Source organism: Taudactylus pleione, unplaced genomic scaffold, assembly GCF_031769625.1.
Source record: "Taudactylus pleione unplaced genomic scaffold, aTauple2 ptg000141l, whole genome shotgun sequence".
Taxonomy (NCBI): Eukaryota; Metazoa; Chordata; class Amphibia; order Anura; family Myobatrachidae; genus Taudactylus; species Taudactylus pleione.
In genome coordinates, this window is record NW_028284543.1 from 3,254 (window position 1) to 147,432 (window position 144,179).

At 44.4% G+C, this 144,179-nt stretch overlaps 1 protein-coding gene and 1 long non-coding RNA gene across 4 annotated transcripts; one reads left to right on the forward strand and one right to left on the reverse strand.

Moving 5' to 3' along the window:
• The first annotated feature begins 517 nt into the window (after positions 1 to 517).
• Positions 518 to 91,870, forward strand: LOC148522725 (uncharacterized). Of its 3 annotated transcripts, XR_015878516.1 has the most exons (4): positions 518 to 634; positions 2,270 to 2,312; positions 85,894 to 85,928; positions 91,455 to 91,870. It is a non-coding gene; the product is annotated as an uncharacterized LOC148522725 (long non-coding RNA). The 3 variants fall into 3 exon arrangements; XR_015878514.1 differs by lacking the exon at positions 85,894 to 85,928; XR_015878515.1 differs by lacking the exons at positions 518 to 634; positions 85,894 to 85,928 and adding an exon at positions 661 to 775.
• Positions 91,871 to 133,113: 41,243 nt separating this feature from the next.
• LOC148522726 (C-X-C chemokine receptor type 6-like) lies at positions 133,114 to 134,191 on the reverse strand. The gene has a single exon (XM_088473822.1). It carries the CDS (start codon positions 134,128 to 134,130, stop codon positions 133,114 to 133,116), a length of 1,017 nt encoding a protein of 338 aa, XP_088329948.1. The 5' UTR covers positions 134,131 to 134,191.
• Positions 134,192 to 144,179: the final 9,988 nt, after the last annotated feature.

Consider the following 144,179-nt stretch of genomic DNA (forward strand, 5'->3'; position numbering starts at 1 on the left):
ACGATGGACGATGAACGATGCGCATTTCTGATGGTCAGATAACGATATCTGACATCGACTGTGTTTGCAGTCAGACTTTGACGATTCCATTCATTTTAATGCAGTCAAAAATCGTTCAAATCTTTGGTAAAATCGTTCAATCGTTCATCTGACAAATCTGACCGTGTGTATGCACCATATGTCACCTCTGCACTAAGGTTATCTGTCCAATCTGGTTGGTTGGAATTACAATCTGGTAATGTATGGGAGCAAATGACACTCCACCAAAAGCTTCCAAATGCTGGAAAAGCAACAATAATGGTTATTCACACAAATTGGTTAAATCAAATGGATTTAAGCAATTTGTCTGAATGATTCTATTTGTCTGTTTTCCAGTGTTTGCCTCATGCATGTCTCAGACAGGATCTAAACTAGCTGTGATAGGGACAGAGGTTCCTGTGATGTCACTGTTATGTGATCACTCTGAGGCAATAGATGCTGCTGACCAGTGAGCAGTACTGGCTCCTCCTGATGATGTCACAGGATGGACCTCAGGTGTGCACTGAGCATGCTCTTGCCAGCACATGGGCTGTTCCCTTTCTCATTAATGCACCTGAATGCTCCCAACTGCCCAGAGGCTGCTGTCATGTAGAAGGTGACTATGGAATGTATATATAGCTGTATCACGCTGTCAATGTACCTGATATCACAGGGGTAGGCAACCTGTGGCACTCCAGTTGCTGTGGAGCTAAACATCCCAGCATGCCCAAAAGCAAAACCATTTCAGGACTTGCTGGTATGTATAGTTACGGAGCAGGACTTACTGGGATGTGTAGTTACGGAGCAGGACTTACTGGGATGTGTAGTTACGGAGCAGGACTTGATGGGATGTATAGTTACGGAGCAGGACTTACTGGGATGTGTAGTTACGGAGCAGGACTTGCTGGGATGTGTGGTTACGGAGCAGGACTTGCTGGGATGTGTGGTTACGGAGCAGGACTTGCTGGGATGTGTGGTTACGGAGCAGGACTTGCTGGGATGTGGGGTTACGGAGCAGGACTTGCTGGCATGTGGGGTTACGGAGCAGGACTTGCTGGCATGTGGGGTTACGGAGCAGGACTTGCTGGCATGTGGGGTTACGGAGCAGGACTTGCTGGGATGCGGGGTTACGGAGCAGGACTTGCTGGGATGCGGGGTTACGGAGCAGGACTTGCTGGGATGCGGGGTTACGGAGCAGGACTTGCTGGGATGCGGGGTTACGGAGCAGGACTTGCTGGGATGCGGGGTTACGGAGCAGGACTTGCTGGGATGCGGGGTTACGGAGCAGGACTTGCTGGGATGCGGGGTTACGGAGCAGGACTTGCTGGGATGCGGGGTTACGGAGCAGGACTTGCTGGGATGCGGGGTTACGGAGCAGGACTTGCTGGGATGTGGGGTTACGGAGCAGGACTTGCTGGGATGTGGGGATACGGAGCAGGACTTGCTGGGATGTGGGGATACGGAGCAGGACTTGCTGGGATGTGTGGTTACGGAGCAGCTGGTAGATATGTTTAGGTGACAGGTCCGCTGTACAAACAGATCTCCGGGACAGCTGTGTAAGAGTTAGGCCGAGATGCACTAAATAGGAAAATGTAGTTTTCAGGGGTTTTACCGCATTCCCCATATGTACAAAGCTTCTGCCCGTTGGGTAATTTATAGACCATATAAGTCTATGGATACTCCCCATAGGGGGGCATCCGATCCCTCCCTTGAGACCCTGCAGCTCGCGTCCGTCTGCACATACGCAGAATGCTGCCAGAGAGACTAAAACACAGAAGTTCCTCTCCCCGGTAGCGTTGCAAAAGGACGGCTATTATCAGGAGATATGTCCTGTGCGATACTCTTGGTACATACTGTGGTAATGAACCGCGCTGTGTAATTGAAGACCGGTGGGATTTACCGTATTGCTAATACGATGCTTGGTACATCCCGCCCTTACAGAGAGAGAGAGGGACTAGGATTCATTATGTATCATCTGATCTATTGCTTGTGTCATTCCCTCCTCTCCCTGTCTATGAGTAATACCCCTGTAACCTACCCTTACTCTAAATGGTCTCTGGGTTACTATCTAGTAGGGAAGCAATAATATAGTTGTGCCTCCACCCAAGCTATTTGTGGTTGGCCTGGGACAACCTACTAACAAAGTATATTGTATAGTTATCTAAATACAGTTTTCAAGTGTATTATCTATAAACTTCAATTACTACATCACATATACTTTCATTTACCACCTGGTTCTTGTTCTTCACAGGATGTCGCTATTCTGGAACTCTGCCCCTGATATCTGCTTCCAGGTAGATATTACACCAATGTAGTTATTATAAGTATCTTTTTATAGAGTAGAATGGTAAATAACTTTAGTTATTTACTTATGTATTACAATATAGATACATTTAGAACACAAATGATACACATCTAATGTAAATACACTTCCTGGTATTGTTTCTGTTAAGTGTTCAATTGTCCAGTATAAGTGGAGCTAGAAATGGTCTCTGTGGTACTCCAAGTAATATAAATGTGTATTGTACAGAATTAGAGTCCAGTCCCTGCAATAAAGTTATGCTGCAATGTATAAAGGCCCCATACATCAGCAATCCATTGTGTATAATAATCTGTAATGTATAAAGCCCCCATACATCAGCAATCCATTGTGTATAATAATCTGTAATGTATAAAGGCCCCATACATCAGCAATCCATTGTGTATAATAATCTGTAATGTATAAAGGCCCCCATACATCAGCAATCCATTGTGTATAATAATCTGTAATGTATAAAGGGCCCCATACATCAGCAATCCATTGTGTATAATAATCTGTAATGTATAAAGGCCCCATACATCAGCAATCCATTGTGTATAATAATCTGTAATGTATAAAGGCCCCATACATCAGCAATCCATTGTGTATAATAATCTGTAATGTATAAAGGCCCCCATACATCAGCAATCCATTGTGTATAATAATCTGTAATGTATAAAGGCCCCATACATCAGCAATACATTGTGTATAATAATCTGTAATGTATAAAGGCCCCCATACATCAGCAATCCATTGTGTATAATAATCTGTAATGTATAAAGGCCCCATACATCAGCAATCCATTGTGTATAATAATCTGTAATGTATAAAGGCCCCCATACATCAGCAATCCATTGTGTATAATAATCTGTAATGTATAAAGGCCCCATACATCAGCAATACATTGTGTATAATAATCTGTAATGTATAAAGGCCCCCATACATCAGCAATCCATTCTGTATAATAATCTGTAATGTATAAAGCCCCCATACATCAGCAATCCATTGTGTATAATAATCTGTAATGTATAAAGGCCCCATACATCAGCAATCCATTCTGTATAATAATCTGTAATGTATAAAGGCCCCCATACATCAGCAATCCATTGTGTATAATAATCTGTAATGTATAAAGGCCCCCATACATCAGCAATCCATTGTGTATAATAATCTGTAATGTATAAAGGCCCCCATACATCAGCAATCCATTGTGTATAATAATCTGTAATGTATAAAGGCCCCATACATCAGCAATCCATTGTGTATAATAATCTGTAATGTATAAAGGCCCCATACATCAGCAATACATTGTGTATAATAATCTGTAATGTATAAAGCCCCCATACATCAGCAATCCATTGTGTATAATAATCTGTAATGTATAAAGGCCCCATACATCAGCAATCCATTCTGTATAATAATCTGTAATGTATAAAGGCCCCATACATCAGCAATCCATTCTGTATAATAATCTGTAATGTATAAAGGCCCCATACATCAGCAATCCATTGTGTATAATAATCTGTAATGTATAAAGGCCCCCATACATCATACGTCCTCCTAATGGCATTTTAGTACACAGCGCACAGTCCCACACACTTTCCCTCCACTCTCCTGTGTGATATTGGCGTCATCTTAATCGTGTTTTAGTACACAGACCACAGTCCCACACTCTCCCTCCGCTCTCCTGTGTGATATTGGCGTCCTCCTATTGGTGTTTTAGTACACAGCACACAGTACCACATCCTCTCTCTCCTGTGTGATATTTGCGTCCTCCTAATGGTGTTTTAGTACACATCGCACAGTCCCACACCCTCTCCCTCCGCTCTCCTGTGTGATATTTGCGTCCTCCTAATGGTGTTTTAGTACACATCGCACAGTCCCACACCCTCTCCCTCCACACTCCTGTGTGATATTTGCGTCCTCCTAATGGTGTTTTAGTACACATCGCACAGTCCCACACCCTCTCCCTCCGCTCTCCTGTGTGATATTTGCGTCCTCCTAATGGTGTTTTAGTACACAGCGCACAGTCCCACACCCTCTCTCTCCTCTCTCCTGTGTGATATTGGCGTCCTCCTAATGGTGTTTTAGTACACAGACCACAGTCCCACACTCTCTCCCTCCACACTCCTGTGTGATATTGGCGTCCTAATGGTGTTTTAGTACACAGCGCACAGTCCCACACCCTCTCCCTCTGCTCTCCTGTGTGATATTGGTGTCCTCCTAATGGTGTTTTAGTACACAGCGCACAGTCCCACACTCTCTCCGTCCACACTCCTGTGTGATATTGGTGTCCTCCTAATGGTGTTTTAGTACACAGACCACAGTCCCACACCCTCTCCCTCCGCTCTCCTGTGTGATATTGGCGTCCTCCTAATGGTGTTTTAGTACACAGCGCACAGTCCCACACCCTCTCCCTCCGCTCTCCTGTGTGATATTGGCGTCCTCCTAATGGTGTTTTAGTACACAGCGCACAGTCCCACACCCTCTCCCTCCTCTCTCCTGTGTGATATTGGCGTCCTCCTAATGGTGTTTTAGTACACAGCGCACAGTCCCACACCCTCTCCCTCCGCTCTCCTGTGTGATATTGGCGTCCTCCTAATGGTGTTTTAGTACACAGCGCACAGTCCCACACCCTCTCTCTCCTCTCTCCTGTGTGATATTGGCGTCCTCCTAATGGGGTATTAGTACACAGCGCACAGTCCCACACCCTCTCCCTCCACTCTCCTGTGTGATATTGGCGTCCTCCTAATGGTGTTTTAGTACACAGCGCACAGTCCCACACCCTCTCTCTCCTCTCTCCTGTGTGATATTGGCATCCTCCTAATGGTGTTTTAGTACACAGACCACAGTCCCACACTCTCTCCCTCCACACTCCTGTGTGATATTGGCATCCTCCTAATGGTGTTTTAGTACACAGACCACAGTCCCACACTCTCTCCCTCCACACTCCTGTGTGATATTGGCGTCCTCCTAATGGTGTTTTAGTACACAGCGCACAGTCCCACACTCTCTCCCTCCACTCTCCTGTGTGATATTGGCATCCTCCTAATGGTGTTTTAGTACACAGACCACAGTCCCACACCCTCTCCCTCCACACTCCTGTGTGATATTGGCGTCCTCCTAATGGTGTTTTAGTACACAGCGCACAGTCCCACATTCTCTCCCTCCACTCTCCTGTGTGATATTGGCGTCCTACTAATGGTGTTTTAGTTCACAGACCACAGTCCCACACTCTCTCCCTCCACTCTCCTGTGTGATATTGGCGTCCTCCTAATGGTGTTTTAGTACACAGCGCACAGTCCCACACCCTCTCTCTCCTCTCTCCTGTGTGATATTGGCGTCCTCCTAATGGTGTTTTAGTACACAGACCACAGTCCCACACTCTCTCCCTCCACACTCCTGTGTGATATTGGCATCCTCCTAATGGTGTTTTAGTACACAGACCACAGTCCCACACTCTCTCCCTCCACACTCCTGTGTGATATTGGCGTCCTCCTAATGGTGTTTTAGTACACAGCGCACAGTCCCACACTCTCTCCCTCCACTCTCCTGTGTGATATTGGCATCCTCCTAATGGTGTTTTAGTACACAGACCACAGTCCCACACTCTCTCTTCTCTCTCCTGTGTGATATTGGCATCCTCCTAATGGTGTTTTAGTACACAGACCACAGTCCCACACCCTCTCCCTCCACACTCCTGTGTGATATTGGCGTCCTCCTAATGGTGTTTTAGTACACAGCGCACAGTCCCACATTCTCTCCCTCCACTCTCCTGTGTGATATTGGCGTCATACTAATGGTGTTTTAGTTCACAGACCACAGTCCCACACTCTCTCCCTCCACTCTCCTGTGTGATATTGGCGTCCTCCTAATGGTGTTTTAGTACACAGACCCACACTCTCTCCCTCCACTCTCCTGTGTGATTGCTGGGTGACCTGGGATATGTGTCAGTGAGTAATGACTACACCTGTGCACCTGCTGGGTGACCTGGGAAATGTGTCAGTGAGTAATGACTACACCTGTGCACCTGCTGGGTGACCTGGGAAATGTGTCAGTAAGTAATGAATACACCTGTGCACCTGCTGGGTGACCTGGGAAATGTGTCAGTGAGTAATGACTACACCTGTGCACCTGCTGGGTGACCTGGGAAATGTGTCAGTGAGTAATGACTACACCTATGCACCTGCTGGGTGACCTGGGAAATGTGTCAGTGAGTAATGACTACACCTGTGCACCTGCTGGGTGACCTGGGAAATGTTTCAGTAAGTAATGAATACACCTGTGCTCCTGCTGGGTGACCTGGGAAATGTGTCAGTGAGTAATGATTACACCTGTGCTCCTGCTGTGTGACCTGGGAAATGTGTCAGTGAGTAATGAGTACACCTGTGCACCTGCTGGGTGACCTGGGAAATGTGTCAGTGAGTAATGATTACACCTGTGCACCTGCTGGGTGACCTGGGAAATGTGTCAGTGAGTAATGATTACACCTGTGCTCCTGCTGTGTGACCTGGGAAATGTGTCAGTGAGTAATGAGTACACCTGTGCACCTGCTGGGTGACCTGGGAAATGTGTCAGTGAGTAATGATTACACCTGTGCACCTGCTGGGTGACCTGGGAAATGTGTCAGTGAGTAATGATTACACCTGTGATCCTGCTGGGTGACCTGGGAAATGTGTCAGTGAGTAATGAGTACACCTGTGCTCCTGCTGGGTGACCTGGGAAATGTGTCAGTGAGTAATGCCTACACCTGTGCACCTGCTGGGTGACCTGGGATATGTCAGTGAGTAATGACTACACCTGTGCACCTGCTGGGTGACCTGGGATATGTGTCAGTGAGTAATGACTGCACCTGTGCACCTGCTGGGTGACCTGGGATATGTGTCAGTGAGTAATGACTGCACCTGTGCACCTGCTGGGTGACCTGGGATATGTGTCAGTGAGTAATGACTACACCTGTGCACCTGCTGGGTGACCTGGGATATGTGTCAGTGAGTAATGACTACACCTGTGCACCTGCTGGGTGACCTGGGATATGTGTCAGTGAGTAATGACTACACCTGTGCACCTGCTGGGTGACCTGGGATATGTGTCAGTGAGTAATGACTACACCTGTGCACCTGCTGGGTGACCTGGGATATGTGTCAGTGAGTAATGACTACACCAGTGCACCTGCTGGGTGACCTGGGATATGGTGACAGCACAGGACAGCAGGGCACAGACCTCCAGACAGGTCTGTCCTGTTGAAATCAGGCGAGTTGGGAGGTATGCAATCTTCCTCTTGTACTGCTTATAGAACCACAACACCTAAATGACAGGCTGTTCTATATAAAATAATTACTAACATCAATCACTAATACATATGTACAGGTTCCATGGAGCAACTATCGATGTTCCTGGCCAAAAGTGATCCGAACCGGGACTGGATTAGAGTGGGAACCCCAAAGTTTGCACATCTCTAGTTACGTGAGATGCAGCCGTACTCACTGTTATACGCTTGTTGGATGGAGCGGAGCAGGGTTATATACAGTCACTAGCCTGTAAGTGTATCTGATGACTGGGTAGTAGGACAGGGATGCTGGGGTTCTCTCTGGAGGTAAGTGGGAGGCTACTATCTCTCATTGTGTCACAACACAGTGACAACATGGCGCCGCACATGCACAGTAGCTAAGTCCATCTTGGAACAGGGAATAAAACATCCCTTTAGGGAGAAAATGGAGTGTGTGCAGTAGTGCTGACCACTGTCATCAGGATGAGCTATGCCCGGCTTACTATGCCTACCCAGCCTCCCTCCACCTGGCATGTGCAAGGCAGCCTCCGCTGGTAGATAGCAGCAGTAGGTGGCACCATCACTAACTGTAGCATCAGTGGAGCCTCAGTGGGGTAATGAATGCTGAAATGGGAATAATATAGTGGCATCCCTGTCACCATTGGCATCCACCTCTTGCATGTGCAGGTTGGGCAAATCAAAGTCATCCTAGTGCTGGTTAGCGGGCACAACAGCACATCCCTCCCTGCTACACCATGAGAGGAGCCACTCGCCTGCCATTGCAAATGAAGTAGAACTTGTACCTATATAAGGTGACAGAACTCTGAGGTAATACCTGATCATATACAGAAGGGGGCGACAAAGTGGCACCTGTTCAGTTCATTACAATTCTCCTGCTATTCCCTATAACACCACTGGGGTGCAGTATTGCAGACCTTTACAGTGTTACATACAGTACAAGCAGCTACACATAGACTGCACTTGTAAGACCCCCAAACCTGGGTATACGTAATGTAAGAATGGAGTTTCTGGGTTCGTTCTTATATACAGAGAGGTGAAGAGATGAGTAAACTGCCTTTAGATGATTATAGCTGGTATTTTATTACACCTAAGAAATCACATCGGGTCAATTTGCAATGGGAATCACAAGTTCAATTACAATTCACAAAAATAAACAACGGAACAAGTTTTATTATTCAGGAACACAGCTTCCATGCAATCGCCAAATATTCCTCTCCTCCTGCTGGTGTCAGAATATTAATCCATGCAATACTTTATAAGCAACAATTTATTACAATTACGTTAAACAATATTATCAGTATCGATGCATGCAACAATAACAGCCTACCCCACAAATGTGATAAGGAGAACCGTATATAACTAATTATCCTAAACTTTAACCTTTAACTAAGTTTCACTGGCCAGATAATTAAATGTCCCTAAATACCGGTAGCGCTAAGTCTCTGTAAGTGTACACTGCGTTGCCCGGGTCCTCACTGAGTTTTTGCTGTATGAGATGCAGGGCAGTTTCTAGGGTCTGAGGCTCCCAGTGCGAGCAGTCAAAATGCGCCCCCCCCCCTCGAAGCAGTAATATTGTGGAGTGGGCGTGGCGTCATCATGAGGGGGTGTGGTATCACAGTAAGGGAGCGTGATCTAGAAAGACCACAGAATGACAGCCACCGTGACTACTGAGTACAAGGGTGTCTAACCTGTCAGAGGCAAAGCGCTGAAAAATATATGTAGCTAAATAAAAGATAGACAGCATGCGCGCGCCGGAGGCGCGCGCTCAAAAAATGGGGTGTGGCCTAGCTGTCACAAGTCCACGCCGCATTTCTGTGTGCATGCCTGTGGTGTGACATTTGCAGAAGTATGACCTTGCATCACACCCGGTTTTAGTCGCGTTGGGAGCGAGCCCAGCCAGATCCACATAAAATACACTGCAACAAACCACTTCCACATAAAATATATTGGAAAAGCCAGAGGCACATAAACTACGTTTTAAAACCACATCCACCTCAAATACATTATTAAATCCAGAACCCCATAAAACACATTGAAAAAACATGATTCACATAATACACACTTCATTCCAGCCCCCTCCCTTACCATTCCAGCCCCCTCCCTTACCATTCTCTACCCTCCCTTACCATTCTCTCCCCTCCCTTACCATTCCAGCCCCCTCCCTTACCATTCCAGCCCCCTCCCTTACCATTCTCTACCCTCCCTTACCATTCTCTCCCCTCCCTTACCATTCCAGCCCCCTCCCTTACCATTCTCTCCCCTCCCTTACCATTCCAGCCCCCTCCCTTACCATTCCAGCCCCCTCCCTTACCATTCTCTCCCCTCCCTTACCATTCTCTCCCCTCCCTTACCATTCCAGCCCCCTCCCTTGCCATTCCATCCCGACAGGTCTTAGGCTTCCCCCCCACTGGCTCTCAGGCAAAAGTGCCCATTATGCAGTGCCCCCTGTAGTTGTCCCCATATGCAGTGTCCCCTGTATTTATGCCCCTTATGCAGTGCCCACAGTGGTAGTGTAACTTATGCAGAGCCCCCATTAGTAGTGCCCCCTGTAGTCATGTCCCCTGTAGTCATGCCCCCATCAGTAATGCCCCCAATAGTAATGGTTCCTGTTGTAGTGCCCCAGTAGTAGTGTCCCCAGTTGTATTGCCCCCAATAGTAATGCCCCCTGTACTAGTGTCCCCTTTATAAATTCCCCAGTATTAATGCCCCTGTATTAGTGCCCCCAGTAGAAGTGCCCCTGGCCCCTGAGTAATGCACCCAGTAGTGGTGCCTCCTAAGCAATAACCCCAGTAGAAGTGCCCCCCGAGTAATGTCCCCAGTAGTAGTGCCCGGGTGCCCCCAGTAGTGGTGTCTCCCCCAGTAGAAGTGCCCCCAGAGTAATGTCCCTAGTAGCTGTGCCCAGGTGCCCCCAGTAGTGGTGGCTCCCCCCAAGTATTGTCCAGGCTGCCTGCACACACACACAAAAAAAAAAAAACCACAGTAACACTTACCTTCAGCCCCGCTCTGGCCCCAGCTCTGGCGTCCGCTCCGCTCGGCTGCTCCTCTCTCTGCACTATGGGAAAGACGTCATGACGTCCTCCCATAGTGCACATTGTGGGAGCCGGAAGCCGGAGCCTCCGTCTCCGTCTCCGGCTGCTCTGCTCTGCCGGGCGGCCGCTGGTAACTGAATCTCAGCGGGCGCCCGGCAGTTAACATGCTGTTTCTTCAGCAGGGGTAGGAGGCAGCGCGCCCCGTGCGATTGCACGGGTCGCCTGCCCCTAGAAACGGCCCTGATGAGATGGGTTTTCTTCCTATAAGAAATGTTCTGCACTGTGAATCCTAGCTGTCAGTCTCAGTTACTATGTTACTATCTCAGCACAGATGTGACAGCAATCCATGTTACTTCCAATAGCTACTTATGTTGCCAGATTTGTACCTTCAGCTGGAGCTAACTGAACAACTTGTATGTAGTCGCTTTGGATACATTTGTAACAATGGCGGAAGCCTCCTGCAGGATGGGAGAAAGTAAATCAATGTTCCTCCTCTGAGATGGTTATTCCTGCAGCTACTCTACGCTGTATTTCCTCTCTCTGCACATCAGGCGGTTATGCTGTAACAGCCTCCTCTCTCCTAATATCTCTAGGGCAGAGTCTCTCCTTTGTGTATGTGCCTCAATGTTTCATTTCACAGGTACATTTAATAAGCAGGGGTGATGTCAATCTGCCTGTTGCTGTCACTTTTTAGTGGCACCGGAAGCTATGTGGGTGGAGGATACTCCGTGTTTTATTGCGTGTAGCAATGGTGACTTATGGGGCTTCCGTTGGTGCTGAGGAAGTTAAGTGACTGCAGATACTGCTACTGTGGGTGCAAGCCTGCGGGGCGGGTGTCAGGAAATTACTTACCACCCTCAGGAACAGCTTCCACTCCCCGGGTGCTCTCTCTCTCTCTCTGCAGTGCCCGTCATGGTCCCGGGATTGCCCAGGCTGGTCCAGCCTCCGCCTGTGATGCGTGTTCCCAGCCTCCGCCTGTGCCGCGCCTCTTCCCGACAGGGCTTCCGCTTCCTGCCGCTGTAGTCTCTGATCACCGCGAAGTTTCCAAGCAGCACCGGAGTCTCTCTTAGCTCTTCCAGACTGGCCACGGACACCGTCCCGTCACCTCAGGTATCTGTCGCACACATACTAAGGTCTCTCCTCTCCACCGTCACCACCGGGAACTATGCACGCGTCTCGCGTCCAGGCTTTTATTTATCTCCTCTCTCCCTCGTGATCACTCTCAACAGCCTTCCCCTGAGTTCACGCGCTGACTCTGCCTATTCCCCCATGTCCAACAGGGATATTTCTCCCCTAGTTAGGTCCCTTGGTATAGTCCTGGCCTCGTGGAACCCCAAGTCGCACAGGGTCACTTTGCCCGGATGGCACCATAACTTCATCATTATGGGGGGGGGGGGCAGTTCATACCAGACTATTCTGACAACATTGTGTTTAAAAAACACTCTCCCTTCAATAAAATACATTTTTATATATACATCTTAGAGACATTTATGAGTAAGTTACTGGCACAGCTTTACAGAAGTGGGGTCCCCTAATTTCAGGGTATCACACACTGACATATAATGAATAATATAATAATATGCAGCAGGACCAGAGTAACCATGGGGTGGATGGAGCTACTGCCCCATGTCTCCACATAAATATAGGCCCAATCTCTGTGACAGCATAATGATGAGCAGCTGTCTAGCTGGCCACACAGTCGCTCATAAATCATAAGTATTACAATGTTATATCTAGTTTTCTCACTGAGGGGGAAATGTATCAAACCTTGAAGAGAAATAAATTACCAACCAATCAATATCTAACTGTCATTTTATAGGTGGTTTTAGAAAAATGATAGTTAGAAGCTGATTGGTTGGTCCAACCCCTATCCATTGCCAATGCGAGAAAAAACAACCCCATTCAAGTCCTGCGCATTCATGTAATAACAGCTGGTGCAGCCCCTAGAAGCTAAATAGGACTATAATAAAAGCAGGAGACCCTCCCATTAATATAGCGCTATTTGCTATCGGCAGTCCCAGGGAGGGGGAACTTCTCCCCCCGGGACAGAGTGTCTGACCTGTGATTAGCAGACAGCGCTTCCAATGGGAAACCACTTCTGCTTTTATCATACCAGCCACAGGAGGAAGGTAAGAACCGGGGCCTGGGGGCTCACAGAGGAGGGGTGGGTATTACTGGGAGCACTGAAGGCCCTAAGTAACATCCACCACTGACCCTGTCTGACTTCATTTAGTGCCTTGAAATTTGCAGCTGGATGGTTGAAGATGTCAGTGTCACCAATCAGTCTAGTACAGCACCCAAAGTAATAAAGAGAATCAGTGAGAGGGAAGACCAAGGCTATCATTAATCTTAGTAGTTTGAGGGGTCCTTTCATCATCCCTTAATGACCCGTTACTCATGCAGAAATGCCATTCATCATCAGGGGATGGATAGGACCACATGAAGTTTTTGGAGTTTACCTGCGAGTAAAAGCGACATCTTCAATTGGTTTGAATCCGAGGGCCAGTGGTCTTTATATTACCTGTCATTTTCCCCCAGACTGCATGATAACATTAGTAATACCCCTTTCACATCACAAACCCAGCTCTGACCCGGGATTTTGAGGCTCGGTCAGACTTGGCTGTGACCCGAGTCAGAATTTTTTTACACTGCAGTTTCTACAAGGGTTATTCCCAGGTCGGCCCCGTTCATACTGAACCCTATGGATGTCATTATAAATTGACTTATTACAGCCTCACAGAGATAAGGTCACAAATGGGAACCAAAGGGAGAGGGGTGGGGACAGCTCACAGCATTGCAGCAATCATGGCAGACAGACTACCTGTGTGTGTTCCAGAGCTGGTGAGTGTTAGTGCTATCCTGCTGTTTCATTCAGCCAGTGAGAGCATGATGCAGCCTCTGACCATGTGCAGCATTCAGCCAGTGAGAGCATGATGCAGCCTCTGACCATGTGCAGCATTCAGCCAGTGAGAGCATGATGCAGCCTCTGACCATGTGCAGCATTCAGCCAGTGAGAGCATGATGCATCCTCTGACCATGTGCAGCATTAAGCCAGTGAACGCATGATGCAGCCGACCATGTGCAGCATTCAGCCAGTGAGAGCATGATGCAGCCTCTGACCATGTGCAGCATTCAGCCAGTGAGAGCATGATGCATCCTCTGACCATGTGTAGCATTCAGCCAGTGAGAGGATGATGCATCCTCTGACCATGTGCAGCATTCAGCCAGTGAGAGGATGATGCAGCCTCTGACCATGTGTAGCATTCAGCCAGTGAGAGGATGATGCAGCCTCTGACCATGTGCAGCATTCAGCCAGTGAGAGCATGATGCATCCTCTGACCATGTGCAGCATTCAGCCAGTGAGAGCATGATGCAGCCTCTGACCATGTCCAGCATTCAGCCAGTGAGAGGATGATGCAGCCTCTGACCATGTGCAGCATTCTGCCAGTGAGAGCATGATGCATCCTCTGACCATGTGCAGCATTCAGCCAGTGAGAGCATGATGCAGCCTCTGACCATGTGCAGCATTCAGTCAGTGAGAGCATGATGCAGCCTCTGACCATGTGCAGCATTCAGCCAGTGAGCATGATGCATCCTCTGACCATGTGCAGCATTCAGCCAGTGAGAGCATGATGCATCCTCTGACCATGTGCAGCATTCAGCCAGTGGGAGCATGATGCAGCCTCTGACCATGTGCAGCATTCAGCCAGTGAGAGCATGATGCAGCCTCTGACCATGTGCAGCATTCAGCCAGTGAGCGGATGATGCAGCCTCTGACCATGTGTAGCATTCAGCCAGTGAGAGGATGATGCAGCCTCTGACCATGTGCAGCATTCAGCCAGTGAGAGCATGATGCAGCCTCTGACCATGTGCAGCATTCAGCCAGTGAGAGCATGATGCATCCTCTGACCATGTGCAGCATTCAGCCAGTGAGAGGATGATGCAGCCTCTGACCATGTCCAGCATTCTGCCAGTGAGAGGATGATGCAGCCTCTGACCATGTCCAGCATTCTGCCAGTGAGAGGATGATGCAGCCTCTGACCATGTCCAGCATTCAGCCAGTGAGAGCATGATGCAGCCTCTGACCATGTCCAGCATTCAGCCAGTGAGAGGATGATGCAGCCTCTGACCATGTGCAGCATTCAACCAGTGAGAGCATGATGCATCCTCTGACCATGTGCAGCATTCAGCCAGTGAGAGCATGATGCAGCCTCTGACCATGTGCAGCATTCAGCCAGTGAGAGCATGATGCAGCCTCTGACCATGTGCAGCATTCAGCCAGTGAGAGCATGATGCATCCTCTGACCATGTGCAGCATTCAGCCAGTGAGAGCATGATGCAGCCTCTGACCATGTCCAGCATTCAGCCAGTGAGAGGATGATGCAGCCTCTGACCATGTGCAGCATTCTGCCAGTGAGAGCATGATGCATCCTCTGACCATGTGCAGCATTCAGCCAGTGAGAGCATGATGCAGCCTCTGACCATGTGCAGCATTCAGCCAGTGAGAGCATGATGCAGCCTCTGACCATGTGCAGCATTCAGCCAGTGAGAGCATGATGCATCCTCTGACCATGTGCAGCATTCAGCCAGTGAGAGCATGATGCATCCTCTGACCATGTGCAGCATTCAGCCAGTGGGAGCATGATGCAGCCTCTGACCATGTGCAGCATACAGTACACTTATTTCAGGTGGAGAGGCCTCATATGCTCCACCGTGACCACTATTCTCAAACTGAACATGTCGACTGACCAAAGATCTTAGGCTCAAGACCACAAACATGGAGAAGCTTTCATGGTGACTGTGGAAGCTTTTCAGGACGTGCACTGGATGGCTCACTTTCGGATATGGCATGCGATGTTCTATTAACTGCTGGATCTACTGGCCCCAGCACTTTCAAGGCAGTCCACCAACTTTAGGAGACCCATAGAGCCAAGCAGGAGGCGAGCCATTGCATTGTGGTGGTACATTACCTTAGGAGAGTACTGCATACTCTCCTGCCTGTGGTGGTATGTTACCCTAGGAGAAAACCGTACACATTCCTGCCTCTGCTGGTACGTTACCCTAGGAGAGTACCGTACACTCTCCTGCCTGTGGTGGTATGTTACCCAAGGAGAGTACCGTACACTCTCCTGCCTGTGGTGGTATGTTACCCTAGGAGAGTACCGTACACTCTCCTGCCTGTGGTGGTATGTTACCCTAGGAGAGTACCGTACACTCTCCTGCCTGTGGTGGTATGTTACCTTAGGAGAGTCCAGTACACTCTCCTGTCTGTGGTGGTATGTTACCCTAGGAGAGTACCGTACACTCTCCTGCCTGTGGTGGTATGTTACCCTAGGAGAGTACCGTACACTCTCCTGCCTGTGGTGGTATGTTACCCTAGGAGAGTACCGTACACTCTCCTGCCTGTGGTGGTATGTTACCCTAGGAGAGTCCCGTACACTCTCCTGCCTGTGGTGGTATGTTACCCTAGGAGAGTCCCGTACACTCTCCTGCCTGTGGTGGTATGTTACCCTAGGAGAGTCCCGTACACTCTCCTGCCTGTGGTGGTACGTTACCCTAGGAGAGTCCCGTACACTCTCCTGCCTGTGGTGGTACGTTACCCTAGGAGAGTCCCGTACACTCTCCTGCCTGTGGTGGTACGTTACCCTAGGAGAGTCCCGTACACTCTCCTGCCTGTGGTGGTACGTTACCCTAGGAGAGTCCCGTACACTCTCCTGCCTGTGGTGGTACGTTACCCTAGGAGAGTCCCGTACACTCTCCTGCCTGTGGTGGTACGTTACCCTAGGAGAGTACCGTACACTCTCCTGCCTGTGGTGGTACGTTACCCTAGGAGAGTACCGTACACTCTCCTGCCTGTGGTGGTACGTTACCCTAGGAGAGTACCGTACACTCTCCTGCCTGTGGTGGTACGTTACCCTAGAAGAGTACCGTACACTCTCCTGCCTGTGGTGGTACGTTACCCTAGGAGAGAACCGTACACTCTCCTGCCTGTGGTGGTACGTTACCTTAGGAGAGAACCGTACACTCTCCTGCCTGTGGTGGTACGTTACCCTAGGAGGGTACTGTACACTCTCCTGCCTGTGGTGGTATGTTACCCTAGGAGAGAACTGTACACTCTCCTGCCTGTGGTGGTATGTTACCCTAGGAGAGAACTGTACACTCTCCTGCCTGTGGTGGTATGTTACCCTAGGAGAGTCCAGTACACTCTCCTGCCTGTGGTGGTATGTTACCCTAGGAGAGTCCCGTACACTCTCCTGCCTGTGGTGGTATGTTACCCTAGGAGAGTCCCGTACACTCTCCTGCCTGTGGTGGTATGTTACCCTAGGAGAGTCCCGTACACTCTCCTGCCTGTGGTGGTATGTTACCCTAGGAGAGTCCTGTACACTCTCCTCCCTGTGGTGGTATGTTACCCTAGGAGAGTACCGTACACTCTCCTCCCTGTGGTGGTATGTTACCCTAGGAGAGTACCGTACACTCTCCTGCCTGTGGTGGTATGTTACCCTAGGAGAGTCCCATACACTCTCCTGCCTGTGGTGGTATGTTACCCTAGGAGAGTCCCGTACACTCTCCTGCCTGTGGTGGTACGTTACCCTAGGAGAGTCCCGTACACTCTCCTGCCTGTGGTGGTACGTTACCCTAGGAGAGTACCGTACACTCTCCTGCCTGTGGTGGTACGTTACCCTAGGAGAGTACCGTACACTCTCCTGCCTGTGGTGGTACGTTACCCTAGGAGAGTACCGTACACTCTCCTGCCTGTGGTGGTATGTTACCCTAGGAGAGTCCCGTACACTCTCCTGCCTGTGGTGGTATGTTACCCTAGGAGAGTCCCGTACACTCTCCTGCCTGTGGTGGTATGTTACCCTAGGAGAGTCCCGTACACTCTCCTGCCTGTGGTGGTATGTTACCCTAGGAGAGTCCCGTACACTCTCCTGCCTGTGGTGGTATGTTACCCTAGGAGAGTCCCGTACACTCTCCTGCCTCTGGTGGTATGTTACCCTAGGAGAGTCCCGTACACTCTCCTGCCTCTGGTGGTATGTTACCCTAGGAGAGTCCCGTACACTCTCCTGCCTCTGGTGGTATGTTACCCTAGGAGAGTCCCGTACACTCTCCTGCCTGTGGTGGTATGTTACCCTAGGAGAGTCCCGTACACTCTCCTGCCTGTGGTGGTACGTTCCCCTAGGAGAGTACCGTACACTCTCCTGCCTGTGGTGGTACGTTACCCTAGGAGAGTCCCGTACACTCTCCTGCCTGTGGTGGTACGTTACCCTAGGAGAGTCCCGTACACTCTCCTGCCTGTGGTGGTACGTTACCCTAGGAGAGTCCCGTACACTCTCCTGCCTGTGGTGGTATGTTACCCTAGGAGAGTCCCGTACACTCTCCTGCCTGTGGTGGTATGTTACCCTAGGAGAGTCCCGTACACTCTCCTGCCTGTGGTGGTATGTTACCCTAGGAGAGTCCCGTACACTCTCCTGCCTGTGGTGGTATGTTACCCTAGGAGAGTCCCGTACACTCTCCTGCCTGTGGTGGTATGTTACCCTAGGAGAGTCCCGTACACTCTCCTGCCTGTGGTGGTATGTTACCCTAGGAGAGTCCCGTACACTCTCCTGCCTGTGGTGGTATGTTACCCTAGGAGAGTCCCGTACACTCTCCTGCCTGTGGTGGTATGTTACCCTAGGAGAGTCCCGTACACTCTCCTGCCTGTGGTGGTATGTTACCCTAGGAGAGTCCCGTACACTCTCCTGCCTGTGGTGGTATGTTACCCTAGGTGAGTCCAGTACACTCTCCTGCCTGTGGTGGTATGTTACCCTAGGAGAGTACCGTACACTCTCCTGCCTGTGGTGGTATGTTACCCTAGGAGAGTCCCGTACACTCTCCTGCCTGTGGTGGTATGTTACCCTAGGAGAGTCCCGTACACTCTCCTGCCTGTGGTGGTATGTTACCTTAGGAGAGTCCCGTACACTCTCCTGCCTGTGGTGGTATGTTACCCTAGGAGAGTACCGTACACTCTCCTGCCTGTGGTGGTACGTTACCCTAGGAGAGTACCGTACACTCTCCTGCCTGTGGTGGTACGTTACCCTAGGAGAGTACCGTACACTCTCCTGCCTGTGGTGGTACGTTACCCTAGGAGAGTACCGTACACTCTCCTGCCTGTGGTGGTACGTTACCCTAGGAGAGTACCGTACACTCTCCTGCCTGTGGTGGTACGTTACCCTAGGAGAGTACCGTACACTCTCCTGCCTGTGGTGGTATGTTACCCTTGGAGAGTACCGTACACTCTCCTGCCTGTGGTGGTACGTTACCCTAGGAGAGTACCGTACACTCTCCTGCCTGTGGTGGTACGTTACCCTAGGAGAGTACCGTACACTCTCCTGCCTGTGGTGGTACGTTACCCTAGGAGAGTACCGTACACTCTCCTGCCTGTGGTGGTACGTTACCCTAGGAGAGTACCGTACACTCTCCTGCCTGTGGTGGTACGTTACCCTAGGAGAGTCCCGTACACTCTCCTGCCTGTGGTGGTACGTTACCCTAGGAGAGTCCCGTACACTCTCCTGCCTGTGGTGGTACGTTACCCTAGGAGAGTACCGTACACTCTCCTGCCTGTGGTGGTACGTTACCCTAGGAGAGTACCGTACACTCTCCTGCCTGTGGTGGTACGTTACCCTAGGAGAGTCCCGTACACTCTCCTGCCTGTGGTGGTACGTTACCCTAGGAGAGTCCCGTACACTCTCCTGCCTGTGGTGGTACGTTACCCTAGGAGAGTCCCGTACACTCTCCAGCCTGTGGTGGTACGTTACCCTAGGAGAGAACCGTACACTCTCCTGCCTGTGGTGGTATGTTACCCTAGGAGAGAACCGCACACTCTCCTGCCTGTGGTGGTATGTTACCCTAGGAGAGTACCGTACACTCTCCTGCCTGTGGTGGTATGTTACCCTAGGAGAGTACCGTACACTCTCCTGCTTCTGGTGGTAGATTGCATCCTATTCAACTCATCTGTCATAGATGACAATTTGTGGACAGTCACAGTTATACTTATTTATTATCTGTATTTGTTTGTTGTGTCAGCTCGGTGTGTGTGATGGTTACTTTTACATCCACTGCCCAGCTGACAGTAACCACCAATTTATTCATTGTACATACGGATTACAATTATCTCATGCGCTAACAATAGCCGGTATGTGTAGCTTCAGGACCTAATAGGCGCTACAAATATTATTGTCTGCTGCCATTATGTATAATTCATTTAAAGTGGTACAAATACTGTATGCTAGTAAGGCTGGTTAGCATTTGTCTGGTGTGCTCTATCTCATAAGTGCCAATTACATTTTAAATCGATTATTCGCGTTATATCGGCGTTATTAATTATATCAACGGCTGATATTGTTTATGAATTGACGCATTCTTCTGTCTTCTTTCACCTGCAAGTAACTGACTACTGCTCCCAGCATACTCTTACTACACTGTAATTGTATGTCCCTGCCTCAGCTGTATTAGGTGTATGACTACTGCTCCCAGCATACTCTTACTACACTGTAATTGTATGTCCCTTACTACAGTGTAAATGTATGTCCCTGCCTCAGCTGTATTAGGTATGACTACTGCTCCCAGCATACTCTTACTACACTGTAATTGTATGTCCCTGCCTCAGCTGTATTAGGTATATGACTACTGCTCCCAGCATACTCTTACTGCACTGTAATTGTATGTCCCTTACTACACTGTAATTGTATGTCCCTTACTACACTGTAATTGTATGTCCCTGCCTCAGCTGTATTAGGTATATGACTACCGCTCCCAGCATACTCTTACTGCACTGTAATTGTATGTCCCTGCCTCAGCTGTATTAGGTATGACTACTGCTCCGAGCATACTCTTACTGCACTGTAATCGTAAGTCCCTGCCTCAGCTGTATTAGGTATATGACTACTGCTCCCAGCATACTCTTACTACACTGTAATTGTATGTCCCTGCCTCAGCTGTATTAGGTATATGACTACTGCTCCCAGCATACTCTTACTACACTGTAATTGTATGTCCCTTACTACAGTGTAAATGTATGTCCCTGCTTCAGCTGTATTAGGTATATGACTACCACTCCCAGCATACTCTTACTACACTGTAATTGTATGTCCCTTACTACACTGTAATTGTATGTCCCTGCCTCAGCTGTATTAGGTATATGACTACTGCTCCCAGCATACTCTTACTGCACTGTAATTGTATGTACCTGCCTCAGCTGTATTAGGTATGACTACTGCTCCCAGCATACTCTTACTGCACTGTAATTGTATGTCCCTGTCTCAGCTGTATTATGTATATGACTACTGCTCCCAGCATACTCTTACTACACTGTAATTGTATGTCCCTGCCTCAGCTGTATTAGGTGTATGACTACTGCTCCCAGCATACTCTCACTACACTGTAATTGTATGTCCCTGCCTCAGCTGTATTAGGTATATGACTACTACTCCCAGCATACTCTTACTACACTGTAATTGTATGTCCCCGCCTCAGCTGTATTAGGTATATGACTACTGCTCCCAGCATACTCTTACTACACTGTAATTGTATGTCCCTGCCTCAGCTGTATTAGGTGTATGACTACTGCTCCCAGCATACTCTTACTACACTGTAATTGTATGTCACTGCCTCAGCTGTATTAGGTGTATGACTACTACTCCCAGCATACTCTTACTACACTGTAATTGTATGTCCCTTACTACACTGTAATTGTATGTCCCTGCCTCAGCTGTATTAGGTATATGACTACTACTCCCAGCATACTCTTACTACACTGTAATTGTATGTCCCTGCCTCAGCTGTATTAGGTGTATGACTACTGCTCCCAGCATACTCTCACTACACTGTAATTGTATGTCCCTGCCTCAGCTGTATTAGGTATGACTACTGCTCCCAGCATACTCTTACTGCACTGTAATTGTATGTCCCTGCCTCAGCTGTATTAGGTATGACTACTACTCCCAGCATACTCTTACTGCACTGTAATTGTATGTCCCTGCCTCAGCTGTATTAGGTATATGACTACTGCTCCCAGCATACTCTTACTGCACTGTAATTGTATGTCCCTTACTACAGTGTAAATGTATGTCCCTGCTTCAGCTGTATTAGGTATATGACTACCACTCCCAGCATACTCTTACTACACTGTAATTGTATGTCCCTTACTACACTGTAATTGTATGTCCCTGCCTCAGCTGTATTAGGTATATGACTACTGCTCCCAGCATACTCTTACTACACTGTAATTGTATGTCCCTGCCTCAGCTGTATTAGGTATATGACTACTACTCCCAGCATACTCTTACTACACTGTAATTGTATGTCCCTGCCTCAGCTGTATTAGGTGTATGACTACTGCTCCCAGCATACTCTCACTACACTGTAATTGTATGTCCCTGCCTCAGCTGTATTAGGTATGACTACTGCTCCCAGCATACTCTTACTGCACTGTAATTGTATGTCCCTGCCTCAGCTGTATTAGGTATATGACTTCTACTCCCAGCATACTCTTACTACACTGTAATTGTATGTCCCCGCCTCAGCTGTATTAGGTATATGACTACTGCTCCCAGCATACTCTTACTACACTGTAATTGTATGTCCCTGCCTCAGCTGTATTAGGTGTGTGACTACTACTCCCAGCATACTCTTACTACACTGTAATTGTATGTCCCTTACTTCACTGTAATTGTATGTCCCTGCCTCAGCTGTATTAGGTATATGACTACCGCTCCCAGCGTACTCTTACTGCACTGTAATTGTATGTCTCTTACTACACTGTAATTGTATGTCCCTGCCTCAGCTGTATTAGGTATGACTACTGCTCCCAGCATACTCTTACTACACTGTAATTGTATGTCCCTGCCTCAGCTGTATTAGGTGTATGACTTCTGCTCCCAGCATACTCTTACTACACTGTAATTGTATGTCCCTGCCTCAGCTGTATTAGGTGTATGACTACTGCTCCCAGCATACTCTTACTACACTGTAATTGTATGTCCCTGCCTCAGCTGTATTAGGTATATGACTACTACTCCCAGCATACTCTTACTACACTGTAATTGTATATCCCTGCCTCAGCTGTATTAGGTATATGACTACTGCTCCCAGCATACTCTTACTACACTGTAATTGTATGTCCCTGCCTCAGCTGTATTAGGTATATGACTACTGCTCCCAGCATACTCTTACTACACTGTAATTGTATGTCCCTGCCTCAGCTGTATTAGGTATGACTTCTGCTCCCAGCATTCTCTTACTACACTGTAATTGTATGTCCCCGCCTCAGCTGTATTAGGTGTATGACTACTGCTCCCAGCATACTCTTACTACACTGTAATTGTATGTCCCTGCCTCAGCTGTATTAGGTATGACTACTACTCCCAGCATACTCTTACTACAGTGTAATTGTATGTCCCTGCCTCAGCTGTATTAGGTATATGACTACCGCTCCCAGCATACTCTTACTGCACTGTAATTGTATGTCCCTTACTACAGTGTAAATGTATGTCCCTGCCTCAGCTGTATTAGGTATGACTTCTGCTCCCAGTGTACTCTTACTACACTGTAATTGTATGTCCCTGCCTCAGCTGTATTAGGTATATGACTACTGCTCCCAGCATACTCTTACTACACTGTAATTGTATGTCCCTGCCTCAGCTGTATTAGGTATATGACTACTGCTCCCAGCATACTCTTACTGCACTGTAATTGTATGTCCCTGCCTCAGCTGTATTAGGTATATGACTACTGCTCCCAGCATACTCTTACTACACTGTAATTGTATGTCCCTGCCTCAGCTATATTAGGTATATGACTACTGCTCCCAGCATACTCTTACTACACTGTAATTGTATGTCCCTGCCTCAGCTGTATTAGGTATGACTACTGCTCCCAGCATACTCTTACTACACTGTAATTGTATGTCCCTGCCTCAGCTGTATTAGGTATATGACTACTGTTCCCAGCATACTCTTACTACACTGTAATTGTATGTCGCTGCCTCAGCTGTATTAGGTGTATGACTACTGCTCCCAGCATACTCTTACTACACTGTAATTGTATGTCCCTGCCTCAGCTGTATTAGGTATATGACTACTGCTCCCAGCATACTCTTACTACACTGTAATTGTATGTCCCTTACTACACTGTAATTGTATGTCCCTTACTACACTGTAATTGTATGTCCCTGCCTCAGCTGTATTAGGTGTATGACTACTACTCCCAGCATACTCTTACTACACTGTAATTGTATGTCCCTGCCTCAGCTGTAATAGGTGTATGACTACTGCTCCCAGCATACTCTTACTACACTGTAATTGTATGTCCCTGCCTCAGCTGTATTAGGTATATGACTACTGCTCCCAGCATACTCTTACTACACTGTAATTGTATGTCCCTGCCTCAGCTGTATTAGGTATGACTACTACTCCCAGCATACTCTTACTGCACTGTAATTGTATGTCCCTGCCTCAGCTGTATTAGGTATGACTTCTGCTCCCAGCATACTCTTACTACACTGTAATTGTATGTCCCTGCCTCAGCTGTATTAGGTATATGACTACTGCTCCCAGCATACTCTTACTACACTGTAATTGTATGTCCCTTACTACACTGTAATTGTATGTCCCTTACTACACTGTAATTGTATGTCCCTGCCTCAGCTGTATTAGGTGTATGACTACTACTCCCAGCATACTCTTACTACACTGTAATTGTATGTCCCTGCCTCAGCTGTAATAGGTGTATGACTACTGCTCCCAGCATACTCTTACTACACTGTAATTGTATGTCCCTGCCTCAGCTGTATTAGGTATATGACTACTGCTCCCAGCATACTCTTACTACACTGTAACTGTATGTCCCTGCCTCAGCTGTATTAGGTATGACTACTACTCCCAGCATACTCTTACTGCACTGTAATTGTATGTCCCTGCCTCAGCTGTATTAGGTATATGACTACTACTCCCAGCATACTCTTACTACACTGTAATTGTATGTCCCTGCCTCAGCTGTATTAGGTATGACTACTACTCCCAGCATACTCTTACTGCACTGTAATTGTATGTCCCTGCCTCAGCTGTATTAGGTATGACTACTGCTCCCAGCATACTCTTACTGCACTGTAATTGTATGTCCCTGCCTCAGCTGTATTAGGTATATGACTACTACTCCCAGCATACTCTTACTACACTGTAATTGTATGTCCCCGCCTCAGCTGTATTAGGTATATGACTACTGCTCCCAGCATACTCTTACTACACTGTAATTGTATGTCCCTGCCTCAGCTGTATTAGGTGTATGACTACTGCTCCCAGCATACTCTTACTACACTGTAATTGTATGTCCCTGCCTCAGCTGTATTAGGTGTATGACTACTACTCCCAGCATACTCTTACTACACTGTAATTGTATGTCCCTTACTACACTGTAATTGTATGTCCCTGCCTCAGCTGTATTAGGTATATGACTACTACTCCCAGCATACTCTTACTACACTGTAATTGTATGTCCCTTACTTCACTGTAATTATATGTCCCTGCCTCAGCTGTATTAGGTATATGACTACCGCTCCCAGCGTACTCTTACTGCACTGTAATTGTATGTCCCTTACTAAACTGTAATTGTATGTCCCTTACTACAGTGTAATTGTATGTCCCTGCTTCAGCTGTATTAGGTATATGACTACCACTCCCAGCATACTCTTACTACACTGTAATTGTATGTCCCTGCCTCAGCTGTATTAGGTATGACTACTGCTCCCAGCATACTCTTACTACACTGTAATTGTATGTCCCTGCCTCAGCTGTATTAGGTATGACTACTGCTCCCAGCATACTCTTACTACACTGTAATTGTATGTCCCTGCCTCAGCTGTATTAGGTATATGACTACTGTTCCCAGCATACTCTTACTACACTGTAATTGTATGTCGCTGCCTCAGCTGTATTAGGTGTATGACTACTGCTCCCAGCATACTCTTACTACACTGTAATTGTATGTCCCTGCCTCAGCTGTATTAGGTATATGACTACTGCTCCCAGCATACTCTTACTACACTGTAATTGTATGTCCCTTACTACACTGTAATTGTATGTCCCTTACTACACTGTAATTGTATGTCCCTGCCTCAGCTGTATTAGGTGTATGACTACTACTCCCAGCATACTCTTACTACACTGTAATTGTATGTCCCTGCCTCAGCTGTAATAGGTGTATGACTACTGCTCCCAGCATACTCTTACTACACTGTAATTGTATGTCCCTGCCTCAGCTGTATTAGGTATATGACTACTGCTCCCAGCATACTCTTACTACACTGTAATTGTATGTCCCTGCCTCAGCTGTATTAGGTATGACTACTACTCCCAGCATACTCTTACTGCACTGTAATTGTATGTCCCTGCCTCAGCTGTATTAGGTATGACTTCTGCTCCCAGCATACTCTTACTACACTGTAATTGTATGTCCCTGCCTCAGCTGTATTAGGTATATGACTACTGCTCCCAGCATACTCTTACTACACTGTAATTGTATGTCCCTTACTACACTGTAATTGTATGTCCCTTACTACACTGTAATTGTATGTCCCTGCCTCAGCTGTATTAGGTGTATGACTACTACTCCCAGCATACTCTTACTACACTGTAATTGTATGTCCCTGCCTCAGCTGTAATAGGTGTATGACTACTGCTCCCAGCATACTCTTACTACACTGTAATTGTATGTCCCTGCCTCAGCTGTATTAGGTATATGACTACTGCTCCCAGCATACTCTTACTACACTGTAACTGTATGTCCCTGCCTCAGCTGTATTAGGTATGACTACTACTCCCAGCATACTCTTACTGCACTGTAATTGTATGTCCCTGCCTCAGCTGTATTAGGTATATGACTACTACTCCCAGCATACTCTTACTACACTGTAATTGTATGTCCCTGCCTCAGCTGTATTAGGTATGACTACTACTCCCAGCATACTCTTACTGCACTGTAATTGTATGTCCCTGCCTCAGCTGTATTAGGTATGACTACTGCTCCCAGCATACTCTTACTGCACTGTAATTGTATGTCCCTGCCTCAGCTGTATTAGGTATATGACTACTACTCCCAGCATACTCTTACTACACTGTAATTGTATGTCCCCGCCTCAGCTGTATTAGGTATATGACTACTGCTCCCAGCATACTCTTACTACACTGTAATTGTATGTCCCTGCCTCAGCTGTATTAGGTGTATGACTACTGCTCCCAGCATACTCTTACTACACTGTAATTGTATGTCCCTGCCTCAGCTGTATTAGGTGTATGACTACTACTCCCAGCATACTCTTACTACACTGTAATTGTATGTCCCTTACTACACTGTAATTGTATGTCCCTGCCTCAGCTGTATTAGGTATATGACTACTACTCCCAGCATACTCTTACTACACTGTAATTGTATGTCCCTTACTTCACTGTAATTATATGTCCCTGCCTCAGCTGTATTAGGTATATGACTACCGCTCCCAGCGTACTCTTACTGCACTGTAATTGTATGTCCCTTACTAAACTGTAATTGTATGTCCCTTACTACAGTGTAATTGTATGTCCCTGCTTCAGCTGTATTAGGTATATGACTACCACTCCCAGCATACTCTTACTACACTGTAATTGTATGTCCCTGCCTCAGCTGTATTAGGTATGACTACTACTCCCAGCATACTCTTACTGCACTGTAATTGTATGTCCCTGCCTCAGCTGTATTAGGTATATGACTACTGCTCCCAGCATACTCTTACTGCACTGTAATTGTATGTCCCTTACTACAGTGTAAATGTATGTCCCTGCTTCAGCTGTATTAGGTATATGACTACCACTCCCAGCATACTCTTACTACACTGTAATTGTATGTCCCTGCCTCAGCTGTATTAGGTATGACTACTACTCCCAGCATACTCTTACTACAATGTAATTGTATGTCCCTGCCTCAGCTGTATTAGGTATGACTTCTGCTCCCAGCATACTCTTACTACACTGTAATTGTATGTCCCTGCCTCAGCTGTATTAGGTATATGACTACTGCTCCCAGCATACTCTTACTACACTGTAATTGTATGTCCCTTACTACAGTGTAAATGTATGTCCCTGCTTCAGCTGTATTAGGTATATGACTACCACTCCCAGCATACTCTTACTACACTGTAATTGTATGTCCCTTACTACACTGTAATTGTATGTCCCTGCCTCAGCTGTATTAGGTATATGACTACTGCTCCCAGCATACTCTTACTGCACTGTAATTGTATGTCCCTGCCTCAGCTGTATTAGGTATGACTACTGCTCCCAGCATACTCTTACTGCACTGTAATTGTATGTCCCTGTCTCAGCTGTATTAGGTATATGACTACTGCTCCCAGCATACTCTTACTACACTGTAATTGTATGTCCCTTACTACACTGTAATTGTATGTCCCTGCCTCAGCTGTATTAGGTATGACTTCTGCTCCCAGTGTACTCTTACTACACTGTAATTGTATGTCCCTGCCTCAGCTGTATTAGGTATATGACTACTGCTCCCAGCATACTCTTACTGCACTGTAATTGTATGTCCCTGCCTCAGCTGTATTAGGTATATGACTACCGCTCCCAGCATACTCTTACTGCACTGTAATTGTATGTCACTGCCTCAGCTGTATTAGGTGTATGACTACTACTCCCAGCATACTCTTACTACACTGTAATTGTATGTCCCTTACTACACTGTAATTGTATGTCCCTGCCTCAGCTGTATTAGGTATATGACTACTACTCCCAGCATACTCTTACTACACTGTAATTGTATGTCCCTGCCTCAGCTGTATTAGGTGTATGACTACTGCTCCCAGCATACTCTCACTACACTGTAATTGTATGTCCCTGCCTCAGCTGTATTAGGTATGACTACTGCTCCCAGCATACTCTTACTGCACTGTAATTGTATGTCCCTGCCTCAGCTGTATTAGGTATGACTACTACTCCCAGCATACTCTTACTACACTGTAATTGTATGTCCCTTACTACACTGTAATTGTATGTCCCTGCCTCAGCTGTATTAGGTATATGACTACTACTCCCAGCATACTCTTACTACACTGTAATTGTATGTCCCTTACTTCACTGTAATTATATGTCCCTGCCTCAGCTGTATTAGGTATATGACTACCGCTCCCAGCGTACTCTTACTGCACTGTAATTGTATGTCCCTTACTACACTGTAATTGTATGTCCCTTACTACAGTGTAATTGTATGTCCCTGCTTCAGCTGTATTAGGTATATGACTACCACTCCCAGCATACTCTTACTACACTGTAATTGTATGTCCCTGCCTCAGCTGTATTAGGTATGACTACTACTCCCAGCATACTCTTACTGCACTGTAATTGTATGTCCCTGCCTCAGCTGTATTAGGTATATGACTACTGCTCCCAGCATACTCTTACTACACTGTAATTGTATGTCCCTTACTACAGTGTAAATGTATGTCCCTGCTTCAGCTGTATTAGGTATATGACTACCACTCCCAGCATACTCTTACTACACTGTAATTGTATGTCCCTTACTACACTGTAATTGTATGTCCCTGCCTCAGCTGTATTAGGTATATGACTACTGCTCCCAGCATACTCTTACTGCACTGTAATTGTATGTCCCTGCCTCAGCTGTATTAGGTATGACTACTGCTCCCAGCATACTCTTACTGCACTGTAATTGTATGTCCCTGTCTCAGCTGTATTAGGTATATGACTACTGCTCCCAGCATACTCTTACTACACTGTAATTGTATGTCCCTGCCTCAGCTGTATTAGGTGTATGACTACTGCTCCCAGCATACTCTCACTACACTGTAATTGTATGTCCCTGCCTCAGCTGTATTAGGTATATGACTACTACTCCCAGCATACTCTTACTACACTGTAATTGTATGTCCCCGCCTCAGCTGTATTAGGTATATGACTACTGCTCCCAGCATACTCTTACTACACTGTAATTGTATGTCCCTGCCTCAGCTGTATTAGGTGTATGACTACTGCTCCCAGCATACTCTTACTACACTGTAATTGTATGTCACTGCCTCAGCTGTATTAGGTGTATGACTACTACTCCCAGCATACTCTTACTACACTGTAATTGTATGTCCCTTACTACACTGTAATTGTATGTCCCTGCCTCAGCTGTATTAGGTATATGACTACTACTCCCAGCATACTCTTACTACACTGTAATTGTATGTCCCTGCCTCAGCTGTATTAGGTGTATGACTACTGCTCCCAGCATACTCTCACTACACTGTAATTGTATGTCCCTGCCTCAGCTGTATTAGGTATGACTACTGCTCCCAGCATACTCTTACTGCACTGTAATTGTATGTCCCTGCCTCAGCTGTATTAGGTATGACTACTACTCCCAGCATACTCTTACTGCACTGTAATTGTATGTCCCTGCCTCAGCTGTATTAGGTATATGACTACTGCTCCCAGCATACTCTTACTGCACTGTAATTGTATGTCCCTTACTACAGTGTAAATGTATGTCCCTGCTTCAGCTGTATTAGGTATATGACTACCACTCCCAGCATACTCTTACTACACTGTAATTGTATGTCCCTTACTACACTGTAATTGTATGTCCCTGCCTCAGCTGTATTAGGTATATGACTACTGCTCCCAGCATACTCTTACTACACTGTAATTGTATGTCCCTGCCTCAGCTGTATTAGGTATATGACTACTACTCCCAGCATACTCTTACTACACTGTAATTGTATGTCCCTGCCTCAGCTGTATTAGGTGTATGACTACTGCTCCCAGCATACTCTCACTACACTGTAATTGTATGTCCCTGCCTCAGCTGTATTAGGTATGACTACTGCTCCCAGCATACTCTTACTGCACTGTAATTGTATGTCCCTGCCTCAGCTGTATTAGGTATATGACTACTACTCCCAGCATACTCTTACTACACTGTAATTGTATGTCCCTGCCTCAGCTGTATTAGGTATATGACTACTGCTCCCAGCATACTCTTACTACACTGTAATTGTATGTCCCTGCCTCAGCTGTATTAGGTGTGTGACTACTACTCCCAGCATACTCTTACTACACTGTAATTGTATGTCCCTTACTTCACTGTAATTGTATGTCCCTGCCTCAGCTGTATTAGGTATATGACTACCGCTCCCAGCGTACTCTTACTGCACTGTAATTGTATGTCTCTTACTACACTGTAATTGTATGTCCCTGCCTCAGCTGTATTAGGTATGACTACTGCTCCCAGCATACTCTTACTACACTGTAATTGTATGTCCCTGCCTCAGCTGTATTAGGTGTATGACTTCTGCTCCCAGCATACTCTTACTACACTGTAATTGTATGTCCCTGCCTCAGCTGTATTAGGTGTATGACTACTGCTCCCAGCATACTCTTACTACACTGTAATTGTATGTCCCTGCCTCAGCTGTATTAGGTATATGACTACTACTCCCAGCATACTCTTACTACACTGTAATTGTATATCCCTGCCTCAGCTGTATTAGGTATATGACTACTGCTCCCAGCATACTCTTACTACACTGTAATTGTATGTCCCTGCCTCAGCTGTATTAGGTATATGACTACTGCTCCCAGCATACTCTTACTACACTGTAATTGTATGTCCCTGCCTCAGCTGTATTAGGTATGACTTCTGCTCCCAGCATTCTCTTACTACACTGTAATTGTATGTCCCCGCCTCAGCTGTATTAGGTGTATGACTACCGCTCCCAGCATACTCTTACTACACTGTAATTGTATGTCCCTGCCTCAGCTGTATTAGGTATGACTACTACTCCCAGCATACTCTTACTACAGTGTAATTGTATGTCCCTGCCTCAGCTGTATTAGGTATATGACTACCGCTCCCAGCATACTCTTACTGCACTGTAATTGTATGTCCCTTACTACAGTGTAAATGTATGTCCCTGCCTCAGCTGTATTAGGTATGACTTCTGCTCCCAGTGTACTTTTACTACACTGTAATTGTATGTCCCTGCCTCAGCTGTATTAGGTATATGACTACTGCTCCCAGCATACTCTTACTACACTGTAATTGTATGTCCCTGCCTCAGCTGTATTAGGTATATGACTACTGCTCCCAGCATACTCTTACTGCACTGTAATTGTATGTCCCTGCCTCAGCTGTATTAGGTATATGACTACTGCTCCCAGCATACTCTTACTACACTGTAATTGTATGTCCCTGCCTCAGCTATATTAGGTATATGACTACTGCTCCCAGCATACTCTTACTACACTGTAATTGTATGTCCCTGCCTCAGCTGTATTAGGTATGACTTCTGCTCCCAGCATACTCTTACTACACTGTAATTGTATGTCCCTGCCTCAGCTGTATTAGGTATATGACTACTGCTCCCAGCATACTCTTACTACACTGTAATTGTATGTCCCTGCCTCAGCTGTATTAGGTATATGACTACTGCTCCCAGCATACTCTTACTACACTGTAATTGTATGTCCCTTACTACACTGTAATTGTATGTCCCTGCCTCAGCTGTATTAGGTGTATGACTACTACTCCCAGCATACTCTTACTACACTGTAATTGTATGTCCCTGCCTCAGCTGTAATAGGTGTATGACTACTACTCCCAGCATACTCTTACTACACTGTAATTGTATGTCCCTGCCTCAGCTGTATTAGGTATATGACTACTGTTCCCAGCATACTCTTACTACACTGTAATTGTATGTCCCTGCCTCAGCTGTATTAGGTATATGACTACTGCTCCCAGCATACTCTTACTACATTGTAATTGTATGTCCCTGCCTCTGCTGTATTAGGTATATGACTACTGCTCCCAGCATTCTCTTACTACACTGTAATTGTATGTCCCTGCCTCAGCTGTAATAGGTGTATGACTACTGCTCCCAGCATACTCTTACTACACTGTAATTGTATGTCCCTGCCTCAGCTGTATTAGGTATATGACTACTGTTCCCAGCATACTCTTACTACACTGTAATTGTATGTCCCTGCCTCAGCTGTATTAGGTGTATGACTACTGCTCCCAGCATACTCTTACTACACTGTAATTGTATGTCCCTGCCTCAGCTGTATTAGGTATATGACTACTGCTCCCAGCATACTCTTACTACACTGTAATTGTATGTCCCTGCCTCAGCTGTATTAGGTATATGACTACTGCTCCCAGCATACTCTTACTACAGTGTAATTGTATGTCCCTTACTACAGTGTAATTGTATGTCCCTGCTTCAGCTGTATTAGGTATATGACTACCACTCCCAGCATACTCTTACTACACTGTAATTGTATGTCCCTGCCTCAGCTGTATTAGGTATGACTACTACTCCCAGCATACTCTTACTGCACTGTAATTGTATGTCCCTGCCTCAGCTGTATTAGGTATATGACTACTGCTCCCAGCATACTCTTACTGCACTGTAATTGTATGTCCCTTACTACAGTGTAAATGTATGTCCCTGCTTCAGCTGTATTAGGTATATGACTACCACTCCCAGCATACTCTTACTACACTGTAATTGTATGTCCCTGCCTCAGCTGTATTAGGTATGACTACTACTCCCAGCATACTCTTACTACAATGTAATTGTATGTCCCTGCCTCAGCTGTATTAGGTATGACTTCTGCTCCCAGCATACTCTTACTACACTGTAATTGTATGTCCCTGCCTCAGCTGTATTAGGTATATGACTACTGCTCCCAGCATACTCTTACTACACTGTAATTGTATGTCCCTTACTACAGTGTAAATGTATGTCCCTGCTTCAGCTGTATTAGGTATATGACTACCACTCCCAGCATACTCTTACTACACTGTAATTGTATGTCCCTTACTACACTGTAATTGTATGTCCCTGCCTCAGCTGTATTAGGTATATGACTACTGCTCCCAGCATACTCTTACTGCACTGTAATAGTATGTCCCTGCCTCAGCTGTATTAGGTATATGACTACTGCTCCCAGCATACTCTTACTGCACTGTAATTGTATGTCCCTGCCTCAGCTGTATTAGGTATGACTACTGCTCCCAGCATACTCTTACTGCACTGTAATTGTATGTCCCTGTCTCAGCTGTATTAGGTATATGACTACTGCTCCCAGCATACTCTTACTACACTGTAATTGTATGTCCCTGCCTCAGCTGTATTAGGTGTATGACTACTGCTCCCAGCATACTCTCACTACACTGTAATTGTATGTCCCTGCCTCAGCTGTATTAGGTATATGACTACTACTCCCAGCATACTCTTACTACACTGTAATTGTATGTCCCCGCCTCAGCTGTATTAGGTATATGACTACTGCTCCCAGCATACTCTTACTACACTGTAATTGTATGTCCCTGCCTCAGCTGTATTAGGTATGACTACTACTCCCAGCATACTCTTACTGCACTGTAATTGTATGTCCCTGCCTCAGCTGTATTAGGTATATGACTACTGCTCCCAGCATACTCTTACTGCACTGTAATTGTATGTCCCTTACTACAGTGTAAATGTATGTCCCAGCTTCAGCTGTATTAGGTATATGACTACCACTCCCAGCATACTCTTACTACACTGTAATTGTATGTCCCTGCCTCAGCTGTATTAGGTGTATGACTACTGCTCCCAGCATACTCTTACTACACTGTAATTGTATGTCCCTGCCTCAGCTGTATTAGGTGTATGACTACTACTCCCAGCATACTCTTACTACACTGTAATTGTATGTCCCTTACTACACTGTAATTGTATGTCCCTGCCTCAGCTGTATTAGGTATATGACTACTACTCCCAGCATACTCTTACTACACTGTAATTGTATGTCCCTTACTTCACTGTAATTGTATGTCTCTTACTACACTGTAATTGTATGTCCCTGCCTCAGCTGTATTAGGTATGACTACTACTCCCAGCATACTCTTACTGCACTGTAATTGTATGTCCCTTACTACACTGTAATTGTATGTCTCTTACTACACTGTAATTGTATGTCCCTGCCTCAGCTGTATTAGGTATATGACTACTGCTCCCAGCATACTCTTACTGCACTGTAATTGTATGTCCCTTACTACAGTGTAAATGTATGTCCCTGCTTCAGCTGTATTAGGTATATGACTACCACTCCCAGCATACTCTTACTACACTGTAATTGTATGTCCCTGCCTCAGCTGTATTAGGTATGACTACTACTCCCAGCATACTCTTACTACAATGTAATTGTATGTCCCTGCCTCAGCTGTATTAGGTATGACTTCTGCTCCCAGCATACTCTTACTACACTGTAATTGTATGTCCCTGCCTCAGCTGTATTAGGTATATGACTACTGCTCCCAGCATACTCTTACTACACTGTAATTGTATGTCCCTTACTACAGTGTAAATGTATGTCCCTGCTTCAGCTGTATTAGGTATATGACTACCACTCCCAGCATACTCTTACTACACTGTAATTGTATGTCCCTTACTACACTGTAATTGTATGTCCCTGCCTCAGCTGTATTAGGTATATGACTACTGCTCCCAGCATACTCTTACTGCACTGTAATTGTATGTCCCTGCCTCAGCTGTATTAGGTATGACTACTGCTCCCAGCATACTCTTACTGCACTGTAATTGTATGTCCCTGTCTCAGCTGTATTAGGTATATGACTACTGCTCCCAGCATACTCTTACTACACTGTAATTGTATGTCCCTTACTACACTGTAATTGTATGTCCCTGCCTCAGCTGTATTAGGTATGACTTCTGCTCCCAGTGTACTCTTACTACACTGTAATTGTATGTCCCTGCCTCAGCTGTATTAGGTATATGACTACTGCTCCCAGCATACTCTTACTGCACTGTAATTGTATGTCCCTGCCTCAGCTGTATTAGGTATATGACTACCGCTCCCAGCATACTCTTACTGCACTGTAATTGTATGTCACTGCCTCAGCTGTATTAGGTGTATGACTACTACTCCCAGCATACTCTTACTACACTGTAATTGTATGTCCCTTACTACACTGTAATTGTATGTCCCTGCCTCAGCTGTATTAGGTATATGACTACTACTCCCAGCATACTCTTACTACACTGTAATTGTATGTCCCTGCCTCAGCTGTATTAGGTGTATGACTACTGCTCCCAGCATACTCTCACTACACTGTAATTGTATGTCCCTGCCTCAGCTGTATTAGGTATGACTACTGCTCCCAGCATACTCTTACTGCACTGTAATTGTATGTCCCTGCCTCAGCTGTATTAGGTATGACTACTACTCCCAGCATACTCTTACTACACTGTAATTGTATGTCCCTTACTACACTGTAATTGTATGTCCCTGCCTCAGCTGTATTAGGTATATGACTACTACTCCCAGCATACTCTTACTACACTGTAATTGTATGTCCCTTACTTCACTGTAATTATATGTCCCTGCCTCAGCTGTATTAGGTATATGACTACCGCTCCCAGCGTACTCTTACTGCACTGTAATTGTATGTCCCTTACTACACTGTAATTGTATGTCCCTTACTACAGTGTAATTGTATGTCCCTGCTTCAGCTGTATTAGGTATATGACTACCACTCCCAGCATACTCTTACTACACTGTAATTGTATGTCCCTGCCTCAGCTGTATTAGGTATGACTACTACTCCCAGCATACTCTTACTGCACTGTAATTGTATGTCCCTGCCTCAGCTGTATTAGGTATATGACTACTGCTCCCAGCATACTCTTACTACACTGTAATTGTATGTCCCTTACTACAGTGTAAATGTATGTCCCTGCTTCAGCTGTATTAGGTATATGACTACCACTCCCAGCATACTCTTACTACACTGTAATTGTATGTCCCTTACTACACTGTAATTGTATGTCCCTGCCTCAGCTGTATTAGGTATATGACTACTGCTCCCAGCATACTCTTACTGCACTGTAATTGTATGTCCCTGCCTCAGCTGTATTAGGTATGACTACTGCTCCCAGCATACTCTTACTGCACTGTAATTGTATGTCCCTGTCTCAGCTGTATTAAGTATATGACTACTGCTCCCAGCATACTCTTACTACACTGTAATTGTATGTCCCTGCCTCAGCTGTATTAGGTGTATGACTACTGCTCCCAGCATACTCTCACTACACTGTAATTGTATGTCCCTGCCTCAGCTGTATTAGGTATGACTACTACTCCCAGCATACTCTTACTACACTGTAATTGTATGTCCCCGCCTCAGCTGTATTAGGTATATGACTACTGCTCCCAGCATACTCTTACTACACTGTAATTGTATGTCCCTGCCTCAGCTGTATTAGGTGTATGACTACTGCTCCCAGCATACTCTTACTACACTGTAATTGTATGTCACTGCCTCAGCTGTATTAGGTGTATGACTACTACTCCCAGCATACTCTTACTACACTGTAATTGCATGTCCCTTACTACACTGTAATTGTATGTCCCTGCCTCAGCTGTATTAGGTATATGACTACTACTCCCAGCATACTCTTACTACACTGTAATTGTATGTCCCTGCCTCAGCTGTATTAGGTGTATGACTACTGCTCCCAGCATACTCTCACTACACTGTAATTGTATGTCCCTGCCTCAGCTGTATTAGGTATGACTACTGCTCCCAGCATACTCTTACTGCACTGTAATTGTATGTCCCTGCCTCAGCTGTATTAGGTATGACTACTACTCCCAGCATACTCTTACTGCACTGTAATTGTATGTCCCTGCCTCAGCTGTATTAGGTATATGACTACTGCTCCCAGCATACTCTTACTGCACTGTAATTGTATGTCCCTTACTACAGTGTAAATGTATGTCCCTGCTTCAGCTGTATTAGGTATATGACTACCACTCCCAGCATACTCTTACTACACTGTAATTGTATGTCCCTTACTACACTGTAATTGTATGTCCCTGCCTCAGCTGTATTAGGTATATGACTACTGCTCCCAGCATACTCTTACTACACTGTAATTGTATGTCCCTGCCTCAGCTGTATTAGGTATATGACTACTACTCCCAGCATACTCTTACTACACTGTAATTGTATGTCCCTGCCTCAGCTGTATTAGGTGTATGACTACTGCTCCCAGCATACTCTCACTACACTGTAATTGTATGTCCCTGCCTCAGCTGTATTAGGTATGACTACTGCTCCCAGCATACTCTTACTGCACTGTAATTGTATGTCCCTGCCTCAGCTGTATTAGGTATATGACTACTACTCCCAGCATACTCTTACTACACTGTAATTGTATGTCCCTGCCTCAGCTGTATTAGGTATATGACTACTGCTCCCAGCATACTCTTACTACACTGTAATTGTATGTCCCTGCCTCAGCTGTATTAGGTGTGTGACTACTACTCCCAGCATACTCTTACTACACTGTAATTGTATGTCCCTTACTTCACTGTAATTGTATGTCCCTGCCTCAGCTGTATTAGGTATATGACTACCGCTCCCAGCGTACTCTTACTGCACTGTAATTGTATGTCTCTTACTACACTGTAATTGTATGTCCCTGCCTCAGCTGTATTAGGTATGACTACTGCTCCCAGCATACTCTTACTACACTGTAATTGTATGTCCCTGCCTCAGCTGTATTAGGTGTATGACTTCTGCTCCCAGCATACTCTTACTACACTGTAATTGTATGTCCCTGCCTCAGCTGTATTAGGTGTATGACTACTGCTCCCAGCATACTCTTACTACACTGTAATTGTATGTCCCTGCCTCAGCTGTATTAGGTATATGACTACTACTCCCAGCATACTCTTACTACACTGTAATTGTATATCCCTGCCTCAGCTGTATTAGGTATATGACTACTGCTCCCAGCATACTCTTACTACACTGTAATTGTATGTCCCTGCCTCAGCTGTATTAGGTATATGACTACTGCTCCCAGCATACTCTTACTACACTGTAATTGTATGTCCCTGCCTCAGCTGTATTAGGTATGACTTCTGCTCCCAGCATTCTCTTACTACACTGTAATTGTATGTCCCCGCCTCAGCTGTATTAGGTGTATGACTACCGCTCCCAGCATACTCTTACTACACTGTAATTGTATGTCCCTGCCTCAGCTGTATTAGGTATGACTACTACTCCCAGCATACTCTTACTACAGTGTAATTGTATGTCCCTGCCTCAGCTGTATTAGGTATATGACTACCGCTCCCAGCATACTCTTACTGCACTGTAATTGTATGTCCCTTACTACAGTGTAAATGTATGTCCCTGCCTCAGCTGTATTAGGTATGACTTCTGCTCCCAGTGTACTCTTACTACACTGTAATTGTATGTCCCTGCCTCAGCTGTATTAGGTATATGACTACTGCTCCCAGCATACTCTTACTACACTGTAATTGTATGTCCCTGCCTCAGCTGTATTAGGTATATGACTACTGCTCCCAGCATACTCTTACTGCACTGTAATTGTATGTCCCTGCCTCAGCTGTATTAGGTATATGACTACTGCTCCCAGCATACTCTTACTACACTGTAATTGTATGTCCCTGCCTCAGCTATATTAGGTATATGACTACTGCTCCCAGCATACTCTTACTACACTGTAATTGTATGTCCCTGCCTCAGCTGTATTAGGTATGACTTCTGCTCCCAGCATACTCTTACTACACTGTAATTGTATGTCCCTGCCTCAGCTGTATTAGGTATATGACTACTGCTCCCAGCATACTCTTACTACACTGTAATTGTATATCCCTGCCTCAGCTGTATTAGGTATATGACTACTGCTCCCAGCATACTCTTACTACACTGTAATTGTATGTCCCTTACTACACTGTAATTGTATGTCCCTGCCTCAGCTGTATTAGGTGTATGACTACTACTCCCAGCATACTCTTACTACACTGTAATTGTATGTCCCTGCCTCAGCTGTAATAGGTGTATGACTACTACTCCCAGCATACTCTTACTACACTGTAATTGTATGTCCCTGCCTCAGCTGTATTAGGTATATGACTACTGCTCCCAGCATACTCTTACTACACTGTAATTGTATGTCCCTTACTACACTGTAATTGTATGTCCCTGCCTCAGCTGTATTAGGTATATGACTACTGCTCCCAGCATACTCTTACTACATTGTAATTGTATGTCCCTGCCTCTGCTGTATTAGGTATATGACTACTGCTCCCAGCATTCTCTTACTACACTGTAATTGTATGTCCCTGCCTCAGCTGTAATAGGTGTATGACTACTGCTCCCAGCATACTCTTACTACACTGTAATTGTATGTCCCTGCCTCAGCTGTATTAGGTATATGACTACTGTTCCCAGCATACTCTTACTACACTGTAATTGTATGTCCCTGCCTCAGCTGTATTAGGTGTATGACTACTGCTCCCAGCATACTCTTACTACACTGTAATTGTATGTCCCTGCCTCAGCTGTATTAGGTATATGACTACTGCTCCCAGCATACTCTTACTACACTGTAATTGTATGTCCCTGCCTCAGCTGTATTAGGTATATGACTACTGCTCCCAGCATACTCTTACTACACTGTAATTGTATGTCCCTTACTACAGTGTAATTGTATGTCCCTGCTTCAGCTGTATTAGGTATATGACTACCACTCCCAGCATACTCTTACTACACTGTAATTGTATGTCCCTGCCTCAGCTGTATTAGGTATGACTACTACTCCCAGCATACTCTTACTGCACTGTAATTGTATGTCCCTGCCTCAGCTGTATTAGGTATATGACTACTGCTCCCAGCATACTCTTACTGCACTGTAATTGTATGTCCCTTACTACAGTGTAAATGTATGTCCCTGCCTCAGCTGTATTAGGTATATGACTACTGCTCCCAGCATACTCTTACTGCACTGTAATAGTATGTCCCTGCCTCAGCTGTATTAGGTATATGACTACTGCTCCCAGCATACTCTTACTGCACTGTAATTGTATGTCCCTGCCTCAGCTGTATTAGGTATGACTACTACTCCCAGCATACTCTTACTACAATGTAATTGTATGTCCCTGCCTCAGCTGTATTAGGTATGACTTCTGCTCCCAGCATACTCTTACTACACTGTAATTGTATGTCCCTGCCTCAGCTGTATTAGGTATATGACTACTGCTCCCAGCATACTCTTACTACACTGTAATTGTATGTCCCTTACTACAGTGTAAATGTATGTCCCTGCTTCAGCTGTATTAGGTATATGACTACCACTCCCAGCATACTCTTACTACACTGTAATTGTATGTCCCTTACTACACTGTAATTGTATGTCCCTGCCTCAGCTGTATTAGGTATATGACTACTGCTCCCAGCATACTCTTACTGCACTGTAATAGTATGTCCCTGCCTCAGCTGTATTAGGTATATGACTACTGCACCCAGCATACTCTTACTGCACTGTAATTGTATGTCCCTGCCTCAGCTGTATTAGGTATGACTACTGCTCCCAGCATACTCTTACTGCACTGTAATTGTATGTCCCTGTCTCAGCTGTATTAGGTATATGACTACTGCTCCCAGCATACTCTTACTACACTGTAATTGTATGTCCCTGCCTCAGCTGTATTAGGTGTATGACTACTGCTCCCAGCATACTCTCACTACACTGTAATTGTATGTCCCTGCCTCAGCTGTATTAGGTATATGACTACTACTCCCAGCATACTCTTACTACACTGTAATTGTATGTCCCCGCCTCAGCTGTATTAGGTATATGACTACTGCTCCCAGCATACTCTTACTACACTGTAATTGTATGTCCCTGCCTCAGCTGTATTAGGTATGACTACTACTCCCAGTATACTCTTACTGCACTGTAATTGTATGTCCCTGCCTCAGCTGTATTAGGTATATGACTACTGCTCCCAGCATACTCTTACTGCACTGTAATTGTATGTCCCTTACTACAGTGTAAATGTATGTCCCAGCTTCAGCTGTATTAGGTATATGACTACCACTCCCAGCATACTCTTACTACACTGTAATTGTATGTCCCTGCCTCAGCTGTATTAGGTGTATGACTACTGCTCCCAGCATACTCTTACTACACTGTAATTGTATGTCCCTGCCTCAGCTGTATTAGGTGTATGACTACTACTCCCAGCATACTCTTACTACACTGTAATTGTATGTCCCTTACTACACTGTAATTGTATGTCCCTGCCTCAGCTGTATTAGGTATATGACTACTACTCCCAGCATACTCTTACTACACTGTAATTGTATGTCCCTTACTTCACTGTAATTGTATGTCTCTTACTACACTGTAATTGTATGTCACTGCCTCAGCTGTATTAGGTATGACTACTACTCCCAGCATACTCTTACTGCACTGTAATTGTATGTCCCTTACTACACTGTAATTGTATGTCTCTTACTACACTGTAATTGTATGTCCCTGCCTCAGCTGTATTAGGTATGACTACTACTCCCAGCATACTCTTACTACACTGTAATTGTATGTCCCTTACTACAGTGTAATTGTATGTCCCCGCCTCAGCTGTATTAGGTATATGACTACTGCTCCCAGCATACTCTTACTACACTGTAATTGTATGTCCCTGCCTCAGCTGTATTAGGTATGACTACTACTCCCAGCATACTCTTACTGCACTGTAATTGTATGTCCCTGCCTGAGCTGTATTAGGTATGACTACTGCTCCCAGCATACTCTTACTACACTGTAATTGTATGTCCCTGCCTCAGCTGTATTAGGTATATGACTACTGTTCCCAGCATACTCTTACTACACTGTAATTGTATGTCCCTGCCTCAGCTGTATTAGGTGTATGACTACTGCTCCCAGCATACTCTTACTACACTGTAATTGTATGTCCCTGCCTCAGCTGTATTAGGTATATGACTACTGCTCCCAGCATACTCTTACTACACTGTAATTGTATGTCCCTTACTACACTGTAATTGTATGTCCCTTACTACACTGTAATTGTATGTCCCTGCCTCAGCTGTATTAGGTGTATGACTACTACTCCCAGCATACTCTTACTACACTGTAATTGTATGTCCCTGCCTCAGCTGTAATAGGTGTATGACTACTGCTCCCAGCATACTCTTACTACACTGTAATTGTATGTCCCTGCCTCAGCTGTATTAGGTATATGACTACTGCTCCCAGCATACTCTTACTACACTGTAATTGTATGTCCCTGCCTCAGCTGTATTAGGTATGACTACTACTCCCAGCATACTCTTACTGCACTGTAATTGTATGTCCCTGCCTCAGCTGTATTAGGTATGACTTCTGCTCCCAGCATACTCTTACTACACTGTAATTGTATGTCCCTGCCTCAGCTGTATTAGGTATATGACTACTGCTCCCAGCATACTCTTACTACACTGTAATTGTATGTCCCTTACTACACTGTAATTGTATGTCCCTTACTACACTGTAATTGTATGTCCCTGCCTCAGCTGTATTAGGTGTATGACTACTACTCCCAGCATACTCTTACTACACTGTAATTGTATGTCCCTGCCTCAGCTGTAATAGGTGTATGACTACTGCTCCCAGCATACTCTTACTACACTGTAATTGTATGTCCCTGCCTCAGCTGTATTAGGTATATGACTACTGCTCCCAGCATACTCTTACTACACTGTAACTGTATGTCCCTGCCTCAGCTGTATTAGGTATGACTACTACTCCCAGCATACTCTTACTGCACTGTAATTGTATGTCCCTGCCTCAGCTGTATTAGGTATATGACTACTACTCCCAGCATACTCTTACTACACTGTAATTGTATGTCCCTGCCTCAGCTGTATTAGGTATGACTACTACTCCCAGCATACTCTTACTGCACTGTAATTGTATGTCCCTGCCTCAGCTGTATTAGGTATGACTACTGCTCCCAGCATACTCTTACTGCACTGTAATTGTATGTCCCTGCCTCAGCTGTATTAGGTATATGACTACTACTCCCAGCATACTCTTACTACACTGTAATTGTATGTCCCCGCCTCAGCTGTATTAGGTATATGACTACTGCTCCCAGCATACTCTTACTACACTGTAATTGTATGTCCCTGCCTCAGCTGTATTAGGTGTATGACTACTGCTCCCAGCATACTCTTACTACACTGTAATTGTATGTCCCTGCCTCAGCTGTATTAGGTGTATGACTACTACTCCCAGCATACTCTTACTACACTGTAATTGTATGTCCCTTACTACACTGTAATTGTATGTCCCTGCCTCAGCTGTATTAGGTATATGACTACTACTCCCAGCATACTCTTACTACACTGTAATTGTATGTCCCTTACTTCACTGTAATTATATGTCCCTGCCTCAGCTGTATTAGGTATATGACTACCGCTCCCAGCGTACTCTTACTGCACTGTAATTGTATGTCCCTTACTACACTGTAATTGTATGTCCCTTACTACAGTGTAATTGTATGTCCCTGCTTCAGCTGTATTAGGTATATGACTACCACTCCCAGCATACTCTTACTACACTGTAATTGTATGTCCCTGCCTCAGCTGTATTAGGTATGACTACTACTCCCAGCATACTCTTACTGCACTGTAATTGTATGTCCCTGCCTCAGCTGTATTAGGTATATGACTACTGCTCCCAGCATACTCTTACTGCACTGTAATTGTATGTCCCTTACTACAGTGTAAATGTATGTCCCTGCTTCAGCTGTATTAGGTATATGACTACCACTCCCAGCATACTCTTACTACACTGTAATTGTATGTCCCTGCCTCAGCTGTATTAGGTATGACTACTACTCCCAGCATACTCTTACTACAATGTAATTGTATGTCCCTGCCTCAGCTGTATTAGGTATGACTTCTGCTCCCAGCATACTCTTACTACACTGTAATTGTATGTCCCTGCCTCAGCTGTATTAGGTATATGACTACTGCTCCCAGCATACTCTTACTACACTGTAATTGTATGTCCCTTACTACAGTGTAAATGTATGTCCCTGCTTCAGCTGTATTAGGTATATGACTACCACTCCCAGCATACTCTTACTACACTGTAATTGTATGTCCCTTACTACACTGTAATTGTATGTCCCTGCCTCAGCTGTATTAGGTATATGACTACTGCTCCCAGCATACTCTTACTGCACTGTAATAGTATGTCCCTGCCTCAGCTGTATTAGGTATATGACTACTGCTCCCAGCATACTCTTACTGCACTGTAATTGTATGTCCCTGCCTCAGCTGTATTAGGTATGACTACTGCTCCCAGCATACTCTTACTGCACTGTAATTGTATGTCCCTGTCTCAGCTGTATTAGGTATATGACTACTGCTCCCAGCATACTCTTACTACACTGTAATTGTATGTCCCTGCCTCAGCTGTATTAGGTGTATGACTACTGCTCCCAGCATACTCTCACTACACTGTAATTGTATGTCCCTGCCTCAGCTGTATTAGGTATATGACTACTACTCCCAGCATACTCTTACTACACTGTAATTGTATGTCCCCGCCTCAGCTGTATTAGGTATATGACTACTGCTCCCAGCATACTCTTACTACACTGTAATTGTATGTCCCTGCCTCAGCTGTATTAGGTATGACTACTACTCCCAGCATACTCTTACTGCACTGTAATTGTATGTCCCTGCCTCAGCTGTATTAGGTATATGACTACTGCTCCCAGCATTCTCTTACTGCACTGTAATTGTATGTCCCTTACTACAGTGTAAATGTATGTCCCTGCTTCAGCTGTATTAGGTATATGACTACCACTCCCAGCATACTCTTACTACACTGTAATTGTATGTCCCTGCCTCAGCTGTATTAGGTGTATGACTACTGCTCCCAGCATACTCTTACTACACTGTAATTGTATGTCCCTGCCTCAGCTGTATTAGGTGTATGACTACTACTCCCAGCATACTCTTACTACACTGTAATTGTATGTCCCTTACTACACTGTAATTGTATGTCCCTGCCTCAGCTGTATTAGGTATATGACTACTACTCCCAGCATACTCTTACTACACTGTAATTGTATGTCCCTTACTTCACTGTAATTGTATGTCTCTTACTACACTGTAATTGTATGTCCCTGCCTCAGCTGTATTAGGTATGACTACTACTCCCAGCATACTCTTACTGCACTGTAATTGTATGTCCCTTACTACACTGTAATTGTATGTCTCTTACTACACTGTAATTGTATGTCCCTGCCTCAGCTGTATTAGGTATGACTACTACTCCCAGCATACTCTTACTACACTGTAATTGTATGTCCCTTACTACAGTGTAATTGTATGTCCCCGCCTCAGCTGTATTAGGTATATGACTACTGCTCCCAGCATACTCTTACTACACTGTAATTGTATGTCCCTGCCTCAGCTGTATTAGGTATGACTACTACTCCCAGCATACTCTTACTGCACTGTAATTGTATGTCCCTGCCTGAGCTGTATTAGGTATGACTACTGCTCCCAGCATACTCTTACTACACTGTAATTGTATGTCCCTGCCTCAGCTGTATTAGGTATATGACTACTGTTCCCAGCATACTCTTACTACACTGTAATTGTATGTCCCTGCCTCAGCTGTATTAGGTGTATGACTACTGCTCCCAGCATACTCTTACTACACTGTAATTGTATGTCCCTGCCTCAGCTGTATTAGGTATATGACTACTGCTCCCAGCATACTCTTACTACATTGTAATTGTATGTCCCTTACTACACTGTAATTGTATGTCCCTTACTACACTGTAATTGTATGTCCCTGCCTCAGCTGTATTAGGTGTATGACTACTACTCCCAGCATACTCTTACTACACTGTAATTGTATGTCCCTGCCTCAGCTGTAATAGGTGTATGACTACTGCTCCCAGCATACTCTTACTACACTGTAATTGTATGTCCCTGCCTCAGCTGTATTAGGTATATGACTACTGCTCCCAGCATACTCTTACTACACTGTAATTGTATGTCCCTGCCTCAGCTGTATTAGGTATGACTACTACTCCCAGCATACTCTTACTGCACTGTAATTGTATGTCCCTGCCTCAGCTGTATTAGGTATGACTTCTGCTCCCAGCATACTCTTACTACACTGTAATTGTATGTCCCTGCCTCAGCTGTATTAGGTATATGACTACTGCTCCCAGCATACTCTTACTACACTGTAATTGTATGTCCCTTACTACACTGTAATTGTATGTCCCTTACTACACTGTAATTGTATGTCCCTGCCTCAGCTGTATTAGGTGTATGACTACTACTCCCAGCATACTCTTACTACACTGTAATTGTATGTCCCTGCCTCAGCTGTAATAGGTGTATGACTACTGCTCCCAGCATACTCTTACTACACTGTAATTGTATGTCCCTGCCTCAGCTGTATTAGGTATATGACTACTGCTCCCAGCATACTCTTACTACACTGTAACTGTATGTCCCTGCCTCAGCTGTATTAGGTATGACTACTACTCCCAGCATACTCTTACTGCACTGTAATTGTATGTCCCTGCCTCAGCTGTATTAGGTATATGACTACTACTCCCAGCATACTCTTACTACACTGTAATTGTATGTCCCTGCCTCAGCTGTATTAGGTATGACTACTACTCCCAGCATACTCTTACTGCACTGTAATTGTATGTCCCTGCCTCAGCTGTATTAGGTATGACTACTGCTCCCAGCATACTCTTACTGCACTGTAATTGTATGTCCCTGCCTCAGCTGTATTAGGTATATGACTACTACTCCCAGCATACTCTTACTACACTGTAATTGTATGTCCCCGCCTCAGCTGTATTAGGTATATGACTACTGCTCCCAGCATACTCTTACTACACTGTAATTGTATGTCCCTGCCTCAGCTGTATTAGGTGTATGACTACTGCTCCCAGCATACTCTTACTACACTGTAATTGTATGTCCCTGCCTCAGCTGTATTAGGTGTATGACTACTACTCCCAGCATACTCTTACTACACTGTAATTGTATGTCCCTTACTACACTGTAATTGTATGTCCCTGCCTCAGCTGTATTAGGTATATGACTACTACTCCCAGCATACTCTTACTACACTGTAATTGTATGTCCCTTACTTCACTGTAATTATATGTCCCTGCCTCAGCTGTATTAGGTATATGACTACCGCTCCCAGCGTACTCTTACTGCACTGTAATTGTATGTCCCTTACTACACTGTAATTGTATGTCCCTTACTACAGTGTAATTGTATGTCCCTGCTTCAGCTGTATTAGGTATATGACTACCACTCCCAGCATACTCTTACTACACTGTAATTGTATGTCCCTGCCTCAGCTGTATTAGGTATGACTACTACTCCCAGCATACTCTTACTGCACTGTAATTGTATGTCCCTGCCTCAGCTGTATTAGGTATATGACTACTGCTCCCAGCATACTCTTACTGCACTGTAATTGTATGTCCCTTACTACAGTGTAAATGTATGTCCCTGCTTCAGCTGTATTAGGTATATGACTACCACTCCCAGCATACTCTTACTACACTGTAATTGTATGTCCCTGCCTCAGCTGTATTAGGTATGACTACTACTCCCAGCATACTCTTACTACAATGTAATTGTATGTCCCTGCCTCAGCTGTATTAGGTATGACTTCTGCTCCCAGCATACTCTTACTACACTGTAATTGTATGTCCCTGCCTCAGCTGTATTAGGTATATGACTACTGCTCCCAGCATACTCTTACTACACTGTAATTGTATGTCCCTTACTACAGTGTAAATGTATGTCCCTGCTTCAGCTGTATTAGGTATATGACTACCACTCCCAGCATACTCTTACTACACTGTAATTGTATGTCCCTTACTACACTGTAATTGTATGTCCCTGCCTCAGCTGTATTAGGTATATGACTACTGCTCCCAGCATACTCTTACTGCACTGTAATAGTATGTCCCTGCCTCAGCTGTATTAGGTATATGACTACTGCTCCCAGCATACTCTTACTGCACTGTAATTGTATGTCCCTGCCTCAGCTGTATTAGGTATGACTACTGCTCCCAGCATACTCTTACTGCACTGTAATTGTATGTCCCTGTCTCAGCTGTATTAGGTATATGACTACTGCTCCCAGCATACTCTTACTACACTGTAATTGTATGTCCCTGCCTCAGCTGTATTAGGTGTATGACTACTGCTCCCAGCATACTCTCACTACACTGTAATTGTATGTCCCTGCCTCAGCTGTATTAGGTATATGACTACTACTCCCAGCATACTCTTACTACACTGTAATTGTATGTCCCCGCCTCAGCTGTATTAGGTATATGACTACTGCTCCCAGCATACTCTTACTACACTGTAATTGTATGTCCCTGCCTCAGCTGTATTAGGTATGACTACTACTCCCAGCATACTCTTACTGCACTGTAATTGTATGTCCCTGCCTCAGCTGTATTAGGTATATGACTACTGCTCCCAGCATTCTCTTACTGCACTGTAATTGTATGTCCCTTACTACAGTGTAAATGTATGTCCCTGCTTCAGCTGTATTAGGTATATGACTACCACTCCCAGCATACTCTTACTACACTGTAATTGTATGTCCCTGCCTCAGCTGTATTAGGTGTATGACTACTGCTCCCAGCATACTCTTACTACACTGTAATTGTATGTCCCTGCCTCAGCTGTATTAGGTGTATGACTACTACTCCCAGCATACTCTTACTACACTGTAATTGTATGTCCCTTACTACACTGTAATTGTATGTCCCTGCCTCAGCTGTATTAGGTATATGACTACTACTCCCAGCATACTCTTACTACACTGTAATTGTATGTCCCTTACTTCACTGTAATTGTATGTCTCTTACTACACTGTAATTGTATGTCCCTGCCTCAGCTGTATTAGGTATGACTACTACTCCCAGCATACTCTTACTGCACTGTAATTGTATGTCCCTTACTACACTGTAATTGTATGTCTCTTACTACACTGTAATTGTATGTCCCTGCCTCAGCTGTATTAGGTATGACTACTACTCCCAGCATACTCTTACTACACTGTAATTGTATGTCCCTTACTACAGTGTAATTGTATGTCCCCGCCTCAGCTGTATTAGGTATATGACTACTGCTCCCAGCATACTCTTACTACACTGTAATTGTATGTCCCTGCCTCAGCTGTATTAGGTATGACTACTACTCCCAGCATACTCTTACTGCACTGTAATTGTATGTCCCTGCCTCAGCTGTATTAGGTATGACTACTGCTCCCAGCATACTCTTACTACACTGTAATTGTATGTCCCTGCCTCAGCTGTATTAGGTATATGACTACTGTTCCCAGCATACTCTTACTACACTGTAATTGTATGTCCCTGCCTCAGCTGTATTAGGTGTATGACTACTGCTCCCAGCATACTCTTACTACACTGTAATTGTATGTCCCTGCCTCAGCTGTATTAGGTATATGACTACTGCTCCCAGCATACTCTTACTACACTGTAATTGTATGTCCCTTACTACACTGTAATTGTATGTCCCTTACTACACTGTAATTGTATGTCCCTGCCTCAGCTGTATTAGGTGTATGACTACTACTCCCAGCATACTCTTACTACACTGTAATTGTATGTCCCTGCCTCAGCTGTAATAGGTGTATGACTACTGCTCCCAGCATACTCTTACTACACTGTAATTGTATGTCCCTGCCTCAGCTGTATTAGGTATATGACTACTGCTCCCAGCATACTCTTACTACACTGTAATTGTATGTCCCTGCCTCAGCTGTATTAGGTATGACTACTACTCCCAGCATACTCTTACTGCACTGTAATTGTATGTCCCTGCCTCAGCTGTATTAGGTATGACTTCTGCTCCCAGCATACTCTTACTACACTGTAATTGTATGTCCCTGCCTCAGCTGTATTAGGTATATGACTACTGCTCCCAGCATACTCTTACTACACTGTAATTGTATGTCCCTTACTACACTGTAATTGTATGTCCCTTACTACACTGTAATTGTATGTCCCTGCCTCAGCTGTATTAGGTGTATGACTACTACTCCCAGCATACTCTTACTACACTGTAATTGTATGTCCCTGCCTCAGCTGTAATAGGTGTATGACTACTGCTCCCAGCATACTCTTACTACACTGTAATTGTATGTCCCTGCCTCAGCTGTATTAGGTATATGACTACTGCTCCCAGCATACTCTTACTACACTGTAACTGTATGTCCCTGCCTCAGCTGTATTAGGTATGACAACTACTCCCAGCATACTCTTACTGCACTGTAATTGTATGTCCCTGCCTCAGCTGTATTAGGTATATGACTACTACTCCCAGCATACTCTTACTACACTGTAATTGTATGTCCCTGCCTCAGCTGTATTAGGTATGACTACTACTCCCAGCATACTCTTACTGCACTGTAATTGTATGTCCCTGCCTCAGCTGTATTAGGTATGACTACTGCTCCCAGCATACTCTTACTGCACTGTAATTGTATGTCCCTGCCTCAGCTGTATTAGGTATATGACTACTACTCCCAGCATACTCTTACTACACTGTAATTGTATGTCCCCGCCTCAGCTGTATTAGGTATATGACTACTGCTCCCAGCATACTCTTACTACACTGTAATTGTATGTCCCTGCCTCAGCTGTATTAGGTGTATGACTACTGCTCCCAGCATACTCTTACTACACTGTAATTGTATGTCCCTGCCTCAGCTGTATTAGGTGTATGACTACTACTCCCAGCATACTCTTACTACACTGTAATTGTATGTCCCTTACTACACTGTAATTGTATGTCCCTGCCTCAGCTGTATTAGGTATATGACTACTACTCCCAGCATACTCTTACTACACTGTAATTGTATGTCCCTTACTTCACTGTAATTATATGTCCCTGCCTCAGCTGTATTAGGTATATGACTACCGCTCCCAGCGTACTCTTACTGCACTGTAATTGTATGTCCCTTACTACACTGTAATTGTATGTCCCTTACTACAGTGTAATTGTATGTCCCTGCTTCAGCTGTATTAGGTATATGACTACCACTCCCAGCATACTCTTACTACACTGTAATTGTATGTCCCTGCCTCAGCTGTATTAGGTATGACTACTACTCCCAGCATACTCTTACTGCACTGTAATTGTATGTCCCTGCCTCAGCTGTATTAGGTATATGACTACTGCTCCCAGCATACTGTTACTGCACTGTAATTGTATGTCCCTTACTACAGTGTAAATGTATGTCCCTGCTTCAGCTGTATTAGGTATATGACTACCACTCCCAGCATACTCTTACTACACTGTAATTGTATGTCCCTGCCTCAGCTGTATTAGGTATGACTACTACTCCCAGCATACTCTTACTACAATGTAATTGTATGTCCCTGCCTCAGCTGTATTAGGTATGACTTCTGCTCCCAGCATACTCTTACTACACTGTAATTGTATGTCCCTGCCTCAGCTGTATTAGGTATATGACTACTGCTCCCAGCATACTCTTACTACACTGTAATTGTATGTCCCTTACTACAGTGTAAATGTATGTCCCTGCTTCAGCTGTATTAGGTATATGACTACCACTCCCAGCATACTCTTACTACACTGTAATTGTATGTCCCTTACTACACTGTAATTGTATGTCCCTGCCTCAGCTGTATTAGGTATATGACTACTGCTCCCAGCATACTCTTACTGCACTGTAATTGTATGTCCCTGCCTCAGCTGTATTAGGTATGACTACTGCTCCCAGCATACTCTTACTGCACTGTAATTGTATGTCCCTGTCTCAGCTGTATTAGGTATATGACTACTGTTCCCAGCATACTCTTACTACACTGTAATTGTATGTCCCTGCCTCAGCTGTATTAGGTATATGACTACTGCTCCCAGCATACTCTTACTACATTGTAATTGTATGTCCCTGCCTCTGCTGTATTAGGTATATGACTACTGCTCCCAGCATTCTCTTACTACACTGTAATTGTATGTCCCTGCCTCAGCTGTAATAGGTGTATGACTACTGCTCCCAGCATACTCTTACTACACTGTAATTGTATGTCCCTGCCTCAGCTGTATTAGGTATATGACTACTGTTCCCAGCATACTCTTACTACACTGTAATTGTATGTCCCTGCCTCAGCTGTATTAGGTGTATGACTACTGCTCCCAGCATACTCTTACTACACTGTAATTGTATGTCCCTGCCTCAGCTGTATTAGGTATATGACTACTGCTCCCAGCATACTCTTACTACACTGTAATTGTATGTCCCTGCCTCAGCTGTATTAGGTATATGACTACTGCTCCCAGCATACTCTTACTACACTGTAATTGTATGTCCCTTACTACAGTGTAATTGTATGTCCCTGCTTCAGCTGTATTAGGTATATGACTACCACTCCCAGCATACTCTTACTACACTGTAATTGTATGTCCCTGCCTCAGCTGTATTAGGTATGACTACTACTCCCAGCATACTCTTACTGCACTGTAATTGTATGTCCCTGCCTCAGCTGTATTAGGTATATGACTACTGCTCCCAGCATACTCTTACTGCACTGTAATTGTATGTCCCTTACTACAGTGTAAATGTATGTCCCTGCTTCAGCTGTATTAGGTATATGACTACCACTCCCAGCATACTCTTACTACACTGTAATTGTATGTCCCTGCCTCAGCTGTATTAGGTATGACTACTACTCCCAGCATACTCTTACTACAATGTAATTGTATGTCCCTGCCTCAGCTGTATTAGGTATGACTTCTGCTCCCAGCATACTCTTACTACACTGTAATTGTATGTCCCTGCCTCAGCTGTATTAGGTATATGACTACTGCTCCCAGCATACTCTTACTACACTGTAATTGTATGTCCCTTACTACAGTGTAAATGTATGTCCCTGCTTCAGCTGTATTAGGTATATGACTACCACTCCCAGCATACTCTTACTACACTGTAATTGTATGTCCCTTACTACACTGTAATTGTATGTCCCTGCCTCAGCTGTATTAGGTATATGACTACTGCTCCCAGCATACTCTTACTGCACTGTAATTGTATGTCCCTGCCTCAGCTGTAATAGGTATGACTACTGCTCCCAGCATACTCTTACTGCACTGTAATTGTATGTCCCTGTCTCAGCTGTATTAGGTATATGACTACTGCTCCCAGCATACTCTTACTACACTGTAATTGTATGTCCCTGCCTCAGCTGTATTAGGTGTATGACTACTGCTCCCAGCATACTCTCACTACACTGTAATTGTATGTCCCTGCCTCAGCTGTATTAGGTATATGACTACTACTCCCAGCATACTCTTACTACACTGTAATTGTATGTCCCCGCCTCAGCTGTATTAGGTATATGACTACTGCTCCCAGCATACTCTTACTACACTGTAATTGTATGTCCCTGCCTCAGCTGTATTAGGTGTATGACTACTGCTCCCAGCATACTCTTACTACACTGTAATTGTATGTCACTGCCTCAGCTGTATTAGGTGTATGACTACTACTCCCAGCATACTCTTACTACACTGTAATTGTATGTCCCTTACTACACTGTAATTGTATGTCCCTGCCTCAGCTGTATTAGGTATATGACTACTACTCCCAGCATACTCTTACTACACTGTAATTGTATGTCCCTGCCTCAGCTGTATTAGGTGTATGACTACTGCTCCCAGCATACTCTCACTACACTGTAATTGTATGTCCCTGCCTCAGCTGTATTAGGTATGACTACTGCTCCCAGCATACTCTTACTGCACTGTAATTGTATGTCCCTGCCTCAGCTGTATTAGGTATGACTACTACTCCCAGCATACTCTTACTGCACTGTAATTGTATGTCCCTGCCTCAGCTGTATTAGGTATATGACTACTGCTCCCAGCATACTCTTACTGCACTGTAATTGTATGTCCCTTACTACAGTGTAAATGTATGTCCCTGCTTCAGCTGTATTAGGTATATGACTACCACTCCCAGCATACTCTTACTACACTGTAATTGTATGTCCCTTACTACACTGTAATTGTATGTCCCTGCCTCAGCTGTATTAGGTATATGACTACTGCTCCCAGCATACTCTTACTACACTGTAATTGTATGTCCCTGCCTCAGCTGTATTAGGTATGACTACTGCTCCCAGCATACTCTTACTGCACTGTAATTGTATGTCCCTGCCTCAGCTGTATTAGGTATATGACTACTACTCCCAGCATACTCTTACTACACTGTAATTGTATGTCCCCGCCTCAGCTGTATTAGGTATATGACTACTGCTCCCAGCATACTCTTACTACACTGTAATTGTATGTCCCTGCCTCAGCTGTATTAGGTGTGTGACTACTACTCCCAGCATACTCTTACTACACTGTAATTGTATGTCCCTTACTTCACTGTAATTGTATGTCCCTGCCTCAGCTGTATTAGGTATATGACTACCGCTCCCAGCGTACTCTTACTGCACTGTAATTGTATGTCTCTTACTACACTGTAATTGTATGTCCCTGCCTCAGCTGTATTAGGTATGACTACTGCTCCCAGCATACTCTTACTACACTGTAATTGTATGTCCCTGCCTCAGCTGTATTAGGTGTATGACTTCTGCTCCCAGCATACTCTTACTACACTGTAATTGTATGTCCCTGCCTCAGCTGTATTAGGTGTATGACTACTGCTCCCAGCATACTCTTACTACACTGTAATTGTATGTCCCTGCCTCAGCTGTATTAGGTATATGACTACTACTCCCAGCATACTCTTACTACACTGTAATTGTATATCCCTGCCTCAGCTGTATTAGGTATATGACTACTGCTCCCAGCATACTCTTACTACACTGTAATTGTATGTCCCTGCCTCAGCTGTATTAGGTATATGACTACTGCTCCCAGCATACTCTTACTACACTGTAATTGTATGTCCCTGCCTCAGCTGTATTAGGTATGACTTCTGCTCCCAGCATTCTCTTACTACACTGTAATTGTATGTCCCTGCCTCAGCTGTATTAGGTATATGACTACCGCTCCCAGCATACTCTTACTGCACTGTAATTGTATGTCCCTTACTACAGTGTAAATGTATGTCCCTGCCTCAGCTGTATTAGGTATGACTTCTGCTCCCAGTGTACTCTTACTACACTGTAATTGTATGTCCCTGCCTCAGCTGTATTAGGTATATGACTACTGCTCCCAGCATACTCTTACTACACTGTAATTGTATGTCCCTGCCTCAGCTGTATTAGGTATATGACTACTGCTCCCAGCATACTCTTACTGCACTGTAATTGTATGTCCCTGCCTCAGCTGTATTAGGTATATGACTACTGCTCCCAGCATACTCTTACTACACTGTAATTGTATGTCCCTGCCTCAGCTATATTAGGTATATGACTACTGCTCCCAGCATACTCTTACTACACTGTAATTGTATGTCCCTGCCTCAGCTGTATTAGGTATGACTTCTGCTCCCAGCATACTCTTACTACACTGTAATTGTATGTCCCTGCCTCAGCTGTATTAGGTATATGACTACTGCTCCCAGCATACTCTTACTACACTGTAATTGTATGTCCCTGCCTCAGCTGTATTAGGTATATGACTACTGCTCCCAGCATACTCTTACTACACTGTAATTGTATGTCCCTTACTACACTGTAATTGTATGTCCCTGCCTCAGCTGTATTAGGTGTATGACTACTACTCCCAGCATACTCTTACTACACTGTAATTGTATGTCCCTGCCTCAGCTGTAATAGGTGTATGACTACTGCTGCCAGCATACTCTTACTACACTGTAATTGTATGTCCCTGCCTCAGCTGTAATAGGTGTATGACTACTACTCCCAGCATACTCTTACTACACTGTAATTGTATGTCCCTGCCTCAGCTGTATTAGGTATATGACTACTGTTCCCAGCATACTCTTACTACACTGTAATTGTATGTCCCTGCCTCAGCTGTATTAGGTATATGACTACTGCTCCCAGCATACTCTTACTACATTGTAATTGTATGTCCCTGCCTCTGCTGTATTAGGTATATGACTACTGCTCCCAGCATTCTCTTACTACACTGTAATTGTATGTCCCTGCCTCAGCTGTAATAGGTGTATGACTACTGCTCCCAGCATACTCTTACTACACTGTAATTGTATGTCCCTGCCTCAGCTGTATTAGGTATATGACTACTGTTCCCAGCATACTCTTACTACACTGTAATTGTATGTCCCTGCCTCAGCTGTATTAGGTGTATGACTACTGCTCCCAGCATACTCTTACTACACTGTAATTGTATGTCCCTGCCTCAGCTGTATTAGGTATATGACTACTGCTCCCAGCATACTCTTACTACACTGTAATTGTATGTCCCTGCCTCAGCTGTATTAGGTATATGACTACTGCTCCCAGCATACTCTTACTACACTGTAATTGTATGTCCCTTACTACAGTATAATTGTATGTCCCTGCTTCAGCTGTATTAGGTATATGACTACCACTCCCAGCATACTCTTACTACACTGTAATTGTATGTCCCGGCCTCAGCTGTATTAGGTATGACTACTACTCCCAGCATACTCTTACTGCACTGTAATTGTATGTCCCTGCCTCAGCTGTATTAGGTATATGACTACTGCTCCCAGCATACTCTTACTGCACTGTAATTGTATGTCCCTTACTACAGTGTAAATGTATGTCCCTGCTTCAGCTGTATTAGGTATATGACTACCACTCCCAGCATACTCTTACTACACTGTAATTGTATGTCCCTGCCTCAGCTGTATTAGGTATGACTACTACTCCCAGCATACTCTTACTACAATGTAATTGTATGTCCCTGCCTCAGCTGTATTAGGTATGACTTCTGCTCCCAGCATACTCTTACTACACTGTAATTGTATGTTCCTGCCTCAGCTGTATTAGGTATATGACTACTGCTCCCAGCATACTCTTACTACACTGTAATTGTATGTCCCTTACTACAGTGTAAATGTATGTCCCTGCTTCAGCTGTATTAGGTATATGACTACCACTCCCAGCATACTCTTACTACACTGTAATTGTATGTCCCTTACTACACTGTAATTGTATGTCCCTGCCTCAGCTGTATTAGGTATATGACTACTGCTCCCAGCATACTCTTACTGCACTGTAATAGTATGTCCCTGCCTCAGCTGTATTAGGTATATGACTACTGCTCCCAGCATACTCTTACTGCACTGTAATTGTATGTCCCTGCCTCAGCTGTATTAGGTATGACTACTGCTCCCAGCATACTCTTACTGCACTGTAATTGTATGTCCCTGTCTCAGCTGTATTAGGTATATGACTACTGCTCCCAGCATACTCTTACTACACTGTAATTGTATGTCCCTGCCTCAGCTGTATTAGGTGTATGACTACTGCTCCCAGCATACTCTCACTACACTGTAATTGTATGTCCCTGCCTCAGCTGTATTAGGTATATGACTACTACTCCCAGCATACTCTTACTACACTGTAATTGTATGTCCCCGCCTCAGCTGTATTAGGTATATGACTACTGCTCCCAGCATACTCTTACTACACTGTAATTGTATGTCCCTGCCTCAGCTGTATTAGGTATGACTACTACTCCCAGCATACTCTTACTGCACTGTAATTGTATGTCCCTGCCTCAGCTGTATTAGGTATATGACTACTGCTCCCAGCATACTCTTACTGCACTGTAATTGTATGTCCCTTACTACAGTGTAAATGTATGTCCCTGCTTCAGCTGTATTAGGTATATGACTACCACTCCCAGCATACTCTTACTACACTGTAATTGTATGTCCCTGCCTCAGCTGTATTAGGTGTATGACTACTGCTCCCAGCATACTCTTACTACACTGTAATTGTATGTCACTGCCTCAGCTGTATTAGGTGTATGACTACTACTCCCAGCATACTCTTACTACACTGTAATTGTATGTCCCTTACTACACTGTAATTGTATGTCCCTGCCTCAGCTGTATTAGGTATATGACTACTACTCCCAGCATACTCTTACTACACTGTAATTGTATGTCCCTGCCTCAGCTGTATTAGGTGTATGACTACTGCTCCCAGCATACTCTCACTACACTGTAATTGTATGTCCCTGCCTCAGCTGTATTAGGTATGACTACTGCTCCCAGCATACTCTTACTGCACTGTAATTGTATGTCCCTGCCTCAGCTGTATTAGGTATATGACTACTACTCCCAGCATACTCTTACTACACTGTAATTGTATGTCCCCGCCTCAGCTGTATTAGGTATATGACTACTGCTCCCAGCATACTCTTACTACACTGTAATTGTATGTCCCTGCCTCAGCTGTATTAGGTGTATGACTACTGCTCCCAGCATACTCTTACTACACTGTAATTGTATGTCCCTGCCTCAGCTGTATTAGGTGTATGACTACTACTCCCAGCATACTCTTACTACACTGTAATTGTATGTCCCTTACTACACTGTAATTGTATGTCCCTGCCTCAGCTGTATTAGGTATATGACTACTACTCGCAGCATACTCTTACTACACTGTAATTGTATGTCCCTTACTTCACTGTAATTGTATGTCCCTGCCTCAGCTGTATTAGGTATATGACTACCGCTCCCAGCGTACTCTTACTGCACTGTAATTGTATGTCTCTTACTACACTGTAATTGTATGTCCCTGCCTCAGCTGTATTAGGTATGACTACTGCTCCCAGCATACTCTTACTACACTGTAATTGTATGTCCCTGCCTCAGCTGTATTAGGTGTATGACTTCTGCTCCCAGCATACTCTTACTACACTGTAATTGTATGTCCCTGCCTCAGCTGTATTAGGTGTATGACTACTGCTCCCAGCATACTCTTACTACACTGTAATTGTATGTCCCTGCCTCAGCTGTATTAGGTATATGACTACTACTCCCAGCATACTCTTACTACACTGTAATTGTATATCCCTGCCTCAGCTGTATTAGGTATATGACTACTGCTCCCAGCATACTCTTACTACACTGTAATTGTATGTCCCTGCCTCAGCTGTATTAGGTATGACTACTGCTCCCAGCATACTCTTACTACACTGTAATTGTATGTCCCTGCCTCAGCTGTATTAGGTATATGACTACTGCTCCCAGCATACTCTTACTACACTGTAATTGTATGTCCCTGCCTCAGCTGTATTAGGTGTATGACTTCTGCTCCCAGCATTCTCTTACTACCCTGTAATTGTATGTCCCTGCCTCAGCTGTATTAGGTGTATGACTACCGCTCCCAGCATACTCTTACTACACTGTAATTGTATGTCCCTGCCTCAGCTGTATTAGGTATATGACTACCGCTCCCAGCATACTCTTACTACACTGTAATTGTATGTCCCTGCCTCAGCTGTATTAGGTATATGACTACTGCTCCCAGCATACTCTTACTACACTGTAATTGTAAGTCCCTGCCTCAGCTGTATTAGGTATGACTACCACTCCCAGCATACTCTTACTACAGTGTAATTGTATGTCCCTGCCTCAGCTGTATTAGGTATATGACTACCGCTCCCAGCATACTCTTACTGCACTGTAATTGTATGTCCCTGCCTCAGCTGTATTAGGTATATGACTACTGCTCCCAGCATACTCTTACTACACTGTAATTGTATGTCCCTGCCTCAGCTGTATTAGGTATATGACTACTGCTCCCAGCATACTCTTACTACACTGTAATTGTATGTCCCTGCCTCAGCTGTATTAGGTATATGACTACTACTCCCAGCATACTCTTACTACACTGTAATTGTATGTCCCTTACTACACTGTAATTGTATGTCCCTGCCTCAGCTGTATTAAGTATATGACTACTGCTCCCAGCATACTCTTACTACACTGTAATTGTATGTCCCTGCCTCAGCTGTATTAGGTATATGACTACTGTTCCCAGCATACTCTTACTACACTGTAATTGTATGTCCCTTACTACACTGTAATTGTATGTCCCTTACTACACTGTAATTGTATGTCCCTGCCTCAGCTGTATTAAGTATATGACTACTGCTCCCAGCATACTCTTACTACACTGTAATTGTATGTCCCTTACTACACTGTAATTGTATGTCCCTTACTACACTGTAATTGTATGTCCCTGCCTCAGCTGTATTAGGTGTATGACTACTACTCCCAGCATACTCTTACTACACTGTAATTGTATGTCCCTGCCTCAGCTGTAATAGGTGTATGACTACTGCTCCCAGCATACTCTTACTACATTGTAATTGTATGTCCCTGCCTCTGCTGTATTAGGTATATGACTACTGCTCCCAGCATTCTCTTACTACAGTGTAATTGTATGTCCCTGCCTCAGCTGTATTAGGTATATGACTACTGCTCCCAGCATACTCTTAATGCACTGTAATTGTATGTCCCTGCCTCAGCTGTAATAGGTGTATGACTACTGCTCCCAGCATACTCTTACTACACTGTAATTGTATGTCCCTGCCTCAGCTGTATTAGGTATATGACTACTGTTCCCAGCATACTCTTACTACACTGTAATTGTATGTCCCTGCCTCAGCTGTATTAGGTATATGACTACTGCTCCCAGCATACTCTTACTACATTGTAATTGTATGTCCCTGCCTCTGCTGTATTAGGTATATGACTACTGCTCCCAGCATTCTCTTACTACAGTGTAATTGTATGTCCCTGCCTCAGCTGTATTAGGTATATGACTACTGCTCCCAGCATACTCTTACTGCACTGTAATTGTATGTCCCTGCCTCAGCTGTAATAGGTGTATGACTACTGCTCCCAGCATACTCTTACTGCACTGTAATTGTATGTCCCTGCCTCAGCTGTATTAGGTATATGACTACTGCTCCCAGCATACTCTTACTGCACTGTAATTGTATGTCCCTTACTACAGTGTAATTGTATGTCCCTGCTTCAGCTGTATTAGGTATATGACTACCACTCCCAGCATACTCTTACTACACTGTAATTTTATGTCCCTGCCTCAGCTGTATTAGGTATATGACTACCACTCCCAGCATACTCTTACTGCACTGTAATTGTATGTCCCTTACTACAGTGTAATTGTATGTCCCTGCTTCAGCTGTATTAGGTATATGACTACCACTCCCAGCATACTCTTACTACACTGTAATTGTATGTCCCTGCCTCAGCTGTATTAGGTATGACTACTACTCCCAGCATACTCTTACTGCACTGTAATTGTATGTCCCTGCCTCAGCTGTATTAGGTATGACTACTACTCCCAGCATACTCTTACTGCACTGTAATTGTATGTCCCTGCCTCAGCTGTATTAGGTATATGACTACTGCTCCCAGCATACTCTTACTACACTGTAATTGTATGTCCCTTCCTCAGCTGTATTAGGTATGACTACTACTCCCAGCATACTCTTACTGCACTGTAATTGTATGTCCCTGCCTCAGCTGTATTAGGTATATGACTACTGCTCCCAGCATACTCTTACTGCACTGTAATTGTATGTCCCTGCCTCAGCTGTATTAGGTATGACTACTACTCCCAGCATACTCTTACTACACTGTAATTGTATGTCCCTACCTCAGCTGTATTAGGTATGACTACTACTCCCAGCATACTCTTACTGCACTGTAATTGTATGTCCCTGCCTCAGCTGTATTAGGTATATGACTACCACTCCCAGCATACTCTTACTGCACTGTAATTGTATGTCCCTTACTACAGTGTAAATGTATGTCCCTGCTTCAGCTGTATTAGGTATATGACTACCACTCCCAGCATACTCTTACTACACTGTAATTGTATGTCCCTGCCTCAGCTGTATTAGGTATGACTACTACTCCCAGCATACTCTTACTACACTGTAATTGTATGTCCCTGCCTCAGCTGTATTAGGTATGACTTCTGCTCCCAGCATACTCTTACTACACTGTAATTGTATGTCCCTGCCTCAGCTGTATTAGGTATATGACTACTGTTCCCAGCATACTCTTACTACACTGTAATTGTATGTCCCTTACTACAGTGTAAATGTATGTCCCTGCTTCAGCTGTATTAGGTATATGACTACCACTCCCAGCATACTCTTAGTACACTGTAATTGTATGTCCCTGCCTCAGCTGTATTAGGTATGACTACTACTCCCAGCATACTCTTACTGCACTGTAATTGTATGTCCCTGCCTCAGCTGTATTAAGTATATGACTACTGCTCCCAGCATACTCTTACTACACTGTAATTGTATGTCCCTGCCTCAGCTGTATTAGGTATATGACTACTGCTCCCAGCATACTCTTACTACACTGTAATTGTATGTCCCTGCCTCAGCTGTATTAGGTATATGACTACTACTCCCAGCATACTCTTACTACACTGTAATTGTATGTCCCTGCCTCAGCTGTATTAGGTATATGACTACTACTCCCAGCATACTCTTACTACACTGTAATTGTATGTCCCTGCCTCAGCTGTATTAGGTATATGACTACCACTCCCAGCATACTCTTACTACACTGTAATTGTATGTCCCTGCCTCAGCTGTATTAGGTATATGACTACTGCTCCCAGCATACTCTTATTACACTGTAATTGTATGTCCCTGTCTCAGCTGTATTAGGTATATGACTACTGCTCCCAGCATGCTCTTACTACACTGTAATTGTATGTCCCTTACTACACTGTAATTGTATGTCCCTGCCTCAGCTGTATTAGGTATATGACTACTGCTCCCAGCATACTCTTATTACACTGTAATTGTATATCCCTGTCTCAGCTGTATTAGGTATATGACTACTGCTCCCAGCATTCTCTTACTACAGTGTAATTGTATGTCCCTTACTACACTGTAATTGTATGTCCCTGCCTCAGCTGTATTAGGTATATGACTACTGCTCCCAGCATTCTCTTACTACAGTGTAATTGTATGTCCCTGCCTCAGCTGTATTAGGTATATGACTACTGCTCCCAGCATACTCTTACTACACTGTAATTGTATGTCCCTGCCTCAGCTGTATTAGGTATATGACTACTGCTCCCAGCGTGCTCTTACTACACTGTAATTGTATGTCCCTTACTACACTGTAATTGTATGTCCCTTACTACACTGTAATTGTATGTCCCTGCCTCAGCTGTATTAAGTATATGACTACTGCTCCCAGCATACTCTTACTACACTGTAATTGTATGTCCCTTACTACACTGTAATTGTATGTCCCTGCCTCAGCTGTATTAGGTGTATGACTACTACTCCCAGCATACTCTTACTACACTGTAATTGTATGTCCCTGCCTCAGCTGTATTAGGTATATGACTACTGCTCCCAGCATACTCTTACTGCACTGTAATTGTATGTCCCTGCCTCAGCTGTAATAGGTGTATGACTACTGCTCCCAGCATACTCTTACTACACTGTAATTGTATGTCCCTGCCTCAGCTGTATTAGGTATATGACTACTGTTCCCAGCATACTCTTACTACACTGTAATTGTATGTCCCTGCCTCAGCTGTATTAGGTGTATGACTACTGCTCCCAGCATACTCTTACTACACTGTAATTGTATGTCCCTGCCTCAGCTGTATTAGGTATATGACTACTGCTCCCAGCATACTCTTACTACACTGTAATTGTATGTCCCTTACTACACTGTAATTGTATGTCCCTGCCTCAGCTGTATTATGTGTATGACTACTACTCCCAGCATACTCTTACTACACTGTAATTGTATGTCCCTGCCTCAGCTGTAATAGGTGTATGACTACTGCTCCCAGCATACTCTTACTACACTGTAATTGTATGTCCCTGCCTCAGCTGTATTAGGTATATGACTACTGCTCCCAGCATACTCTTACTACATTGTAATTGTATGTCCCTGCCTCTGCTGTATTAGGTATATGACTACTGCTCCCAGCATTCTCTTACTACAGTGTAATTGTATGTCCCTGCCTCAGCTGTATTAGGTATATGACTACTGCTCCCAGCATACTCTTACTGCACTGTAATTGTATGTCCCTGCCTCAGCTGTAATAGGTGTATGACTACTGCTCCCAGCATACTCTTACTACACTGTAATTGTATGTCCCTGCCTCAGCTGTATTAGGTATATGACTACTGTTCCCAGCATACTCTTACTACACTGTAATTGTATGTCCCTGCCTCAGCTGTATTAGGTGTATGACTACTGCTCCCAGCATACTCTTACTACACTGTAATTGTATGTCCCTGCCTCAGCTGTATTAGGTATATGACTACTGCTCCCAGCATACTCTTACTACACTGTAATTGTATGTCCCTGCCTCAGCTGTATTAGGTATATGACTACTGCTCCCAGCATACTCTTACTACACTGTAATTGTATGTCCCTTACTACAGTGTAATTGTATGTCCCTGCTTCAGCTGTATTAGGTATATGACTACCACTCCCAGCATACTCTTACTACACTGTAATTGTATGTCCCTGCCTCAGCTGTATTAGGTATATGACTACCACTCCCAGCATACTCTTACTGCACTGTAATTGTATGTCCCTTACTACAGTGTAATTGTATGTCCCTGCTTCAGCTGTATTAGGTATATGACTACCACTCCCAGCATACTCTTACTACACTGTAATTGTATGTCCCTGCCTCAGCTGTATTAGGTATGACTACTACTCCCAGCATACTCTTACTGCACTGTAATTGTATGTCCCTGCCTCAGCTGTATTAGGTATATGACTACTGCTCCCAGCATACTCTTACTGCACTGTAATTGTATGTCCCTGCCTCAGCTGTATTAGGTATGACTTCTGCTCCCAGCATAGTCTTACTACACTGTAATTGTATGTCCCTGCCTCAGCTGTATTAGGTATATGACTACTGCTCCCAGCATACTCTTACTACACTGTAATTGTATGTCCCTGCCTCAGCTGTATTAGGTATATGACTACTACTCCCAGAATACTCTTACTGCACTGTAATTGTATGTCCCTGCCTCAGCTGTATTAGGTATATGACTACCACTCCCAGCATACTCTTACTGCACTGTAATTGTATGTCCCTTACTACAGTGTAATTGTATGTCCCTGCTTCAGCTGTATTAGGTATATGACTACCACTCCCAGCATACTCTTACTACACTGTAATTGTATGTCCCTGCCTCAGCTGTATTAGGTATGACTACTACTCCCAGCATACTCTTACTGCACTGTAATTGTATGTCCCTGCCTCAGCTGTATTAGGTGTATGACTTCTGCTCCCAGCATAGTCTTACTACACTGTAATTGTATGTCCCTGCCTCAGCTGTATTAGGTATATGACTACTGCTCCCAGCATACTCTTACTACACTGTAATTGTATGTCCCTTACTACAGTGTAAATGTATGTCCCTGCTTCAGCTGTATTAGGTATATGACTACCACTCCCAGCATACTCTTAGTACACTGTAATTGTATGTCCCTGCCTCAGCTGTATTGGGTATGACTACTACTCCCAGCATACTCTTACTGCACTGTAATTGTATGTCCCTGCCTCAGCTGTATTAGGTATATGACTACTGCTCCCAGCATACTCTTACTACACTGTAATTGTATGTCCCTGCCTCAGCTGTATTAGGTATGACTACTACTCCCAGCATACTCTTACTGCACTGTAATTGTATGTCCCTGCCTCAGCTGTATTAGGTATATGACTACTGCTCCCAGCATACTCTTACTGCACTGTAATTGTATGTCCCTTACTACAGTGTAAATGTATGTCCCTGCTTCAGCTGTATTAGGTATATGACTACCACTCCCAGCATACTCTTACTACACTGTAATTGTATGTCCCTGCCTCAGCTGTATTAGGTATGACTACTACTCCCAGCATACTCTTACTACACTGTAATTGTATGTCCCTGCCTCAGCTGTATTAGGTATATGACTACTGTTCCCAGCATACTCTTACTACACTGTAATTGTATGTCCCTTACTACAGTGTAAATGTATGTCCCTGCTTCAGCTGTATTAGGTATATGACTACCACTCCCAGCATACTCTTAGTACACTGTAATTGTATGTCCCTGCCTCAGCTGTATTAGGTATGACTACTACTCCCAGCATACTCTTACTGCACTGTAATTGTATGTCCCTGCCTCAGCTGTATTAAGTATATGACTACTGCTCCCAGCATACTCTTACTACACTGTAATTGTATGTCCCTGCCTCAGCTTTATTAGATATGACTACTACTCCCAGCATACTCTTACTGCACTGTAATTGTATGTCCCTGCCTCAGCTGTATTAGGTATGACTACTGCTCCCAGCATACTCTTACTGCACTGTAATTGTATGTCCCTGCCTCAGCTGTATTAGGTATATGACTAGCACTCCCAGCATACTCTTACTACACTGTAATTGTATGTCCCTTACTACACTGTAATTGTATGTCCCTGCCTCAGCTGTATTCGGTATATGACTAACGCTCCCAGCATACTCTTACTGCACTGTAATTGTATGTCCCTGCCTCAGCTGTATTAGGTATATGACTACCACTCCCAGCATACTCTTACTACACTGTAATTGTATGTCCCTTACTACACTGTAATTGTATGTCCCTGCCTCAGCTGTATTAGGTATATGACTACTGCTCCCAGCATACTCTTACTGCACTGTAATAGTATGTCCCTGCCTCAGCTGTATTAGGTAAATGACTACTGCTCCCAGCATACTCTTACTGCACTGTAATAGTATATCCCTGCCTCAGCTGTATTAGGTATATGACTACTGCTCCCAGCATACTCTTACTGCACTGTAATTGTATGTCCCTGCCTCAGCTGTATTAGGTATGACTACTGCTCCCAGCATACTCTTACTGCACTGTAATTGTATGTCCCTGCCTCAGCTGTATTAGGTATGACTACTGCTCCCAGCATACTCTTACTGCACTGTAATTGTATGTCCCTGTCTCAGCTGTATTAGGTATATGACTACTGCTCCCAGCATACTCTTACTGTACTGTAATTGTATGTCTCTGCCTCAGCTGTATTAGGTATATGACTACTGCTCCCAGCATACTCTTACTACACTGTAATTGTATGTCCCTGCCTCAGCTGTATTAGGTGTATGACTACTGCTCCCAGCATACTCTCACTACACTGTAATTGTATGTCCCTGCCTCAGCTGTATTAGGTATATGACTACTACTCCCAGCATACTCTTACTACACTGTAATTGTATGTCCCCGCCTCAGCTGTATTAGGTATATGACTACTGCTCCCAGCATACTCTTACTACACTGTAATTGTATGTCCCTGCCTCAGCTGTATTAGGTGTATGACTACTGCTCCGAGCATACTCTTACTACACTGTAATTGTATGTCCCTGCCTCAGCTGTATTAGGTTTATGACTACTACTCCCAGCATACTCTTACTACACTGTAATTGTATGTCCCTTACTACACTGTAATTGTATGTCCCTGCCTCAGCTGTATTAGGTATATGACTACTACTCCCAGCATACTCTCACTACACTGTAATTGTATGTCCCTGCCTCAGCTGTATTAGGTATATGACTACTACTCCCAGCATACTCTTACTACACTGTAATTGTATGTCCCTGTCTCAGCTGTATTAGGTATATGACTACTGCTCCCAGCATACTCTTACTGCACTGTAATTGTATGTCCCTGTCTCAGCTGTATTAGGTATGACTACTACTCCCAGCGTACTCTTACTGCACTGTAAATGTATGTCCCCACCTCAGCTGTATTAGGTATATGACTACTGCTCCCAGCATACTCTTACTACACTGTAATTGTATGTCCCTGCCTCAGCTGTATTAGGTGTATGACTACTGCTCCGAGCATACTCTTACTACACTGTAATTGTATGTCCCTGCCTCAGCTGTATTAGGTGTATGACTACTACTCCCAGCATACTCTTACTACACTGTAATTGTATGTCCCTTACTACACTGTAATTGTATGTCCCTGCCTCAGCTGTATTAGGTATATGACTACTACTCCCAGCATACTCTTACTACACTGTAATTGTATGTCCCTGCCTCAGCTGTATTAGGTGTATGACTACTGCTCCCAGCATACTCTCACTACACTGTAATTGTATGTCCCTGCCTCAGCTGTATTAGGTATATGACTACTACTCCCAGCATACTCTTACTACACTGTAATTGTATGTCCCTGTCTCAGCTGTATTAGGTATATGACTACTGCTCCCAGCATACTCTTACTGCACTGTAATTGTATGTCCCTGTCTCAGCTGTATTAGGTATGACTACTACTCCCAGCATACTCTTACTGCACTGTAATTGTATGTCCCTTACTTCACTGTAATTGTATGTTCCTGCCTCAGCTGTATTAGGTATGACTACTGCTCCCTGCATACTCTTACTACACTGTAATTGTATGTCCCTGCCTCAGCTGTATTAGGTATGACTTCTGCTCCCAGCATACTCTTACTACACTGTAATTGTATGTCCCTGCCTCAGCTGTATTAGGTGTATGACTACTGCTCCCAGCATACTCTTACTACACTGTAATTGTATGTCCCTGCCTCAGCTGTATTAGGTATGACTTCTGCTCCCAGCATACTCTTACTGCACTGTAATTGTATGTCCCTGCCTCAGCTGTATTAGGTATATGACTACTACTCCCAGCATACTCTTACTGCACTGTAATTGTATATCCCTTACTACAGTGTAAATGTATGTCCCTGCTTCAGCTGTATTAGGTATATGACTACCACTCCCAGCATACTCTTACTACACTGTAATTGTATGTCCCTGCCTCAGCTGTATTAGGTATGACTACTACTCCCAGCATACTCTTACTACACTGTAATTGTATGTCCCTGCCTCAGCTGTATTAGGTATATGACTACTACTCCCAGCATACTCTTACTACACTGTAATTTTATGTCCCTGCCTCAGCTGTATTAGGTATATGACTACTGCTCCCAGCAAACTCTTACTACACTGTAATTGTATGTCCCTTACTACAGTGTAATTGTATTTCCCTGCTTTAGCTGTATTAGGTATATGACTACCACTCCCAGCATACTCTTACTACACTGTAATTGTATCTCCCTTACTACAGTGTAATTGTATGTCCCTGCCTTAGCTGTATTAGGTATATGACTACCGCTCCCAGCATACTCTTACTACACTGTAATTGTATGTCCCTGCCTCAGCTGTATTAGGTATATGACTACTACTCCCAGCATACTCTTACTACACTGTAATTGTATGTCCCTGTCTCAGCTGTATTAGGTATGACTTCTGCTCCCAGCATACTCTTACTACACTGTAATTGTATGTCCCTGCCTCAGCTGTATTAGGTATGACTACTACTCCCAGCATACTCTTACTACACTGTAATTGTATGTCCCTGCCTCAGCTGTATTAGGTATATGACTACTACTCCCAGCATACTCTTACTGCACTGTAATTGTATGTCCCTTACTACAGTGTAAATGTATGTCCCTGCTTCAGCTGTATTAGGTATATGACTACCACTCCCAGCATACTCTTACTACACTGTAATTGTATGTCCCTGCCTCAGCTGTATTAGGTATGACTACTACTCCCAGCATACTCTTACTACACTGTAATTGTATGTCCCTGCCTCAGCTGTATTAGGTATATGACTACTGCTCCCAGCATACTCTTACTACACTGTAATTGTATGTCCCTTACTACAGTGTAATTGTATGTCCCTGCTTTAGCTGTATTAGGTATATGACTACCACTCCCAGCATACTCTTACTACACTGTAATTGTATCTCCCTTACTACAGTGTAATTGTATGTCCCTGCCTTAGCTGTATTAGGTATATGACTACCGCTCCCAGCATACTCTTACTACACTGTAATTGTATGTCCCTGCCTCAGCTGTATTAGGTATATGACTACTACTCCCAGCATACTCTTACTACACTGTAATTGTATGTCCCTGCCTCAGCTGTATTAAGTATATGACTACTGCTCCCAGCATACTCTTATTACACTGTAATTGTATGTCCCTGCCTCAGCTGTATTAGGTATATGACTACTGCTCCCAGCATACTCTTACTACACTGTAATTGTATGTCCCTTACTACACTGTAATTGTATGTCCCTGTCTCAGCTGTATTAGGTATATGACTACCGCTCCCAGCGTGCTCTTACTACACTGTAATTGTATGTCCCTTACTACACTGTAATTGTATGTCCCTGCCTCAGCTGTATTAGGTATATGACTACTGCTCCCAGCATACTCTTACAACACTGTAATTGTATGTCCCTTACTACACTGTAATTGTATGTCCCTGCCTCAGCTGTATTAGGTGTATGACTACTACTCCCTGCATACTCTTACTACATTGTAATTGTATGTCCCTGCCTCAGCTGTATTAGGTATATGACTACTGCTCCCAGCATTCTCTTACTACAGTGTAATTGTATGTCCCTGCCTCAGCTGTATTAGGTATATGACTACTGCTCCCAGCATCCTCTTACTACACTGTATTTGTATGTCCCTGTCTCAGCTGTGTTAGGTATATGACTACTGCTCCCAGCATACTCTTACTACACTGTAATTGTATGTCCCTGCCTCAGCTGTATTAGGTATATGACTACCGCTCCCAGCATACTCTTATTACACTGTAATTGTATGTCCCTTACTACAGTGTAATTGTATGTCCCTGCCTCAGCTGTATTAGGTATATGACTACTGCTCCCAGCATACTCTTACTACACTATAATTGTATGTCCCTGCCTCAGCTGTATTAGGTATATGACTACTGCTCCCAGCATACTCTTACTACACTGTAATTGTATGTCCCTGCCTCAGCTGTATTAGGTATATGACTACTACTCCCAGCATACTCTTACTACACTGTAATTGTATGTCCCTGCCTCAGCTGTATTAGGTATATGACTACTGCTCCCAGCATACTCTTACTACACTGTAATTGTATGTCCCTGCCTCAGCTGTATTAGGTATATGACTACTACTCCCAGCATACTCTTACTACACTGTAATTGTATGTCCCTGCCTCAGCTGTATTAGGTGTATGACTACTGCTCCCAGCATACTCTTACTACACTGTAATTGTATGTCCCTGCCTCAGCTGTGTTAGGTATATGACTACTGCTCCCAGCATACTCTTACTACACTGTAATTGTATGTCCCTGCCTCAGCTGTAATAGGTATATGACTACTGCTCCCAGCATACTCTTACTACACTGTAATTGTATGTCCCTGCCTCAGCTGTGTTAGGTATATGACTACTGCTCCCAGCATACTCTTACTACACTGTAATTGTACGTCCCTGCCTCAGCTGTAATAGGTATATGACTACTGCTCCCAGCATACTCTTACTACACTGTAATTGTATGTCCCTGTCTCAGCTGTATTAGGTATATGACTACCGCTCCCAGCATACTCTTACTACACTGTAATTGTATGTCCCTTACTACAGTGTAATTGTATGTCCCTGCCTCAGCTGTATTAGGTATGACTACTGCTCCCAGCATACTCTTACTACACTGTAGTTGTATGTCCCTGCCTCAGCTGTATTAGGTATATGACTACTACTCCCAGCATACTCTTACTACACTGTAATTGTATATCCCTGCCTCAGCAGTATTAGGTATGACTTCTGCTCCCAGCATACTCTTACTACACTGTAATTGTATGTCCCTGCCTCAGCTGTATTAGGTATATGACTACCGCTCCCAGCATACTCTTACTACACTGTAATTGTATGTCCCTGCCTCAGCTGAATTAGGTATGACTTCTGCTCCCAGCATACTCTTACTACACTGTAATTGTATGTCCCTGCCTCAGCTGTATTAGGTATATGACTACTGCTCCCAGCATACTCTTACTGCACTGTAATTGTATGTTCCTTACTTCAGTGTAAATGTATGTCCCTGCTTCAGCTGTATTAGGTATATGACTACTACTCCCAGCATACTCTTACTACACTGTAATTGTATGTCCCTGCCTCAGCTGTATTAGGTATGACTACTACTCCCAGCATACTCTTACTAAACTGTAATTGTATGTCCCTGCCTCAGCTGTATTAGGTATGACTTCTGCTCCCAGCATACTCTTACTACACTGTAATTGTATGTTCCTTACTACAGTGTAAATGTATGTCCTTGCTTCAGCTGTATTAGGTATATGACTACCACTCCCAGCATACTCTTACTACACTGTAATTGTATGTCCCTGCCTCAGCTGTATTAGGTATGACTACTACTCCCAGCATACTCTTACTACACTGTAATTGTATGTCCCTGCCTCAGCTGTATTAGGTATGACTTCTGCTCCCAGCATACTCTTACTACACTGTAATTGTATGTCCCTGCCTCAGCTGTATTAGGTATATGACTACTGCTCCCAGCATACTCTTACTACACTGTAATTGTATGTCCCTTACTACACTGTAATTGTATGTGCCTTACTACACTGTAATTGTATGTCCCTGCCTCAGCTGTATTAGGTATATGACTACTGCTCCCAGCATACTCTTACTACACTGTAATTGTATATCCCTTACTAAACTGTAATTGTATGTCCCTGCCTCAGCTGTATTAGGTGTATGACTACTGCTCCCAGCATACTCTTACTACACTGTAATTGTATGTCCCTGCCTCAGCTGTATTAGGTATATGACTACTGCTCCCAGCATACTCTTACTACACTGTAATTGTATGTCCCTGCCTCAGCTGTATTAGGTATATGACTGCCGCTCCCAGCATACTCTTACTACACTGTAATTGTATGTCCCTTACTACAGTGTAATTGTATGTCCCTGCTTCAGCTGTATTAGGTATATGACTACCACTCCCAGCATACTCTTACTACACTGTAATTGTATGTCCCTGCCTCAGCTGTATTAGGTATATGACTACCACTCCCAGCATACTCTTACTGCACTGTAATTGTATGTCCCTGCCTCAGCTGTAGTAGGTATATGACTACCACTCCCAGCATACTCTTACTGCACTGTAATTGTATGTCCCTGCCTCAGCTGTATTAGGTATATGACTACCGCTCCCAGCATACTCTTACTACACTGTAATTGTATGTCCCTGCCTCAGCTGTATTAGGTATATGACTACTGCTCCCAGCATACTCTTACTACACTGTAATTGTATGTCCCTTACTACAGTGTAATTGTATGTCCCTGCTTCAGCTGTATTAGGTATATGACTACCACTCCCAGCATACTCTTACTACACTGTAATTGTATGTCCCTGCCTCAGCTGTATTAGGTATATGACTACTGCTCCCAGCATACTCTTACTACACTGTAATTGTATGTCCCTGCCTCAGCTGTATTAGGTATATGACTACTACTCCCAGCATACTATTACTACACTGTAATTGTATGTCCCTGCCTCAGCTGTATTAGGTGTATGACTACTGCTCCCATCATACTCTTACTACACTGTAATTGTATGTCCCTGCCTCAGCTGTAATAGGTATGACTACTGCTCCCAGCATACTCTTACTACACTGTAATTGTATGTCCCTGCCTCAGCTGTGTTAGGTATATGACTACTGCTCCCAGCATACTCTTACTACACTGTAATTGTATGTCCCTGCCTCAGCTGTAATAGGTATATGACTACTGCTCCCAGCATACTCTTACTACACTGTAATTGTATGTCCCTGTCTCAGCTGTGTTAGGTATATGACTACTGCTCCCAGCATACTCTTACTACACTGTAATTGTATGTCCCTGCCTCAGCTGTATTAGGTATGACTACTACTCCCAGCATACTCTTACTACACTGTAATTGTATGTCCCTGTCTCAGCTGTATTAGGTATGACTTCTGCTCCCAGCATACTCTTACTACACTGTAATTGTATGTCCCTGCCTCAGCTGTATTAGGTATGACTACTACTCCCAGCATACTCTTAATACACTGTAATTGTATGTCCCTGCCTCAGCTGTATTAGGTATATGACTACTACTCCCAGCATACTCTTACTGCACTGTAATTGTATGTCCCTTACTACAGTGTAAATGTATGTCCCTGCTTCAGCTGTATTAGGTATATGACTACCACTCCCAGCATACTCTTACTACACTGTAATTGTATGTCCCTGCCTCAGCTGTATTAGGTATGACTACTACTCCCAGCATACTCTTACTACACTGTAATTGTATGTCCCTGCCTCAGCTGTATTAGGTATGACTTCTGCTCCCAGCATACTCTTACTACACTGTAATTGTATGTCCCTGCCTCAGCTGTATTAGGTATATGACTACTGCTCCCAGCATACTCTTACTACACTGTAATTGTATGTCCCTTACTACAGTGTAATTGTATGTCCCTGCTTTAGCTGTATTAGGTATATGACTACCACTCCCAGCATACTCTTACTACACTGTAATTGTATCTCCCTTACTACAGTGTAATTGTATGTCCCTGCCTTAGCTGTATTAGGTATATGACTACCGCTCCCAGCATACTCTTACTACACTGTAATTGTATGTCCCTGCCTCAGCTGTATTAGGTATATGACTACTACTCCCAGCATACTCTTACTACACTGTAATTGTATGTCCCTGCCTCAGCTGTATTAAGTATATGACTACTGCTCCCAGCATACTCTTATTACACTGTAATTGTATGTCCCTGCCTCAGCTGTATTAGGTATATGACTACTGCTCCCAGCATACTCTTACTACACTGTAATTGTATGTCCCTTACTACACTGTAATTGTATGTCCCTGTCTCAGCTGTATTAGGTATATGACTACCGCTCCCAGCGTGCTCTTACTACACTGTAATTGTATGTCCCTTACTACACTGTAATTGTATGTCCCTGCCTCAGCTGTATTAGGTATATGACTACTGCTCCCAGCATACTCTTACAACACTGTAATTGTATGTCCCTTACTACACTGTAATTGTATGTCCCTGCCTCAGCTGTATTAGGTGTATGACTACTACTCCCTGCATACTCTTACTACATTGTAATTGTATGTCCCTGCCTCAGCTGTATTAGGTATATGACTACTGCTCCCAGCATTCTCTTACTACAGTGTAATTGTATGTCCCTGCCTCAGCTGTATTAGGTATATGACTACTGCTCCCAGCATACTCTTACTACACTGTAATTGTATGTCCCTGTCTCAGCTGTGTTAGGTATATGACTACTGCTCCCAGCATACTCTTACTACACTGTAATTGTATGTCCCTGCCTCAGCTGTATTAGGTATATGACTACCGCTCCCAGCATACTCTTATTACACTGTAATTGTATGTCCCTTACTACAGTGTAATTGTATGTCCCTGCCTCAGCTGTATTAGGTATATGACTACTGCTCCCAGCATACTCTTACTACACTATAATTGTATGTCCCTGCCTCAGCTGTATTAGGTATATGACTACTGCTCCCAGCATACTCTTACTACACTGTAATTGTATGTCCCTGCCTCAGCTGTATTAGGTATATGACTACTACTCCCAGCATACTCTTACTACACTGTAATTGTATGTCCCTGCCTCAGCTATATTAGGTATATGACTACTGCTCCCAGCATACTCTTACTACACTGTAATTGTATGTCCCTGCCTCAGCTGTATTAGGTATATGACTACTACTCCCAGCATACTCTTACTACACTGTAATTGTATGTCCCTGCCTCAGCTGTATTAGGTGTATGACTACTGCTCCCAGCATACTCTTACTACACTGTAATTGTATGTCCCTGCCTCAGCTGTGTTAGGTATATGACTACTGCTCCCAGCATACTCTTACTACACTGTAATTGTATGTCCCTGCCTCAGCTGTAATAGGTATATGACTACTGCTCCCAGCATACTCTTACTACACTGTAATTGTATGTCCCTGCCTCAGCTGTGTTAGGTATATGACTACTGCTCCCAGCATACTCTTACTACACTGTAATTGTACGTCCCTGCCTCAGCTGTAATAGGTATATGACTACTGCTCCCAGCATACTCTTACTACACTGTAATTGTATGTCCCTGTCTCAGCTGTATTAGGTATATGACTACCGCTCCCAGCATACTCTTACTACACTGTAATTGTATGTCCCTTACTACAGTGTAATTGTATGTCCCTGCCTCAGCTGTATTAGGTATGACTACTGCTCCCAGCATACTCTTACTACACTGTAGTTGTATGTCCCTGCCTCAGCTGTATTAGGTATATGACTACTACTCCCAGCATACTCTTACTACACTGTAATTGTATATCCCTGCCTCAGCAGTATTAGGTATGACTTCTGCTCCCAGCATACTCTTACTACACTGTAATTGTATGTCCCTGCCTCAGCTGTATTAGGTATATGACTACCGCTCCCAGCATACTCTTACTACACTGTAATTGTATGTCCCTGCCTCAGCTGTATTAGGTATGACTTCTGCTCCCAGCATACTCTTACTACACTGTAATTGTATGTCCCTGCCTCAGCTGTATTAGGTATATGACTACTGCTCCCAGCATACTCTTACTGCACTGTAATTGTATGTTCCTTACTACAGTGTAAATGTATGTCCCTGCTTCAGCTGTATTAGGTATATGACTACTACTCCCAGCACACTCTTACTACACTGTAATTGTATGTCCCTGCCTCAGCTGTATTAGGTATGACTACTACCCAGCATACTCTTACTACACTGTAATTGTATGTCCCTGCCTCAGCTGTATTAGGTATGACTTCTGCTCCCAGCATACTCTTACTACACTGTAATTGTGTGTTCCTTACTACAGTGTAAATGTATGTCCTTGCTTCAGCTGTATTAGGTATATGACTACCACTCCCAGCATACTCTTACTACACTGTAATTGTATGTCCCTGCCTCAGCTGTATTAGGTATGACTACTACTCCCAGCATACTCTTACTACACTGTAATTGTATGTCCCTGCCTCAGCTGTATTAGGTATGACTTCTGCTCCCAGCATACTCTTACTACACTGTAATTGTATGTCCCTGCCTCAGCTGTATTAGGTATATGACTACTGCTCCCAGCATACTCTTACTACACTGTAATTGTATGTCCCTTACTACACTGTAATTGTATGTCCCTTACTACACTGTAATTGTATGTGCCTTACTACACTGTAATTGTATGTCCCTGCCTCAGCTGTATTAGGTATATGACTACTGCTCCCAGCATACTCTTACTACACTGTAATTGTATGTCCCTTACTAAACTGTAATTGTATGTCCCTTACTACACTGTAATTGTATGTGCCTTACTACACTGTAATTGTATGTCCCTGCCTCAGCTGTATTAGGTGTATGACTACTGCTCCCAGCATACTCTTACTACACTGTAATTGTATGTCCCTGCCTCAGCTGTATTAGGTATATGACTACTGCTCCCAGCATACTCTTACTACACTGTAATTGTATGTCCCTGCCTCAGCTGTATTAGGTATATGACTGCCGCTCCCAGCATACTCTTACTACACTGTAATTGTATGTCCCTTACTACAGTGTAATTGTATGTCCCTGCTTCAGCTGTATTAGGTATATGACTACCACTCCCAGCATACTCTTACTACACTGTAATTGTATGTCCCTGCCTCAGCTGTATTAGGTATATGACTACCACTCCCAGCATACTCTTACTGCACTGTAATTGTATGTCCCTGCCTCAGCTGTAGTAGGTATATGACTACCACTCCCAGCATACTCTTACTGCACTGTAATTGTATGTCCCTGCCTCAGCTGTATTAGGTATATGACTACCGCTCCCAGCATACTCTTACTACACTGTAATTGTATGTCCCTGCCTCAGCTGTATTAGGTATATGACTACTGCTCCCAGCATACTCTTACTACACTGTAATTGTATGTCCCTTACTACAGTGTAATTGTATGTCCCTGCTTCAGCTGTATTAGGTATATGACTACCACTCCCAGCATACTCTTACTACACTGTAATTGTATGTGTCTGCCTCAGCTGTATTAGGTATATGACTACTGCTCCCAGCATACTCTTACTACACTGTAATTGTATGTCCCTGCCTCAGCTGTATTAGGTATATGACTACTACTCCCAGCATACTCTTACTACACTGTAATTGTATGTCCCTGCCTCAGCTGTATTAGGTGTATGACTACTGCTCCCATCATACTCTTACTACACTGTAATTGTATGTCCCTGCCTCAGCTGTAATAGGTGTATGACTACTGCTCCCAGCATACTCTTACTACACTGTAGTTGTATGTCCCTGCCTCAGCTGTATTAGGTATATGACTACTACTCCCAGCATACTCTTACTACACTGTAATTGTATATCCCTGCCTCAGCTGTATTAGGTATATGACTTCTGCTCCCAGCATACTCTTACTACACTGTAATTGTATGTCCCTGCCTCAGCTGTATTAGGTATATGACTACTACTCCCAGCATACTCTTACTACACTGTAATTGTATGTCCCTGCCTCAGCTGTATTAGGTATGACTTCTGCTCCCAGCATACTCTTACTACACTGTAATTGTATGTCCCTGCCTCAGCTGTATTAGGTATATGACTACTGCTCCCAGCATACTCTTACTGCACTGTAATTGTATGTTCCTTACTACAGTGTAAATGTATGTCCCTGCTTCAGCTGTATTAGGTATATGACTACCACTCCCAGCATACTCTTACTACACTGTAATTGTATGTCCCTGCCTCAGCTGTATTAGGTATGACTACTACTCCCAGCATACTTTTACTACACTGTAATTGTATGTCCCTGCCTCAGCTGTATTAGGTATGACTTCTGCTCCCAGCATACTCTTACTACACTGTAATTGTATGTTCCTTACTACAGTGTAAATGTATGTCCCTCCTTCAGCTGTATTAGGTATATGACTACCACTCCCAGCATACTCTTACTACACTGTAATTGTATGTCCCTGCCTCAGCTGTATTAGGTATGACTACTACTCCCAGCATACTCTTACTACACTGTAATTGTATGTCCCTGCCTCAGCTGTATTAGGTATGACTTCTGCTCCCAGCATACTCTTACTACACTGTAATTGTATGTCCCTGCCTCAGCTGTATTAGGTATATGACTACTGCTCCCAGCATACTCTTACTACACTGTAATTGTATGTCCCTGCCTCAGCTGTATTAGGTGTATGACTACTACTCCCAGCATACTCTTACTACAGTGTAATTGTATGTCCCTGCCTCAGCTGTAATAGGTGTATGACTACTGCTCCCAGCATACTCTTACTACACTGTAATTGTATGTCCCTGCCTCAGCTGTATTAGGTATATGACTACTGCTCCCAGCATACTCTTACTACATTGTAATTGTATGTCCCTGCCTCAGCTGTATTAGGTATATGACTACTGCTCCCAGCATACTCTTACTGCACTGTAATTGTATGTCCCTGCCTCAGCTGTAATAGGTGTATGACTACTGCTCCCAGCATACTCTTACTACACTGTAATTGTATGTCCCTGCCTCAGCTGTATTAGGTATATGACTACTGCTCCCAGCATACTCTTACTATACTGTAATTGTATGTCCCTGCCTCAGCTGTATTAGGTATATGACTACCACTCCCAGCATACTCTTACTGCACTGTAATTGTATGTCCCTGCCTCAGCTGTAGTAGGTATATGACTACCACTCCCAGCATACTCTTACTGCACTGTAATTGTATGTCCCTGCCTCAGCTGTATTAGGTATATGACTACTGCTCCCAGCATACTCTTACTGCACTGTAATTGTATGTCCCTTACTACAGTGTAATTGTATGTCCCTGCCTCAGCTGTATTAGGTATATGACTACCGCTCCCAGCATACTCTTACTACACTGTAATTGTATGTCCCTGCCTCAGCTGTATTAGGTATATGACTACTGCTCCCAGCATACTCTTACTACACTGTAATTGTATGTCCCTTACTACAGTGTAATTGTATGTCCCTGCCTCAGCTGTATTAGGTGTATGACTACTGCTCCCAGCATACTCTTACTACACTGTAATTGTATGTCCCTGCCTCAGCTGTATTAGGTATGACTTCTGCTCCCAGCATACTCTTACTGCACTGTAATTGTATGTCCCTGCCTCAGCTGTATTAGGTATATGACTACTACTCCCAGCATACTCTTACTGCACTGTAATTGTATGTCCCTTACTACAGTGTAAATGTATGTCCCTGCTTCAGCTGTATTAGGTATATGACTACCACTCCCAGCATACTCTTAGTACACTGTAATTGTATGTCCCTTACTACAGTGTAATTGTATGTCCCTGCCTTAGCTGTATTAGGTATATGACTTCTGCTCCCAGCATACTCTTACTACACTGTAATTGTATGTCCCTGCCTCAGCTGTATTAGGTATATGACTACCGCTCCCAGCATACTCTTACTACACTGTAATTGTATGTCCCTGCCTCAGCTGTATTAGATATGACTTCTGCTCCCAGCATACTCTTACTGCACTGTAAATGTATGTCCCTGCTTCAGCTGTATTAGGTATATGACTACTGCTCCCAGCATACTCTTAGTACACTGTAATTGTATGTCCCTTACTACAGTGTAATTGTATGTCCCTGCCTTAGCTGTATTAGGTATATGACTACCGCTCCCAGCATACTCTTACTACACTGTAATTGTATGTCCCTGCCTCAGCTGTATTAGGTATGACTACTACTCCCAGCATACTCTTACTGCACTGTAATTGTATGTCCCTGCCTCAGCTGTATTAGGTATATGACTACTGCTCCCAGCATACTCTTAGTACACTGTAATTGTATGTCCCTTACTACAGTGTAATTGTATGTCCCTGCCTTAGCTGTATTAGGTATATGACTACCGCTCCCAGCATACTCTTAGTACACTGTAATTGTATGTCCCTTACTACAGTGTAATTGTATGTCCCTGCCTTAGCTGTATTAGGTATATGACTACCGCTCCCAGCATACTCTTACTACACTGTAATTGTATGTCCCTGCCTCAGCTGTATTAGGTATGACTACTACTCCCAGCATACTCTTACTGCACTGTAATTGTATGTCCCTGCCTCAGCTGTATTAGGTATATGACTACTGCTCCCAGCATACTCTTAGTACACTGTAATTGTATGTCCCTTACTACAGTGTAATTGTATGTCCCTGCCTTAGCTGTATTAGGTATATGACTACCGCTCCCAGCATACTCTTACTACACTGTAATTGTATGTCCCTGCCTCAGCTGTATTAGGTATGACTACTACTCCCAGCATACTCTTACTGTACTGTAATTGTATGTCCCTGCCTTAGCTGTATTAGGTATATGACTACCGCTCCCAGCATACTCTTACTACACTGTAATTGTATGTCCCTGCCTTAGCTGTATTAGGTATATGACTACCGCTCCCAGCATACTCTTACTACACTGTAATTGTATGTCCCTGCCTCAGCTGTATTAGGTATATGACTACTGCTCCCAGCATACTCTTACTACACTGTAATTGTATGTCCCTTACTACACTGTAATTGTATGTCCCTTACTACAGTGTAATTGTATGTCCCTGCCTCAGCTGTATTAGGTATATGAATACTGCTCCCAGCATACTCTTACTACACTGTAATTGTATGTCCCTGCCTCAGCTGTAATAGGTATATGACTACTGCTCCCAGCATACTCTTATTACACTGTAATTGTATGTCCCTTACTACAGTGTAATTGTATGTCCCTGCCTCAGCTGTATTAGGTATATGACTACTTCTCCCAGCATACTCTTACTGCACTGTAATTGTATGTCCCTTACTACAGTGTAAATGTATGTCCCTGCTTCAGCTGTATTAGGTATATGACTACCGCTCCCAGCATACTCTTACTACACTGTAATTGTATGTCCCTTAGTACAGTGTAATTGTATGTCCCTGCTTCAGCTGTATTAGGTATATGACTACCACTCCCAGCATACTCTTACTACACTGTAATTGTATGTCCCTGCCTCAGCTGTATTAGGTATGACTACTACTCCCAGCATACTCTTACTGCACTGTAATTGTATGTCCCTGCCTCAGCTGTATTAGGTATATGACTACTGCTCCCAGCATACTCTTACTGCACTGTAATTGTATGTCCCTTACTACAGTGTAAATGTATGTCCCTGCTTCAGCTGTATTAGGTATATGACTACAACTCCCAGCTTACTCTTACTACACTGTAATTGTATGTCCCTGCCTCAGCTGTATTAGGTATGACTACTACTCCCAGCATACTCTTACTGCACTGTAATTGTATGTCCCTGCCTCTGCTGTATTAGGTATATGACTACTGCACCCAGCATACTCTTACTACACTGTAATTGTATGTCCCTGCCTCAGCTGTATTAGGTATGACTACTACTCCCAGCATACTCTTACTGCACTGTAATTGTATGTCCCTGCCTCAGCTGTATTAGGTATATGACTACTACTCCCAGCATACTCTTACTACACTGTAATTGTATGTCCCTGCCTCAGCTGTATTAGGTATGACTACTACTCCCAGCATACTCTTACTGCACTGTAATTGTATGTCCCTGCCTCAGCTGCATTAGGTATGACTACTGCTCCCAGCATACTCTTACTGCACTGTAATTGTATGTCCCTGCCTCAGCTGTATTAGGTATATGACTACCACTCCCAGCATACTCTTACTACACTGTAATTGTATGTCCCTTACTACACTGTAAATGTATGTCCCTGCCTCAGCTGTATTAGGTATATGACTACTACTCCCCGCATACTCTTACTACACTGTAATTGTATGTCCCTGCCTCAGCTGTATTAGGTGTATGACTACTGCTCCCAGCATACTCTCACTACACTGTAATTGTATATCCCTGCCTCAGCTGTATTAGGTATATGACTACTACTTCCAGCATACTCACACTACACTGTAATTGTATGTCCCCGCCTCAGCTGTATTAGGTATATGACTACTGCTCCCAGCATTCTCTTACTACAGTGTAATTGTATGTCCCCGCCTCAGCTGTATTAGGTATATGACTACTGCTCCCAGCATACTCTTACTACACTGTAATTGTATGTCCCTGCCTCAGCTGTAATAGGTATATGACTACTGCTCCCAGCATACTCTTACTACACTGTAATTGTATGTCCCTGCCTCAGCTGTATTAGGTATGACTACTGCTCCCAGCATACTCTCACTACACTGTAATTGTATGTCCCTGCCTCAGCTGTATTAGGTATATGACTACTACTCCCAGCATACTCTTACTACACTGTAATTGTATGTCCCTGTCTCAGCTGTATTAGGTATATGACTACTGCTCCCAGCATACTCTCACTACACTGTAATTGTATGTCCCTGCCTCAGCTGTATTAGGTATATGACTACTACTCCCAGCATACTCTCACTACACTGTAATTGTATGTCCCTGCCTCAGCTGTATTAGGTATATGACTACCGCTCCCAGCGTACTCTTACTGCACTGTAATTGTATGTCTCTTACTACACTGTAATTGTATGTCCCTGCCTCAGCTGTATTAGGTATGACTACTGCTCCCAGCATACTCTTACTACACTGTAATTGTATGTCCCTGCCTCAGCTGTATTAGGTATATGACTACTACTCCCAGCATACTCTTACTACACTGTAATTGTATATCCCTGCCTCAGCTGTATTATGTATATGACTACTGCTCCCAGCATACTCTTACTACACTGTAATTGTATGTCCCTGCCTCAGCTGTATTAGGTATATGACTACTGCTCCCAGCATACTCTTACTACACTGTAATTGTATGTCCCTGCCTCAGCTGTATTAGGTATATGACTACTGCTCCCAGCATACTCTTACTACACTGTAATTGTATGTCCCTGCCTCAGCTGTATTAGGTATGACTTCTGCTCCCAGCATACTCTTACTACACTGTAATTGTATGTCCCTGCTTCAGCTGTATTAGGTATATGACTACTGCTCCCAGCATACTCTTACTACACTCACTGTAATTGTATGTCCCTTACTGCACTGTAATAGTATGTCCCTGCCTCAGCTGTATTAGGTATATGACTACTGCTCCCAGCATACTCTTACTACACTGTAATTGTATGTCCCTTACTGCACTGTAATAGTATGTCCCTGCCTCAGCTGTATTAGGTGTATGACTACTGCTCCCAGCATACTCTTACTACACTGTAATTGTATGTCCCTGCCTCAGCTGTATTAGGTATGACTTCTACTCCCAGCATACTCTTACTGCACTGTAATTGTATGTCCCTTACTTCACTGTAATTGTATGTCCCTGTCTCAGCTGTATTAGGTATGACTACTACTCCCAGCATACTCTTACTGCACTGTAATTGTATATCCCTTACTTCACTGTAATTGTATGTCCCTGCCTCAGCTGTATTAGGTATATGACTACCGCTCCCAGCGTACTCTTACTACACTGTAATTGTATGTCCCTGCCTCAGCTGTATTAGGTATGACTACTGCTCCCAGCATACTTACTACACTGTAATTGTATGTCCCTGCCTCAGCTGTATTAGTTATATGACTACTACTCCCAGCATACTCTTACTACACTGTAATTGTATATCCCTGCCTCAGCTGTATTAGGTATATGACTACTGCTCCCAGCATACTCTTACTACACTGTAATTGTATATCCCTGCCTCAGCTGTATTAGGTATGACTTCTGCTCCCAGCATACTCTTACTACACTGTAATTGTATGTACCTGCCTCAGCTGTATTAATTATATGACTACTGCTCTGAACAATTAACCTATACCCCTTTTACACCGGAGCTACAACCCGGGTTATTGCAGGGGTAACCAGGGCAGCTCCTTGGTGTAAACAGGGAGAGAGTTGGATCGCCGAGTCGAGTGACCCGGCAATCCAAACCAGGTAAAGAGCATGGTATAACATGGGCATAGCCCGTGAAACCCTGCTCTGTGTACGGCGCACTCCGGGTCTTGATGACCTGCAGTGCGCCACAAGCCGGCCGATTGGTCTGGCTTCTGTGGCGCTTGGAGATGACATCATCTCCAAGCGTACACTTTCATGCCGGAAAATTCGGGTCTATGTAGACCCAAACTGCAGTGTGAGTGGCACTGACTCTGGAATATCCCGAGTCGGCACCGGTTAAATTCCGGGTCTCATCCGGATTGGAACCCTATTCCATCTCCGGGTCAGACCCGGAAATTTGGTGGGAAAGGGGTATTAGAAGTAATGTTAGATTATGTAGTTTATCACTGCATAGTGTCTGTAGCTGATGGTTTTGAATTTAGTTTTCTATGTTTTTGTTAGCTTCTAGATATAAAGACCCAGATGCTAGATGAATGGTATGTGCTATTTGTTTATATAAGGTAATTTATTGCTGGCAATATTAGTGGTAGTGTTGTGGGGGTAGCTAGTAATCAGTGGCCTCACATTCCAGGTCTCCTATGTAAGGTTCATAGTAAGGCCGCAAAACACAAAACCGCTTTTATCACTTTATTTTAGTAAAAATAATGTTAATAAATAGAGCCCTAAGTCTTATATCATCTAGCTCCAACCACTGTCTTATTTATTATTTCATTTATGCTCCCACCACATCTCCACTTTTATTATACTGAATAATAAACTTGTTTTACGTACACACTGTTCCCACACTGTACCTCACATTTCTGGGAATCTGCACTCTTACATTCTTTCTACTTTCAACTTTTTCTTCCCCTAGTTACATCATCCTTACCATGACCTTGTTTTTTCAACTCCCACCTTCACTCAGTGTCTACCTAATCTTTTGTTCTGCCCCTTGCTTCCACCTTTATCCTTTCCCCCTTGTCTCCTCCACTTCCTCTTCCCCTTATCTCCTCTCCTCTGTTTGTCTTCCTCCCTATCTTCTCCCATTACTCCACTTTCATTCTCTTATACTCCACCGGGATCCTACTACCTCACTGCTAATCCCTCCTCCCACCCCCCTCTCCATGTCACTTCTCCCCACATCCATCCACATATCATTAAGCTCCCTTCCTGCCCACCTTCTACAGGCTCCCCTTCTAGCACTGGAGACCGCACCATTGCTACACTCTATTCATCCAGGTTCCCCAAATTAATCTCACCTCCACGCTATAGCAACCCTGATAATCTCATTCAAATCTCTCCAACAAACTTTGTCCCTCTATCCTGTGCCCTCTGGAATGCCAGGTCAGTCTGTAATAAACTGTTCCCCACCCATGACCTTTTCATCTCCAACTCCCTGAATCTCCTAGCCATTACTGAAACCTGGATTTTACCCTCTGACAGCACTTCTCCTGCAGCTCTCTCCTCTGGGGGCCACACCTTTTCCCACACCCCATGACCTGGGGGTCGCTATGGTGGTGATGTTGGAGTACTTCTATCCCCTGGTTACTCATACCAACCCATTCCTGCTGAACCTTCCCTTACAATCTCTACAATTGAAGTCCATGCTATACGCCTCTTCCACCCAGTACACCTCCGAGTAGCTGTCATTTACCGTCCCCCTGGCCCTCCCTCCAAGTTCCTTGACACCTTTGCTTCCTGGCTCCCTCACTTTCTCTCCTCAGACGTTCCCTCCATTATCCTTAGTGACTTCAATATTCCAATTGATATCCCCACTGAATCCTCTGCCTCCAAACTCCTCACCCTCACATCTTCACTTGGTCTCTCCCAATGGACCTCCTCACCCTCCCATGTGAGTGGCCATATGCTTGATTTGGTCTTCACTCACCAATGTGATATTTCTGATCACTCAAATTCCCCTTTCCCACTCTCTGACCATCACCTTCTCTTTTTTTAACCTGTCCCTCTCTCCTTCCCCTCCTCTACCTCCAAAAGCCACCATCATTAAGCGTCACATTGACGCTATCAACACTGTTTCCTTTTCTTCCCTGCTTGACTCACTTCTCTCCCCTATCCTCTTTCTCTCCTGCCCTGAACAAGCCACTTCCCTATACAACGCTTCCCTTACTTCTGCTCTGGACTCTGTTGCCCCTACGATCACTACTCTCACTCGTAGATCCACACTACAACCCTGGAATTCCAAATGCACCAGATACCTGCAAAAGTGTTCTCGAACTGCCGAGCGACAGTGGAGAAGATCACGCTCTAAGGCAGATTTTCTCAATTTCACATTTATTCTCTCATCCTACAGTGCTGCTCTCTCCCTCTCTAAACAGTCATATATCAAGATCCTCATCTCCTCTCAGTCCTCTAATCCTCAGCGTCTCTTCACCACTTTCAACTCCCTCCTTTGTCCACCCCCTCGTCTCCCCTCCTTGATCTCTGCCCTTGAGTTTGCTACCTACTTTACATCTAAAATTGATTTCATATGTCAGGACATCACTAACAATATTAGAAATGAACCTCTATATACCCCTGCCTATACCTTCTGAAAACCTTCCTATAAACCTCTAAAGACAACGCTAATTGCGTATGCAGTATGACCGCAAATAAAGACAGGAGTGGAATCTGTGGTTCCAACGCACAAGTATTATTCAGGTAAAAGTACAGTCAGTTACACGCAATCTATACATACATAATTTAGGCGTAAAAAGGAAATAATACAGACCCAAGTACAGTATACATACGCTGCACCTCCGGACCCAGAGATAGACCTCAGACTAGAGACCCCTAGTACATACAACCTTCAGCATGGACTCCTAAACCAGTATATGGGCACATGTATTTATTCCCCCCAGACTAAAGCAGGACAAAGCGAAATTTCCTGCTGATATCATTGGTTCCCAGAGGAGAAGCATATGTAATGACACATTTAACAGGTTGTTTCAAATAGACTTTCCCTGCCTCTAACAGCCGGAGTCTTTCTGGTAATGCCTCCTGTAACATTTCATCAGCTAAACATTTTGGTGCTTGTAAGTTCTGCGATCCGTAACTTGAGTTTGCATGATGCGATCTCTCCACTGATAACACCGGGATGCTGTAAAAAGCGTATGCATCAGAACGAGACCAAACACACCTTGCTTATCATATATAATACCTTAGTTATCAAAAACCTTTATTTCTTAGCATTTAAACTAACTTAACCAACTTGAATCATACATTTTGATGCTTATGGAACCTTATGTGTGAATATGAAATGTGTGAGTATTCGGGGTTTGATATAAAGACATATTTAATGTGTGTGTGAGGATAAGTGCCTTGTCTCTAACATTTTAGCATGCTGGGCCAGATAGTTCTACATGTCCTGTCAGCAGGCCCTCCCACCTTTCCTGTGTCATTGCAGGAAGCTTGCTTATTTATTCTAGCCAGACCACCCGTAGTGAACAAACACTATGCAGGAAATTTATCTACCCAAGCCAGTTGTCACCTGGCCACTTGCTTCATATGATAATGGTCACAGATGCCTTTGCATGATGCTAATGGTATTATCGCCACATGTACTAAAATGTGAGTTTATCTAAAATGGCGCTTAGGCGACCATTCGCAAAATGGTGTCTTGCGATCGCATTTCTAAAATGGAGTCTTGCGGCCAGTCGCAAGATGGCATCGCTGTGATTGAATTTTAAACTGAACTTGTCTTACTCAATTATTCAGCTTCGACATCATATCCAACCAGTCCCCCAGATTCCACCTCCTCCTTTCCCAGATCACCCCTCCCCATCAACTTTACCAACTGTATCTGGAGAGGAAGTCATGGCCCTCATCTGATCCTCTCCCCTTCCACCTCCTCTCTTGATCCTATCACCGCCCGCCTACTCCGCTCTCTCTCTCTTTCTGCCTGCTCCCATCTTGCCCACCTCATTAACCTCTCCCTCTCATCAGGCACTGTTCTTTCTGCATTCAAGCATGCCCTTGTCTCCCTCATTCTTAAATATCCTACCCTTGATCCTAACATTCTCTCTAACTACCGACCCATCCCTCTCCTCCCTTTTACCTCCAAACTCCTTGAGCGGATTGTCTACAAATGCCTTACCACTTTTCTTTCCTCCCACTCCCTCCTTGACCCTTTTCAGTCCGGCTTCCTTTCTCTCCACTCCACCGAAACTGCCCTCACAAAAGTCAGCAACGACCGCATCACTGCCAAATCCAAAGGCCACTACTCTCTTCTCATTTTCCTTGATCTCTCTGCTGCTTTTGACACTGTGGACAACCCTCTTCTGCTGCATATCCTGCACTGCCTTGGTCTATGTGACACTTCCCTCTGCTGGCTGTCATCCTACCTCTCTGACAGGTCCTTCTCAGTTTCCTCTCCTGACTCCTCTTCCCCCCCACAGCCTCTAACAGTAGGTGTTCCCCAAGGTCCCATTCTTGGACCACTCCTATTTTCCCTCTATACTTCCTCTCTAGGTGAACTCATCAGCTCTTTTGACCTCCATTATCATCTTTATGCTGATGATACTCAAATCTACCTTTCCTCCCCTGATCTCTCCCCCTCTCTTCTGAATCGTATCTCTGTGATCTCTTACTGGATGTCCCTGCAATTTCTTAAACTTAACATGTCTAAGACAGAGCTGTTCATCTTCCCACCCTCCCACATAACCTCATTTCCCACTATTTCTTTATCAATTGATGGAATAACTATCTCATCTAGTCCCAAGGTGTGCTGTCTTAGAGTTATCCTGCACTCATCCCTCTCCTTCAAACCACATATCCAGAACCTCTCACAGTCCTGTCGTTTCCATCTCAAAAATATTTCTAAGATCAGACCCTATCTCACCCAGGATGCTACTAAAACCCTCACACACTCACTGGTCATCTCCAGATTGGACTACTGTAACCTCCTCCTATCTGGCCTCCCCAAATCCCCTCTCTCTCCTCTCCTCTCCTCTCCTGTATATCCTTAATGCTGCTGCATGGCTTATCATCCTCTCCAAATGCTCTACAACTGCCTCCCCTCTCCTACAAGCCCTCCACTGGCTCCCCTTCCCTTTTAGAACCCAATTTAAGGTTCTCATGCTCACTTACAATGCGCTCACCCAATCTTCTCCCATATACATCTCTGATCTCATCTCCCTTCACTCTCCTCTTCGTTCAACTAATGCACGCCACCTTTCATGCCAGCTGATTACTTCCTCCCACTCCCGCCTCCAAGACTTTGCCTGTACTGCTCTCCACCTCTGGAACTCTCTCCCACTCCCCATCAGACTCTCCACCTCTTTGCAATCCTTCAAATGGTCTCTTAAGACCCACTACTTCATCAGAGCCTTCCAGCTATCATTCTAACTCCTTGCTACATGCTCCTTCCTCCCCATCTACCCCATCTGTGTTACCCCTGTTTGTCTTCCCCTCCCTTGTAGAATGTAAGCTCTCACGAGCAGGGCCCTCTACCCTCTTGTGCTTCTCCCTACTATAGTTTCATTTACTTACTCACCACTAGGGCACCTAACACTTGGTGCTTATGCTCTGTTGCTTATCTGGGTGTTATGGTCGCTAATGTAGCAATATATATTATCCATGTCCTCGTCCTGTAGTGTATTGTTCTGTAAGTCGCTTGTCTACAACTTGTTTATGTACTTTGTAAGGCGCTGCGGAACATTTGTGAGGACATATAAATAAATGATAATAATAATAATGCTGTGCTACTGTACGTGGTGCTCCAGACTATGGGGTCTATTTACTAAGCAGTGTTAGGAGACAGAGTGCAAAGTGATAAGGTGCCAGCCAATCAGCTCCTAACTGTCATCTCACAGGCTGTGTTTGAAAAATGACATTTGGGAGCTGATTGGCTGGCACCTTATCACTTTCTTATCACTTTGCACTCTGCCTCCTAACACTGCTTAGTAACTAGACCCCTATATGTGTACTATTAGACCCAAAGGACATAGTTAGAATGTACAGTGCTGTACAGGTAACTCCATGTGATTATGCTTTTTCTACCTAACCAATTTATTTTTTCCCATTAGAAATCCAAGACTGTTGATGGGGTGGAGATCCTGGGTCACATTATTGGGGATGCAGCCTATCCTTTACGGCGCTGGCTGATGAAGGCTCCACGCAACATGTACAGTTGGGCCCATAACAAATTGCATTTACCCACACCCTGAGTTCAGCCAGGATGGGCGCTGAGAATGCCTGATGTGGACCTGACGATGATGGCTGACATTGTAGCTGCGTGTTGTGTACTGCACAACATCTGTGAGCTTAGGAAGGAACAATTTCTGCCATGGCGGACTGTGCAGGAGTCAGATTGTGACCTATGTCGGGGACCATAGCTGTAGTGTAGAACAGAGTCAGGCAGCTCTAACAGCCAAACTTCCCTCACTAGTTACTGGAGCTACAGAAAGGCAAATGTCTGGTTTAAAAATAAAAATGGTTTATTTTTCGGTTCAACCTGTTTATAAATTTGAACTTCAACACACAGTACAATGTATGTGGTATATTATTCTAGGTATACGGTCAGGAAGCCGGCGGTCAAAATGCAGACCGCCGGCTTCCCGATAGTGTAATCCTGGGATTTAATATATGCATCGAAATACCGATGCCAGAACACCGACCCTGTCATCACAATCGTCCACGACGGGTAAGTAGAACACAGCCTGGGGATGGGGGGGGTTTAAGTTTAGGGACCCCCAGGGGAATTTAGGGTTAGGCACCCCCCTGTGGAAGGTTAAGGTTAGGCTAGGGAAAGGGGGGGGGATTAGGGTTGACCAACCCCCAGGAGGGTTAGGTTTAGGCACCCCCGGGGGGAGGTTAGGTTTAGGCACCCCCGGGGGGAGGTTAGGTTTAGGCACCCCCGGGGGGAGGTTAGGTTTAGGCACCCCTGCGGGGAGGTTAGGCTTAGGCACCACTAAAAGAGGGTTAGGGTTAGGGCGGGAAAGGGTTAGGAATAGTAAAAATACTCACCTTGTCGGAATCTTCACTGTTCTGTCTTCCGGCGTCGATATTACTTCTGCCGGGCTTAGGTCCGGCCGCATCTCACACTGATATCATTATTCTAAAGGGTTTTGAGTATACATTTTAAAATTGTAAACATATAAAATGTAACATAGCAAAATACTACATTCAAAATAGCCTGTTTTTAGTTAAAGCATTCCCTACTTACAGGATAAGTACATGTTATAACAAGCGTAAAATCCACATAAATATGTAAAACATAAAACATTTTAGCACCAGAAGACATAGAACTTAGGCAAAATATTTTAAAACCAAAATGCAGAGTTATGGTAAATTCCTGCACTCAGGATAATCTGGATTTTCCTGGCTTTCAGGAAGTTGACTATGGTCATAGTAATGGGCCTGATTGTATGAGGTAGATTTGGGTAGTGTGGACCCTACTGTTGTGGTGGGACTGTGACCTGGGCTTGACGGTGACTAAACATTCGCTCTAGAAACTCCATCTGAAATTGCTGGGATTTCCTTTGGCGGTCATATGATTCCTTACTGTGACGATCCAGCGTGCCCATGAGCTGGGTAACACATGAATACGGCATATCACGCTCTGCCTGCAGAAACCTGTCTAGACGAGCGACTTCCTGTGCGGACATTGCAGCGTCCATTTCCTGCCATTTTTCATACAGGACACTTGTCATAACTCGGGCAGCTTGTTCTGTGTTATTGGGTCTTTTTGTCTTTGGCGGAACCGTACAGTATATACTATGGAAATAATAAACAATGATTCATCAGTGAGCGTATATAAGATAAGCAGTGGTGTTAGATAACGTGTTTGTGGCCTTCCTCCTCCTCCTCCTCCTCCTCCACACAAGCTACAGTACACTCTGCTACACAAATTGTTTTACTCTGTAGAATTATTATTTGAACTGTATGAATTGATCATTGTGTGTCTGTTTAACAAATGAATTTACAGTGGAGAACTGCCAGTCGGGTAGTTATCTATGAAAACTAATTGGTTACCATGAGCACCTTATCCGCTGGCACGCCTGTCCACCTTGTCACTGCATCATACATGTAATCCAGGGTGTTATGTTGTATCTTAATCTAATACTTACTATTTCTGCATAAAGTTGGGGTTTCGGCATTTCTGGGCATCACACTGGCACCAGCCTGTGTCTCAACAACCACCTCAATGCTTGGTGAAACGCTGTCATCATGGGCGCAGAATCTTGCGGAATGCTGTCATCTGGTAGTAACAGTGGCGAGGATGGGCATGCTTGTGTGAGGTAGATGGGCATGCTTGTGAGGCTGATGGGCATGCTTGTGAGGCGGATGGGCATGCTTGTGAGGCAGGTGGACATGTTTGTGGGAGGATGATGGGCATGCTTGGGAGGCTGATGGGCATGCTTGGGAGGCTGATGGGCATGCTTGGGAGGCTGATGGGCATGCTTGGGAGGCTGATGGGCATGCTTGTGAGCTTGATGGGCATGCTTGTGAGGATGATGGGCATGTTTGTGTGAGGATGATGGGCATGCTTGTGAGGTAGATGGGCCTGCTTGTGAGGATGATGGGCATGCTTGTGTGAGGATGATGGGCATGCTTGTGAGGCTGATGGGCATGCTTGTGAGGCTGATGGGCATGCTTGTGAGGCTGATGGGCATGCTTGTGAGGCTGATGGGCATGCTTGTGTGAGGATGATGGGCATGCTTGGGAGGATGATGGGCATGCTTGTGAGGTATGATAAAAAAATATATATTCTGCGCTATGGATGTTATTTTGAAAGCAGCTCCTAATAAAATAATTTCAATATGTAACAAATAAAGAGCGCTTGTGAATAAACATGTATGAATGTAACGCAATACCTGTTAAAAAAAAAAAAAAAAAAAAGGGATTAGTAAAAGATGTTTAAAACCCTTTTTTAATTTTAGGAAAGTCCATAATTGACATCAGGGTTCCGATAACATGCCTTGCAGTGCGGTGTGATACTGGAGTCAGACGTGAAAAACTAACTGTCTCTCCCTATATCTGCCTACCTTTAACGGCTTCCGCTCCGTCCGGCTGGTTCCCTGCACGGGGTGATCGTCTTCTTCGTCCGTGTAAACGGCCCGATGCTGCAAAGGTGCAGTGTGATGACGTCACTATGTCTCTGCTGTGTGTCAGATGTGCGCTAAAACCAACGCGTTTCAGGCTCCTGGCCCTTTTTCAAGGATAGCGTTCCATCCTGTGTGTTCCATTTTATTGAAAGATTTTTTACAACAAAGTGAAACAATGAAAAACAAGTTCTTGAAAAAAGGATATGATGAACAGAAATTACAAGAGGCCTTAGAAGAGATATCGCTTAAAGAGAGGAAGGATACACTTTTATATAAAGAACGCAATACAAAGGAGGATTTCAATATAGCCTTTGTCACACAATTTAATAGTCAACATCATGTAATTGAATCTATATTGAATAAGCATTGGCATATATTGCTTCTGGACAATAAATTGAAATCAGTCATTCCAACAAAACCAAAAATGATTTACAAAAAAGCATGCAACCTCAAGCATCAATTGGTGAAAAGTCATACTCATTTAAATAATTTAGCCAACTTTGGGAACAAAAAGAAAGGTCATTTTTTCTGTTTGAACTGTTTACCATGCAAAACTTTAAGAAAACAATCGACACAACCATTAACTGGATTCAAATCAAATGTATCAAATAAGAGTTACAAAATTATGGATACTATCACTTGTGATACAGAAGCAGTAATTTATTTACTTGAATGTCCCTGTGGATTCCAATATATTGGTCAGACAAAAAGAAAACTAAAAATAAGAATTGCTGAGCATATTTTCAACATCAAGAAAGGTTTACAGACACATAGCGTGTCCAAACACTTTCTAGACCATCACAACCGAAATCCCTCTGGTTTGTCATTTATGGGCATACAGAAAATCTGCCCTAACTGGAGAGGAGGTGACATTTCAAAAGAATTGAGAAAAAAGGAAACAAAATGGATTTTCTGGATGCAAACCTTGCAACCTGCAGGTTTAAATATGGATATAGAGATAAATGCTTTCCTTTAAATACCTATTAATCTATTAATTCTATACATTGCTTAAATTTCTCTAATTTTTACATCACTTTTTATAATATAATACCATTCTCATAATAAAAACACAAAAACGCAATACCTTAATTTTTATTTATTTCTAAAAGGAAATTATACCTAATTATACCTAATTATAGAATTAGGTTTTTAATTGAATCAATTAAATCTTTCAATAAAATGGAACACACAGGATGGAACGCTATCCTTGAAAAAGGGCCAGGAGCCTGAAACGCGTTGGTTTTAGCGCACATCTGACACACAGCAGAGACATAGTGACGTCATCACACTGCACCTTTGCAGCATCGGGCCGTTTACACGGACGAAGAAGGCGATCACCCCGTGCAGGGAACCAGCCGGACGGAGCGGAAGCCATTAAAGGTAGGCAGATATAGGGAGAGACAGTTAGTTTTTCACGTCTGACTCCAGTATCACACCGCACTGCAAGGCATGTTATCGGAACCCTGATGTCAATTATGGACTTTCCTAAAATTAAAAAAGGGTCTTAAACATCTTTTACTAATCCCTTTTTTTTTTTTTTTTTTTAACAGGTATTGCGTTACATTCATACATGTTTATTCACAAGCGCTCTTTATTTGTTACATGCTTGTGAGGTAGATGGGCATGCTTGTGAGGATGATGGGCATGCTCATGAGGTAGATGGGCATGCTTGTGAGGATGATGGGCATGCTTGTGAGGTAGATGGGCATGCTTGTGTGAGGATGATGGGCATGCTTGTGAGGTAGATGGGCATGCTTGTGAGGTAGATGGGCATGCTTGTGAGGATGATGGGCATGCTTGTGAGGATGATGGGCATGCTTTTGTGAGGCTGATGGGCATGCTTGTGAGGTAGATGGGCATGCTTGTGAGGATAAATAAATAAAGAAGGAGCGCATGTAAGGAGATGGTGGAGAAATGAGGAAACGACAGAGAATATAGTATCTATCTCATTTCCCCGCCATCTCCTTACAAGCGCTCCTTCTTTATTTATTTATCTATTTAACACCAAATTTACCGGAGCTGCTAAATTAACTTAGCGTGGCACACACATAATTAATAGATGCTTGTGAGGATGATGGGCATGCTTGTGAGCAGGGCTGCCATCAGAAATCGTGGGGCCTGGTACTGACAAAGAAGGCAGGGGCCCCCCGGGGAATGGCACAGAGGTGGGTGGAGCTGTGTATAATGTGGGTGGAGCTACACAGGGGGGTTGGACATCAATTAGTGCATAACCAGTTTAAAAATTCTCAAAGTTTGGGGTGGGGAAGACAGGATGGGCATGGGTGGCACAGGGCTGGGAAGGCTCGACTGGGAGAGCACAGGGAAGGGTGGACTGGGGGGTGCACAAGGCAGGGAAGTCTGGACCTTAATTGGGGGGCACAGGGCAGGGAAAGCTGGCTGGACTAGGGGGGCATGGAAGACTAGGTACACTAGGGCAGAGGCACAGGTCAGGGAAGGTTGGACTGGGGAGGGGGATTGGGCAGGGAAGGAAGGCTGTTTAGGGTGAGCACAGGACAAGGAAGGCTGGCAGAAGTAGAGGAGCATGGGGCAGGAAAGGCTGGAGTAGGGGAGCATGGGGCAGGGAAGGCTGGCTGGAGTAGGGGAGCATGGGGCAGGGAAGGCTGGCTGGAGTAGGGGAGCATGGGGCAGGGAGGGCTGGCTGGAGTAGGGGAGCATGGGGCAGGGAAGGCTGGAGTAGGGGAGCATGGGCACAGTGAGGGCTGGCTGGAGTAGGGGAGCATGGGGCAGGGAAGGCTGGCTGGACTAGGGGAGCACGGGGCAGGGAAGGCTGGAGTAGGGAAGCATGGGGCAGGGAAGGCTGGCTGGACTAGGGGAGCATGGGGCAGGGAAGGCTGGCTGGACTAAGGGAGCATGGGGCAAGGAAGGCTCGCTGGACTAGGGGAGCATGGGGCAGGGAAGGCTGGCTGGACTAGGGGAGCATTGGGCAGGGAAGGCTGGCTAGAGTAGAGGGTTAGAGCAGGGAAGGCTTGCTGGTTTCTTGCACTAGGTGGAGGGGCACAGAGCAGGGAATCCTACCTTTCTTCAGAGGGCCCGGGGGAGACAGGGCAGATATAGAACGGGAGGCGGGGAGACACAGCGCCGCCGACGGTATGTGAAATATGACGCTCTCTGAGAGCCAATCACAGCTAGCAGAGTGGCTGCAATGGCTGCTCCTGATTGGCTGCCGGTCCGCGAGCTATAATGTCTTGCGGCTGGCACTAGATTTCAAATACCGCTGGCGGCACTGTGTGTCCGCGGCTGATGATTCATATATTCTGTGCTGCTGTCACCCAGGCCTGTGCTTTCTCTGGGCCTGGGACTCCGGGCCTGGCAGTCTCCCCCTGATGGTGACCCTGCTTGTGAGGCAGGTGGGCATGATTGTGAGGCTGATGGGCATGCTTGTGAGGTTTATGGGCATGCTTGTGAGACTGGCACACTGCTGGTGGTTTTCTGAGGCATATGGCCGGCTGCATTCTCCTGCTGCTAAGATGGATGACAGGCTGACAGGTGTACATTAAGCTGTGTCTGAAAACACGGGCACATATGTCATAGTATTGCCACTCTAAGTGGGCAGCTCCACTTCTATTTCCACTGTCATGCACTTTCATAAAAATGTTCTGAGTGCCTTAAGTTTATATACCAGTCCTACGGAAGCCTCGGGATTCCAGGATCTTTGATCTACTTTTGTAGATAAGTGTCTTTCACTGTGCTGTCATCTGTCATCTTCTTATTTCCTCCTGGTCCCTTATGGCCAGCAACTCCCCCATCTCTTCATCACTCCAAATGGACATTGCTGTGGTGGTGTTATGGTATATTACACCCGTTTAATACAGGAATGCCGCCTCTGTTGTTTGCAGTGTGCTGAGCGTGTGTCCAGGGCTGTGGCTGCTGACATCATCAAAGGAGACAGAGGAACATCAAATCATCGCTGTGTCCTGAGTCCAGGGTTGTATCCATTCATACTGCACATCACCCGGCTTGTTTCCGAGTTCAACCCTGCTCGATTGCAGGGTTGAAATGTGAGTCACCGGACCCAACAATATTTCTGGTGGTACGTTCACACTGCACCTCGACCAAGCAATATCCTGGGTTACTTTTGCAATGTGAAAGGGATCTAAAAGTCTTCTCATGTTCTTGCTCATGCAGTGGCTCAGTGTTCTAGCTGATGTGTACTCTGCTCATGGGATTCAAACCAGTGATGCAGGATTCCAAACCTGGGACATCACCACAACTATGTGCAGTGTTATTTATATTACCTATAATTTTTACTCAGACTGAATGATAACATTGGTAAAAGTCTCACCCAGCTTCGGCATGCGCAGTGGCCAAACATCGACCCGCTCGTGAATCAGGCCCAGAGCACCCAGGGATAGTGGGTGATGGTTGGTATGCTCAGTCAGGTGTCCTAAGTTGGAATGTTGCACCTTAAATGAATAAACACGGTGCAACATCAACTATAAACAACAGCCTTCTGCAGGATCATCTACCACAATCTACTAACAGTTGATCTACCTACTGGGGGCCTTTTGTCAATGTCATCCATCTTCCATAGAAGACTCTAAAAATCAGTCACCACATTTGGGAAGCAGGGACTACTACTGTCACTAGAGCACATCCATGGAGCATTGAGGAAGAGAAGACACCTAGTCAGCATCCAAGATAGAGAGATGAGGAAGAGAAGATGTCTTCCTCATCTCTTCTTGTCTTCCTCGTGTCTTGGATGCTGACTACTGTCCCTAGAGGAAGAGAAGACACCTAGAGTCCCTGCTTCCCAGGTGTGGTGACTTCTATTTTAGTGTCTTCTATGAAAGATGGATGACATTGACAAAAGGCCCCCATAGGCAGATCACCTGTTAGTAGATTGTGGTAGATGATCCTGCAGAAGCCTGTCATTTACTGTTGATGTTGCACCTTAAATAAATAAACACATGGTGCAACATTGCAATTTAGGACACCAACCATCATCCACTAGCTCTGTGCCGTTGGGAACTCAGCCAGACGTTCGAACCAGGATCTTGATCATCACCAGTAGTAAACCTGGCAGCCATTCAGCATGACCAAGGCTAGGGTGAGACTTTTCCTATTGTCATCATTCCGTCTGGGAGAGAATTACAGGTAAAATAAATAACACTGGTATTGGGATTCAAAGCAGGATTTCCTTGGTCATCGCCAGAAGTAATCCTAGCAGTCATTCAGCTGAGCACCGCATGACCAAGTACTTAGTGAGACTTTTACTAATACTATCATTCAGTCTGGAGAAAAATTACAGGTAATATAAATAACATTGGTCCTGGGAGTCAAACCAGTGACCCCACCAGAAGTATGGGCAGAGTACATAGCAGTAAGGCCACTGAGCCACCACAGGATCAGGGATGGGCGGAAACTTTTACCAATGTTATCATGCATTCTGGTGGAAAATGACCAATGTTATTTATATTATCTGTAATTTCTGTAAGTTTCCCCCAGACTGTATGATAACATTGGTAAAAGTTTCTTTGCATGCTTGGTCCTGTGGTAGCTCAGTGGTCTAGCGGATAGGCATTGTGCACATACTTCTGGTGGGGTCACTGGTTCGAGTCCCAGGACAAATTTGGTTTACATTACCTGTAATTTTTCCCCAGACTGAATGATAACATTAGTAAAAGTCTCACTAAGTAATTGGTCATGCGGTGGCTCTGCTGAATGGGTGCTAGGATTACTTCTGGTACTGACCAAGGAGATCCTGGTTTGAATCCCTGAAGCAATGTTATTTATATTACCTGTAATTTTCCCCCAGATTGCATGATAACATTGGTAAAAGTTTCCTCATAAGGCTGGTCCTGTGGTGGCTCAGTGGTCTTGCTGATAGGCACTCTGCACATAAATGTGGTGGAGTCACTAGTTCGAATCCCAGGATCAATGTTATTTATATTACCTGTAATTTTTCCCCAGACTGAATGATAACATTAGTAAAAAAGTCTTGCCAAGTACTTGGTCATGCGGTGGCTCAGCTGAATGGGTGCTAGGATTACTTCTGGTACTGACCAAGGAGATCCTGGTTTGAATCCCTGAAGCAATGTTATTTATATTACCTGTAATTTTCCCCCAGACTGTATGATAACATTGGTAAAAGTTTCCTTACATGCTTGGTCCTGTCTTGGCTCAGTGGTCTAGCTGATAGGCACTCTGCACATATGTGTGGTGGGGTCGCTAGTTCGAATCCCAGGATCAATGTTATTTATATTACCTGTAATTTTTCCCCAGACTGAATGATAACATTAGTAAAAGTCTCACCAAGTACTTGGTCATGCGGTGGCTCAGCTGAATGGCTGCCAGGTTTACGGCTGGTGATGACCATGGAGATCCTGGTTCGAATCTCTGGCAGTCTGGTTGAGTTTCCTGTGGCACAGAGCACCTTGGGCTAGTGGATGATGGTTGGTATCCTCAGTGAGGTGTCCTAGGTTGGATTGTTGCACCGTGTGTTTATTTATTTAAGGTGCAACATCAACTATAAAGGACAGCCTTCTACAGGATCATCTACCACAATCTACTAACAGGTGATCTGCCTACTTGGGGGCCTTTTGTCATTGTCATCCATCTTCCATAGAAGACACTCTAGAGGAAGAGAAGACGAGAGACCGCGCGGAAGACGAGAGGAGGAGGAAGAGAAGACGAGAGACCGCGCGGATGAGAGAGGAGGAGGAAGAGAAGACGAGAGACCGTGCGGAGGGAGACGAGAGGAGGCAGAGAAGACGAGAGACCGCGCGGAAGAGGAGGAAGAGAAGACGAGAGACCGCGCGGAAGACGAGAGGAAGAGGAAGCAAGACGAGAGACCGCGAGGGAGAGGAGGAAGAGAAGACGAGAGACCGTGCGGAGGGAGACGAGAGGAGGAGGGAGAGAAGACGAGAGACCGCGCGGAAGACGAGAGGAGGAGGAAGAGAAGACGAGGGAGACAGGAGGAGGAGGCGGCAGAGAAGACGGGAGAGGAGAAGGCAAAGAGACCGCCGCACGGTCTCGTCTTCTCTGCCGCCTCCTCCTCTCTCGTCTCCCTCCGCACGGTCTCTCGTCTCCCTCCGCACGGTCTCTCGTCTCCCTCCGCACGGTCTCTCGTCTTCGCCTCGTCTTCCGCGCGGTCTCTCGTCTTCTCTTCCTCCTCCTCCTCTCGTCTTCCGCGCGGTCTCTCGTCTTCGCCTCGTCTTCCGCGCGGTCTCTCGTCTTCTCTTCCTCCTCCTCCTCTCGTCTTCCGCGCGGTCTCTCGTCTTCTCTTCCTCCTCCTCTCTCATCCGCGCGGTTTCTCGTCTTCTCTCCCTCGCGGTCATCTCGTCTTCTCTTCCTCTTGTCTTCCGCGCGGTCTCTCGTCTTCTCTTCCTCCTCCTCTCGTCTTCCTCTTTGCCTTCTCCTCTCCCGTCTTCTCTGCCGCCTCCTCCTCCTGTCTCCCTCGTCTTCTCTTCCTCCTCCTCTCGTCTTCCGCGCGGTCTCTCGTCTTCTCTCCCTCCTCCTCTCGTCTCCCTCCGCACGGTCTCTCGTCTTCTCTTCCTCCTCTTCCGCGCGGTCTCTCGTCTTCTCTGCCTCCTCTCGTCTCCCTCCGCACGGTCTCTCGTCTTCTCTTCCTCCTCCTCTCTCATCCGCGCGGTCTCTCGTCTTCTCTTCCTCCTCCTCTCGTCTTCCGCGCGGTCTCTCGTCTTCTCTTCCTCTAGAGTGTCTTCTATGGAAGATGGATGACAATGACAAAAGGCCCCCAAGTAGGCAGATCACCTGTTAGTAGATTGTGGTAGATGATCCTGTAGAAGGCTGTCCTTTATAGTTGATGTTGCACCTTAAATAAATAAACACACGGTGCAACAATCCAACCTAGGACACCTCACTGAGGATACCAACCATCATCCACTAGCCCAAGGTGCTCTGTGCCACAGGAAACTCAACCAGACTGCCAGAGATTCGAACCAGGATCTCCATGGTCATCACCAGCCGTAAACCTGGCAGCCATTCAGCTGAGCCACCGCATGACCAAGTACTTGGTGAGACTTTTACTAATGTTATCATTCAGTCTGGGGAAAAATTACAGGTAATATAAATAACATTGATCCTGGGATTCGAACTAGCGACCCCACCACACATATGTGCAGAGTGCCTATCAGCTAGACCACTGAGCCAAGACAGGACCAAGCATGTAAGGAAACTTTTACCAATGTTATCATACAGTCTGGGGGAAAATTACAGGTAATATAAATAACATTGCTTCAGGGATTCAAACCAGGATCTCCTTGGTCAGTACCAGAAGTAATCCTAGCACCCATTCAGCTGAGCCACCGCATGACCAAGTACTTGGCAAGACTTTTTTACTAATGTTATCATTCAGTCTGGGGAAAAATTACAGGTAATATAAATAACATTGATCCTGGGATTCGAACTAGTGACTCCACCACATTTATGTGCAGAGTGCCTATCAGCAAGACCACTGAGCCACCACAGGACCAGCCTTATGAGGAAACTTTTACCAATGTTATCATGCAATCTGGGGGAAAATTACAGGTAATATAAATAACATTGCTTCAGGGATTCAAACCAGGATCTCCTTGGTCAGTACCAGAAGTAATCCTAGCACCCATTCAGCAGAGCCACCGCATGACCAAGTACTTGGCGAGACTTTTTTACTAATGTTATCATTCAGTCTGGGGAAAAATTACAGGTAATATAAATAACATTGGTCCTGGGATTCAAACCAGGATCTCCATGGTCACCACAAGCAGTAATCCTGGCAGTCATTCAGCAAAGACACCGCAAGACCAAGTATATGAGGAGACTTTTACTAATGGTTGCTGCTATTTCCAAGTTGGAGAAAGGACCTCTGTGATTTAGACACCACGTGACCGCTGCAGGAGGCTGGACAGCTCCCGCGTTACCATCCACTAGGGCATAGAGGGGGAATAAATATCTGTGGCGAGCGCAGCGAGCCTCCGTGCCCAAAGCGAGGCGAGCGCAGCGAGCCCGTTAGGGGACACTTTTGGTCCCCCGTTAGCATCCCCGCCCCTCCCCCTTTCAAGCCGAGTCACGTGGGTGTGACGTCAGAGGGCCATCAGCCCTGTATAGTCTAGACCTAACCTTTTACTAATGTTATCATTCAGTCTGGGGGAAAATTACAGGTTATATAAATAACACTGGTTTTGGGAATCAAATCAGCAACCCCACTATAACTACAGTATGTGCAGAGCATCTATGAGTTAGGCCACTGAGCCAACCTATACCTCTAACCAGCAACCCCACCATTACTACAGTATTTGCAGAGCACCTATGAGTTATTCCACTGAGCCAGCCTATACCTCTAACCAGTAACTACAGTATGTACAATGTACCATTGTATTGCCTTCCTGCACCTGCACTAATGTACCATTGTATTGCCCTTCTCCCCTGCACTAATGTACCATTGTATTGCCTTCCTGCACCTGCACTAATGTACCATTGTATTGCCTTCCTCCACTTGCACTAATGTATCATTGTATTGCCTTCCTGCACCTGCACTAATGTACCATTGTATTGCCTTCCTGCACCTGCTCTAATGTACCATTGTATTGCCCTTCTCCCCTGCACTAATGTACCATTGTATTACCTTTCTCCACCTTCACTAATGTACCATTGTATTGCCTTCCTCCCCTGCACTAATGTACCATTGTATTGCCTTCCTCCCCTGCACTAATGTACCATTGTATTGCCTTCCTCCCCTGCACTAATGTACCATTGTATTGCCTTCCTCCCCTGCACTAATGTACCATTGTATTGCCTTCCTGCACTTGCACTAATGCAACATTGTATTGCCTTCCTCCCCTGCACTAATGTACCATTGTATTGCCTTCCTGCACCTGCACTAATGTACCATTGTATTGCCCTTCTCCCCTGCACTAATGTACCATTGTATTGCCTTCCTGCACCTGCACTAATGTACCATTGTATTGCCCTTCCTGCACCTGCACTAATGTACCATTGTATTGCCTTCCTGCACCTGCACTAATGTACCATTGTATTGCCTTCCTCCACCTGCACTAATGTACCATTGTATTTGCGAGGATCCCGGGTTTATGTGTGCATTATTTTCGCCTACTGGCCCTCGTCGCCTTGAGAAAGGCAACTGTATATAGCTCTGCACGGTACCCCGAGTCCTTTTATGAGTCCCTTTAGATCGCACAGGAAATGACACAATAGCAAAGGTATAACGATACCTTTATTTTACATATCACTACTTCTACATGTAAAATCAGCAACTACAACTATATACAATATATACAGAAATGCCAGTAGTATTAGCTAACACCTTGGGGAACCCAAACACATGTCCCTATAGCAGAGGTCCCATTAGTGTGAGAAAGGTGGACAGTTACTCTGTCCGGCTTACGCGCCTGGGCTGGGCGAACTACCTTTGTGTGCGACTGCTGGGAGGCTCCACACTTCTCCAGGAAATGGCTCCTCTGTCCCTGACTTGCTGTTACTGGCCGGTTTGGCCTGATCGTCCTCTGCTCAGCAGGAGCAGGGCGTGCAGACCAGTCACCCCGCATCAGCGGGCACACCAGTCCCACGCCACGGGACTGCTCCGGTGGGAGGTACGCTTGGGCAGAGTCTCCCGACTCCTGCCCAGCCTGGATCTTGCTACTTAAGCTAGGACTCCTCTCCCTTCAGGTCTCAGGTCAGAACTCTCTCAGAAACCCTTGTACCTGCCATATGAAACCTCTGATGTTCCCATGGTTAGGTGCCACCCCTGATCCCTAGTATTGGTTGGGTTGAACGCAGGGGCTGGGTACTGAGCAGTTACTGATTACATCATTCCCTGCCTCCCCACTGTGGATAACAGTGCCAGCCCGTCTTGCAATGGCCCCTTTGGTACAAAGGAACTTAATCAGGTTGATAAGAGGGCTGACTCCCCTGGGGCTATAGAATCAGTCACTGTTAACCCCTCATAGTCATTTGTGATGTCACATGCCATCCAGCTGACTATAGCTTCCTGTCTAGAGTTTAGTGAGAGGTGGGCTATGGGGGTATCAGCTTTGTAACTTCCTATGGGGGATATCCGCAGGCACACACATATACCATGTCTGTACATTCATGTGGGAGGGGGGATGTCTTCCCCCTGCCTCCTTATCACACATTATAGTATTACATATACCATATGCATCTTATACATAACATATCAGGCTTTAGAGATATAATACACTGATAGGCACAAACACTTGTATATACAATAGGGACTCTTTGATATAAGGTCCTATTAATGTCCAATACACAGTTCTCTGTCCCCAGCACAATGTGATGCACAAATACTTCATGTGCATATAATTTGTCCCATTCCCCTGACACACATGCTGTGATGCTTGAGCAGGAGACACAGCTATTTTCCACCTCCTGCACTTACACACTGCAAAGCAGAAACAGGCTATAAAAAGTACACAATTTTAGGGCGGGCTGAGTAGCGGGGTTATACGATGCCAGGGGGGGCACTCGACCGCCACAGTATTGCCTTCCTCCACCTGCACTAATGTACCATTGTATTGCCCTTCTCCCCTGCACTAATGTACCATTGTATTGCCTTCCTCCACCTGCACTAATGTACCATTGTATTGCCCTTCCTGCACCTGCACTAATGTACCATTGTATTGCCTTCCTGCACCTGCACTAATGTACCATTGTATTGCCTTCCTCCACCTGCACTAATGTACCATTGTATTTGCGAGGATCCCGGGTTTATGTGTGCATTATTTTCGCCTACTGGCCCTCGTCGCCTTGAGAAAGGCAACTGTATATAGCTCTGCACGGTACCCCGAGTCCTTTTATGAGTCCCTTTAGATCGCACAGGAAATGACACAATAGCAAAGGTATAACGATACCTTTATTTTACATATCACTACTTCTACATGTAAAATCAGCAACTACAACTTTATACAATATATACAGAAATGCCAGTAGTATTAGCTAACACCTTGGGGAACCCAAACACATGTCCCTATAGCAGAGGTCCCATTAGTGTGAGAAAGGTGGACAGTTACTCTGTCCGGCTTACGCGCCTGGGCTGGGCGAACTACCTTTGTGTGCGACTGCTGGGAGGCTCCACACTTCTCCAGGAAATGGCTCCTCCGTCCCTGACTTGCTGTTACTGGCCGGTTTGGCCTGATCGTCCTCTGCTCAGCAGGAGCAGGGCGTGCAGACCAGTCACCCCGCATCAGCGGGCACACCAGTCCCACGCCACGGGACTGCTCCGGTGGGAGGTACGCTTGGGCAGAGTCTCCCGACTCCTGCCCAGCCTGGATCTTGCTACGTAAGCTAGGACTCCTCTCCCTTCAGGTCTCAGGTCAGAACTCTCTCAGAAACCCTTGTACCTGCCATATGAAACCTCTGATGTTCCCATGGTTAGGTGCCACCCCTGATCCCTAGTATTGGTTGGGTTGAACGCAGGGGCTGGGTACTGAGCAGTTACTGATTACATCATTCCCTGCCTCCCCACTGTGGATAACAGTGCCAGCCCGTCTTGCAATGGCCCCTTTGGTACAAAGGAACTTAATCAGGTTGATAAGAGGGCTGACTCCCCTGGGGCTATAGAATCAGTCACTGTTAACCCCTCATAGTCATTTGTGATGTCACATGCCATCCAGCTGACTATAGCTTCCTGTCTAGAGTTTAGTGAGAGGTGGGCTATGGGGGTATCAGCTTTGTAACTTCCTATGGGGGATATCCGCAGGCACACACATATACCATGTCTGTACATTCATGTGGGAGGGGGGATGTCTTCCCCCTGCCTCCTTATCACACATTATAGTATTACATATACCATATGCATCTTATACATAACATATCAGGCTTTAGAGATATAATACACTGATAGGCACAAACACTTGTATATACAATAGGGACTCTTTGATATAAGGTCCTATTAATGTCCAATACACAGTTCTCTGTCCCCAGCACAATGTGATGCACAAATACTTCATGTGCATATAATTTGTCCCATTCCCCTGACACACATGCTGTGATGCTTGAGCAGGAGACACAGCTATTTTCCACCTCCTGCACTTATACACTGCAAAGCAGAAACAGGCTGTAAAAAGTACACAATTTTAGGGCGGGCTGAGTAGCGGGGTTATACGATGCCAGGGGGGGCACTCGACCGCCACAGTATTGCCTTCCTCCACCTGCACTAATGTACCATTGTATTGCCTTCCTCCACCTGCACTAATGTACCAATGTATTGTCCTTCTCCCCTGTACTAATGTACCATTGTATTTCCCTTCTCCCCTGCACTAATGTACCATTGTATAGCCTTCCTGCTCCTGCACTAATGTACCATTGTATTGCCTTCCTCCACCTGCACTAATGTACCATTGTATTGCCTTCCTCCCCTGCACTAATGTACCATTGTATTGCCTTCCTGCACCTGCACTAATGTACCATTGTATTGCCTTCCTCCCCTGCACTAATGTACCATTGTATTGCCCTTCTCCCCTGCACTAATGTACCATTATATTGCCTTCCTCCCCTGCACTAATGTACCATTGTATTGCCATCCTCCCCTGCACTAATGTACCATTGTATTGCCTTCCTGCACATGCACTAATGTACCATTGTATTGCCTTCCTCCACCTGCACTAATGTACCATTGTATTGCCCTTCTCCCCTGCACTAATGTACCATTGTATTGCCTTCATCCACCTGCACTAATGTACCATTGTATTGCCTTCCTGCACCTGCACTAATGTACCATTGTATTGCCCTTCTCCACCTGCACTAATGTACCATTGTATTGCCTTCCTCCACCTGCACTAATGTGCCATTGTATTGCCTTCCTCCACCTGCACTAATGTACCATTGTATTGCCTTCCTCCCCTGCACTAATGTACCATTGTATTGCCCTTCTCCCCTGCACAAATGTACCATTGTATTGCCTTCCTGCACATGCACTAATGTACCATTGTATTGCCTTCATCCACCTGCACTAATGTACCATTGTATTGCCTTCCTGCACCTGCACTAATGTACCATTGTATTGCCCTTCTCCACCTGCACTAATGTACCATTGTATTGCCTTCCTCCACCTGCACTAATGTGCCATTGTATTGCCTTCCTGCACATGCACTAATGTACCATTGTATTGCCTTCCTCCCCTGCACTAATGTACCATTGTATTGCCCTTCTCCCTTGCACTAATGTACCATTGTATTGCCTTCCTCCACCTGCACTAATGTACCATTGTATTGCCCTTCTCCACCTGCACTAATGTACCATTGTATTGCCCTTCTCCAACTGCACTAATGTACCATTGTATTGCCCTTCTCCCCTGCACTAATGTACCATTGTATTGCCTTCCTCCACCTGCACTAATGTACCATTGTATTGCCTTCCTGCACATGTACTAATGTACCATTGTATTGCCCTTCTCCACCTGCACTAATGTACCATTGTATTGCCCTTCTCCCCTGCACTAATGTACCATTGTATTGCCTTCATCCACCTGCACTAATGTACCATTGTATTGCCTTCCTGCACCTGCACTAATGTACCATTGTATTGCCCTTCTCCACCTGCACTAATGTACCATTGTATTGCCTTCTTCCACCTGCACTAATGTACCATTGTATTGCCTTCCTCCACCTGCACTAATGTGCCATTGTATTGCCTTCCTGCACATGCACTAATGTACCATTGTATTGCCTTCCTCCCCTGCACTAATGTACCATTGTATTGCCCTTCTCCCTTGCACTAATGTACCATTGTATTGCCTTCCTCCCCTGCACTAATGTACCATTGTATTGCCCTTCTCCCTTGCACTAATGTACCATTGTATTGCCTTCCTCCACCTGCACTAATGTACCATTGTATTGCCCTTCTCCACCTGCACTAATGTACCATTGTATTGCCCTTCTCCACCTGCACTAATGTACCATTGTATTGCCCTTCTCCCCTGCACTAATGTACCATTGTTTTGCCCTCCTCCACCTGCACTAATGTACCATTGTATTGCCTTCCTTCACCAGAACTAGTGTACCATTGTATTGCCTTCCTGCACATGCACTAATGTACCATTGTATTGCCTTCCTCCCCTGCACTAATGTACCATTGTATTGCCCTTCTCCACCTGCACTAATGTACCATTGTATTGCCCTTCTCCCCTGCACTAATGTACCATTGTATTGCCTTCCTCCACCTGCACTAATGTGCCATTGTATTGCCTTCCTGCACATGCACTAATGTACCATTGTATTGCCCTTCTCCCTTGCACTAATGTACCATTGTATTGCCCTTCTCCCTTGCACTAATGTACCATTGTATTGCCCTTCTCCACCTGCACTAATGTACCATTGTATTGCCCTTCTCCCCTGCACTAATGTACCATTGTATTGCCCTTCTCCCTTGCACTAATGTACCATTGTATTGCCTTCCTCCCCTGCACTAATGTACCATTGTATTGCCCTTCTCCCTTGCACTAATGTACCATTGTATTGCCTTCCTCCACCTGCACTAATGTACCATTGTATTGCCCTTCTCCACCTGCACTAATGTACCATTGTATTGCCCTTCTCCACCTGCACTAATGTACCATTGTATTGCCCTTCTCCGCTGCACTAATGTACCATTGTTTTGCCCTCCTCCACCTGCACTAATGTACCATTGTATTGCCCTCCTCCACCTGCACTAATGTACCATTGTATTGCCCTTCTCCCCTGCACTAATGTACCATTGTTTTGCCCTCCTCCACCTGCACTAATGTACCATTGTTTTGCCCTCCTCCACCTGCACTAATGTACCATTGTATTGCCTTCCTTCACCAGAACTAGTGTACCATTGTATTGCCCTTCTCCCCTGTAGGTGTCCCGGTTTGCTCCTCCAAATCCTGATAGTTAATACACGTCACATGTCTCTTTAAGGCTTCTTAGACATGATCTGAAATTTCTCAAAACCTATGAATTTCTGCCACTCAAACTTAAAAAGCAATGAAATTCCGATCATTAAGGCTGATGCCGTAATGGACATGTTCCTTGCGTAATACCATATATGATATATTGTAATTAAGAGATAACTATGCCCCCTTGCACTTCCAGCAAAACTAATAGTCGATAGATAAATTGTGGAGGGCAATCTATCAGAGAAAACAATTGTGTGTAAGGATGTGCAATGTGATAATTTAGAGAGAATACATGTGTGGGTATAGAGAGAGAGTGTGCTTTGTGTTGAAGCCTCATTGCATGGTCGCCATGATGGGGTCTTTTATAGCATGGATGAGAGAGAAAGATGATTTCAGATTCATTGTAGTGTACAAGGGCTACTGTATATATAGATAATTGTGCAGCAGATTCCAGATATAACTCTCTCTATTGCCTGTCTCCTCTGCCTATATTTGTGTGTGTGTTCCAAGTGTGTACCTGAGTGTGGTTGGAGAGAGAGACAAAAAGTGTGTATAAAGAAACGAGTGTTATAGCTGAAAGTGTGTATAAAGAAGAGTGTTATAGCAGAAAGGGTGTATAAAGAAGAGTGTTATAGCAGAAAGTATGTATAAAGAAGAGTGTTATAGCAGAAAATGTGTATAAAGAAAAAAGTGTTATAGCAGAAAGTGTGTATAAAGTAACGAGTGTTATAGCAGAAAGTGTGTATAAAGAGTGTTATAGCAGAAAGGGTGTATAAAGAAGAGTGTTATAGCAGAAAGTGTGTATAAAGAAACAAGTGTTATAGCAGAAAGTGTGTATAAAGAGTGTTATAGCAGAAAATGTATATAAAGAGTGTTATAGCAGAAAGTGTGTATAAAGAAAAAAGTGTTATAGCAGAAAGTGTGTATAAAGTAACGAGTGTTATAGCAGAAAGTGTGTATAAAGAGTGTTATAGCAGAAAATGTATATAAAGAGTGTTATAGCAGAAAGTGTGTATAAAGAAAAAAGTGTTATAGCAGAAAGTGTGTATAAAGTAACGAGTGTTATAGCAGAAAGTGTGTATAAAGAGATTTATAGCAGAAAATGTGTATAAAGAAACGAGTGTTATAGCAGAAAGTGTGTATAAAGAGTGTTATAGCAGAAAGTGTGTATAAAGAAAAAAAAGTGTGATAGCAGAAAGTGTGTATAAAGAAAAAAGTGTTATAGCAGAAAATGTGTATAAAGAAGAGTGTTATAGCAGAAAGTGTGTATAAAAAGAGTGTTATAGCAGAAAGTGTGTACAAAGAGAAGAGTTTTATAGCAGAAAGTGTGTGTATAAAGTAAAGAGTGTTATAGCAGAAAGTGAGTATAAAGAGTGTTATAGCAGAAAGTGTGTATAAAGAAAAAAGTGTTATAGCAGAAAATGTGTATAAAGAAGAGTGTTATAGCAGAAAGTGTGTATAAAGAAGAGTGTTATAGCAGAAAGTGTGTATAAAGAATCGAGTGTTATAACAGAAAGTGTGTATAAAGTGTGTTATAGCAGAAAATGTGTATAAAGAAAAAAGTGTTATAGCAGAAAGTGTGTATAAAGTAACGAGTGTTATAGCAGAAAGTGAGTATAAAGAGTGTTATAGCAGAAAGTGTGTATAAAGAAAAGTGTTATAGCAGAAAGTGTGTATAAAGAATCGAGTGTTATAACAGAAAGTGTGTATAAAGAGTGTTTTAACAGAAAGTGTGTATAAAGAAAAAAGTGTTATAGCAGAAAGTGTGTATAAAGAAACGAGTGTTATAGCAGAAAATGTGTATAAAGAAGAGTGTTATAGCAGAAAGTGTGTATAAAGAAGTGTGTTATAGCAGAAAGTGTGTATAAAGAGTGTTATAGCAGAAAGTGTGTATAAAGAAACGAGTGTTATAGCAGAAAGTGTGTATAAAGTGTGTTATAGCAGAAAATGTGTATAAAGAAAAAAGTGTTATAGCAGAAAGTGTGTATAAAGTAACGAGTGTTATAGCAGAAAGTGAGTATAAAGAGTGTTATAGCAGAAAGGGTGTATAAAGAAGAGTGTTATAGCAGAAAGTGTGTATAAAGTAACGAGTGTTATAGCAGAAAGTGTGTATAAAGAGATTTATAGCAGAAAATGTGTATAAAGAAACGAGTGTTATAGCAGAAAGTGTGTATAAAGAGTGTTATAGCAGAAAGTGTGTGTATAAAGTAAAGAGTGTTATAGCAGAAAGTGTGTATAAAGTGTGTTATAGCAGAAAATGTGTATAAAGAAAAGTGTTATATCAGAAAATGTGTATCAAGAAGAGTGTTATAGCAGAAAGTGTGTGTATAAAGTAAAGAGTGTTATAGCAGAAAGTGTGTATAAAGAGTGTTATAGCAGAAAGTGTGTATAAAGAAACGAGTGTTATAGCAGAAAGTGTGTATAAAGTGTGTTATAGCAGAAAATGTGTATAAAGTAACGAGTGTTATAGCAGAAAGTGTGTATAAAGAAGAGTGTTATAGCAGAAAGTGTGTATAAAGTGTGTTATAGCAGAAAATGTGTATAAAGTAACGAGTGTTATAGCAGAAAGTGTGTATAAAGAAGAGTGTTATAGCAGAAAGTGTGTATAAAGAAAAGTGTTATAGCAGAAAGTGTGTATAAAGAGTGTTATAGCAGAAAGTGTGTATAAAGAAACGAGTGTTATAGCAGAAAGTGTGTATAAAGTGTGTTATAGCAGAAAATGTGTATAAAGAAAAAAGTGTTATAGCAGAAAGTGTGTATAAAGTAACGAGTGTTATAGCAGAAAGTGAGTATAAAGAGTGTTATAGCAGAAAGGGTGTATAAAGAAGAGTGTTATAGCAGAAAGTGTGTATAAAGTAACGAGTGTTATAGCAGAAAGTGTGTATAAAGAGATTTATAGCAGAAAATGTGTATAAAGAAACGAGTGTTATAGCAGAAAGTGTGTATAAAGAGTGTTATAGCAGAAAGTGTGTGTATAAAGTAAAGAGTGTTATAGCAGAAAGTGTGTATAAAGTGTGTTATAGCAGAAAATGTGTATCAAGAAAAGTGTTATATCAGAAAATGTGTATCAAGAAGAGTGTTATAGCAGAAAGTGTGTATAAAGAGTGTTATAGCAGAAAGTGTGTATAAAGAGTGTTATAGCAGAAAGTGTGTATAAAGAAACGAGTGTTATAGCAGAAAGTGTGTATAAAGTGTGTTATAGCAGAAAGTGTGTATAAAGAGTGTTATAGCAGAAAGTGTGTATAAAGAAACGAGTGTTATAGCAGAAAGTGTGTATAAAGTGTGTTATAGCAGAAAATGTGTATAAAGTAACGAGTGTTATAGCAGAAAGTGTGTATAAAGAAGAGTGTTATAGCAGAAAGTGTGTATAAAGTGTGTTATAGCAGAAAATGTGTATAAAGTAACGAGTGTTATAGCAGAAAGTGTGTATAAAGAAGAGTGTTATAGCAGAAAGTGTGTATAAAGAAAAGTGTTATAGCAGAAAGTGTGTATAAAGAGTGTTATAGCAGAAAGTGTGTATAAAGAAACGAGTGTTATAGCAGAAAGTGTGTATAAAGTGTGTTATAGCAGAAAATGTGTATAAAGAAAAAAGTGTTATAGCAGAAAGTGTGTATAAAGTAACGAGTGTTATAGCAGAAAGTGAGTATAAAGAGTGTTATAGCAGAAAGGGTGTATAAAGAAGAGTGTTATAGCAGAAAGTGTGTATAAAGTAACGAGTGTTATAGCAGAAAGTGTGTATAAAGAGATTTATAGCAGAAAATGTGTATAAAGAAACGAGTGTTATAGCAGAAAGTGTGTATAAAGAGTGTTATAGCAGAAAGTGTGTGTATAAAGTAAAGAGTGTTATAGCAGAAAGTGTGTATAAAGTGTGTTATAGCAGAAAATGTGTATCAAGAAAAGTGTTATATCAGAAAATGTGTATCAAGAAGAGTGTTATAGCAGAAAGTGTGTATAAAGAGTGTTATAGCAGAAAGTGTGTATAAAGAAAAAAAAATGTGATAGCAGAAAGTGTGTATAAAGAAACGAGTGTTATAGCAGAAAATGTGTATAAAGAAGAGTGTTATAGCAGAAAGTGTGTATAAAGAAGAGTGTTATAGCAGAAAGTGTGTATAGAGAGTGTTATAGCAGAAAGTGTGTATAAAGAAAAGTGTTATAGCAGAAAGTGTGTATAAAGAAAAGTGTTATAGCAGAAAGTGTGTATAAAGAAACGAGTGTTATAACAGAAAGTGTGTATAAAGAGTGTTATAGCAGAAAATGTGTATAAAGAAGAGTGTTATAGCAGAAAGTGTGTATAAAGTGTTATAGCAGAAAGTGTGTATAAAGAGTGTTATAGCAGAAAGTGTGTATAAAGAATAGTGTTATAGCAGAAAGTGTGTATAAAGAGTGTTATAGCAGAAAATGTATATAAAAAAGAGTGTTATAGCAGAAAGTGTGTATAAAGAAACGAGTGTTATAACAGAAAGTGTGTATAAAGAGTGTTATAGCAGAAAATGTGTATAAAGAAGAGTGTTATAGCAGAAAGTGTGTATAAAGAGTGTTATAGCAGAAAGTGTGTATAAAGAGTGTTATAGCAGAAAGTGTGTATAAAGAATAGTGTTATAGCAGAAAGTGTGTATAAAGAGTGTTATAGCAGAAAATGTATATAAAAAAGAGTGTTATAGCAGAAAGTGTGTATAAAGAAAAGTGTTATAGCAGAAAATGTGTATAAAGAAGAGTGTTATAGCAGAAAATGTGTATAAAGAAGAGTGTTATAGCAGAAAGTGTGTATAAAGAGAAGAGTGTTATAGCCGAAAATGTGTATAAAGTAAAGAGTGTTATAGCAGAAAATGTGTATAAAGAAGAGTGTTATAGCAGAAAGTGTGTATAAAGAAGAGTGTTATAGCAGAAAGTGTGTATAAAGAGTGTTATAGCAGAAAGTGTGTATAAAGAGAAGAGTGTTATAACCGAAAATGTGTATAAAGTAAAGAGTGTTATAGCAGAAAGTGTGTATAAAGTGTGTTATAGCAGAAAGTGTGTATAAAGAATAGTGTTATAGCAGAAAGTGTGTATAAAGAGTGTTATAGCAGAAAATGTATATAAAGAAGAGTGTTATAGCAGAAAGTGTGTATAAAGAAGAGTGTTATAGCAGAAAGTGTGTATAAATAGTGTTATAGCAGAAAGTGTGTTTAAAGAAGATTGTTATTGCAGAAAGTGTGTATAAAGAAAAAAGTGTTATAGCAGAAAGTGTGTATAAAGAAAAACTTTTTAAAGCAGAAAGTATGTATAAAGAGTGTTATAGCAGAAAGTGTGTATAAAGAGTGTTATAGCAGAAAGTGTGTATAAAGAAAAGAATGTTCTAGCAGAAAGTGTGTATAAAGAGTGTTCTAGCAGAAAGTGTGTATAAAGAAGAGTGTTCAAGCAGAAAGTGTGTATAAAGAATAGTGTTATAGCAGAAAGTGTGTATAAAGAAAAGAGTGTTATAGCAGAAAGTGTGTAGAAAGAAAAGAGTGTTATAGCAGAAAGAGTGTATAAAGTGTGTTATAGCAGAAAATGTGTATAAAGAAAAGAGTGTTATAGCAGAAAGTGTGTATAAAGAGTGTTATAGCAGAAAATGTGTATAAAGAAAAGAGTGGTATAGCAGAAAGTGTGTATAAAGAGTTTTATAGCAGAAAGTGTGCATAAAGTGTGTTATAGCAGAAAGTGTGTATAAAGAGTGTTATAGCAGAAAGTGTGTATAAAGGAAAGAGTGTTATAGCAGAAAGTGTGTATAAAGAGTGTTATAGCAGAAAGTGTGTATAAAGAAAAGTGTTATAGCAGAAAGTGTGTATAAAGAGTGTTATAGCAGAAAGTGTGTATAAAGAAAAGAGTGTTATAGCAGAAAGTGTGTATAAAGAGTGTTATAGCAGAAAATGTGTATAAAGAAGAGTGTTCTAGCAGAAAGTGTGTATAAAGAGTGTTCTAGCAGAAAGTGTGTATAAAGAAACGAGTGTTATAGCAGAAAGTGTGTAGAAAGAAGAGTGTTATTGCAGAAAGTGTGTAGAAAGAAAAGAGTGTTATAGCAGAAAGTGTGTATAAAGTGTGTTCTAGCAGAAAGTGTGTATAAAGAAATGAGTGTTATAGCAGAAAGTGTGTATAAAGAGTGTTATAGCAGAAAGTGTGTATAAAGAGTGTTATAGCAGAAAGTGTGTATAAAGAAAAGTGTTATAGCAGAAAGTGTGTATAAAGAGTGTTATAGCAGAAAGTGTGTATAAAGAAAAGTGTTATAGCAGAAAGTGTGTATAAAGAGTGTTATAGCAGAAAGTGTGTATAAAGAAAAGAGTGTATAGCAGAAAATGTGTATAAAGAAAAGAGTGTTATATGTTTAGAACATACCTTATAAAGCAAGTATGTTATATCCATATCTCAGGAAGCCTAGTGTGTGTGTGTCTGGGATGGTAGTGGCAGAGAAGAGACTGCATTTCGGACTATTTCAATTTATATACCTCTTCCTATCATGCATTTCACCAGCTCAAACCCCCAGATGTCCACATGGCCAGAAACAAGAGACCCTACCTTGTGTTATATCCTGCTGTAGCGCCCATTACAAGCATGCTTGTTGTTTTAGATTTTAAATAGCTGAAAATTGAATCTTCTGGCCGTTGCATACCTATCTAATGGCACCAAGATGAGTGAGTATTGCAGCTCTGTCACTGAATGTTAAAGAATAAATATCCTAAAACCTTTTTTAATTTTGGAACAAGCAGCAGCTGGAGGGCCAGACTTTGCAGCATTTCTGCCTTGCAGGACTGGCCCATAAGTACTATTTCTATAGGCAGAGTTTTTTGTTTAGCGCTGTTTGATGCTCCTGTCTGGCTCAGCTGGTAAGGGGCTGTCACCACTCTATGTGCACCATGTTACCTGGGGGCTGGGGCGGATTCATCACAAGTACAACAAAGCCAGTCACAGTGGTCCCTGCAGCATCAGAAATGATGTATTACTTTGTAATGGAGATCAAAAGAGCAGATGAGTTTACCTAGAGAGGACAAATAGAGAGAATAGGAGAGGTCCAAGAACAGAACCTTGTGGAACACCTACTGTAAGAGGCTGTGGGGGGGGAAGAGGAGTCATCGTGAGAGGAAACAGAGAAGGAACGGTGAGAGAGGGAAGGAGGACAGCCAGGAGAGAGCAGTGCCACGTAGACCAAGGCAGTGAGGGATCTGCAGCAGGAGAGGGTGGTCCACAGTGTCGAAGGCAGCAGAGAGGTCAAGGAGAAAAAGCAGAGAGTAGTGGCCCTTGGATTTGGCAGCAAGGAGGTTTTTGCTGACTTTTGTGAGGGCAGTTTCAGTGGAGTGGAGAGAATGGAAGCCAGACTGAAAAGGGTCAAGGAGGGAGTGGGAGGAAAGAAATGTGGTAAGGCGATTGTAAACAATATGCTCAAGGAGTTTGGAGGCAAAAGGGAGGAGAGAGATTGGTCAGTAGTTAGAGAGAATGTTAGGATCAAGGTTAGGTTTTTTAAGAATGGGGGAGACATGGGCTTGCTTGAATACACAAGGAACAGTGCCAACAGAGAGAGAGAGATTAAGGAGGTGGGCAAGATGGGAGCAGGTAGAAGGAGAGAGGTAGCGGAGGCAGTGGGAGGGGATAGGGTCGAGGGGAGAGGTGGAAGGGGGGGGGAGGACTGGAAAAGAGCCTTAACTTCCTCTCCAGTCACAGGGGAGAAGGATGTCAGTCGGTAAAATGGATGGGGAGGGGTGATGCGGGAAAGGAGGAGGTGGAGAGCTGGAGGACTGGTTGGATATGATGTCCTGATGTATGGAATCAATTTTAGATGTGAAATAGGTAGCAAAGTCAGTGGCAGAGAGCAAGGAGGGAAGGCAAGGAGGGGGTGGGCAGAGGAGGAAGTTGAAAGTGGAAGAGAGACGCTGGGAATTTGATGACTGGGAGGAGATGAGATTCTTGAAATTTGACTGCTTAGAGAGGGAAAGGGCAGCATGAATGTGAAATGGAGAAAATCTGCCCGAGAGTGTGATCTTCTCCACTGTCGCTCGGTGGTTCGTGAACATTTTTGCAGGTATCTGGTGCATTTGGAATGCCAGGGTTGAGGTGTGGATTTGCAAAGGTGAGTAGTGATCGCCGGAGCAACAGAGTCAAGAGCAGAAGTAAGGGAGGCATTGTATAGGGAAGCAGCTTGTTCAGCGCAAGAGAAAGAGAGGACCGGGGCAGAGAAGGGAGTCACGTAGGGAAGAAAAGGAAACTGTGTTGATAGCGTCAATGTTACGCTTAGTGATGGTGGCTTTCAGAGGTAGAGGAGGGGAAGGAGAGAGGGATAGGTTAAAAGAGAGGAGGTGATGGTCAGAGAGGGGGAATGGGGAATTGGAGTAGGCAGAAATATCGCAATGGTGAACCAGATCAAGCAAATGGCCACTCGCTTGGGAGGGTGAGGAGGTCCATTGGGAGAGGCCAAATGAGGAAGTGAGGGTGATGAGTTTGGAGGCAGCGGATTCTGTGGGGATATCAATAGGAATATTGAAGTTACTGAGGAAAATAGAGGTAAGGTCTGAGGAGAGAAAGTGAGGGAGCCAGGAAGCAAAGTTGGAGGGAGGGCCAGGGGGACGGTAGATGACAACTACTCTGAGGTGTACTGGTTGGAAGAGGCATGTAGTATGAACTTCAAATGTGGAGAATGTAAGGGATGCTTCTGATGGTATATGCTGGTATGAGTAACCAGGGGATAGAAGGACCCCAACACCACCCCCATGGTGATCTCCAAGTATGGGGGTGTGGGAGAAGGTGAGGCCCCCACAAGAGAGAGCTCTTATATATACTATATATAAATGAGAGTGACTATTTATACATTATAAAAGTTGTTTATGGTTTAGTTTTTAAAGTTGTTTTTGATTTGATTCTGTTGTTTTAAATTTTTAAAATCCCGATTGCATTTTAAAAAAAATTCAGAAATGTACTTGAGACAGTGGGTGGGTGGGCGATGCATTACACACATATAGGTGGTCAGTGGGTGGGTGGGCAATGCATTATACACATATAGGTGGTCAGTGGGTGCGTGAGTGATGCATTATACACATATAGGTGGTCAGTGGGTGGGCAATGCATTATACACATATAGGTGGTCAGTGGGTGGGCAGGCGATGTATTATACACATACAGGTGGTCAATGGATGGGTTGGTGATGTATTATACACATAGGTGGTCAGTGGGTGGATGGGTGATGCATTATACAAATAGGTGCTGAGTGGGTGGATGGGCGATGCATTATACACATATACAGAGCTGTAGCTAGACTTTTTGGTGCCCTGTGCCAGAAAGAGCATTGGCGCCCCCATCATTTTTCAAAGGTATATAATGCACCCAAAAAGGGCCATGGCTTCATGGGGAAGGGCCAGGGAAGAGATAGGAGAGGCCAGGAGATGCTGGGTATGGAATAAGAGGAAGCTACAAGCAAGAATGACAATTAAAAGAAATTTGACATTGCATTATATACACATAGGTGGTCAGTGGGTGGGCGGGTCATGCACTATACACATATAGGTGGTCAGTGGGTGGGCGGGTGATGCATTATACACATACAGGTGGTCAGTGGGTGGGTTGGCGATGCATTATACACATACAGGTGGTCAGTGAGTGGGTGAGCGATGCATTATATACATATAGGTGGTCAGTGGGTGGGCAGGCAATTCATTATACACATATAGGTGGTCAGTGGGTGGGTGGGCGATTCATTATACACATATAGGTGGTCAGTGGGTGGGTGGGCGATGCATTATACACATATAGGTGGTCAGTGGGTGGGCATGCAATGCATTATACACATACAGGTGGTCAGTGGGTGGGCGGGTGATGCATTATACACATATAGGTGGTCAGTGGGTGGGCATGCAATGCATTATACACATACAGGTGGTAAGTGGGTGGGCGGGTGATGCATTATACACATATAGGTGGTCAGTGGGTGGGTGACGCATTATACACATATAGGTGGTCAGTGGGTGGGCGGGTGATGCATTATACACATATAGGTGGTCAGTGGGTGGGTGACGCATTATACACATATATGTGGTCAGTGGGTGGGTGATGCATTATACACATACAGGTGGTCAGTGGGTGGGCGGGTGATGCATTATACACATATAGGTGGTCAGTGGGTGGGCGGGTGATGCATTATACACATATAGGTGGTCAGTGGGTGGGCGGGTGATGCATTATACACATATAGGTGGTCAGTGGGTGGGTGGGTCATGCATTATACACATACAGGTGGTCAATGGATGGGTTGGTGATGTATTATACACATAGGTGGTCAGTGGGTGGATGGGTGATGCATTATACACATATACAGAGCTGTAGCTAGACTTTTTGGTGCCCTGTGCCAGAAAGAGCATTGGCGCCCCCATCATTTTTCAAAGGTATATAATGCACCCAAAAAGGGCCATGGCTTCATGGGGAAGGGCCAGGGAAGAGATAGGAGAGGCCAGGAGATGCTGGGTATGGAATAAGAGGAAGCTACAAGCAAGAATGACAATTAAAAGAAATTTGACATTGCATTATATACACATAGGTGGTCAGTGGGTGGGCGGGTCATGCACTATACACATATAGGTGGTCAGTGGGTGGGCGGGTGATGCATTATACACATACAGGTGGTCAGTGGGTGGGTTGGCGATGCATTATACACATACAGGTGGTCAGTGAGTGGGTGAGCGATGCATTATATACATATAGGTGGTCAGTGGGTGGGCAGGCGATTCATTATACACATATAGGTGGTCAGTGGGTGGGTGGGCGATTCATTATACACATATAGGTGGTCAGTGGGTGGGTGGGCGATGCATTATACACATATAGGTGGTCAGTGGGTGGGCATGCAATGCATTATACACATACAGGTGGTCAGTGGGTGGGCGGGTGATGCATTATACACATATAGGTGGTCAGTGGGTGGGCATGCAATGCATTATACACATACAGGTGGTCAGTGGGTGGGCGGGTGATGCATTATACACATATAGGTGGTCAGTGGGTGGGTGACGCATTATACACATATAGGTGGTCAGTGGGTGGGCGGGTGATGCATTATACACATATAGGTGGTCAGTGGGTGGGTGACGCATTATACACATATATGTGGTCAGTGGGTGGGTGATGCATTATACACATACAGGTGGTCAGTGGGTGGGCGGGTGATGCATTATACACATATAGGTGGTCAGTGGGTGGGCGGGTGATGCATTATACACATATAGGTGGTCAGTGGGTGGGCGGGTGATGCATTATACACATATAGGTGGTCAGTGGGTGGGTGGGTCACGCATTATACACATATAGGTGGTCAGTGGGTGGGCGGGTGATGCATTATACACATATAGGTGGTCAGTGGGTGGGCGGGTGATGCATTATACACATATAGGTGGTCAGTGGGTGGGTGGGTCACGCATTATACACATATAGGTGGTCAGTGGGTGGGCGGGTGATGCATTATACACATATAGGTGGTCAGTGGGTCTGCATATACATTTATGCTAAGTACAAATATACTCACCAAATTCCCAGATTCCACGATCAGGTGTACAGAACAGGGAATCGCATCCATCTCATCCAATGTCATGATGCTGCACAAAATGCAGACTGTGCGTGTACAGGTTTATGTCAGTCACGTGACGGAAGGGACGATAGATCCTGCATTGGATCGTGAGTACAAACACACGTACCATCTGTACCACATCGGGTCCATGATTGGCAAATCTTACCTGCAGCAGGCAAGATCTGAAGATGCGATGTATGACCAGCGGGGACGCGCATAGGTATCGTAAGTGGAGACTGATGATTAGGACATATTTTACACGATCTGTCATCCCAATGCGTTGGAATCGGGCTGATAGTGTAAAATGTCGCCTAGTGTGCGCACCTTTAGAGAATCGGGAACAGTAACAAGAAACCTCCGGTTCCGAACAGAGGTCACCACATGACTGCTGTTCAGATTGGAGAATGGCACACTGCCGAGTCTGGGGGAGGGGCTAGTCTCTTTCCTCTGCCAATGGGGAGCCGTATAGGGAGAGGCTGCTAGCTGCAATTGGCTGGGGACACACTGAGGATATGCTTGTCAGCGAGTCCGCACACGTCCTCCAGGACCCAAACATTTTTAAAAACTGGGTCCCTCACTCTCTATAGTGCGTATTTTGCGAACACTGAGTGTTGACTACAAAACCTTTTGAAATTAGATATAGATTATAATTTTAATATTTACTGATAGAGCACAGGTCCTCAAACTCCGTCCTCAGGAACCCCAACAATGCATGTTTTCCAGGTTTCCTCACAGAATCGCAAGTAAAATAATTACCGTATATACTCGAGTATAAGTCGACCCGAATATAAGCCGAGGTACCTACTTTTACCCAAAAAACTGGGAAAACTTACTGACTCGAGTATAAGCCTAGTGTGGGAAATGGCAGCAGCTGGTAGTGCACCCAGTAGTAATTCCCCCTGGTTGTGCCCCCAGTAGTATTCCCTCCTGGTAGTGCCCCCAGTGGTAATCCCCCCTTTCAGTGCCTCCTGTAGTAATCCCCCCCTGGTAGTACCCCCAGTAGTAATCCCCCCTTTTAGTGCCCCCTGTAGTAATCCCCCACTGGTAGTGCCCCCTGTAGTAATCCTCCCCTGGTAGTTCCCCCAGTGGTAATCCCCCCCATGTAGTGCCCCCTGTAGTAATCCCCCCTTTTAGTGCCCCCTGTAGTAATCCCCCCCTGTAGTAATCCCTCCCTGGTAGTGCCCCCTGTATTAAGCCCCCCCTTGTAGTTCCCCCAGTGGTAATCCCCCCTTTTAGTGCCCCCTGTGCAGCCGGCTCCGGCGGCTGTGTGTTTGGCAGTGTGTAGCGCTGACCGAACTCCGTCCGGTCAGCGCTACACTTGACTCGAGTATAAGCCGAGGGGGTACTTTTTCTGCACATTTTTTGTGCTGAAAAACTCGGCTTATACTCGAGTATATACGGTAGCTCCATCTGTGGATCTTTTAAAATGTGTCAGTAAGTAGTGACTACACCTGTGCTCCTGCCTTTGTGCCTTTGTGCAAAATGTGACCTGTGTGGGGTCCTGAGGAGCAATTGTTGCACAATTAAGAGCACAGTTAAAGAATGTAACTAGGTAATAACACACTGGCAAAGAGGACCCTGCTCACAAGCTTATACCCTTAAACCTTCTATCGGATGAGGTGTTGTCATGTGTGCAAACCACTTATCATACTAACATAAAATAAAGACACTGAGACGTGGATTTGGCAGATAACTTGATGGCGATTTATTGGAGAAATTAATATTATTTATTAATTCTTAAATTAATTAAGGATGTATGGTGGCAAAGAAAGGACGGCCAGAAATCAGCCAGATCTGCTATGCCCACACACAAACAACAAAAGACATAGCAGGCGTAGATCGCCCAGAGTGCATACACATAACCATGTAAACCATGTCAAACACAAAAGGTAACGCTCACCCTCTAACTTGACTACCCACCCGTTTAGGTGATGATACTGCCCCCCGTTAGGTTGGTACAGCCAACTACCAGTCAACGAAGGGAGCGCCCTTAAATCATAATTGCACCTGGACTGGTGAACTGCCGTTCTTTCCCGCCACAGCAAGGTTCAGCTTATAGAACCGCCGCACCGCCACCATACCAAGTACTACCCCAATAACGCCAACTCCTCAAAAAGATCCCCAATAAACAATGACACACCCTCCTCTGTTAAATGAACTCCATCAGGTCTATACATATAACTAAATCGAAATTGAATGTTATTATGGTAAATGAAACGGCCATAATTGGCCATCACAAATTAGGCAACTGCGAAATTAAGTTTCTTCCTAGCTTCGTCATTAGCAGGAAAACTCCTAACCCCACGCCAGACCTGTCGAGGTACAATGCAAGACCAAATTAATTTACACAAGGGCCAGGCCGATAGCACCCTCGCCAAATCGTTGACAATATCAACTCGTAATTCTACAGTGGACCTCTGCCCTAAGTCGTTGCCTCCTAAATAAGCCACCAAAATACGTGGCCTACCAAAAAGCCTTGCATACTCTAACAGTTTAGGACAAAAGGAATGCCATCTCAAACCTCTGGAACCTATCCAACGGACCCTAGCTGAATATTCAAAAATTGGAGCTTGATCTGAACTCAAACCTAGCAGCCCAGAAAATATATGAGTGGCCTATAACCCAAATGTCCTGCGTGTCAAAGAGCAATCCTAAAGGTGGAGGAAAGCAGTAAATAAAAAATTAGTAATTGTCATAAAACAATAAAATTTTATGGTGTATTAGTGGGATCTGATAGAACATAAGTGAGTATCTGCCAAAAAGAAAATTTTCTATTGGTCGCCGACTTTACTATTTGAAGTGGCTGAGACAAACAGAAGACACAAAGGGGAAGAATGGGTGGGGGGGAATTGGGAAAAAACAGGTGAACTCGGCAAGAGGTAAAATAAAAACCTGCTGAGGGATGGACTATGGCCTAATTAAATGATTGAGAATAGCCGAATTGAATCCGTCAGTTCAGGTAAAAATTGTAAAATCCCTCAAGACTCCCATTGCCAGCAATGGCGAGTAGCTAATCCCGAGTAGGACGGACAGGGGTAACAGACAAGACAGGACAGTACATGAGACAAGACAAAAACCAGGCAAGCATAAAATATAAACGTAACCGGAACAGACTGTGAAATGACTTTAAACAAAGGGCCTTCATGCCTAGGTCGAATGTAACCTTTATAACTATCCGATTTCCAATGTCCTAGGGCCTTAATTTCTGATGCCGAGAAACCCGCAGCTGCCGCCGAAGTTGCGGCTCCGATCAGAAACGAGTGTGTACCAAAATCTTGAGGCGGGAGGCCTAAAACTGATACACACCTCTTCAAAAACCAACCAAACTGGTATTTGGTAAGCGGAGTCCTGTCCATATGCATGAGTCATGAACCAGGAACATCCGGCCGCAATAACTCATACCGCATAGCTAGTGCCACGGGGCAGATCTGTTCGTCCCTAGATGGACCCAACGAGATCCACCTACCCCTACCAGTCTGGTCGGTCTTCGACTGCCGAATCCTACAGAGAACAGACCTCTCACTGACCAGGATATCCGAGAGGAGCATGGCGGCATCAACCCATTTGGATGATGCCACCAGCTCCGATACCCTCAAGGTGCCGTGAAAAGCCTCCGAAAACACCACTTGAATCAGGACCGCCTCATACGCAGTAAGAGCCACTCCGAGAACCGCCCCTAATACTGCCGGAAGCAGATGAGCGTCCACAGGTCTCCTACGGTCAGCTACTGGCCGGGAGACCCGTGCCCAACCCTTTAAAGCCTTCACTATCAGAAAACTTTTAGTAAAGTCAGGTTGGCCCTTCAATTAAAATGCAATGCCCCCCAAAGAGCGCGCAACAGAAGCCCTGGATCTGCCAGCCAAACGGAGACTCCAAATAAAAGAAAGCATCGAACGATGCTGACTCTTACCTGCCTGTTTGCTGCTACGGGAATAATCTTCCCATTCATTCCATGCCTGCCGATATGCTCGCAACGTGGAGGGGGCTAAAGACTGTTCTGCTTAGCCCTCCATGCCGGCTCGATCACCTGCCAAACATAAGAGGGGCAAAGCACAACGTCAGCACCAGGGCCACAGATCGGGACCTAGCCCACTGGAAACGTGATAACGCATCGTCTATCTCATTCTCCACCCCAGGAACGTGTCTTGCCTTAAACATGATGTTACAGCGCAAACATGTGAGCACAGCTGCGCTAGCAAGCGCAAAACCAGCAGGGAAGCCGCATGTTGCTGATTGTATCGCATGGACCATGCCCAGGTTGTCCCACCTGATAATGATGCTGCGATTGCGTAACCATTCCCCCCAGATTTCCAAGGAAACCATTATGGGAAAGAGTTTGAGAAGGAGTAAGTCCTTAGTCAAACCCTTTCCCACCCATTCTTCCAGCCAACGGCCAACGCACCAGGAGCCATCAAGGTAACATCCGAACCCCGTGGTGCCTGCTGCATCGGTGAACAGCTGCAGCTGCAAATTGTCAGCGGCTGGAGACATCCACAACCGAACGCCATTAAAATCCTGAAGAAACGAGACCCAGACAGAGAGGTCCTGCTTAATCTCTGAGGATAAACGTAGCAAATGTCTCGGTTAGTGACACCAGCCGTGGCCCTTTCCAATTTACGTGAAAAAGCTCTGCCCATTGGAATTACTTTACAGGCCCAGGAGGGATTGCGCCTGCCGCAGGGTAATTCTACTGGAAGCCGTGCATTCCGCTATGGCATTACTTGACAGGCTTATCGAGAGGAATGCGACAAGAACCCACCGAGGTACAGATCTCGATACCCAGGAATGACAAGGGGAAGGGCCCTCCGTTTTGTCCACAGCAACGGGAACTCCAAATGAAAAAACAGCGCTCGTAAAGAAAACAAAAGATAACTGCATCTGCCTGAACCGGAAGGGCCGACACACAGAAAGTCATTGAGATAGTGGGCTATTCCATGACTACCGCAAAAATTAAATAAATAAATTCCGCGCACCAGTGTAGGAAGGTGCTAAAATGCTCGAAAAACGCACAGGACACAGAACACCCCATAGGCAAGCATTTGTCTATGCAATATCCGTTGTCCAAGCTAAAAACCCATAAACTGGAATGACTCTGGGTGCAAAGGAAGTAGACGAAAAGCTGACTCAACATCTATCTTAGCCATCAGTGCGCCCGGACCATAACACCTAATGACGTCCAAAGCATCGTCAAAAGACTGGTACACCACCGAGGAAACCTCAACTGGTATGGCATAATTTACTGACGAGCCTGGCGGATAAGACAGATGTTGCATGAGCCCTTATTTTCCTGGAATTTTCTTGGGAACCACTCCCACCGGGGAATTCACAAGATCCCTAATGGGGGTTCTGCAAAAGGCCCAGCAATGCGCCTGCGCTAACCTCGCCAGCCACTTTTTCCCTAAGAATGTGAGGCAATTCAAAGGCAGACTTCAAATTTCTAGGCGAATATGTGTCGACATCCCTGCAAATAGGTAAACGAAAACCAAAACTGAAGCCTTTTAACGAAAATTCTGCGTCCTGCAGAACCGGGTACCAACTCAACCATTTTGCTATCGCTGTGACACGGACAGGGGATGGAACTTTACTTAGCACTTGTGCCTTTTGCTGGCTGTGCAGGCTGCTGCTGGGCACCCCCCTTGAAACACTTGGCAACTGGGTGATTGCCACCACATCGCAAGCAGAGGTGACGAAAACAACATTTTAATGTGGAATTATTAAAGGCGAAGCATTTTCCCCAGACGCCTGCTGTTAGCCCTGACGAACTGAACTAGCTGCTTTGCACGCGTTGTACCCCTCATAGGCAGGACGCGAAGGCTGCGTGACCTCCAGCAATGTATATTTGTGGAAGTAGGAGCATAGCTGAGAATGGAGCTTCCCGGTGATAGCTGCTTGGGGCAGTGATTGCAATAATAAGCTGTGCACCCTGTAGAAATTCACTGTAGCACATGTATTCTGTCTATTTTGTAAGTTAAATGCTCAGAATACAGTATATAATACAATCTCCTCTATTGGCTGATAATAATGATTCAAAGGAGATAAAAGCTAGATCTTAGGTGCTATAGATAACTAAAGCAGTGTCAAAGCCATTACCCCTTACTGTCAGATAACGCATCACTAAAGCATTCTATTCCCCCAATGATACCTCAATGCCCAGCATAATACTGACACTGTTTGCTGCAACTGTTTTCTACCATTAAGAGCCATAATCAGCACAGACCAGCTATAAAATACATCATACGAATGTACTGAATGATATAATTCTGGCATATACAGGACCAGCAGACACAGTAAGTAATTATATGTAGAAGTAGAGCCATCCTGTCTGAGCTGAATCTTTTTATTTCATGTGCCGGCTCCTTTACAGATCATATGAGCAAGTTGGGGAATCTGGGAGAGGGCAGAAAAAGAAACCATGCTCTGTCCTGGACATAGATGCACAGATTGGTCCCCTTATGTACTGGATGGTGTATTATCCAGTATTAATAATTGATCCAATAGGTGATCCATATCAGTGCACCCCATACAGTGCATGTTTTCCAGATCTAGTTGGTGCACAACAATATTCATTACTGGCTTGTTAACTTTTTCTACTGGCTGACACATTTAAAAGATCAACAGGGACTGTAGTGCTAGTTATTTCATTTGTGACACTGAGGGGATCCTAAAAAACATGCAACTTTAGTATTATATGCTATTTCTATTGTAGTCATCATGGTGTGGGCTGAGGGGGGGTTCAGGCAAGGCACTCATAAACCCCTCCTGCATTTGCCTATGGTGCTAGCCACTGCAGCCACAAAGATGATATTGACCAGGGGCATTAAGGACAAAAGGGAAGCACCCCTCCCCCACACTGGCACACCTTCCACAAAGCTGCTGCAGCCTGAGGGGGGATAGAACTATCAATAGGGGAACCACACCTGCAGCTCCTAATAACATGGGGACACTGTGGAGCCAGGGACCAGGGTCTGGGGAGGCTCATTACTAGGCAGGACATAGCTACACCCACCCCCAGCAGAACAAGAAATCAGAAAAGACACTGATTGAGGACAGAAAGGAAAAGTAAAAGCAATGATATGAAGTAAATGAAAAGAGACTAAATACAATAAGGAAAAGGAGGAGAGAAGAAGAGAAGAAGGAGAAGCACTAAGAGAGTTTTATTAAGGAAAATGACAACTGACACAATGCACTTCCCTGTCCTGGAGCAATCTGGAACAAAGAGGCTTTGGCCCACACTTTTATCCCACTATATAATGTTCCTGTTACAAACCCGCCCCTGCTTGCCATAGGCTAACTCCCACAAGTAATTTGCATACATGCCGGCCCCCATCCTAGAGGTTTAACACACCTCTTTTCTTATGCAATCTTTCGGTTTCACATAGGCCAGAGGTTCCCAAACGTGGTCCTCAAGGGTCAGGTTTTAGAGATATCCATGGTTAAGCATAGGTGGTTAACTAAATAGACTGAGGTACTAATTAAGCCCCTTTTGGTGAACCATGGATATATCTCTAAATCCTGAGATGTTGTGGAGCCTTGAGAACCGCGTTTGGGAACCTCTGCTATAGGCTATAATAATACTAAAATGCACTTTTCTCCACTCTTCCCAGCCTATTGCCCTTTTACGCTTCTCTCACCCGTTAATTGTTTTGGAGTTTATTATTATGTTTGATTTAAAGAAAACACTGATGAGTTTGTTGTAACAGTTTAATACGTGTTGTATTACAAATGTATTTATCTTGAGAATTCAGCTTTACAGTTTTTACATCATATTGAATTTATAAAGACACATACCAATCAAATCACAGATTATCAATTAATATTCTATATAAAGCTAATTACACTTATAATAGTAAGCTATGACATTTCCGACAAGAGAATGAATAACTGTATTCCTATGTGAATTCTCAGCCTAATCACAGGTGCACAAATAAGCAGGAAAGAAACTGGGATATGTGTATAAAGATTAGGAAGCTGCCATTTATATAATATGCCAGTAATATGAATGTTAGGGATACACCTAGACGTGGTAGATAGGCACACATTGTTGGTCATACATTTGCTAAGAATCTTATGTAGATACCCCATGTTTTCAAGTTTATTACAAATGTTTAGAATGATATCCGGATAGAAGAGAGACAATGAATGGGATGACAGTCAACAGTTCAACAGGGACAAAAGGTTGAAAGGTACAAAACTTCGACTGACAAAAATGTCAATAGGGTTAAAAGGTCAACAGGTTCTAATGTTTGAGACACAAATCGGTGACATGTCTTTTTTCAACATTCTTGGGGTTAGGCACTAGGGGGAAGGTTAAAGTTAGGCTGCCATAGGGGGCGATTAGGATTAGGCATTAAGAGGAGGATTAGGTTTAAGCACTAGGGGGAGGATTAGGCACTAGGGGAAGGTTAAAGTTAGGCTGCCATAGGGGGCGATTAGGATTAGGCATTAAGAGGAGGATAAGGTTTAGCCACTAGGGGGAGGATTAGGCACTAGGGGGAAGGTTAAAGTTAGGCTACCATAGGGGGCAGTTAGGGTTAGGCACTAAGAGGAGGATTAGGTTTAGGCACTAGGGGGAGGGTTAAGGTTAGGCACCACGGCAGAGGTTCCAAACTCCACAATTACAGTCCAGATTTTAAAGATATCCATGTTTGTGCCCAGATGTTAAATCAAATTGACTGATGTACTAATTAAATCACCTGTGCTCAAGCATGGATATCTTTAAAATTTGGACTCTAATGGCAGAATGTGGGAACCTCTGCACTAAGGGAAGGGTTACATTTAGGATTAGGGTTAATTCGCAAAAAAAAGATGTGTAAACAGTTTGTGTGTCAACCATTTGAACCTGTTGACATTACGTAATGCTGGCCTATTGACCCTGTGGATCTTTTGTCCCTGTCAACATGTTGCATGTCAAGCATTTGGTGTCAACCTATTGACTGTTGACCTTTCTAGAGACGATCTTTTATGCCACACCAGTTTTGATTATCAGTATTCGTAGGGTGGTATTCAATGGTTTTAGCATGCCCTATCTTGTGTCTAAAGTGATGGGAAATCGCGGCGCACTATTCAATTGATGCCAATTATCACACTGACTGCAGCCAAAAAGGTCGGGTTTAGTCTCGTAAAATGGCCATCACCAAAGTGCTGGGCACAATCGTGAAAAGTGCCATTTGGGGGCACCCCAACAGGTCACTTTTCACCAATTTCAACTTGCACTCCCTGGGAGGTATGAGCTGAAAGGGAGCATTGGCAGAATATCGTGCTCGACAGTAGCAACAATTGAATAGCTCCTGTCGGACGCGTAGGGGAGCAAAACAATTAAATACCACCCTTAGTGCTAAACCTGAGGAAGCAGCCATGGGAGAATCTGGGATGTGTATAAACCTGAGGAAGCAGCCATGGGAGAATCTGGGATGTGTATAAACCTGAGGAAGCAGCCATGGGAGAATCTGGGATGTGTATAAACCTGAGGAAGCTGCCATGGGAGAATCTGGGATGTGTATAAACCTGAGGAAGCTGCCATGGGAGAATCTGGGATGTGTATAAACCTGAGGAAGCTGCCATGGGAGAATCTGGGATGTGTATAAACCTGAGGAAGCTGCCATGGGAGAATCTGGGATGTGTATAAACCTGAGGAAGCTGCCATGGGAGAATCTGGGATGTGTAAACCTGAGGAAGCTGCCATGGGAGAATCTGGGATGTGTATAAACCTGAGGAAGCTGCCATGGGAGAATCTGGGATGTGTATAAACCTGAGGAAGCTGCCATGGGAGAATCTGGGATGGATATAAACCTGAGGAAGCTGCCATGGGAGAATCTGGGATGTGTATAAGGCTGAGGAAGCTGCCATGGGAGAATCTGGGATGTGTAAACCTGAGGAAGCTGCCATGGGAGAATCTGGGATGTGTATAAACCTGAGGAAGCTGCCATGGGAGAATCTGGGATGTGTATAAACCTGAGGAAGCTGCCATGGGAGAATCTGGGATGTGTGTAGACCTGAGGAAGCAGCCATGGGAGAATCTGGGATGTGTAAACCTGAGGAAGCTGCCATGGGAGAATCTGGGATGTGTATAAACCTGAGGAAGCTGCCATGGGAGAATCTGGGATGTGTATAAGGCTGAGGAAGCTGCCATGGGAGAATCTGGGATGTGTATAAGCCTGAGGAAGCTGCCATGGGAGAATCTGGGATGTGTGTAGACCTGAGGAAGCAGCCATGGGAGAATCTGGGATGGATATAAACCTGAGGAAGCTGCCATGGGAGAATCTGGGATGTGTATAAGGCTGAGGAAGCAGCCATGGGAGAATCTGGGATGTGTATAAACCTGAGGAAGCTGCCATGGGAGAATCTGGGATGTGTATAAACCTGAGGAAGCTGCCATGGGAGAATCTGGGATGTATATAAACCTGAGGAAGCTGCCATGGGAGAATCTTGGATGTGTATAAACCTGAGGAAGCTGCCATGGGAGAATCTGGGATGTGTGTAGACCTGAGGAAGCAGCCATGGGAGAATCTGGGATGTGTATAAACCGGAGGAAGCTGCCATGGGAGAATCTGGGATGTGTATAAGGCTGAGGAAGCTGCCATGGGAGAATCTGGGATGTGTATAAACCTGAGGAAGCTGCCATGGGAGAATCTGGGATGTGTGTAGACCTGAGGAAGCTGCCATGGGAGAATCTGGGATGTGTATAAGCCTGAGGAAGCTGCCATGGGAGAATCTGGGATGTGTGTAGACCTGAGGAAGCAGCCATGGGAGAATCTGGGATGGATATAAACCTGAGGAAGCTGCCATGGGAGAATCTGGGATGTGTATAAGGCTGAGGAAGCAGCCATGGGAGAATCTGGGATGTGTATAAACCTGAGGAAGCTGCCATGGGAGAATCTGGGATGTGTGTAGACCTGAGGAAGCAGCCATGGGAGAATCTGGGATGTGTATAAACCTGAGGAAGCTGCCATGGGAGAATCTGGGATGTGTATAAGGCTGAGGAAGCAGCCATGGGAGAATCTGGGATGTGTATAAACCTGAGGAAGCTGCCATGGGAGAATCTGGGGTGTGTATAAACCTGAGGAAACTGCTTAGGATGTGCTTACTAGATGGATCAAAACGTCTCCCAACAACTAAAACTGGGCAAAATGCAAATGGCCATGTTACTGTGTTAATTTTGCTCAAGAAACTTTTAATTATTTTCTATACACAATGTCCAGGTGTCTTTAAGATAGAGAGATCTGTTCATTTTAAAGCTGTTGCATACTTATAGCTTCTGTGTAAGCTGAGGCAGAAATATTTTTGGAATCTCCATCGGTTATCCTAAAATTATTAGAGTATTCCTCATGTTGTTTGGTTAACCCTAAACCTTTCAAGATTTTCCAAAAATTGTTTCTAAATTTTGTGCCAATGAAAAAATATAAAACTGGGTTAAAACAAGCGTGCATGAATGCCATAGCTTCTGTTATAATCAGCGCTCTAACGAAGTGTGTGTTATTGCTCAATGTCTTGGCCAGTACATATGTTAAAAGAAATGAATTATATGGCAGCTGGGTAGCAATAAAAACTACCACTAATATGAAAATTATTCTCATTGACTTTTTCTTTTGTGTACTATTGGCATTTATTAAAGTTTTTATGATAAAAGTATAACAAATGATCATTGCTGACAATGGCACTAAAAACCCAATTGCCATTTGAAATGACTGAACGACCAGCTCAATGTGGGGGGTGCTATAGTCCTCAATGCAAGTATGGTGTATAGTTACCTTGCTGTATTTATACTGTGGGACTGCAAGAAAGATTGAGAACATCCAAATCATAGCACACATGCCATTTCCCCATCTCTCTTTATAGACTTGATATTTGCTCGCCTTAGTAACTTTAGTAATAGAAATAAATCTGTAGAAAGTGATAGCAGTAAGTGTTAGCATTGATGTATACAGATTTATTCTGTACATGCCTCTTGTAATCTTACACATTACATCACCAAAGACCCAGGAATGGACAGACTCATATGCAAGGAATGGAAGAGCACAAAGGAACAGGAAATCTGCAATTGCCAAGTTCACCAGAAATGTGTCCGTCAGGGTTTTCTGCTTCTCATAGAACAGGAACATAGTTATAACCAGCAAGTTTCCAATAAATCCAAAAATACAGGTGATGGAGTAAATGATAGGTACAAAGAGACTGTTGAGTTGGTAAGGATCACTGGTGTCATTGTTTTCCTTTTCCTCTAGTGCAGACAGAAGGTCCTCATAGTCCATCTAGCATTAAATATAAAATAGATAATCAGTAAAGATTGTGCTTAAGTAAGAGAGACAGGGTTTACATGTTAGATACTGCTCACTGCTGAACAATTATTGATAATATGGAGGTAATCGGCAAATATCTCACTAAATAGAGCAGTCTCTAATAAAAGTCTAAATCCAATGAGCACTCTGCCCTGAGAATCTATTCTATAAACCCATCTATGTCTAAGGGTCCGCCCGATGTGCGTTTCTGTAACACAAATCACTTTCATTAATAGTATCGTTACCAACTATAATATCATCCCGGAGGAAGTTGGCAACAATGAAACGCATTGAATAGTTCCTAGATGCTGTTGCTGTGACATCATCATCCTTGAGTCCCACACTGGCACTGGTGCAGGACTTACCCTGACGCATTGGAAAGGGGGTCTTACCTAGTATTTTGTTGGGAAAGTGGTATTACTTGGCAAGTCATGACAGCAACAACTAACTTGTCACGCTTGGCCCTGGGGGAGTGGAAACTCTGGGTCTGGGTTGCGGGAGGAAACGAAGGCGAGGGGCCTGGATATATGTTCTCCTCATCCACAGCTCTCGAGTGTTGACGAGACCTGGGCAATGGTGCCTCTAACCCACAGGATGGTGTTCGCCAGTGACCCCTCCAATCGGGATTTGGGCTTAGCTGCACCCTGTGAGCAGGTCGCGGTCCTTTGACCAGGTACCCGAGCTCAGTGGGAATTGGAGACACAAATAACCGTGGCCCTAATAAGAGATGCCTAAGGTTTAAGGCACTGTGGAGTGATCCACAAACAACGTAAAGAAGTCTGGCAATACTGTAGCACAAAGTTCACTAGTGACACGTTTAGCACACAGGCAGATATGGTAATTCACTGTTGTATGAAGTTCACTAGAGACTCGTTAGCACACAGGCAGCTGGTAATTAACTGTTGCACCTGGTTCACTAGAGACACGTTTATCACACAGGCAGCTGGTAATTAACTGTTGCACCTGGTTCACTAGTGACACGTTTAGCACACAGGCAGATGGTAACTCACTGTTGTATGAAGTTCACTAGAGGCTCGTTTATCACACAGGCAGATGGTAATTAACTGTTGCACCTGGTTCACTAGAGACACGTTTAGCACACAGGCAGATGGTAATTAACTGTTGCAAGAAGTTCACTAGAGACACGTTTAGCACACAGGCAGATGGTAATACACTGTTGCAAGAAGTTCACTAGAGACACGTTTAGCACACAGGCAGATGGTAACTCACTGTTGCAAGAAGTTCACTAGAGGCTCGTTTAGCACACAGGCAGATGGTAACTCACTCTTGCATGAAGTTCACTAGAGACACGTTTAGCACACAGGCAGATGGTAACTCACTGTAGCAAGAAGTTCACTAGAGGCTCGTTTAGCACACAGGCAGATGGTAACTCACTCTTGCATGAAGTTCACTAGAGACACGTTTAGCACACAGGCAAATGGTAACTCACTGTAGCAAGAAGTTCACTAGAGGCTCATTTAGCACACAGGCAGATGGTAACTCACTGTTGCACAAGGTTCACTAGAGACACGTTTAGCACACAGGCAGATGGTAACTCACTGTTGCAAGAAGTTCACTAGAGGCTCGTTTAGCACACAGGCAGATGGTAACTCACTGTTGCACAAGGTTCACTAGAGACACGTTTAGCACACAGGCAGATGGTAACTCACTGTTGCAAGAAGTTCACTAGAGGCTTGTTTAGCACACAGGCAGATGGTAACTCACTGTTGCAAGAAGTTCACTAGAGACACGTTTAGCACACAGGCAGATGGTAACTCACTGTTGCAAGAAGATCACTAGAGACACGTTTTAGCACACAGGCAGATGGTAACTCACTGTTGCACAAGGTTCACTAGAGACACGTTTAGCACACAGGCAGATGGTAACTCACTGTTGCACAAGGTTCACTAGAGACACGTTTAGCACACTGGCAGATGGTAATTCACTGTTGCACAAGGTTCACTAGAGACACGTTTAGCACACAGGCAGATGGTAACTCACTGTTGCACAAGGTTAACTAGAGACACGTTTAGCACACAGGCAGATGGTAATACACTGTTGCACAAGGTTTACTAGAGACACGTTTAGCACACAGGCAGATGGTAACTCACTGTTGCACAAGGTTCACTAGAGACACGTTTAGCATACAGGCATATGGTAATTCACTGTTGCACAAGGTTCACTAGAGACACGTTTAGCACACAGGCAGATGGTAACTCACTCTTGCATGAAGTTCACTAGAGACACGTTTAGCACACAGGCAGATGGTAACTCACTGTAGCAAGAAGTTCACTAGAGGCTCGTTTAGCACACAGGCAGATGGTAACTCACTCTTGCATGAAGTTCACTAGAGACACGTTTAGCACACAGGCAAATGGTAACTCACTGTAGCAAGAAGTTCACTAGAGGCTCGTTTAGCACACAGGCAGATGGTAACTCACTGTTGCACAAGGTTCACTAGAGACACGTTTAGCACACAGGCAGATGGTAACTCACTGTTGCAAGAAGTTCACTAGAGGCTCGTTTAGCACACAGGCAGATGGTAACTCACTGTTGCACAAGGTTCACTAGAGACACGTTTAGCACACAGGCAGATGGTAACTCACTGTTGCAAGAAGTTCACTAGAGGCTCGTTTAGCACACAGGCAGATGGTAACTCACTGTTGCAAGAAGTTCACTAGAGACACGTTTAGCACACAGGCAGATGGTAACTCACTGTTGCAAGAAGTTCACTAGAGACACGTTTTAGCACACAGGCAGATGGTAACTCACTGTTGCACAAGGTTCACTAGAGACACGTTTAGCACACAGGCAGATGGTAACTCACTGTTGCACAAGGTTCACTAGAGACACGTTTAGCACACTGGCAGATGGTAATTCACTGTTGCACAAGGTTCACTAGAGACACGTTTAGCACACAGGCAGATGGTAGCTCACTGTTGCACAAGGTTAACTAGAGACACGTTTAGCACACAGGCAGATGGTAATACACTGTTGCACAAGGTTCACTAGAGACACGTTTAGCACACAGGCAGATGGTAACTCACTGTTGCACAAGGTTCACTAGAGACACGTTTAGCATACAGGCATATGGTAATTCACTGTTGCACAAGGTTCACTAGAGACACGTTTATCACACAGGCAGATGGTAATTCACTGTTGCACAAGGTTCACTAGAGACACGTTTAGCACACAGGCAGATGTTAATTCACTGTTGTATGAAGTTCACTAGGGGCTCGTTTAGCACACAGGCAGATGGTAATTAACTGTTGCACCTGGTTCACTAGAGACACGTTTAGCACACAGGCAGATGGTAACTCACTGTTGCAAGAAGTTCACTAGAGACACGTTTAGCACACAGGCAGATGGTAATTCACTGTTGCACAAGGTTCACTAGAGACACGTTTAGCACACAGGCAGATGGTAATTCACTGTTGCAAGAAGTTCACTAGGGACACGTTTAGCACACAGGCAGATGGTAATTCACTGTTGCACAAGGTTCACTAGAGACACGTTTAGCACACAGGCAGATGGTAATTCACTGTTGCATGAATTTCACTAGAGACACGTTTAGCACACAGGCAGATGGTAACTCACTCTTGCACAAGGTTCACTAGAGACATGTTTAGCACACAGGCAGATGGTAATTCACTGTTGCATGAATTTCACTAGAGACACGTTTAGCACACAGGCAGATGGTAATTCACTGTTGCACAAGGTTCACTAGAGACACGTTTAGCACACAGGCAGATGGTAACTCACTGTTGCACAGGGATCACAGTAAGGTCTCGGCATACAGGCAGAGATGGAACACACTGTAGAGGAAATAGAACGCCAGGAACCTGGACCGGAACTCAACTAGGGACTAGGAGACAACCGTTGTTCAGGCAGTTTGCAGAAAGGTGGAAGCAGGCTATATACCACACAGAACCCTTTGATAGGTGCACAGCGATCAGCTGACGCTCACCTATCCCAGGCCAGAAGTACAGTCACATGGGCCGACTGACATGGCGGCGCCCATGCAGGGAACCCCGAGTCCAGACACCGGACCACCCGCTGTACATTGCATTACTGCTCTGTGACTAGTGAGGCTTGGTGTATACCTGCTGAATTCTGTACATTACATTACTGCTCTGTGACTAGTGAGGCTTGGTGTATACCTGCTGAACGCTGTAAATTACATTAGTGCTCTGTGACTAGTGAGGCTTGGTGTATACCTGCTGACTGCTGTACATTACATTACTGCTCTGCTCTATGACTAGTGAGGCTTGGTGTATACCTGCTGAACGCTGTACATTACATTACATTACTGCTCTGTGACTAGTGAGGCTTGGTGTATACCTGCTGAATGCTGTACATTACATTACTGCTCTGTGACTAGTGAGGCTTGGTGTATACCTGCTGACCTCTGTACATTACATTACTGCTCTGTGACTAGTGAGGCTTGGTGTATACCTGCTGAATGCTGTACATTACATTACTGCTCTGTGACTAGTGAGGCTTGGTGTATACCTGCTGACCTCTGTACATTACATTACTGCTCTGTGACTAGTGAGGCTTGGTGTATACCTGCTGAACGCTGTACATTACAGTACTGCTCTGTGACTAGTGAGGCTTGGTGTATACCTGCTGAGCCCTGTACATTACATTACTGCTCTGCTCTGTGACTAGTGAGGCTTGGTGTATACCTGCTGACCGCTGTACATTACATTACTGCTCTATGACTAGTGAGGCTTGGTGTATACCTGCAGAACGCTGTACATTACATTACTGCTCTGTGACTAGTGAGGCTTGGTGTATACCTGCTGAACGCTGTACATTACATTACTGCTCTGTGACTAGTGAGGCTTGGTGTATACCTGCTGACCTCTGTACATTACATTACTGCTCTGTGACTAGTGAGGCTTGGTGTATACCTGCTGACCTCTGTACATTACATTACTGCTCTGTGACTAGTGAGGCTTGGTGTATACCTGCTGACCTCTGTACATTACATTACTGCCCTGTGACTAGTGAGGCTTGGTGTATACCTGCTGAGCCCTGTACATTACATTACTGCTCTGTGACTAGTGAGGCTTGGTGTATACCTGCTGAACGCTGTACATTACATTACTGCTCTGTGACTAGTGAGGCTTGGTGTATACCTGCTGAGCCCTGTACATTACAGTACTGCTCTGTGACTAGTGAGGCTTGGTGTATACCTGCTGACCGCTGTACATTACATTACTGCTCTGTGACTAGTGAGGCTTGGTGTATAGCTGCTGAACGCTGTACATTACAGTACTGCTCTGTGACTAGTGAGGCTTGGTGTATACCTGCTGAATGCTGTACATTACATTACTGCTCTGTGACTAGTGAGGCTTGGTGTATACCTGCTGAACGCTGTACATTACATTACTGCTCTGTGACTAGTGAGGCTTGGTGTATACCTGCTGACCTCTGTACATTACTGCTCTGCTCTGTGACTAGTGAGGCTTGGTGTATACCTGCTGAATGCTGTACATTACATTACTGCTCTGTGACTAGTGAGGCTTGGTGTATACCTGCTGACTGCTGTACATTACATTACTGCTCTGTGACTAGTGAGGCTTGGTGTATACCTGCTGACCTCTGTACATTACATTACTGCTCTGTGACTAGTGAGGCTTGGTGTATACCTGCTGAACGCTGTACATTACATTACTGCTCTGTGACTAGTGAGGCTTGGTGTATACCTGCTGACCTCTATACATTACATTACTGCTCTGTGACTAGTGAGGCTTGGTGTATACCTGCTGAACGCTGTACATTACAGTACTGCTCTGTGACTAGTGAGGCTTGGTGTATACCTGCTGACCGCTGTACATTACATTACTGCTCTGTGACTAGTGAGGCTTGGTGTATACCTGCAGAACGCTGTACATTACATTACTGCTCTGTGACTAGTGAGGCTTGGTGTATACCTGCTGACCTCTGTACATTACATTACTGCTCTGTGACTAGTGAGGCTTGGTGTATACCTGCTGACCTCTGTACATTACATTACTGCCCTGTGACTAGTGAGGCTTGGTGTATACCTGCTGAGCCCTGTACATTACATTACTGCTCTGTGACTAGTGAGGCTTGGTGTATACCTGCTGAACGCTGTACATTACATTACTGCTCTGTGACTAGTGAGGCTTGGTGTATACCTGCTGAGCCCTGTACATTACAGTACTGCTCTGTGACTAGTGAGGCTTGGTGTATACCTGCTGACCGCTGTACATTACATTACTGCTCTGTGACTAGTGAGGCTTGGTGTATACCTGCTGAACGCTGTACATTACTGCTCTGCTCTGTGACTAGTGAGGCTTGGTGTATACCTGCTGAATGCTGTACATTACATTACTGCTCTGTGACTAGTGAGGCTTGGTGTATACCTGCTGACTGCTGTACATTACATTACTGCTCTGTGACTAGTGAGGCTTGGTGTATACCTGCTGAACGCTGTACATTACATTACTGCTCTGTGACTAGTGAGGCTTGGTGTATACCTGCTGACTGCTGTACATTACATTACTGCTCTGTGACTAGTGAGGCTTGGTGTATACCTGCTGACCTCTGTACATTACATTACTGCTCTGTGACTAGTGAGGCTTGGTGTATACCTGCTGACCTCTGTACATTACATTACTGCTCTGTGACTAGTGAGGCTTGGTGTATACCTGCTGAACGCTGTACATTACATTACTGCTCTGTGACTAGTGAGGCTTGGTGTATACCTGCTGAACTCTGTACATTACATTACTGCTCTGTGACTAGTGAGGCTTGGTGTATACCTGCTGACCTCTGTACATTACATTACTGCTCTGTGACTAGTGAGGCTTGGTGTATACCTGCTGAACGCTGTACATTACAGTACTGCTCTGTGACTAGTGAGGCTTGGTGTATACCTGCTGAGCCCTGTACATTACATTACTGCTCTGCTCTGTGACTAGTGAGGCTTGGTGTATACCTGCTGACCGCTGTACATTACATTACTGCTCTGTGACTAGTGAGGCTTGGTGTATACCTGCTGACCTCTGTACATTACATTACTGCTCTGTGACTAGTGAGGCTTGGTGTATACCTGCTGACCTCTGTACATTACATTACTGCTCTGTGACTAGTGAGGCTTGGTGTATACCTGCTGAACGCTGTACATTACAGTACTGCTCTGTGACTAGTGAGGCTTGGTGTATACCTGCTGACCTCTGTACATTACTGCTCTGCTCTGTGACTAGTGAGGCTTGGTGTTTACCTGCTGACTGCTGTACATTACATTACTGCTCTGTGACTAGTGAGGCTTGGTGTATACCTGCTGAGCCCTGTACATTACATTACTGCTCTGTGACTAGTGAGGCTTGGTGTATACCTGCTGACCTCTGTACATTACATTACTGCTCTGTGACTAGTGAGGCTTGGTGTATACCTGCTGAATGCTGTACATTACATTACTGCTCTGTGACTAGTGAGGCTTGGTGTATACCTGCTGAATGCTGTACATTACATTACTGCTCTGTGACTAGTGAGGCTTGGTGTATACCTGCTGAATGCTGTACATTACATTACTGCTCTGTGACTAGTGAGGCTTGGTGTATACCTGCTGAACGCTGTACATTACTGCTCTGCTCTGTGACTAGTGAGGCTTGGTGTATACCTGCTGACTGCTGTACATTACATTACTGCTCTGTGACTAGTGAGGCTTGGTGTATACCTGCTGACTGCTGTACATTACATTACTGCTCTGTGACTAGTGAGGCTTGGTGTATACCTGCTGACCTCTGTACATTACATTACTGCTCTGTGACTAGTGAGGCTTGGTGTATACCTGCTGACCTCTGTACATTACATTACTGCTCTGTGACTAGTGAGGCTTGGTGTATACCTGCTGAACGCTGTACATTACAGTACTGCTCTGTGACTAGTGAGGCTTGGTGTATACCTGCTGACCGCTGTACATTACATTACTGCTCTATGACTAGTGAGGCTTGGTGTATACCTGCAGAACGCTGTACATTACATTACTGCTCTGTGACTAGTGAGGCTTGGTGTATACCTGCTGACCGCTGTACATTACATTACTGCTCTGTGACTAGTGAGGCTTGGTGTATACCTGCTGACCTCTGTACATTACATTACTGCTCTGTGACTAGTGAGGCTTGGTGTATACCTGCTGAACGCTGTACATTACATTACTGCTCTGTGACTAGTGAGGCTTGGTGTATACCTGCTGACCTCTGTACATTACATTACTGCTCTGTGACTAGTGAGGCTTGGTGTATACCTGCTGACCTCTGTACATTACATTACTGCTCTGTGACTAGTGAGGCTTGGTGTATACCTGCTGACCTCTGTACATTACATTACTGCTCTGTGACTAGTGAGGCTTGGTGTATACCTGCTGAACGCTGTACATTACAGTACTGCTCTGTGACTAGTGAGGCTTGGTGTATACCTGCTGACCGCTGTACATTACATTACTGCTCTATGACTAGTGAGGCTTGGTGTATACCTGCAGAACGCTGTACATTACATTACTGCTCTGTGACTAGTGAGGCTTGGTGTATACCTGCTGACCGCTGTACATTACATTACTGCTCTGTGACTAGTGAGGCTTGGTGTATACCTGCTGACCTCTGTACATTACATTACTGCTCTGTGACTAGTGAGGCTTGGTGTATACCTGCTGACCTCTGTACATTACATTACTGCTCTGTGACTAGTGAGGCTTGGTGTATACCTGCTGACCTCTGTACATTACATTACTGCTCTGTGACTAGTGAGGCTTGGTGTATACCTGCTGAACGCTGTACATTACTGCTCTGCTCTGTGACTAGTGAGGCTTGGTGTATACCTGCTGAATGCTGTACATTACATTACTGCTCTGTGACTAGTGAGGCTTGGTGTATACCTGCTGAACGCTGTACATTACATTACTGCTCTGTGACTAGTGAGGCTTGGTGTATACCTGCTGAATGCTGTACATTACATTACTGCTCTGTGACTAGTGAGGCTTGGTGTATACCTGCTGAATGCTGTACATTACATTACTGCTCTGTGACTAGTGAGGCTTGGTGTATACCTGCTGACTGCTGTACATTACATTACTGCTCTGTGACTAGTGAGGCTTGGTGTATACCTGCTGAACGCTGTACATTACATGACTGCTCTGTGACTAGTGAGGCTTGGTGTATACCTGCTGACTGCTGTACATTACATTACTGCTCTGTGACTAGTGAGGCTTGGTGTATACCTGCTGACCTCTGTACATTACATTACTGCTCTGTTACTAGTGAGGCTTGGTGTATACCTGCTGACCTCTGTACATTACATTACTGCTCTGTGACTAGTGAGGCTTGGTGTATACCTGCTGACCTCTGTACATTACATTACTGCTCTGTGACTAGTGAGGCTTGGTGTATACCTGCTGACCTCTGTACATTACATTACTGCTCTGTGACTAGTGAGGCTTGGTGTATACCTGCTGACCTCTGTACATTACATTACTGCTCTGTGACTAGTGAGGCTTGGTGTATACCTGCTGACCTCTGTACATTACATTACTGCTCTGTGACTAGTGAGGCTTGGTGTATACCTGCTGAATGCTGTACATTACATTACTGCTCTGTGACTAGTGAGGCTTGGTGTATACCTGCTGACCTCTGTACATTACATTACTGCTCTGTGACTAGTGAGGCTTGGTGTATACCTGCTGAACGCTGTACATTACATTACTGCTCTGTGACTAGTGAGGCTTGGTGTATACCTGCTGAACGCTGTACATTACATTACTGCTCTGTGACTAGTGAGGCTTGGTGTATACCTGCTGAACGCTGTACATTACATTACTGCCCTGTGACTAGTGAGGCTTGGTGTATACCTGCTGAACGCTGTACATTACATTACTGCTCTGTGACTAGTGAGGCTTGGTGTATACCTGCTGAACGCTGTACATTACATTACTGCTCTGTGACTAGTGAGGCTTGGTGTATACCTGCTGACCTCTGTACATTATATTACTG

Excerpts from the sequence above, each read along its gene's own strand:
- LOC148522726 (XM_088473822.1), bottom strand. The coding sequence starts at position 134,130 with ATGGACTATGAGGACCTTCTGTCTGCACTAGAGGAAAAGGAAAACAAT.